At 44.3% G+C, this 144,179-nt stretch overlaps 2 protein-coding genes across 4 annotated transcripts in view; one reads left to right on the top strand and one right to left on the bottom strand.

Moving 5' to 3' along the window:
• The window catches only part of LOC128477938 (lim and transglutaminase domain protein ltd-1-like), a 15,837-nt gene extending 10,105 nt beyond the window's left edge, over positions 1–5,732 (bottom strand). For both annotated transcript variants that reach the window (XM_053458108.1, XM_053458109.1), the window contains exon 1: positions 5,661–5,732. The gene's annotated coding sequence lies outside the window, so the exon portion shown is untranslated. The remainder of the gene's footprint in view (positions 1–5,660) is intronic.
• Positions 5,733–26,902: 21,170 nt separating this feature from the next.
• SLC4A11 (solute carrier family 4 member 11) lies at positions 26,903–137,504 on the top strand. Of its 2 annotated transcripts, none has more exons than XM_053458105.1 (20): positions 26,903–27,016; positions 98,182–98,232; positions 104,322–104,480; positions 108,404–108,450; positions 109,396–109,627; positions 111,798–111,879; positions 113,128–113,251; positions 115,055–115,258; positions 117,796–117,880; positions 124,581–124,706; positions 125,836–125,949; positions 126,256–126,388; positions 126,857–126,930; positions 130,605–130,854; positions 130,984–131,090; positions 134,344–134,512; positions 134,730–134,903; positions 135,422–135,617; positions 136,610–136,779; positions 137,063–137,504. In XM_053458105.1, the coding sequence occupies exons 1-20, from the start codon at positions 26,959–26,961 to the stop codon at positions 137,124–137,126; spliced, it is 2,619 nt and encodes an 872-aa protein (XP_053314080.1). In that variant the 5' UTR covers positions 26,903–26,958; the 3' UTR covers positions 137,127–137,504. The 2 variants fall into 2 exon arrangements, with proteins under 2 accessions (XP_053314080.1, XP_053314081.1); XM_053458106.1 differs by lacking the exon at positions 26,903–27,016 and adding an exon at positions 67,981–68,081.
• The last annotated feature ends 6,675 nt before the right edge of the window (positions 137,505–144,179 follow it).

Raw genomic sequence — 144,179 nt, 5'->3', positions numbered from 1 at the left:
AATTTTACTTTTGCGGAGGTTCTTCGAGCTACAGACAAATTTTGTACTTTTACTTGGAAATGCTGCATAATAAACTGCTAGGCATACCTCCCAAGTATCCCTACTTAGAACAGCCAGTCCCTCTTTGGGAATCCAATCCGTCCTCTCTTATTATCCATGTTTTGTGGGTAAGAGTTTAAATCTATTATTAAATACGTTTAATAAATTTAGTGGAAACTTGTGTCTTTTTCTCTCCTCCTCCTTCCCTCTCCTTGGATCTCTCCCCCCCTTCTCTCTTTTTTTGGACCCCGTATATAATGTTTAGCTAACGCTTGCTCAGAAAGTTATATAATGTAAAGGGGGAAGGAATGTCCAACGCTCTCTGCCATCCGGCAGCTGGAGGAGCCGACGCGAGCCGCCCCGGGTTATAACGCGCTGCTGGAATGAATGGAAAGCATGCGGTGGGATTTACTGCCTCTAGAATGTAAGCTCCTGTGCGCCGGGGCCTCCTCACCTGTTGTTTCTGTATGTTATATACTACTTGGTATGTCCTGTTTAGCCATTGTACAGCGCTACAGAATATGATGACGCTATATAAACTATAAATAATAATAAATAATAGTAATAAATAATAATAACCATTTACAAAAGCATGTTTGAAAAAAAATTAATACGCTCATCTCTAAATTTAGCGTAAGAATTTCATAAGAATCTGTTCATCTACCCAATGATGTACCAGCAATAGCATTTCCTACAGTGCACACCTGCCAACAGTCTCGGTATAGGAGGGGCAGTCATGACTTTTGGCTGGGACTGGTTGGGGAGACCCTCTGATCTCCGCTGACCAGCCCAGGGAGCTTTAAAATAGAGATCTGTGGCCACCTCGCGATGCATTGAACCTGGCGGCTCTTCCGGTAGGGCCAGCCGGGTGGCCCCAGACCAGTCTCAACCCCCCAGCACTGGTGTCATGATTTGTACACCAGAAATGTTGCGGGGGGGGGGGATGTAGGTTGTTTTAATACATTTAATTTAATTAAAGGGAACATCCCAAATTCTGCATGCCGCTAACGAGGCTAAAAAACAAACACCGTGTTAATGAAAGAACGTCCTAAAATAAACCCGCCGCTCTCCCTGGGGTCCATAGAACGTTGGCTATTGTTATTATTAGACTCCATATTCTATATTCTTTCCAGTACGACACGGATCAACCTGTCAGCAAACCCCCCCCCCCCCGTTATTCCTCCTCTGCTGGTAAACCTTTCCGTGACATTTCCATCTGACGCAAGACTTTGGGAAGGGGGAGCGAGGGACGGGGGGGTGCAGAAATGCTGCAGCGAGTTCATGTTCTTCTTCTCGCCCACCCATTAAGATGTTTAACAGAGAGGAGACGTCTGTTTGCCCCCCCGGGTGACGTTGGCTTTTGTTTCCCCGAAGGAGCGAATGAATGAAGCGTTATCATATAACCCGTCTCACCGGCAACCTTATGCAGCGCAACACTCAGAAAAGGATATACGCTTCTCTCCATCGTACAACACCGCGGAATATGACGGCGATTTATAAATCAGTAAATAATAATAATTACTAAACTCACCAGAATATATATATATACCACTGTATACAATAATATAACCCCCAGCGCTGTATACAATAATGTAACCCCCAGCGCTGTATACAATAATATAACCCCCAGCGCTGTATACAGTAATATAACCCCCAACGCTGTATACAGTAATATAACCCCCAGCGCTGTATACATTAATATAACCCCCAGCGCTGTATACAGTAATATAACCCCCAGCGCTGTATACAGTAATAACCCCCAGCGCTGTATACAGTAATATAACCCCCAGCGCTGTATACAATAATATAACCCCCCAGCGCTGTATACAATAATATAACCCCCAGCGCTGTATACAATAATATAACCCCCAGCGCTGTATACAGTAATAAACCCCAGCGCTGTATACAGTAATAACCCCCAGCGCTGTATACAGTAATATAACCCCCCAGCGCTGTATACAGTAATAACCCCCAGCGCTGTATACAGTAATATAACCCCCAGTGCTGTATACAGTAATATAACCCCCCAGCGCTGTAGACAGTAATATAACCCCCAGCGCTGTATACAATAATGTAACCCCCAGCGCTGTATACAGTAATATAACCCCCAGTGCTGTATACAGTAATATAACCCCCCAGCACTGTATACAGTAATATAACCCCCAGCGCTGTATACAGTAATATAACCCCCCAGCGCTGTATACAGTAATATAACCCCAGCGCTGTATACAGTAATATAACCCCCGCGCTGTATACAGTAATATAACCCCCAGCGCTGTATACAGTAATATAACCCCCAGCGCTGTATACAGTAATATAACCCCCAGCGCTGTATACAGTAATATAACCCCCAGTGCTGTATACAATAATATAACCCCCAGCGCTGTATACAATAATGTAACCCCCAGCGCTGTATACAGTAATATAACCCCCCGGCTCGGACACCACACTGAGCTGATGCTTTACGGCGATGCTAATGAAGTCCGTTCCTCCATAGACTGTTATTAGTTAATGTGGCTAGGTGATTAAGACTGAGTGATTCTTTTACTTCCCATTCTGCTCCCAGGCATTTTAATAGCAGTCTGATCCATGACCAAATAACACTGGAGTTCAGACAGAGAATCAAAGAGTGAAACAAAAGAAACGAGGCGGATCGATGGACTCCGGGAATCCAGATAAAAGACAACCCCAAAAAAGTGTGAAGAAGAACAACAATATTGAGGGTTTTGTCATAAAACAATACTGGTGCATTCTATTGGTTGCTATGGTGATTACACAATTTTTCTTGTTTTGTAATGGGTTTAATACCTCGTTTGCTGTGCGCTCTTAGTCAGAGTCGCTCTATTGCAGGACTGCGCAACTCCGGTCCTCAAGGTCCGCAAACCGGTCCTTTAAGAATTCACCATATTTTTCAGGTAGGGATGCGCAGAATTCCCAGTCCGCTTGCGGCCCCCGAAGGGCTCTCATAATGTGCATCTTTTATACCTTCTGCTGTCCAAGCATGATGGGAGTTATCATTTCAAGGGCTGGAAAGCTGATTGGCTGCCTCTGATCTGCGTTGTATTCTCTTTTTGCCGCTCCTTGCGCATGCTTTGCGAGGCCGCCGAGGTCATTTGATCTTTTTGTGGTTCATTGGAAGTCCCTTTATTTTTAACTCCAGTGCATGCGCAGAGAATACCCCGCGGACAGAGAATCTCCATGAAGGGCATTCACTTCGGGAGTCGTGAACTTGGAAAGCTTGGGTTAAATTAGTATGATAGGTGTTTGGAGTTGGAGAAACACGCGCTGGATTCATAGAATTGTTAATGTATATACTGCATGCGTATCGAGTATTTCTCAGCGCGCGCTTTTTGGGTTTTAGCACAATTCCTGGCACCGTTGGCCTGGATGTTCCTGCTGCACAGATGTTCATGCATCTGCTTAATTGGTAAACATGCGCGAGAGAATGAACTGTAATATCCCAATCACAATATTCCTGCCCAGCTCATATATATATATATATATATATATATATATACGCAGCAAAGTGCGACACGACGAGCATGAACTAGTTACTCCAGGCTTTTTATTAACCCTCGGAGGGTATAAAAGAATCTCGCTTTACGTTCTAATTCCTTAACATTCTTTCGCGGTGGCGGATCGCCATATCTGGGAACTCTCCAGGTTTTGGCCGGAGACTCCGCGCGAATCGCCGCTTCTCCGGGGTCTCCGGGTGAAACAACAAGTCGCAGGAGCAGTTTGTATGCCACGCCCCCTGCTCCCCACCTACTTCCCTTCGAAAAATGATGTGTCCGTCACCGGGACCGCCCACTGATGGTGACAGGACCGCCCATCGATGTCAGCGGGACCTCCTACAAGGGGGGAACAGGGAGTTCCCGGGTATGCATATAGCAAATAGTATACAATATATACTTGCCCTGGTACTATAACAGATATTAAATCTCTACGCATATTAATCTATAGAACACAATACAATATATAGAAGTAACGCGTATACCGAGTTCTACATTGAAATGAAGTTTAAGAATCAACCCAGCAGACAACAGCATTTAAAGCGACAGGATATTAAAGGGTTAAATGCATTAAAGGGGTAAACGCGTTAATTTATATTTTTATTGCATGCGGAGGTATAGAGGGCTTCACCAGTATCGCTTCCATGCATTTGTTCTCTTTCCTCGTCCTGCATTTATTTGCCCTGCATGAGATGAATTTGAGCGAGCGTCTCCTCGTCAGCCGTGTGCCTGCGCAGGACGCTCAATTCCAGCCAATGATTGGCTGCTTCAAACAAGGAATGGGGTGTCTTATCAATGTAGTTTTTTTCTTTTGTTAGATAAAAGAATGCGTATTAAAATACTTTAACCTGCGTTCAGTGCTGACGAGACATTAAACCGTCCCTTTAATATTGCATTTCTTCATTTATTTTTAATTACTGGATAAATTAGATTGTAAGCTCACGAGAGCAGGAGCCTCTTTTCCTTCTGTCCCAGTATGTTTTAATGTGTCCTAATCTCATTGTCATTTTAAACTGTCTTTTTTAAATATTAATACTGCGCTACGGTATCTGCTGGTGCTATATAAATAATATGTAATGCAGTGAAATTCATGGATTTACCCAGAAACACGATTCCCCAGCTTTCAGGGACATTCTCTCCTAAAACGTTACATTCCGCTCTATGGTTTGGCAGCTGGAATATTTTAGTCAATCACAAAATGCCCTTTTTTCGTGTTAAATTGTATCTCTTCTGTATCAGTAAAAAAAAATCCTCTACTTTCAAAATAAATTAAAAAAAAATGTCAAAAATAATTTTCTAGCTGAATATTCAATGGAGATATTTTTTATATGAATTTGTAAATTAATTGGATTAATGTATATATATATTCTTACTGTCAACTGTATCTCCTCGGTAACACAAACCCTCCATTAAAAAAAAAAATACAGACAATTTAACAATAAATAAATAATTAATTTAATCATTTTCTAGCTAAATATTTAATGGTCATTTTTTTCCCACTAAATTTGTGAATTAATTGGGTTTAGAAATTATATATATATATATTTTTTTTTACAGTCAGACCCCCCACCCCTTAACTAAACATTTAAACAGGACAAGTAACTTGATATGAAAGCTTATGATGAGAACAGATACTCAGCACACCGTACTAACACAAACACATATACAAACATACATGTAAACTACAGGCAGAGGAACATATCGGCAGATCGGCCCCATTCGGCCCCCGTCTAGTCGCCCGTTTCTCCTGCTGTAAAGACTCAAACCTTAATCAGTCGTTGGTCTCGTCTTAGATTCAGGAGCCGTATGTCTATCCCGCGCATGTTTAATACCCTCGCTGTATTACCCTCTACCACTTCTACTGGGAGGCTGTTCCACTTATCTACCCCTTCTCCATAAAAACAACCAATGGGTGATTAAAATAATTCTAAAATATGCCCTAGTTCCGACAACACTCAGCACTCAGCTGATGAATTAACATCCATTTTATCAAAGCAAATGTAAAAGAATTAAAAAGAAAAGTAAAAGAATGTAAAAAGTACAACGCATTGTTCCGCCCCGGGTCTTAAGAATCTGCGCATTAAAGCATTCCGTGTAACGAGTACTTACGGGTTCCCATCCAGCGCAATGTGAGCTCGGAGACGCCGTCTCTTTATACCCCGGCCCTCGGCTCGGGGTCTGTTTTCCATTTAAACACCTCGCACGCTCAGAAAGGTCTAAAAATACTTCAAAGGCTGGCGATACGCTTTCCGCTGCCTGGGATGATAGTAGTTAATACCGCGCTGGGGCGTACCGACCGCTCTGACCATAAAGCGGTTTGAATATAAATACAATAACAACAGATACGGCCCAACGGCTGCCCCGACATTAAACTTCCATATTAATAGTTACGTCTCCGCACTGTCCGCGGTTACATCGGGGGAGATGATGTAAAATGAGCCGTGAGAATTGTAGAAATGCCCATGTGTTTTGTCTGCAATGAAGCGGTGAAGCAGGGGTTAATAATCCATAGGTCACCTTTAAGGTTTAACAATATATGATTGCAAGCTCTTCAGGGCAAACGACATACTTTCTGTCCCATTTTAAGCGAGGCAGCCCCAGTTTCCACGCTCTGATGTCACTGCCTAGGTGCCCCACTGTTAGAATGTTGGGTGATCAGAGGACCTCTCCCCACCGTCCACCAGCTGTAGTATGTGTAGTACGGATGACAGATGATCAGAAAACACATGGACAAAGGGCACAGCAGAAGCATAGACCTCACACACAGCCTCCTTGTGATGTATCGAAGCAGAGTGCTGTAATATGATGTCATATCCTGGCTTTCTATGTCAATACTTCTCGAGATGGCTGGACAGGTGAGGTAGGTGGATGGTCTGGCCCTGCCTCTAACCGTGTCTCCCAACAAAGATGGAGGCTTGAAATGTGCGATCATACATAAGAACTTTCCAAACAAGCTGACCCCGCGAGTATTAACCCTTTAACAGACCGTCGTGAAGATTCTATGCAGTGACTCACCAAATATGTTACCCAAATGCTTCTAATACCGGCCCTCATGGAAACCTCAACCTGTCGTTATTTAAAGATATGCTTCATGGAGTCTCCTGCGTTCAAGCAGGGATTCCAACCATAACGTACCGGTAGCAAATGCACCCAATTGGGCGTGGGGTAGAAGGGAGTCTGAGAATCTGCTGCTTCACCCTGAGACCCGGAGATCGGGGCAAAAACCCTGAGAGTTCGCGGGAATGAGAATTACACAGAATTACGCATAATTCTACGCACCCCGCCGTCTCGTGTGAAATGTAGTTCAGATATTTAGTAACAAGGGGAGTGTAATATTTATTGGGAACTCACAGGAAAATTCTCGTTCACACTCTGGGGAGGGCTGGCACCTTTTTTTACCAGGGGACAAGCAAAGCCAAGTGGCCCCATCAGCCCCTCGCCCCCCAACATATGCACTGGTATCCATATGTGCACACATTCACACACTCACACTAACACACATACTCATGCTTACACATACTTACACTAACATACACTTACCCATATTTGCTAACACACGCTCATGCTAACACACACTCCCTCGCACACCACTTACACATTCATGCTCACACATACACATCCGTGCATATACACAATCACTTACACATCTACGCTAACACGCAAACACTTCCATATACACATACATCCCAAACTTACACATATTCATGCACACAAACTTACACATTCATGTTAATACACACTTATACATACCGTATATTCCGGCGTATAAGACGACTTTTTAACCCCAAAAAATCTTCTTAAAAGTGGGGGGTCGTCTTATACGCCGGGTACTTACCAAGCCGGAGGTTCCCACGAAGCCACCAATCTCTCTAATCACTACGCGCCGGCTATTGAGGCCGAGCGCAGGGATGCCGTCATGTCCCGGCGCCCGGCATCAATTGCCGGCGCGTAGTGATGAGGGAGCAGGGAAGCCCGAGGTCTGGCACTTGAGACCTCGGGTTCCCTGCTCTCTAATCACTAGGCGCCGGCTATTGATGCCGAGCGCAGGGATGACGTCATGTCCCGGCGCCCGGCATCAATAGCCGGCGCGTAGTGATTAGAGAGCAGGGAAGCCGAGGTCTGAAGTGCCAGACATCGGGCTCCCACAACTGGATGGAAGAAAGAAGACAGAAGATAAGGTAAGAGATGGGGAGAAAGGGACAAAGGGGGGAGAAATATATACACACACACACACACACACACACACACACACACACACACACACACACACACACACACTGGTGTGTATATATATATATATATATATATATATATATACTGGTGTGTGTATATATATATATATATATATATATATATACACACACACACATACGTGTGTGTGTGTGTATATATATATATATATATATATATATATATATATATATATACATATATATATATATATATACACACATACGTGTGTGTGTGTGTGTGTGTGTGTATATATATATATATATATATATATATATACATATATATATATATATACATACATATACATATACATGTGTGTGTAAAGGCAGGGGTGTGTGGTGAGGGCAGTGTATAAATGTGTATGTATGGACAGGCATATGTGTAGATATATATATAGATATATATATTATATATGTGTGTGTGTGTAAGGGCAGTGCATGTATGTATATGTCAGCAAATCAACCAGCAAATCACCGGTAAGGTACATCGCTTGCCGTGATTGGCTGGTTGTTGTACGCTGGGTAGAGGGGTAGTCTTATACGGCGAGTATAGTCCAAACTCTATATTTGGACTGTAAAAGTTGGGGGTCGTCTTATACGCCCAGTCGTCTTATACGCCGGAATATACGGTACATGCGCATTCTAACATACATACATAGATTTATCCTCTAGATTGTAAGCTCGTTTGAGCATCACCCTCCTCACCTGTTGTCTCTGTTAGTCAGTTTGTTATGTTACATGCTACATGGTATGTCCTGTCTACCCATTGTACAGCGCTACGGAGTTTGATGGCGCTATATAAAACAATAAATGATAATAATACATACTCGCTCCCTCCCGCTCGCGCCCCCCCTTTAATTCACTGACAGCTTTCTCTCTGGCTACTCGCAGCCTTGCTTCGGCCATGGGGTCACGTAACCTCGTGTCATGTGACCCTGATGTGTGCCGACTTCTCTTGTGGTCCAAAGTTGTTCACAAAGGGTCGGCATGGATGTGTTGGAGACACGGTTGGGTATTGGTGGGAGGGGGCCTTGAATCGGCCAATAGGTTCATCACAAAGTATATTGGGGTAAATGGCTCTTCTTCGGCTGATGGATTACGTGGGAAAGTGATAAAAACGAAACAACGAGAATAAACCCTGATATATCCAGTACTGGTCACACATCGCCAGGACAACAAGAAAACATCGTCCTCGTCTTCATTCAACCCCGAAGACAGAGACAGAAACGGTAGCGTTTTTGTCCCAGATCCGTAGAATAATGTCAAGGCTCTATCTTCCATTTGGGGCGATAGCGGGCGTTGTTATTGTTATTATTATTTTAAGTCGCTCTAGACACAATAACATCCTGATTAAATCCTTCATCGCTCCTCCGGAATTACAGATACGGGAGACATTCTGATAATGAATGGAGACGGCGAGATACAGGAACCGAGTTAAGGTCTAAACTGGACGAGTTTGAAGGCTGAAATATAATAATAACTAATAAAAACTTCACTTTCTGTGTGAAACTTTTATCATTTAAAGGGGGAACCTCATGAAAAAAAAAACATTTATTCAACGGATAAACCCAATAAGTAATATAACCCCCAGCGCTGTATACAATAATACTAATAACTCCCAGCGCTGTATACAGTAATATAACCCCCAGCGCTGTATACAATAATACTAATAACCCCCAGCGCTGTATACAGTAATATAACCCCCAGCGCTGTATACAGTAATATAACCCCCAGCGCTGTATACAGTAATATAACCCCCCAGCGCTGTATACAGTAATATAACCCCCCAGCGCTGTATACAGTAATAACCCCCAGCGCTGTATACAGTAATATAACCCCCAGCACTGTATACAGTAATATAACCCCCAGCGCTGTATACAGTAATATAACCCCCAGCGCTGTATACAATAATACTAATAACTCCCAGCGCTGTATACAGTAATATAACCCCCAGCGCTGTATACAATAATACTAATAACCCCCAGCGCTGTATACAGTAATATAACCCCCAGCGCTGTATACAGTAATATAACCCCCCAGCACTGTATACAATAATACTAATAACCCCCAGCGCTGTATACAATAATACTAATAACCCCCAGCGCTGTATACAGTAATATAACCCCCAGCGCTGTATACAGTAATATAACCCCCCAGCACTGTATACAATAATACTAATAACCCCCAGCGCTGTATACAATAATACTAATAACCCCCAGCGCTGTATACAGTAATATAACCCCCAGCGCTGTATACAGTAATATAACCCCCAGTGCTGTATACAGTGATATAACCCCCAGCGCTGTATACAGTAATATAACACCCCAGCGCTGTATATAGTAATATAACCCCAGCGCTGTATACAGTAATATAACCCCCAGCACTGTATACAGTAATAACCCCCCAGCGCTGTATACAGTAATATAACCCCCCCAGCGCTGTATACAGTAATATAACCCCCAGCGCTGTATACAGTAATATAACCCCCCAGTTCTGTATACAGTAATATAACCCCCAAGCACTGTATACAGTAATATAACCCCCAGCGCTGTATACAGTAATATAACTCCCAGTGCTGTATACAGTAATATAACCCCCAGCACTGTATACAGTAATTACCCCCAGCGCTGTATACAGTAATATAACCCCCCAGCGCTGTATACAGTAATATAACCCCCCCAGCGCTGTATACAGTAATATACCTCCCAGCACTGTATACAGTAATATAACCCCCAGCGCTGTATACAGTAATATAACCCCCAGCGCTGTATACAGTAATATAACCCCCAGCGCTGTATACAGTAATATAACCCCCCAGCGCTGTATACATTAATGTCGGTCAGTGACAAAAACCTGGTTTTATCTCATTTTGCCCCAAGAAACTCCCTTTATCTGCAGAGCTGGAGCCGCCATTGCTGTCAGTCATGTGATATTTTGGGTGACTTTCCCGGCTCAAACACCACACTGAGCTGATGCTTTATGGGAATGCTAATGAAGTCCGTTCCTCCGTAGACTTTCATTAGTGAAGGTGGCTGGGTGATTAAGACTAAGTAATTCTATTATTTCCCACAGGCAGTATGATAAGGAGTCGCAGTGTTTAGTAGATCGGGGCTCAGATAATAGAGTGAGAAATCATACAAACGGCTGATATTATTTTATGGGGAAAAAACTACAACCAGGGTAAAAAAAAAAAAAAAACCCCAGCAAACAAAATATTACAGAAAATGTATTTTTTATTTCATACTAGTAATAAAAACAACTGTTTTCATGCAATCTGAAATATCTTAATGAGTTTAAATGCTATTTTACATAATATTTTGTAGAATAATATTCTGATCAGTAATAGAGGATTCTGTTTCTCTCCCGCTTACTTGAGGTGCTTTAAAAATGCAGCTGGGTTTGCAGACGGCCTCTACGGTTTGTAACGAGGTCAATATCAAAGCCGGAGTTACCACGGAAACCTCATGTTTTCACCTGCTTCCACGTTAACGTCCATCAGAGCGACGGTGAGTGTGAAAGGGGGAGAAACGGTGAAGTATTCCAGAACCTAGCCCCTCGATGTCACCCTAAAGTCAAGGCTCCCCCGACCCTGTCCCACCCCAGCCCATACTCCGTCCATGCTGGCAATGGGGCCACTAATTCACTATTCCAGGTATGGGTCCCCTGGCTCCAATCCTCAGAAAGGGGCCATGCGGTCACCAAAGCCCACAAGGGCCCAGAGATCCAACGGCGGGGCCTGTGACAGACCGGCATACCTGGGAACACTCCGGGTTCTGCCGGGAGGCTCCGGGAGAAGCTCTCCCTCTCTGGTTCTCCGGGTCGACACTCAAATACTGCGGGGTCCTGACACGCCCCATTCCCCGCCCATTTCCCCGTTAAATAGAGGTGTGTCCGGCTATGTCGGCAGGAACGCCCACTGACATCAGCGGGCAGTCCTGGCCGCATCCAGCAAAGGGGGGCTCCGGGTAGCCGCAGCCCAAACGTTCCCAGGTATGGAGATCGGGGAGGCTAGGGGTGGCCCTGCTCATTAATTATAAAGTCGGTGGCCCCTGGGTGACGGCTGTGCAGTAAGATGATTAAATGGGCTTTCCTGGAAAAGAACTTCACAAACCAGGAACCATCTGCCAGGCGATGAGCGCTACGATTCATCTCGCCGTCCCCTGGTGATACATCGATTCAATAATGTATAAATCTTCATCCTGAAGGAAGCGAAACTCTGCATTATTTGGTGAGATCGATGAGGTCATAGCGTGCCGAACCACATCATCTGGTGCATTTTATACCATTACGACTACTGCCGTTTGCGAAGTGATCTTTTCCTGGGGGACTCATTGTGACGAACCCTGTCTGATCTTCACTGTTATTATTATTATTATATTTATGTGTACCCGGTTTGAATGTGGCTGCAGCTCCAGCCTTCAAAGAGAAGATCCTATAATCTGGCTGGAGCTCTTAATCAGCCAGCACAGTCCTGTCTGCCCAGACGGCACCCGCACTACAGGGGGGATAACACAGGTGGGGGAACCCATTGTATCCCTTAATCCCCTCACCTGATACATCCCCTGTATACTGATGGGATTTGTGAGGGGATGTGGCTGATGGGATTTGTGAGGGGATGTGGCTGATAGGATTGGGGGTTGGGTTCGGTGCACAGTGAATGGAGATTGTATATAAGTTCTGTGTGTTTGTAATAAAGAGAGTTCTGTTTTTAACCTCAAAGCATGAAGTTCTGTCTCATGATTGAGGGAAGTGCTGGTCTGTGACTGCTTTCTTCGGACAGCCACAGCGTGTCCGCTGACTGGGAGAGGGAAGGAGCTGATGGGCGGATGTGTCCAGTCTGGGGCACAGGACGATCCGTCACACTCATGAAATAATAATCGTGATGAGCCTAAAATGTTTTTATTTTTTTTGTCCATTATCAATAATATAACTTCTTACCAGACGACATCAGAATCAGCCTTCCAAAAAGAACTGGAATTGTAGGAAAAGCATAACTGCCAACTGTCTCGAATGAGCCAAGTGATTTGTACATTTGGGTTTTAAAGGTGCTGTTCCACTTAAATGATCATGTCCTCTCGTATACGTGTTAAATAAAGTTATACCTTTCAGTGAGGAGGGGCTTTGGAAGGATGTCAGGGCTCTATTGCTAAGCAGCTCTAGTATGTCAATAAACCTTTTAATGCAGCTTGTATGTGACAGGGAGCGTTGGGGGGGTAAAATGGCAGATATGTTTGTTCTTTACATGATGCGGCTCTTATCTGAGGATATTTTAAGTCGGTTTAGCTTACTATAGGTATTATTAGATGTCACAATATCCAGGGAGGCAACCCTGCTGCCACGGAAATGGTTAATAAAGCCAAATAAAACTTACAATGCCGTATTTATGCCGTCGGGCATGAAGTCAATATTTTTATTTGTTATCATAAGAGCATTAAAATAACTAGCAGGTAGCTCCAAGGCGCTTATCTCCGTCGTGATACAAACACGCAGACGCTCCAAGGCTCATTTTGTTCCGAAACAAACATTTTGAAGTCCTCTGTCTTGGGAACATTCTGTTGCTGTAATAGTCCCCCGGGAAATTTCTACCTATTAGCCGCCTCATTACGCTCCCGTTAAGATGTGAGTCACTATTTTCATAGCTCAAATTTCACCCCGGGAGACAAACAAGACGGAGAGGCGGCCATGTTGTTTCGTTTTGGGTACATTGTTTTTTTGGTTTTTTTTGTAATCACTCGGTGACTCATTAGCGCTGTGCGTTTACGCATTAATTATGAGTGACCATAAACAGAGCGAGTCACAATCGTACATATGGATATTTAACACAAGTGGAGTGATGTCATACGTGTGACTGCACTAAAGCGAACCAAAAAAAGAAGAAATGCTTAAAAAAAGAGACAGTCGCATTTTAGAAAATCTCTTTTTAAGGGACACTCCAGCTGTAATATGCACTTTAATGCACGATAGCTCAGTGGTCCCTTTAAATGACGTGGGACCCCCCTTGCATTCTGCTTTTGCCCCTTTCGTTAGCCCCTGCTATTTGACAGGCAGGAGATGAGTGTGGATGATATACTCACAACGTGTCAGCTCCGGTACTGGCTCCATGAACCCTCCAGGCAGAGATTGAACGAGAACCCAGTGCGCACGCGTGGAAGGCGCTCCCACTGATTTGAACAGGAGCACTTTCCTGCCACTGCTTGATTTCCGTTCAGGCATTCGCGTTATTCCGGTATAACGTGCTCGCTCCGAGCACCATCACACCCAATCGCTCAGCAGGAAACTACCAATGCTGGCTAACAGGGAACACCCCGGGCTCTTGAATGACCCCCTGACTTCCTGTGTGCAAAAATGTATTATTACTTGTTTTCTTCCAGGAATGTCTGAGATCATGTCCTTGGTCTCATCAATATAAGGGGTATAGCCACATTTGTCAAGGCTGCCTGAACCAGCATCAGCAACTTAACAACAGAGGAGCGATCACTTAATGGGGAGGCACAGCGCCGAACTAAAGTATGCAGAACTGTACCCCCCCCGTAGTCCTACTGGGCTTGGCGACCATCCTTTCAACCGAGGCCCCTTGCGTGGTGGCATTGCCTGAGGCTCCCTGTTACGTGATAGAGAGGGGCTACGGGACCCCTAGATCTGTAGCCCTACCGGAAGATGCCCCTTGATCCATCTGAGGTTATGGCTTTATATGAATATTATTATTTATTGATTTACATAGCGCCACCATATTCCACAGCGCTGTACAAAGTCTTAAACTGGACCTGAATTAAAACATAATCTATATATATATATATATATATATATATTGGAATAGATTTTTTTTTTTAGGCATGGAATAGGAATTGAATCGATTTCTCCCCACTGCAGGTTTATGTTACAGACAGAGCAAGTTTATTGTACTTCGTTTTGTCCGAAGACCCTGCAGACGGCTCTGGAATAATGCCAGCGCCAGGGCCGGCCTTAGGGGTGTGCGACCGCACAGGGCGCCATGGCAACAGGGGCGCCTGCCCGGGACTTATATTAAAACATCGTTTTTTTGTTTTGTTTTGTTTTTTAACTTTATTTAACATCCTTCATATTAAATAAAGTTGTTTTAACTTTATTTAACATGGAGGATGTTAAATAAAGTTAAAACAAACAAAAAAAAAACAATGTTTCAATTTAAGTCCCGGGCTGGAGCGCCGAGCGGTCGCTCGTGAAGTTTTCAGCAACCGCTCGGCACCCCTCACTTTCCGTGACTCCGTCGCGGTGCCGGCATTTCATGCTGAACGACGGAAGACAGATGCCTCCCGCTCTCACCGCAGGACTCCGGCAACGAGGTAAGTAAGGATAGGGAGAAGGGGCAGAGGGAGGGGGCAGTGAGAAGGGGCAGAGGGGGGGCAGTGAGAAGGGGCAGAGGGGGTGGCAGTGAGAAGGGGCAGAGGGGGGCAGTGAGAAGGGGAAGGGGGGAGGCAGTGAGAAGGGGCAGAGGGGGTGGCAGTGAGAAGGGGCAGGGGGGGGCAGTGAGAAAGATATGGGGGGGCGCCAGAGGAGTAGTCCGCACAGGGCGCCAGAACACTTAAGGCTCTGGCCAGCGCCTTGTTTACGAATTCGCTCTTTTAATCCAGGGTTTTGTATTTTATTTTCTAAAGCTACGTCGCCCGAAGATTGCATAAAACGCACTCCGTCCCTCGGAAATCCTCCCAGAAGACAAAAGCGTGAGAATCTCCAGACGGCCTGCGCGGCTTATCGCCTGTTCTCAGATATTTGCTTTTAACCGAGAAGCCAGAAACCGCTGTTTGCTTTTGGAAACCTCTAAGTCGTGTTTGATATCTCCCTCCATACCCCAAGACCAGCCCGGGGGTAGAATTTTTCCCACAACTTTTCCGCATTGGTCAAATCGATGGTCAAGCCAAGCTTCCCATGACGAAGACTTCTAAATAAAGCAGGGGAGTCTTTTTTTTAAATCAGGGATTAAAAGCAATTTTCAAAAATATTTTTTTTAAAAAAACAGTAGGCGTGTGCATTCGGTTTTGTAAAAATTTGCCAATTTCACCAATTTATAAGAAAAACAAGGAAGTGCCCCAACGAAACAAACGAAAACAAAGCAAAGATCCGAATTTTGGGTTGAATTTTGTTGGGTTTTTTCACTCTCGCTCACTCTCACACTCTCACTCACTCTCTCAGTGTCTCCCTACCGCTTCTGTGTCCCTGACTCCTTTCTCACAGCCTCGCTTCTTCTCTTGACTCTTCTTGTCCATCTTCCATCTTTGTCCGCTTCTCCGTGAACCTGGCCTCCCGGTGTATTTCCGGGAAATGCAACAATGGCGGCCTCTGGGTGTGGAGAGAAAGGGAGTTTATTGGGGCAAAATGAGATAAAACCAGGTTTTTGTCAATACCAACCGACATTACTGTATACAGCGCTGAGGTAGGATCACGAATATCAGGGTCAGCTCATTTAGAAAGTCGCCATCTATGGATATGATCACGGCGGGGTAAAATAGGAAGGAATCAGCTGCAGACTGTGTGCCCCCTGAGAATCTGCCCCTTTTACCCTGAGAGTCCCCAGGTATGTCTACAGCGCCCTGCCATGAACATATAAACAAGACTGTCCTCCTCGCAAACCAATACTGTCACCTGTCCAGCAGGGGGCGCATGTGCACAGCGATAAATGCCGCTGTATGTCTGCTGCAATGTGATTCCTTGATATAGCAGATGTAGTCCAGAACAAAGATAAATCCTGCAGGCACCCTGGAGCAGGCATGAGACATAGCACCGGAATCATGTCGGGTGCTGCAGGCAGGGAGTATGGAAGCTAAGCAGAGTATCAACAGAAACATAGCAAGCAAGGACAGCAAGCAAGGACAGAGCAAGGAGAGACAGGGAGACCAAGCAAGGAGCATAACCAGACAAGGCATACATGATACAGGGCACAACAAAGGACAGGGAACAAGACCAGGAAAACAGGGAAGGAGCGAGGAGCCAGAATCCTCAGACGCTTCTCCTTTAAGCAAGGATAGGACATCTTAACTGGGACATGGGGAGAGGAGAGAGGAACCAAAATCCTCAGATGATTCAAGGAAGGAGGGCAAAGGTACATAAGAGACAGACAAACATGAATACAGGAACTAGCCTAGGACTACGGATAACAATTGGAGATTCCATCACATCATATGGCCATACTATGCTTAGCCCACCACTACGCCAAAGTACTCCAATGACGGTGGGTCCTAACGCTAAGCCCTGCATACGAAACTAAACATTTAATCCAAACACAGAGCCGAGAAGGACATACCTTTACACTGCAGACTGAGACAAACGGAACATACCGGTGGGGCATACATTATAAAGGAAACAGAGCTGAAGCAAAGAGCAGAACTAGAATCCAGGAATCAGAGGTACAGAACAGAGCATACGGAAATGCAGGAGTGGACCACAGCAAAACATGGGAACTGAGGCAAGGCAGGGAAAAACAGAGATATGCAGCTCCGCAGCCTGGATGGACCCTGACACTTTATTGGTTTTTTTTTTTTAATTATTATTTATTGTATTATTTTAGTGATTTTTTTTTAAAATCACTAACCATTTTTTTCTCTGTTTCAACATGATTTCTCACTCTCCTCCCTGCGATCCCCCTGCACCGATCACACTGTGATCTCTATGCGGGTCCCCACGTCAGCCTGATCTCCCGTATAGCGGCAGGGATGTGTCCCTGCCGCTGCAAGATGGGCAGGACGTACCGTAGGGGATTCTTGGGATGCTTTTTTGGACGTTCCGGTACGCCCATAGGGGACTGAAGGGGTTAATATAGCACCAGCAGATTCCGTAGCGCTGTTACAATCAGTGGAATCAATTAAAATCACACAGAAGCATCTTTTCCACCATACTTTGCAATGGTACCACCTGGAACAAAAGGAAACGCCTGGTGACCGATACGGTTGCATCCGTACCAATGCTGCTGCGGTCACTGGTTGGACATGCGCGGCCGCACGCTGCTATAGCATTTCCAGACGGTGGCCACCAGTATGACATTTGGTGGCCGCTGGCCTTAAAGTGGCATTGCCGCCTAGTTATTCCCAGTCTGGCCCTGGCAGCATTTTCTCTCCAGCCCTTAGCTTTGTTTTTCCTCGTAGACAAACAATGAGATTATAATCAAACAGCAGCAAAGTACGGAGACTTTCTGAGAAGAGTTAAGGAGCTTATTTCATTTGTTGTGAAATTCTAGATTTAAATTAAATTACAGGGTATTTGTGTTTGTTAAGCCAGCTCTGGATCTCAGCAAATCCATTCTAAATATAAGACAGAAATATGTGTTTTCCCAATTCCCTATTTTAAGTGTGGGTATTTTTAGTGTGTGTGGGGGGGGACTTAACACCCCCAATTACTCCAATCACCCCAATGATTCTATCGCTGAAATCACAAATTACTTTACTCGTCCATCGCGTGATGTATGACATCATCAAGACTATCTGACCTAATCTGTAAAAATCCACGAACAGTTGAATTCCTCAGTCTTAATCACTCACAAAAGTGCCCCTCTTTGGCCATTTGAAATGTTGTGAGGTTAAAGGAGCAATTCAGACCTATTTTCATTAACTCCATGCATTCCTTAGTTATCAGAGTTAGGAAATAAGACGTCTGCCTCATGTAACTCCTCCCCCAGCTGCCTCGACTGACAGCAGGGAGCATACTTCAGTATGCATCTCGCACATGCTCAGTGGGACGCCCATTCTAGTGAACAGCTGAGCATCCATTGGAGTCAGTGGTAGAAGCGTTAGCCAAAAACAAGTAAGCCATCTGAAAACTGATGTTTTTTTTTAGTAAATATGCGATTGGCTGCTGCTTTAGTGACTTCAACGGGAGTGCTACTGAGCATGTGCAAGAAATGTACATAATACATACAAATACTAACTAAAGCATGCATGCAGTAAAATGAAATGGAGCTATAATATATATATATATATAGACACACACTAATACTGATGTATTTTGAGCTATGATGTCATAATTATGAATAAATCAAATGTTATTCACTTGATATAGGACATGATTAGGATATTTTTAGATGTAACCTCCATATTGTAGACGTTAATCACAACAAAAAGTAAGGGTGTTTATGTGTTAACACCTTAATAAATTACAGGTTACCTAACTAAGGGACCTCCTCGTGTAGTTTACTAAAAATAAAATGCCAAACATGTTCCAACTCTTACATCATCTTACTACGGCTGGGAATTAAACATCAACGAGCAACTCGATTAACTCTACGAATTAGTAAATGGATCTCTGCCTAATGGAGTGGGGAATTACGTTTGGGTGAACCATTTACTCGGGGCCGCAGGACACGGATCCATCAAATAAACCCCCGGGGGGGTAATAATTAGAGAGAATTCTCAGGGTAGAACAGGAGAGGGGTCTGCCAGCCTCTGGGTTCAGAAAGCGGAATCATCACACGGATGGTATGATCAGGAATACCGGGCTGCGGTACGCTGTTTCTGATCCGTGTGCGATCGACCAGTAAGGAGATGAGAGGGACGAGAAGTTACAATGTAAGGAAACATGATTAAATAAAATTACAAAAAATAGCTAATAAAGTCATGACAAAAATACAAATTTTTGAGAATTTTACATTAACAATTAAAAAAAGTAAAAAAATAAATAAAAATATTGCGCCAGGTCCCACATTAGGTAGGACCGGTCACGCCTCACTATAGAGGATTAGACCGTATCCCCATAAGAGTCCACGGAAAAGAGGCTTTCTGTGCGAGGCGCTGGAACAAAATGTTCCCGCAGAGCTGTGTAAATCATCGACAAATCATTGACAACCGGCCGCAATCAGCAAAAAAAATCCCACAGCCTAAAATGCTGAATCAGCGGTCATCCTCACTATATCACGGTTCCAATTTCAGTATTTCCAATACCCGGCAAACATTCTGAACTCCTAGAAAAAGAGGGGCATCAAAGGTTTGGGTCCCATACATTGTTTTGTATGAGAGGTTTGTTTAGAGAGGCATGGAGGTACTAATCATGTGATTTGTTTAATCAAACACATATAAAAATCACCATTTTGGGTATTTATATTATTTTACAAACTTTTCCGCCATACCAGTGATGAGTACAGCGCCTTGCAATACTTCTTCTCCCCACTAGTCTGCGCTATGCTGTTTATCTAAATGTTGAAACGTTTCTAAGTGTAAAACGTGAGTATTGCGGATTGGGGTGATACACTTTTTATTGGACTAATATTTAGGTTTTTGAGGGCGAGATTTCAACCTCTTTTTATCAAGTCCGAAGCGATATTAACGAGACAAATTCAAAGTCAGACATTGCAGGCGTCAGGCTAAACAGACGGGTAAGGTAAGGTGGCCACAAATTCACTGTATGTCACCGTTCTCCAGAGAGGGACCCAGCCAACCCGTCGATGGCTATAGTACCCCCATATAGGGGATCCTTGAACGGCTCGTATAGAATTCTAGGCTGAGACACGGGTGTCTTGTATGGCCCTACTTTACGCATACCACTTTTAGCCAATGTAGTAATTACAGCAATTTACAAAGGAAAAAGAAGCACGATTATTAGTCAAATGTAATGAAAAGTAATGAAAAAAAAAGTAGTGGGCAAATCAATAGAATAAATCAATCTATAAAAAAGCCAATAAACTTTCTTTGTGTTAATCTGAAGAGGTTGGATTCTTCTTCTATTTTGCTCGTTAATAATAACTCATTTATGGATGTTAGTTCAATGATCTCCACTTAAACGCGGCAGCGGAAAGACCGGAGGATCCAATTAACCCCCGACAAACGGAAGATAACCAGCAAGAGGACTCAGTACGGGGAAGAAAAGTCTAAGAAGATTTCCTAAAACATTGAGACCAAATGTGCCTCCACCGGACGACCATTCACCCAACAGGAGAAACCGGCCTGTTACTTTTGTTTTGCCCCGAGGAAGACCCCATTAGGGTCAAAACGTCAGCATGTTATGAGTTAAATATTTTTTATTGGGGTGCACTCGGACCGTTCTTTATTTTGATTTTCCACCCAACTGGGAGAAGCAGCCCTGTCGCCAGCTATGGATTTACCGCATAGAGGGTTATTATAAAGATGTGGCGCGTGAGATGCCACCACCTCTAAATATATATATATAAACACCATAAACATTTATATATAAAACGCGTTGGGCTTTACGGCTTGATTTTGCGTTTTTTATCCTCAGACCATCACTTTCCATATCAGACGTATCAGTCTGGAGAGGTAGATGTGTTTTCGTGGTCTTATCGCAATCTCCATTGTCTGAGGAACTGGAGAAACCCTGAACTTTAGAACTTAAGCATTGACGGCCCCTGAGAATTGTAAAACAAAGGCGTTCCAATTATCATAGAACGTTAACGTTCAAATCAAAGGCCGCTTTCCGCGAATACATGGAGACATGTAATGAATTACTGGTAGCAGACAGTATTTGCCCGATATTGACTGTCTATGGTTATCTTACACCTCGTTCTCAGTGCGTCTACTGCTGCTCATCCGTTATGAAAATTTAGGGCCACATCCACTCTACATGCGCAATAGTGGACCTCTATGGTGGCTCATATGTATGCCGCCATAGCTGTAAACAGACTTTGACTGCTCATGACAGTCCTGACAGTCCTAGTTCCTAGATGTCCAGGCCATCTGGATATGTCTTGGGGCTATGGCAGCTTGGCATGCCCAACACCCTTAAGTGACAATGGAATGGGGGCATGGGGAATAAGTTCAAGTCATGGTGCTGGGCACATATGTGGGCATTTTTAACCCACACAAGCAGGTTTAGCATGTTAGATGTTCAGTTTGTTTTGGAAACACATGAATAGTATTGGATTTTTAGAATTAAGATAATGGGTTTCAGATAATGGATTAACACAGAGCCAGATCAGGACAATTCGGATATTCTGTTTTGAATTGTGATTTGATCTACGCCTCCCCCCATTACATTTAAAAAACGAAAACAATGTTTTCTTTAATCATTAAACCCAGCGCTGTATGCAGTAATACCCCCCAGTGCTGTATAAACCCCCCCAGTGCTGTATGCAGTAATACACCCCCAGTGCTGTATGCAGTAATACCCCCCAGTGCTGTATAAAAAACCCCAGTGCTGTATAAAACCCCCCAGTGCTGAATGCAGTAATACACCCCCAGTGCTGTATAAAACCCCCCAGTGCTGTATGCAGTAATATAACCCCCAGTGCTGTATAACCCCCCCCAGTGCTGTATGCAGTAATACACCCCCAGTGCTGTATAAAAACCCCCAGTGCTGTATGCAGTAATACCCCCCAGTGCTGTATAAAAACCCCCCAGTGCTGTATGCAGTAATACCCCCCCCAGTGCTGTATAAAAAAACCCCAGTGCTGAATGCAGTAATACACCCCCAGTGCTGTATAAAACCCCCCAGTGCTGTATGCAGTAATACCCCCCAGTGCTGTATAAAACCCCCCAGTGCTGTATGCAGTAATACCCCCCAGTGCTGTATAAAAACCCCATGTACTACTCATGTATTACAGGCCAACCAACCATTTGCCATTCCACGAATCACTGTGTCAACCTGAGTCAGATGTGAAAAGGGGTTAAAAGTTACAAAGTTAGGAATAACAGCTTCTCGGATTTGCTATAAAACCAGATTAATACAGGAATTTATTTCACTTGACAGATGGCACCAAGTGACATAACAGTTTGTAATCAGCTATTACCGGAGAAAGTGAGAATTACCCAAAGTGTCAAGTTCTAGACTCCATGCCAAAATTCAGCATCCCCTCTAATGAATCTTTAGATTTAATCAAGACATTAGCGGGCTTATCATTTATTCTCACATAGATTGTCAGCTCTGCGATTCAGAACTGGAGTAACTTTTTATAGAAAACCATTATGATACCTGGCAACTCTACAGAACTTTTCGCCTGGAGACTCTGGGTAAAACTCTGCTTCTCTAGGTCACCGTGGAGAATCTTTGGGTTGTGGACTCGGTGTTGAGTGGCGACCCACTCCCTGTTCTTTTTTCCTGCAACTTTCAAATTTTTCGGTGTGTGTGAGGTAGCCCAGCACGCAACTTCAGACGACTTCTCGCCGACAGCATCGGGAACACCCACCGTCATCAGCAGACCGCCCGCCGACAGCAGCGGGAACACCCACCGTCATCAGCAGACCGCCTGCCGACAGCATCGGGAACACCCACCGTCATCAGCAGACCGCCCGCCGACAGCAGCGGGAACACCCACCGTCATCAGCAGACCGCCCGCCGACAGCAGCGGGAACACCCACCATCATCACCAGACCGCCCGCCGACAGCAGCGGGAACACCCACCATCATCAGCAGACCGCCCGCCGACAGCAGCGGGAACACCCACCGTCATCAGCAGACCGCCCGCCGACAGCATCGGGAACACCCACCGTCATCAGCAGACCGCCCGCCGACAGCAGTGGGAACACCCACCGTCATCAGCAGACCGCCTGCCAACAGCATCGGGAACACCCACTGTCATCAGCAGACCGCCCGCCGACAGCAGCGGGAACACCCACCGCCATCAGCAGACCGCCCGCCGACAGCATCGGGAACACCCACCATCATCAGCAGACCGCCCGCCGACAGCAGCGGGAACACCCACCGTCATCAGCAGACCGCCCGCCGACAGCAGCGGGAACACCCACCGTCATCAGCAGACCGCCCGCCGACAGCAGCGGGAACACCCACCGTCATCAGCAGGCCGCCAGCAACGGGAACACCCACTATCATCAGCAGACCGCCTGCCGACGGCAGCGAGACCTCTGATATCAGTAAACCTGCTTACCCATACAACAAAAATGGATGGCTCCAGGTAGCTGAAGCCTAAAAGTTCCCAGCGACCGCCCAACAGAAAAATGTCTCATGATCTTCCCCTTTCTAATAACTGATATTAATATATTTTTACCCAAAGACATAATAATTCTATAATATGGCTTAAAGTGCCGGTCCCACCATATTATCCCCAGCGCCATCCCGTGTATCCATTCCAACCCCCCGCTCAAAACACCGTTACGTCTCTCCTCCGATGACCTCGGATCCACCTTCCCCGAAGATTCCTCTTCGATTCATTCGACTAATTCCCAGATTAAATAAAAAGATATCCGAAAAAAACCCCAAAGCAAAGGAACCTAACGTAGAACGTCGTGGTTTAAGCCGCATCCTTTGTTCTTTAATGTAGGGTGTAGCGGATTCATCCTAAAAAATAAACTCTCGCTTCTTTAATCTTTAAAGTCATGGGAACAAAACCGATCCCCGGATACCAGTTAATTAGTGTGATGTAGGCTGAAATTCAGTTTTTTAAAAAAATAAATAATTCACACCGCGTCTCATCTCTGATTAAATCTTGTTCTATGCTGCGGACAAACGCGAAAAAAAAAATCTTTCCAAAAAAAAAAACATTAATGTCATTTCTACCGTGAAATAAATTGCTATTTAATGTGGAAATTTGGAAATAAATATTATAAGATAATGTAATAAGTATTTCGGGATGACACGGTGAAATAAATTGTTGATTTTATCTGGCGCTCTTTGATTAAGCAGGGAAATTAATGGCTGCCAATCACATGGTGTATTCTTGTATGTATGCTTTGAAAATAGCAGATGTGACCCATCCGTGTGATTAACACGCTAACCGTGCGGGGATATGACTTGGGATACATGCATATTAAACGAATATATTTGCTTTTTTTAATATTGCGATTATGGACACAGAAACTTCTATCGCTTCTGCCGGGAGGCTCTTCCACTTATCTACCACCATCTCAGGAAAGTAGCTTCTCGGTAGCTGCTGAAGGCATTAACTATTTTTTTTCTTTTTGTCATTTTTAATTGTTTCATTCCGTTTAACTAGGTGTATTGTATTTTTATACATACTTAATCCAGAACAAACTGGGTTAAAGCCGGAATTATGGGGAATAACACAGCAGCGCCCATCTGTACACAAAAAATATTTGTGGAGGAGGAAAAAAGAAAATAAGATCACGTCAAACAAAGCTCTTTCTTTTGTTTAGAACCCAAAGCTTTATAGGTAGAAGTATTAGGGTAAAGGTGAACCTGGAACCCTTCGTGTTCTCAGGTGAACAACACAATTGGCTCCATGAGAAAACGGACTGTCGGGTTGACCTCTGGGTGTACGACGGACAAACCGCCAAACAACTCTTAGTATCAACGTTCTTTTTTGGTTCCTTATGGAATATGGGATCTCGCGATGGATCCATCCATTGGGTTTCCTCTTATTGGTTGGAAAATGTTGGCTGCTCCCTTGGACTTGGACCTGGAGAAGACCTTTTTTGCTATTCGGAAGTCAAGGTTGAGTTGATGTTGTTGGTGATCCGTAGAGGGTCACGGAACCGGGGAAGAAACGTAACCGAAGTATACTTAGCACCTTTCCAGTTTAGCGAATAACTATCCATGAACGGTCAGGTTGACGGGACTGTGCCAAATTCAGCAAAGAAAATGATCGAATGGAGACAAAGGTTCCTCCTGTAGAGACTTTACTGAATAGAAGATAACCTTGATGATAAACAAAGTAGCTAATCCCAAATGCTCTGACGGTATGGACTTTTGGTGAATGGCAGCAAAGGTCCATCGATGTGAGTCGCGCCATTGGGTATGGGGAAGTGATGGAGGCTGGAGGCCGACTCAAAAGTTCTATCGGAGCAGAAGATGGGCTACTCATTATTGGAGGGAAGGCCAGGTTTCCATGGTAGACCTGAAAAATTGTCTCAAGAGAGCAAAGGCATTATCGCATCTGATACCGACGAGCTTTGACTGTGGTTTTGAGGTCATTTAGGTGAAAAGGATGGAGCGAAGAGTCTTCTGTTTGAACTGTTCCCCACCCGACTATCAAAATGACCATCTGTGGGAAGTCGGTCAGTGATATCAGATGTGATGCGCGAGAAGACCAAGAAGTGTGAAGTGAGACTTCATCGGCAGGTCCGTGAGTTTCATCCCAAGACAGCTCATGTGAGTCATTAAGGAGTCGTGGGATGGGATGGATCTTTTTCCGTTTCTGAGGGATCCTCACGCTCGATCCGAATAAAGTCTTCTTCACCACAAGGCTCCGTATTTCAAGGCGAATCAAGATGTTGCGTCAAGGCATGTAAGCTTGTTCTAAGTAAAGGTTTCGACTCCCTACGTTCATTGTGTTTTTCTCTGAACACCTAGCATATGATTATTTTCACAAAGTGTAAGATGTCCAAACAATTATCTAAATGCCCTAAAGGGGGCGGAGCCACACCCTCTGCATGACCCCGCAGCATTGAGCTCTTGGTTATCCAGAACAGATACCGGGTAGTTTGGAGCTCATTTACAAGCGTTTAGACCGTGTGTGTCTTAGACAGGACCTGAAAACTTGACTTTCCCTGGAAATTTGGGAGTGTTGGCAGGTATGCATATTGTAGGTAAGGAAGTTGGCCACAGCTTTATTACATTCCCATACCAGCATTAAATATATAACGATAAAACAATTAACTAAAACAACCCGCCAGCTGCTCATTCTCGCCCAGCAGGATAGGCCATGACCCGCCCGCTGGACCTGCTTCCCCAAGCCCCTTCCGGGCACACTCCCCTAATCGCTAGCCAAAGGGGGGGAAACTCACCTGTGCTCAGGCAGTGATATATCGAGTACTTACTGTAGTCTCTCCCACTGGCACGATACATCTTATTGTGTAATTATACGGCATCACGATTAACGCTCCTGTGTTACTCAATGTATGGAGATCCCCCCCCCCCCTGTAACTTCAACACTTAATCTACGTTAACTTGGTAAAGTTTCCATGAGCTTTTCCTACTGAAAGTTGCATAATACCGAGAATGACAGATTTGGCCTGAGTTTTCTGTGTGTTTTGGGGGAAGGGCAAGATCATATCACCGAGGAGAAGGGCAGGTGTATAATGTTTCAGGATAACCAAGGGTTCCGCTCGGAACCTTACAAACTTGACCATGGCTTTGAGTCTTTCACTCTACGTGTGCAAAGCGTACAAGAGTTCAAATGCCCCGAGTGACCTTGATGCTTGTTTTAGCCGTTAACCCGCTGACTGTCATTCACACACCTGTCTAATTCCCTGACTACCTGAGTTTCTGGCACCCAACACCTGTTACTGGGAAGGAAACGTCGCTGAAGAAGAAGACTCCTGGTCAACTTCTCCTGGTAGACAGCAAGCATGAAGGGTGGGCAGGAAAGTTCTGACAGCGTGGGCAGCCTGGAGTCTACCGATGAAGGTAAGACAATATGGTCATATCTACAGCATCCCTTGGCCGGTGTACAGATCACGTGGCGTGTTACATGTGTGTATAACTAAGTAACGGCTACACGCAAATGTGCGATGCCAAGAGAACAGAGGTGGACCTCAAAGCTCTTATTGGCTTCTACATAAGTGACTGTGTATTATTTTATAAGTCTGGAGAAGGAACATTTCCATGGAATGCTTGGTACCTCATCGCCCCGGTGACCTCACGTTACTCTCTTAGTCTATGTTGGGTGTTTATCAGTAATGGCCACGCTAGAGCATCCTATGAACCGGAATGGTTTGCCGTCTGTCTTGTTTGCCACCGATAAAGGTTTCTGCGTCTGGAACGTCTGAACTTTGCAGATGGCTTCTATTGGTGTCTGGCATTCCGTGTCTCGCATGACATCATTTTGTTAAATGCAGGATGCAATGGCCCTATGGGGGTCGCTGATTTACTTGCACTCAGGTGTAGTAACTGCTGGTAGAGGTTTAATCAGTAATCCATAATTTGGCAAAATGTGTCTCTCCGAGTTCAACCCTGAAATACCAGCCCTTCTGTGTGTAGAGCGTATATTGTGTCTTTATTGAGAGTCCTTTAAACTGGGAACTCTGCTTCTAAACTGGGAACTCTGCTTCTAAACTGGGAAGTTTTGTCTTAAACTGGGAACTCTGCTTTTAAACTGGGAACTCTACTTTTAAACTGAGAACTCTGCTTCTAAACTGGGAACTTTTCTTTTAAACTGGGAACTCTGCTTCTAAACTGGGAACTTTTCTTTTAAACTGGGAACTCTGCTTCTAAACTGGGAACTTTTCTTTTAAACTGGGAACTCTGCTTTTAAACTGGGAACTCTGCTTTTAAACTGGGAACTCTACTTTTAAACTGGGAACTCTGCTTCTAAACTGGGAACTTTTCTTTTAAACTGGGAACTCTGCTTTTAAACTGGGAACTCTGCTTTTAAACTGGGAACTCTACTTTTAAACTGGGAACTCTGCTTCTAAACTGGGAACTTTTCTTTTAAACTGGGAACTTTGCTTTTAAACTGGCCCATACGAAGTAGAGGAACATCGGTGATGGAAAATGGGAGTAAAAAGTTAGACAAAACAAATGTGGAGGATTAACCCTTTGGCTAACAAAGCTCTGACGTTCCCTACCCTCTGCGAAATTACAAATTCCCATTAAGCTCAGTGACTCCGGGAAGCCCGGTGAGCTGGCGATTGGGTGATTCTTTACAGAAGTAAACAAATGTTCTGAAATGTCCTGGCTTATATAGTCAGCGATGTGATGCAAGCAAGTAAAGTCTGTGGTCAGCGCCGGTTTTTCCTCCGGCCAGCCAGGCAGATTGGGTGGGAAACCCTTCTTGTAGAAGTGCCTGGAGACTCCAAAGCCATGGAGGAGCTGGCCAGCTGGCCCTCGCTCCAAGCAGGAGAAGGCGAGGAGCTTTCCAAGTGATGACATCATATGGCCAGTGTCCATGTTGTTTCCTGCCTGGGGAGCCATGATTATTTCTGGCACTTATGTAGTTACAGCATTGTGAGGTTACCGCGTCGAGTGATATGTACATATGACGTGTTTGCAGACTTTGCAGGTGTGACACGTGATGTCCACCACAGCTGATGTATGAATTATGCGCTGATATAATCAGAACGGCAAGTAGCAGGTCGTTCACGGATCCAAATGTTTATTTGGCAGTTCGTAGCAATTTGTCCAAACAATATGTTTCCGAACTCACGGGCTGACGACAGCAGTTTTGAAAATCTTTGGGATCTCCGGATGCACAGGTGGCTCTTCCGTCAGCGCAGGCGGACGTCTGGCATTGATTGACCGTCCAACGTTAGAAGAAGGGAGTCTGAGCACCTATGGTGTATTTCAAATGACTTAAAAGAGTTATTTAAAAATATATATATTTTTACATGCTAACTAGCGTGTAAAGTGCTGCCCCCTGCAGTATGTGGGATGTATGACAGGGTAACGGGTTCCCTTTAGTGTCTATACATCTCACACACTGCAGGGGGCAGCACTTTACACGCTAGTCAGCAACATGCGAAATGGGCGAGCGTCCTGGAAGTAAATGGCCCATGGGGTCCCCCAGTTGGCTATGAGATATTATTATTATTGGATATGTCAGGATGCTGAGCCATCATCCAAGACAGAATGGCTTAGGACCCCCTTACCCAGCCTCCATCCTCTCCCAGCTGCCATCTACATAGAGGGGCAATAAATCTAAAGGGGGGCAGCAGTTGCCCCTCAGGAGACTCCAGATTCTTCAAGCACAGACGGCACAGCGTGGCTGCACCAGATCGGCCCCTGTGGGCAGCAGAGGGGCCAAAAAATTAAATATATGTGACCCGCACTAAGAGGCATTCAAATAAAACACTATTATTATTATTATTATTATAATTATTGTTTTATATAGCGCCATCATATGCCGCAGCGCTGTACAATGGGTGTTGTTCCCTAGAAATAATTCAAAGACATTCCGATGCCGAGCACATTTGGGACGTTTCTTTTTTTATTTCTGGTACACAATAGCGCTCTGCGCATGGAAGCGCGTCGCTCGTAGAACGAGTCTTCTGTTTACCCAGAAGCAAGCATTGTCTGGCCACCAGATATTTGCTAATTGCCCCCGGGTGGGTCTGGGCCTGTTCTCGTCAGTTCCGACTGCCGCGCTTTGCTACATTTCACATCTACGGCCAAAAAGAAAACACAAAGCAAAGAGATCAGGTAATCGCCTGCTTACTGTAACCGGCACGGCGTTTATGTCAAGCGTTTCATAACACATTTATCTTTGGCCCCGTCACATGTATTTTCTATGCTGCCTGATATTAAGCGAGGGGAACGTAATCCATTTATTACCCTAAGCCTATGAACGTGGATACAGAAAGCTAATGATTTAACCCTCAGCGGGAGACGGCTTTTTATCATATACGCTATAAATGAACCCAAAATCCTTATTCTTATACATAAATACTATATACAGTATATCCATAAAGTGTGTTTTTATTTTTACAGCATCAATATCACGTTCTTAAAAATTAAAAAAATTAATTTCTACTTGGGTGCTGTGTTGTACTTTTTTCAGTGTAGAGTGTGTGTGTTGGGGGGGCGAGTGACATCATAATGCGTGTTTTTTTCTAATGTTTAACTTTAAGTGTTAAAATAACGCCATATTTTCAGACAAAAAGAGTAGAAAGTATTCATTGATGGGATGAAAAAGAAATTTATGAATTAATAGCTAATAATTCTATGTAGAATGATATCATTTCATGTTTAGAACTCTAGTGGTGTTTTTAATTTAACCCTTTCATATGTATGCCTGCCCTGCGTTATGTCGTGTACCGTCACCTACAACCAGGGACGTACCTTGAGTGTTGGCTTAAGCCTGACCCGGGGCCCGGCACCTGCTTACCCCCCCCCACAGCCTCTGCCTACCATGCCCAGAGCCGGGGTATGACATCATATACCAACACGATGCATGTACGGTGTGGAGTAAGATCCCTATGAAGGCCGTTCACGGATTGTCTGGGTCATCACACTTCCGCTGTACAGCGCCGCTGCATATGATGGCGCTATACAAATCAATAATTGATATATCTTTTTTGACATTTCTTGTCTCAGTCGCTATTGTTCTGGTTGTTTTTTGTTCTAGGATTCATTTTTCTGCGCGGTGTCCATGATTAGTCCCGAGCCCCCCCCCAACGTTTTGGGTGTCCAGATCAGCACATGAGATGGGAAGACTTCTCTCTCACAGCGGTTATCGTTAAGAGATGCGTTTTTTGCAAATCCTTTAGCAATCTTCCAACCGGTAAAATATTTCCAAGGCATTAACCCTTTATGGTAAACACGCTACGTGTGGTTTCTTTAAAGGGTTAAACGTTGATAGCGTCTCTGGAAAGAACGCGTTTGGACCATGAACATCATTCCTCGGCGAGGCTGCCTGTGACGTTAAACTGTCCCTTTAATATTATGATGCCGTACCGTGTAGGTCGATCGGTGTACACAGACAGCCTGTGGCTACCACGGCTTAGTCCAAGGTGGGGTTAAAAGTCGGCATCTGCCCAGATACGTTGTGACAGCGTTTCAGCGGCTACACAAGGGCGCGCATGTACAGATGTACTAAACACATCAGGCAGAGAGGATCAAGGGGTTTCATAGTTCTCAAGAACAGAACAGCGGGAAACATTATTCCTGAGAAAGATACATCCAGCAGCCGAACAATGCGGCCGTCCGCGGAGCGCGCAGGAGGAGGCCTCGCGTCGTGGAAATGACTCGGTTACTGGCTATTAGAAATAAAGACATTTTATGCATAAAAAGCTACAATTACCTTTCGGGAATATAATGTTCTTTATGACATTCATTTTTGTAGGAGTAATAAAATTGTCAGCTAAGACTTCCAGGGGCGGACATTTTTTCCTCCCCAGCAGATGACACCTCGTCCAGCCAGCGGGATTTCTTATTGTATTTTTCACTCGGTGTTACCGGTATTTGTGTGAATAAGGAGTCGAAATGATATTTTACTTTATAAGAATGTTTTTCCCACAAAAGCCAACCATGAATGTCTAAATGTTCTCGAGCAGGTCCTTTAGATGGGGTGATTGACAGGTCCCCCAATGCCCCCCAATGCCCCCCAATGTATCATACAGAGGTCTCAATGGGTTACTTTCCAGTATGGAAACCTCAATATCTGGCACCCTAACAACACAATATTCTCTGTGAGTTTAAAGGATCCGGGACAACAGAGGAGAGCGGCTACCTACTGGACCAGGGGGGGCAACGTAAAGTGACCCCAACCATAACTTACTCACACACACACTAACACACACACTAACACACACTAACACACACACTAACACACATACTAACACACACACTAACACACATACTAACACACACATACTAACACACACACTAACACACACATACTAACACTATCCTAACACACATACTAACACACACACTAATACACACACTAACACACATCCTAACACACACTTGCCCAGAATGGAGTCTAAGCCTCTCATTTGTAAACATAGGTTTAATGATCATATACAGCGTATAAAATAACTCCTCTATAGAATAACCAAATTATTACTAAATTAATGGATTCAATTTACCACAACCTGGATCTTTTTGCTTGCCAATCGGCGTAATACGGTGGCAAAGCTGGCGTAACAATCAGTTCTAATCCTGACGTCCCCACTGGAAAGAATTATTCTCTGTTCATGGGAAGAATCTCTTAAACGGGATGAATAATTATGTAGATCCCGTTACAAAGAAGTAATAATAGCGGCTACCATGAGACACAGATACGGCAGGTTTCTAATACACATATATATTATTATTATCATTATTATCTTTTATTTATATAGCGCCAACAATGTACATAGAGCTTAATATATATATATATATATATATAGTTATCGTTATATACACACACACACATGTATATCACTCAGCGGCCCGGGGTGTAAATGTAGAAATTCTTCACTGAACGGTGTTTGAATGTTTGAATAAAACCCTTAAAATATGGCTTATAACACTTTCTGTCTTGTATAAACTTTACTGTCACAAAGTATATCGTATCCTTCAAACAGGGGAACAGATGCCAGGAGCTGTAAAAACGCCCAATAAACTGCTTTATAGATAAAACAAACAGCAAATTCTGAAATGGAACGCGGATCCGACGGTTTAACAGCGCGCAGGAGCGCTAAAGACGCACTTAAACGCCAGCATGGAGCGGCGGCCATATTTCTTTTAAAGTCATATATCCAGGTCATAAACTTAACTCCCTTATATATATAAACAGACATTTCCTCAACCACTAGGTCGTTTACTTATTAAGGTGGTGACGATTAAAATTCTGCTCCAGAAAGGGGTCTGTGGAGGGGGGCAATTGTGTTTTACTTGCAATGCCACATACAGCCACCAGGGTATCTAGCACAACGGCCTTTTACATTTACTTATTGACTGTATCCTTTCCGTGTTCCCTTTATGTCAATGCTGTTTCAGATCAGACTTATTATGGGGACACCCGGCTGGAATTGCCCCCCAGGCTTAATGTTGCCAAATGTAATTATGAATAAAGAGCAGTTTTGGTGTTAATTTTTGGGGATTAATTGTATCACTTTTCCCCCTTTTTTTTCCTTTTTGTGTAGTTGTTTTTTGAAGTAAATAATAAACAGACATTAACAATTAAAGTGTCATAATCCAGCAGGCTCTATTTCCACAGCCTAACTAATAACCTCTTATCGATGTTAGCATAGTCCATCGCCACAACAGAAGCTCATCATAGCCACTGTGGTACATCCAGTAATATGAGTTTGACTAGGTTTTTTTGAATGTCTGTTTACTCCTTTGTGAAGTGAACACATTTGTTTGCTTAATCAGTCGTTAGACTCGTCATTTACCTTTCCCATGTATGTTAAAATTTCCCCACCGTATTAGCCTCTGCCACATCTCCCGGGAGTTTGTTCCACTTATCTACTGTCCTCTAGAAGTTATTCCTAAGGAAGAACTAACTCATGATCCAGTGGCATATGATTGAAAGGGTTAAATTGAAGGCACAATGCTTTCTTTTTTATTCTGGAGTCCATGCTTTGGCATTGAAAGGGTTAAATTGAAGGCATAATGCTTTCTTTTTTATTCTGGAGATCATGCGTTGGCATTGAAAGGGTTACATTGAAGGCATAATGCTTTCTTTTTTATTCTGGGCTCCATGTGTTGGCATTGAAAGGGTTAAATTGAAGGCATAGGGCTTTTTTTAAATAATTCTAGGCATCATGCGTTGGCACTGAAAGGGTTACATTGACGCTGGTCGTGTTTTTGCCTCCCTGCGCATGTGCACCAGCCGGACATCCACCTGTTTTTCGCTCCCCTGAAAGAACCTTATTTTACGATTGATGAGTAATGCACACCTTACATAAAAATATAAGGACTCGGCGGTCTCTTATCTGCGGCATAAGACACGATTATCTTATCTCTTTTATTATTGTGTATCTTAATTACATTTTGTTTGGACTCCAGAAATCCATTTATTGCCCTCCATAATACACCAGTAAAGCAATCACCATAAACCAGTTTAAAAAAGCATCAGCTGGGGCTCTAATAACCAGTGATATAATTACAGCAGGTAATAAGCGAGAAGGACATGCGCAGCATTTTCACACAGGCCAACGTGCATCCCTGCACAATGTATAGATCAACATAGAAATTGTCTGCAGATCGGCCCCATCTAGTCTTAGATTCAGGAGCCGTATGCCTATCCCGTGCATGTTTAAATCCCCTCGCTGTTTTAGCTTCTACCCCTTCTGCTGGGAGACTGTTCCACTTACCTACTACCTTCCCGTCTTTTAGCAGAACTAACTTCCTTTATCAAAGATGCATATGGATGTTTTATTTCAGTAAATAAACTAAAAAAAAAAAAAAAACTAGCATTCTCTGGTCTCTCCTTCCCTTCTTATCTCTTATAAAATCCGCTAGAACTAATCAACAACTATCAGTAACCTAACAATATGGGAGAGATAAATTAACGGGGAGGAAAAAGAAGATTCCGAGAACAGGAAGCTATATATATATATACATAAAGATGGTTTTGGTTAATTAGTTTCAAAAATCCTGGACAGGCTGAGGAAAACTCATCAGGTATTTAATAATATGTAATATGTAATAATATGTAGTATTATTTTTTTTTTTATAATTTTTATTAGATTTGTTTATATTTTAGAAATCTGCTGCAATTCCTACCTAGAAAAACTTAAGAAAAAAATAATTAATGGATAAAAAGTATTTTTATTATTATTATTCTCTTGTATTTATTATCATCCCTTGTGCTTATTTTCGGATTATCCCCAAAATCACCTCGTTTCTGTAAAAAATATTTAATCTTGATTTATCTCGCACGGTTGTCTCTGCCGTTATTATTTCTCGCAGAAAAAAAAGGAAAATGCAAAATTCATGTGAAGCTGGACCGGGGACGGAGAGCGTTGGGCATTAATTGATATCCCGTCTAATGGAAGTGTCCGTTTTTTATTGCGGAACATTTTGTATTCGAAGCAAAAAGCCAAATCCTTCTAAATTAGGGCCGGGAGATGGTTACAAATTATACATTTTTTCCAGTAATAAGAATACGTAATCTCCGGGACGTCTTCCGGTCCAGATCATGATGTTCCTTGGTGTCCATATGGATCGGTGCCGTAAAACGTTTAATGTTTAGCTGTCTACGTGTTTGTGAAAGACAGGAGTCCTCCGAATAGCGTGAGGTGTGTGATCCGTATGTTATGGAGACCAACGTGATGTACAACGATCTCAGCACCTTCTAGTTGAGGAGTTTTATCACTCTGAGCGACTGTGTTGTGATGGTGTTGTGTCCGGTACTGTGTGGCATTAGCATGAGTGTGTATATATATCCACGTGTTGTGTTAGAGCGTGTGTGTGTATAGGTGTATGGAGTTGGCATATCTGTGCATGAGTGTTTGTGAGAATATGATGCTAACGTGTGTATTATGGTATGGTGTTAGACTAAGTAGGTATGTTAGTGTGTTAGTGTGTTAGTTTGTTAGTATTTGGTGTTAACGTGTGTATGTGTTGCGGTATGGTGTTAGAGTAAGTAAGTATGTTAGTGTGTTAGTGTTTTAGTTTGTTGGTATTTGGTGTTAACGTGTGTATGTGTTGTGGTATGGTGTTAGAGTAAGTAAGTATGTTAGTGTTTTAGTTTGTTAGTATTTGGTGTTAACGTGTGTGGGTGGGTGTCAGCGTATGATGTCATTGTGGGTTTGTGTGTCAGCATGTGGAGTTGGAGTGTCACGAGTGAGCATATGGTTAGTGGGGCCTGGGAAGGGGAGCGGATGAGCAGGAGAAAGGATGCGTGTGTGTATGGTTGTAGGTGTTAGAGTGAGTTTGCGTGTTAGTATGTATGCGTGTTAGTATGTATGCATGTTAGTTATGGGGGGGCTTGAACAAATACTGAACCCAGGCGTCACTGACCCTAGGCTCGCCCCAAGTTCTTATAAGGGGTGCTTGTGGGAGGATCTTAAGGCGGAAAGATGGGTGGAGCAATGGGTGGGACCATGGGATGGGCTGATTTCTGATGGCGGCCCGGAGTCAGTGGCCGGAAAGTCAAAGAAAATATCCTGTCACAGAGATGCAGAGACAGAATTTATACAGATCCTAAACGGGGAAGAATTACACTGTAACATCCGTAACAAAGTCCTGAAAATTAAAAATATAAACATGCAGTGAGCGACGGAAAATAATTGGTGCTAACGCTGTGACGGCAGCTGCTGTGGGGTGAGACGCGTCTCCAGGGTTCAGGCCTTTCTGAAAAAAAACAAGAACAAAAAAAAGCGAAATAACTCTGAATCGGCAAAAGGGACGGCAGTAATAGCAGCGACACAAAGGTTAAAAATAAGACACTTATTCAATCTCTCAACCCACAGCCAGCCCGGCCCTCTCACTTCCCCTAATATCCCCCGAAAAAAACCCCAGCGTGCATGAAGCGTTATCAGGAGGAAGCAGCTGAAGACGCCTTAAACACAAGTAATATAAACCAGCGGACAAAAGACAATATTCCCAACAGAAGCCCTCCGCTAGCAGGTTCTATTCTCCAGAGCCTTAAATCGCACACAATGCACACACAGAAATAGCACACAAATGTCCAAGTGGGGTTACTTATACAATAAGTGTGATGGCCTTTCAACTGTAGCCTGACCGTTATCTTTCCCCTTTTTGTCTTGTGTTCTTCCTCCGGCCCTAGCAACGAGGGATACACGCACTCGCCCACACTGTCACGCTTACCCGAAGCGAAACGCGCGGCGGATTACTTCCTGTCGTATCACTTCCTGTCGTATTCACCCACGTAAGCCAAGTGGTTAGCATTAGCCGCATTCACTTACTTAATATTTAAACCAATACTCCTTTTTATTTTTAGTATGAAAAAAAACATTTTAAAATAGACTTCGGGGATTTAATACCAATTTTGTTGGGGAAAAAAATGAATTTTATCGTTTGATTGATTTTACCAGAGAGATACGCTTCGAGCTGACCCTGAGGCCGTTCAGATATTGAAGCTTTTACCCCAAGATTGTAAAAGACAAAAAACAAAGAGAAAAGTCAGTGTTTCTGTGTATAAATGTCTATGCAAAAAGTAAAGAAAAAAAAGAAAAAAAATTTGATTAGTTTCTATAAAATAATGGAGCTGAGCGTTGAAGAAAAGTGGGGGGTTTTTTTATTCATTTTGATACTAATAAACCACCGGGGGGGGGGGAGTCCTGGTGACCATTTTATGGCAGATATGAGTAACCACCAGTAGCTGCATGAAGTCCTGGAGGGACCGGCCAGCCTAAAGCCCATGCTGAGCATTACGGAGCTACCAGTTTCACTAAACCCCGACGGCCGGGTCTTGGTCAGCTCCGTACGATTCCACATTCCAGAAACGCTGAGGGTGCGGAGAGCAATGACCGTCTACTACGAAGGGACCACCATTAAATCTCCTGATACCCTATCCATGAAGACCTGTTAGGGGGCATCACGCGCATGCATATCTCACATGGGGAGAAGCCCCATTGGCTCATAAGATAATTAACCCTTGAATAAGAGAAAAGTTTTGATCTATCCGTTTCCAACGTCACAATTTTTTTCAGGCTCAGGATGTCCGGCTTAAAGTTAGCGGGTAAACAAAGCTGGATCCCCGCGAGGACAGAGCTTGACTTGGCTCCCCTCTCTTTAATTTATCCATCTATTGATTTACGGGCGGGGGAGGGGCGCTCGCTCACATGTTCCCTTTTGATACGTATATTTCTCAAAAAATTTTTATTTTAGAAAATGTTATTTTATATTCAGATGTAGAACGGCTCCTCGTTTCGTGGGGTTACTGCTCTCGAATGTTAAAATGTACAAAGATTTGTAGAGCAATCGCTTCCCCGCAGGAAAATGACAAACGGGGAGGAATTACCGCTGCGCGCCCCCTCTTAACCGCGCCGCTCTGATACTCTGCATTATTGTGTTAGCACAGATTTTATGCTCTTTAGAGCCAAGAGTTGGCAGGTTTTTTTTGGAAATGTAGGACACGGAACAGCCGTGAAGACGAACCTTTAGAGTCTGAGGACCACAGGGAAGCGATTTTAGGATCTGTACCTCCGGGAAGCTCTCCGGACAACGTCCTCCATCAAATGCGAGTGGTTTATTTCTTCCAAAAAGAGGACATTGCCATAAAATATATATATATTTATTAAATGGTTTCTTATTTTAGTGGCATTACCTTCATTTCACATCAACAATGAGACATTGAGAGCGCAAATCAAAGTATCCCCCATGTTATAGAAATATTCAGCCTCTAAAAGCCTAGTGATGATTGTCACCTTTCTCCAAAATCATTGAATACCCCGACTTCATCCTCAAAATGAACGTAGAGCAAACTGACCCGAACCGGACCGACCGTGCCCAGGCGGCGCTGGCCCTTTAAGGCTGCCGACATCTGGATACTGTTATTGATTAGGAGAGATTTAGTTTAAAGGTTCTATACATTAAATAAGCTGAGATCATTGGGGGGAAATGCATCGCTGCCTGGACCAATCAACAACAATCAGCAACTTAACAATAACTTAATGGGGAGGAATAATCAAACAGATCCAGAGAACATACGTATAGAACTGTAACACGTACAATCTGGGAACAGTAACAGATACATTATATATATCTATAAATAAATATATATATTCCCAGATTCCCGTTCATTACTCGATTTACTGAATTTAATATTGTGCCTTTTCCAAATTCAATCCTTTATCGACGTTGGGAGGGTGATTACAGAAAACGTCCGTGAGCAGGCGATATTTCCGACAGGCGCGGACACTCTTATCTCCAGACGCTTAACAGGAGGTTTGCCGAGCGATACGGCGGCTCAGGAAATCACTGATTCGGCTCTTAAATGATAAAAGTGAATGCGGAAGAAATGCTGAATTTGTGATATTCTTTCGGAAAATGAATGCTTTTTATAAAGAAGGAAGTTAAAGCACCAGATATTTCCTTTAATGCGAGAAAACAAAAACATTGTTAGGACCCCTAAAAAAAAGCAGCCTAGGGGCTGCCACTGCCTGCTTGCCGTTTGTTATTGACATCATATCCAGGTGACCCATTTATGATGTCATATCCTGGTGCTCTATAGCAGGGGTCTCCATGGCTTCCTTGTGGTTTATAAGGGCCCGACTCCGATGAGCAGGAAGGACTGAGCTGGCCCTCCGACCCCATAGAAAGATAAGAACCATTCGGCCCATCTAGTCTCCCCATAAATATATATCGTTATTATGGGGAGATTTCTTCAAAGGTCCCATCTCTGATTAAAGTATACACTACCCAGGGCCACTCTAACTCTCCTTCCGGGATGGTCCCTTCATAATGTGGATTGTAGTCTATCAGACCATTATGGAGTTAAAATTCAGCTTACACTTCAGTAGGTAAACATCTTCTGAATAAAGGCACCTGTATTCAAGCAGGGCTGTTGTATTGCAGTGAGAAAAGCACCAGTCGGGAAGCTGAGATATCATTAAGTCAGAATAGACTATGAAGGAGCCTGAGAATCTCCGCATTCACCCGAAGACCAGGACTTTGGGATAAAAAACCCTGAAACTGAGAATTTAACCCTAGAAGCTCCCAGATATGTGTGTAAGTTATGGGCACTTTGTATATTTCCGAGCAGCGAGCGGCGTCACCAGGAACACGCTGTGCTCTTCAGCATTTACCACTCATTGTTCTGATAATAGAAAATTGCTTTTCTGACGGCAATCAAACAATGGCCCCCATCGAGAGCGATTTTATTATCTAAATCAGGAGCGCAAAGGAAATTGCCGGAGGGAACAGACTCTTTTAAATAAAAAATGTAACAATTGCTGATTACAAATTATAAAGACTTTCTTTCAAAAAATTTCCACTCGAGATAATAGTGTTAGAAGGGCCGGCGTTAAAGACGCACTCACACCTAAGTGCATGCTGGATCACCGATGCCCTAAAGTGACCTTATTTGTAACCCCGTAATACTGCCCCCCCCCGTAAATAAAAAAAAAAGAATATCTTTGTGGTGAACTGGGGTAAAATCCCGCTTGTAAGGGTAATGAAAATTCATGAGGGATCCGGGGAATCTGAATGTTTGTGCCGTTTATGGGGGGTTAAATTGCTCGGGAGTCTCAGTGTGTTAAGGGGTAGTGCCGTCCCGCCGATTCAGCTCCTTGGTACGCAATACAGCCATAAAAAATTAGACAGGGCTCGCTGAACTTGGGTGGACTTTGGCGTAGGTGTTTTTTTAATGGTTTTCGCAGGGTATGCGCCGAATTCTTGCTTTGTTTTGTGTATTTATTGGTCATATTTTTCTAGCAGAAACCCAGGAATCTGAATGTGTACGCCTTTCATATTTTGTACATGAGAGTGTGTCCCCCCCAGAATAAACATAATCCTGTCCCCAAAAGATAACCCAGTACCCCCGGGTCAAAGAATTGGCAGGTTTGGCACCCACAGTTCCCAGCTTATGGAGACCGGGGAGCTCCCTCTCTCCTGGGCAGGTGGCTTGGATCAGCGAAACGTGGGGGTGGGGCTAGCCACAGTTTGACCTTAAAGGGGCGGCGAGTGGGCAGAATGTAGTTGAGAACGTGCAGAGTCGGCAGGAGTGGGCTGAACCTGGGTGGGAAATGGGCGTGGCCAAATGTGGCTGCCCTAAAAGGAGATTGAAGCTACCAACCCGGAGACTCAGGAAGCTGGACTTCACCCAAAGACTCCGGGTCAAACCCAGCAAGTTCCCAGGGATGGTCATGTGATTAAATTCCTCGAGTAACTACAACTAGAACCTCCCCACTGTCCCTGTCCAGGTTCGGTCAAGCCAGTGGGGTATTTATTTTGGGGCATTGTCCTAGGCATGACCCGCCTTTTAATGCATCCTAAAGTTGCTTCCCAGCTCTTCCCAGTCCTCCATAGTGTAAATTTGGGAGATCTGGTTTGGGAGATCAGAGGTCTCCTTCGTAATCGGTCCATTGAGCACCAGGACTGCTGCCCCCCCCCAGGACTTGCCCCCTAGATATAGCCTAGGCTACAATACGTTGCGGGATCAAGCAGGCAAACCTTTGTACCTGAAAACGTAAAAAAAGAATTCTTAACCGATTGGCTTCCAGAAGTGCCAGCGAATCAAAGGGTTAAAGGAAAATCAACCTGAGTAAATAAACCGATCATCTAGAACTAACTAGAACCGCCCCTGACCTGTAAAGTGTGCCGTTTATTTCAATTAAGAGTAAAATCAGTATTCAGTTGCCCCGGGCTAAAGTCGCCGGGGTTACTCTGGTAAATAATCCACAGCCCTGCTATTGTCTGTAAGGGACTTTCTCGCCTTTCTGGGAATTTTTTTTATGTCCCCCCGGGGTGAGAAACGCATCAGGGATCCCCGACGTTCAAAACATAACAGAAATGGAACGGGTCGCAGGCAAAATGAATGATTATTATTTATTGTTATATATAGCGCTGTACAACGGGATGCCCCGACACTGCGGGGGGGGGCTGTTCAGACCCTAAAGTGCAGAAAGCCCCTCCATTAGTTTCAATACAAATGCTTCTCCGCTGCTGATTGGAACCATGGCACCATGAAGGAGGACAGCAGCTGCAGAACTGCAGCTTCTACCTCAGGGAAGTGACAGAAGGTGACATCACTATCATATCTAATCAATACCCTGTACTGATGTTAACCCCCCCTACCAGTTACAATGGGGTGGGAATCGGGGGCGACCTGGGCAGCCCACTCAACCAATGTGGATCGTAATTATGGTGTTCCAAGGAACAGGAAGTTAAGATGGCCTCTCCCATTCTACACACGGAAGGGGGGATTCCTTTACAGATATATTGCTTATATTATTCCGTAAACACCATTACATTGTTTAATGTGCGTAATTTCGTTTACAGCTGGATTTAATATTTCGGGGGACTGTCTTTAAGTGGTTAAATAGTCAACTATCACGCCGACCCCAATTTAAACTGGGATCCCTCTGAAAAAATAACAGATTTAATTGAAATTCCGATCCAATAATACCCCGACCCATTGGGTCATTCAGATTGCAAGATTTGGAATGCTGGAATTGGTATAATAATTGCGTAAATACATAAATATATCACTTTGCCAAAAAAACATAGAAGGATCAAAAAAAATGTAGATCCTGAAAACGCGTGATTTCTCTTCAACGACAGCTCGGAATTGTAACAATGTCATTCCTCCCCGAGGCTTCACTCGGGACAATACATTCTACAAAGGAAAGCGACCCAGCTGCATCGCAGAGATTGCTGACATTTTATTCAGTTGTCAAAAACAAAAAACACACACATGGCGCTAGTTAATAAAAATGATTCAACGAAAAAAATAGAACAAAAAATGCATTTCGGGTACACAGATATTCGGCATCATTTCTCTCTCTGTTCACAACATTCTTAAGAGACTACTCCTTTAACCGGAGATATATATTTATATAAAGTATATATATAGTATATAGTACTATGCAGAATGGCTCTGACATGTATTTACTTTAAGTATCCTCGATTAAAGGCGGGGGAGGGCTGGCCCGGGGGGTAAGGGGCAATTCCCCCCCCCAGGCCGGTCCAAAATTCTTCATCCTAGGTGAACACCTATAGGGAAGGGCTGGGGTGTGAGAGGCTTGGGTATGATTGATAGAAGGGGAGATGATGGAGTAAGTATGTTTTAGTGAGTGTGAGTGGAGTGTGTAAGCGTGTTACGGTGGGAGTCTGTGTATGTGTGTGTGTTTGTGTGAGTAAGTGTGTGTTTGTGTGTAAGTTGGTTACTGGAGGGTAACGGTCTGCCCCCCACAGGCCAGGAGGTGCCAGCGCTCCCCTAAAAAACACTATTCTTATTCGCTATGACTCCGCTAGAACATCTGAATCACTTTACTGAGACTTCCTATAGTTTGTGCATTTTGTTTTGTTAATAAGTTGCGTATCCCTTTGGAGAATGTCACCCCAGGAGCCAAAGATTGGGGACCCGGTGTTCCTCCGTGGCCTGACCACGGGCCACAGACACCTTCACAAATCCTCAATGACGGGGTTAAACCTCAACACCTCACAAACAACACTCACAAACTTAACAAAAGCGGAGAGATAACTTAATGGGGAGGAATAATCATCCAGATTCTGAAAACATTCTAATGGTATCTGCATAAGGTAAATATTGCTTATTTAACCCCTTAATGACAAAACCCGTATTTGTACGGGCTCAAAATGCATTGTTTTCAATGGGTTTAGGGACCGCCAATTGTCCTTAAGGGGTTAAAAAATGTTAAATGGGTTAATTTAGTGTACGGGACTTTAAAATGCTGGGAACGTGAAAAATCTGACTTAACAAATGATTGATAAACATACAAATTCCAAAGAAAGCAAGAAAGATTTTTTTTTTTTTTTTTAAACTGCTGCTTAATTATTCCTATTGTTCCTATAGAACGCGTTAGGTATTTACTGCCGCGCTCTGTAACCACAGCCCGGGGCTGACATCTGAATTATCCAAAGAATAAAAAGAGGAAGAAACTAATGAAAGCAAAAAAAAAACTAGCAAAAAGCAACGGGAACTTACAAAAAAGAAAGGGAACAAAAGACTAACGTGACTTCCATAAAAATATTCAATGTCAAATATTTCATTAGACTTTATTTGCGTATTAAAAGCGCCGTTCCGCCTATTTTTAACCCAAAACCTTCCCAGAAATTATTCTTTATTTTTTTTTATCATTTTTTGTGGGAATCCAATTATGGGGTGACACAAAAGGAGACACTGAAATACATAACAACATTCCACATCAAAGGGTGTTTGCGTGTTTGTGTGTGCGTCTGTATGTGTGCGTGTATGTGCGTCTGTACGTGTGCGTGCGTCTGTATGTGTGCGTGCGTCTGTATGTGTGCGTGTATGTGCGTCTGTATGTGTGCATGCGTGTGTGTGCGTCTGTATGTGTGCGTCTGTGCGTCTGTATGTATGTGTGCGTGCGTGTATGTGCGTCTGTATGTGTGCATGTATGCATGTATGTGCGTGTGTGTGTGGATGCGTGTGTGTGCGTCTGTATGTGTGCGTGTGTGCGTGTTTGTGTATGTGTGCGTGTGTGCGTGTGTGTATGTGCGTTTTTGTGTATGTGTGTTTATGTGTGTGCAACACACTTTCTTTCTGCTTGGTTAACCCTTACAGTGTATGGCATATATGGTTGGCCAAGAGGACCCTGTGTGCTACCATGGTAACAGTTGTTAAAAAAAAGTAAACTTGGCTGCATGCTGGCGATTGATGGATCAGTTGATCAGCATGACAGCATGCAAAAAAAACCCTGATCCTGCTAATATTACCGATCCCGCTGTACTGCGCTGCGGAATATGTTAGCGCTTGATAAATAAAGATTAGTAATAGTAATTCCCTTTGGGTTTCCAGTCCTGTTTGATGAAGGCGCGGAACGTTCTGGAATCGTTGCATTACTGGGTCGCATTTATTAAAATTTGCAGGATTGACCACTGCAGGCAAGTCATGAATAAACCGATCTTTATCTTTACAGAACAATGGCGGCCGTCACCTTTATAACATTCCGCCTGTCGGCTCCAACACCGCTCGGTATAACTCGATACGGGAGGAAAGTATTCATTAAACCATGAATAGCGAGCACTGACACAAACAAACGGTGACGCAATATCACATTTAATTATATACATCATATCTGACATTTAAATGAGTTCATTTTCACGGCTATGCACAGCAGGACTGTCCAATGAAAATCGGGACACTTGGGAGGTATATAGGAACTTAATACTTTACAGTTAAAGGAAACAATTTTTGGAACATTCTGAAGAATATCGAGTATAAATTGCTGGATTTGAGATATCAGGAGAGTTTTTTTGGTTAATGCCCCCGACTCCTCGGTTTAATTACCCCTCCCCCCCACCACTACCCCTGGTGTCACACGATTTGTCATTTTTTGGAGTTGTCATCAGATTAGAACATGTCATTTATCAAACGCAGAAAGTAAAAATTCCGGTTTTGGATTCTGTAATGAAGACGTTCCGGGCCCTGGCGTGACTCGGCTCCCGGCGACCCGCTCTCCGTGACGACGCTATCCGTTTCCACGGCGTTTTATCACAAATAGATGGAGAATGCGGCTACAAAATGATTCTCAAGCGGGAGTTTCTGAAACCAGTTTGAAAAGATACATTTCTACATTCCACGTGATGAGCAGATACGTTTTTTTTTAGCTAATTCCTCACATTTATCGCCCAAACCGGGTAAATCAGGCCCCGGCTGGATGAGATAAATGCAATCAATGCGATGTCCTTCGTGAATAGACTCGTTCCTTATTTCTGTATATGAGAGAAGAAGAATTTACCTGATTAAGGGGGATGTGGAGCCATACAAGAAAGCTAAGGAGACCCCCCTAATGCCCCAAACAGTCCCACCAATGAAAAACTCACATTAAAGTGCTTTGTAGCTGCAGCAACTAAGCTGCAGCCCTCGGCCCCCTCTGCTGTCCACGTGTGAAGCAGCCAATCATTGGCAGGAAAGTGCTCTCATTGAATTAAAGGGAACATTTTTTTTGCCCCTGCGTGGGGTTCTCATTATACCCCCCTTGGAAACCTCATGCGAAGCGTAGCTGACGGCTGGGGGGGGTGTGAGTATATCGCACATGCGCACGTATAAGAGGGCAATGTGCTTGGGCAAACGCATCTCGTGCAACCACCCGGCGGCCATGTTTGTAATTTTGATCTCAATGCCGGCTTAGAGTTAATGACGGGGTAAATCTGAGATTAAACATGACTTTTTACCCCGTACCTGCGCAAGGTAATTGTGATAACATAATGTATAGGTGAAAAGTTACCCTCCACGTTGTGACACCTGGTCATTTTTCAATGACAGCTGCATATGATGGCTGGAGCGTCCCTTTAAGGAATTAAGCCGACTCTCATCATTCTCAGCAGCCACCAGGAAAGGGAGAAATTAGAAGAGAAAGGCAGATCGTTCTGCTGACTCTAGTCCATGTCGCTTAAAAATAGGGGCTTAAGAGCCGTTGCTTTGACCCCAGGTGCATGATGGGGGTCCCGATAAAAAAAAGATTATACGAGTGGAATAAACTCATCACAATCTAACCTACAGTGACCTTTAATGTATACTAGGATGTTCCATTCCTGCATGCGCGGATAATCAAAGCCATCGCTTATGTCCATAAACGGACCCCCAAACCGCTGCCCGGTGACAATGGTTTGTGATAAAGGGTCCTTTGCGATCGTCTGATAAAAAGAGAAGAGCTTCCCAGCCTAATCAGTGTTTTTTTATCGACTCGCAAAAGCATTCAGGTTGAACTGGTTTCTGAATGATCGTGTGTAATGAGACGGGATGCGGGCAGCGTACTCACACAATGCGATAATCCACTAATATAAAAGCGCAGCCAAGACCGCGGCGCTCGTGTGACGTGTAGGGACGCGGACATGACGGAGATCGCGGCTGATAGAGATCACGCTTGGGCCAGGAATTAGAACATGTACGATCCGATCATGCCACAAAGTCCTCCGCTTAAGCTCTTCCCAACGCCCTTTCCTCCAATGCCAACAGACAATAAAGTACTTATTTAAGACGGCATTAGACTCAAACTGATCCACCAAGTGTCCTTCCTTTAGTCCCAAATCCTTTTGTTCCTCTTGTCTAGGAGGTCGGAATGTTTGCTGGGTATGAGGGGATCACAGGGTTCTACAGCCCTAAAAGCCCCGATAATGTGTATAGAAACAGCAGGGAATGGGTTTATAAATTAAAATGTACTTCATTTTGCTTCTAAATACCTTACTCAGTTACATAAATAGCTATTAAAAGGTCAGAGTCGTTTGAAAAGCGCCTCCCAACACTCCTCTAACCACAAGTCCTATAACAATAAGCCATTTCAATGGCCCCAACCCGGTGTGAATACTTTGAAACGCCAGGCAATTCTTCCTCGGCTAAGAAAAAGCAAGAAGCCCAACCTTTTTACTTTCCATAATCCCTCTAGACGTCCGCGTCTGGTTCCCCCGCGCTTTAGATAACCAGAGTATCCTCAGTATCTGGAAATGGTTCCGGAGGACTGAGAATGTATCGACTTGGAAAGATGACCTAGAGAATTTGAGTATTTTAACCTTTTCTAGTTGCTGGAACCTCGTGGGCGGTCCATGGAATTGTTTCCTCTGCCTGTTTATAATGCTGGCTGTTTTGTTCAAGGATTTTCAACCTTCAGCAACTTAGCTGTGATGAACCACAACACCCTCATTATGAGAGTCCAAAGCAGACTCCTTCAGGCTCGATGTTCCTGGAAATCTCCCGGAAGAGTCACAAAACAGAGCTTCCCACCTACGGACGGCCCTAGGTATCTCAACTCCAAGCTCTGTCGGTATACGTGTCACTCCAATAGGACCGCATACGTCCCTGCACTCGGGGCTATTAACATTCTTCCCATGACTGCTCTTATTGGAGTCCAAGATGCTTTCGGAATGGTTATTGTAATTACAGATACAATATAATAAAGACATCACATTCCATAAATGATTTATTGGATGCACACGCCCTGCCCTGGTATTAAGTCCTTGTATTTCTTAACGTTTTGTATTCCAAGAATTTCTTCTTCAAATAGAAAGTTGGAGACCACGTGCCCAGTAACATTTTTTATTTATTGCCTTTCCTTTCCTTCCTACCAATTATCTTCTTCTTTAATGCCCTTTACATGCGTATCTGGAGCTCCTCTCTCCCGTTCCTCTTATAAGGTGGGAGAGGGAGGGGCCTATTTGAGGAGGCGGGGCTAATGTTGCTACAGTGTTACTACGGAGTTCTAACAAATTGTGCTAAGCATGGAAATGGATTTTCAGATATAATAATGAGGATCTTGCTTAATCTTTCAAGTACTAATTTACATATTTGAAAGCCTGGGCGATTGCCCTCCTGCCCCCTCGTCGGTTCTCCCATGGAGGACATCCAGAACAAAAATTTATTTAATTAGGGTGTTAAATCTTTTCTACTCTGATATAAAACACAGTGGTTTATAATGTGGTTATCCTCCACCCTTGATTCGGTTCGACCCAGAGTCTTTGGGTGAAGCTCTGCTTCTCCGTGTCTCCGGGCCAGTTTTCTTCTTCTCTGGACTTTCCCCTCCTACTCCCTGCCTGCATAAACCTATTTGAGGCTAGCCCCACCCCTCTGTGCAGTAATCCTCGCCCCACAGAGATAGCCAAGCCTCCCTGTGTAGTCTACCCTGAGAAGTTGCCAGGTGTGCACAAGCCAATAGGCAATCAATTACACCCAGAACTCCGCCCAGGAGGAGCAGTAAGGTCAGTTCCTTGAGGACTCAACGAAAGCCACATACACCATCCTACTCTGCTTTCTCCCCCTCCCCCGATAGCTGTATGGAGCAATCAGTACCTACACAGCAGACATTTATCCAACTAGACCAGCGAGAAGGGGTAACGAAGCTGAATTTTGCATTCAATGAATGTATTTGAAAGTAAATTGTCTTCTTCGAATGAAAGGAAATCTGATTTTTTTTTTTTAATAACCCACTCAGCTGGGAATAATTTGAAGAAATCATATTCAGAAAGATCTGAAAAAAAATCTTCTTCCCTTTGAAAAAGTAATCAGAAAAATGTTTCTTCTCAAAATTCATTTTCGTATCAGAAGTATCAGACGTTCTATCATTTTTACTTTTAAAGTTTCAAAGCAGAGAGTAGGAATTGCTGGTCACCCTGGTCTCGTTTTGTTGGACGGGGTCAGACAGTCCATTTCTTACCAGCGGAACGAAGAGCCACTGGCAGGACAACCCTAACCGGTTAGATACCGTTGACAACTACATAAAGGGGCATGAGACGGAGGATAATAATATAACGATGATACACCGAACAGGACCGGCTGAAACAGGACTGCCAACATTCCAGCCAGGCTTATGTCCCAGCCGTTGACTGTCCCAGTAAATGTCCCATTTAGTAGACTCGCCGGTAGCTTGGCATGACCAGTGCTCCAAACATTCCGAATGCCCCATGATGTCAAGCTGGCATAACATGGGTGGAATGTGACATCACGGACTCACATGTGACATCAAACTCGATTATACTAGTGTAGAAAGCCTATACGTCAACACAAGCCAAAAATCGAGTCAAAATCATGTAAAGGAAACAAAAAGACATTTTGTTTAGAGACAAACCGTCCCCCCAGAATTAAAACTGTGATTAAGTCCTGAAAACTTGGCGGTTCCTCTTTTTTTTTTGTTTGGATTTTTGTCTGCAGCAAACCCAAAACCGACGCGTTTCATGCAAATCTCCCTTCATTTCCCATGATCCTTCAGTGATGATTGCGCTCGAATCCTACACACCTCCACTAATGAGCGTTCTTCTCATCACCATCCGGGGGATAAAAACGTGACGCGACCTCCATGTACAGAAAATAGCCCATGCTGGTGTTATGCGATTAAAACTGCAGCTCACCTAAAATGCGACAGTTTCACTATAGAATGAGGCGGTTGGGGGTCATTAAGATAAAACGGAACAAAAACAGACGCCCCTGAAAGTACGCGGCCGTGGGTTCCCTGGGTGTAGCTAGGTACCACCAGGGCTGGTCCCCGGATCACTTCCTTTCTCTAGGAGAAGGGAGGGGAGGGGCTACATTGGAGAGGTGTGGCCAGTAATCAGGGCCGGACTGGCAATCCCGAGGCGGCCATGTGGCTGATGACGTAGCTGGACGGATATATGTGTCCGCATGCTACATTTTTATGGTTGTGTAGGATACAGTCGATTGCCGGTTGGGCACCCGGTATTTGCCAAGTAAGCCAGATGGCCAGTCCAGGTCTTCCAGAGCCAGCCGCCAATAGCAGTGAAAGCGAAGAAGTGGGCAGGGTGTCAGCGGACCCAGCCCCTCCGTATCTGGCAACCAAAATCTGCCGGACCCGGAGAGTTCCCGGTTACGGCCCTGGGGCCGTTACCAATTAGCAATGTAGCAAGATTGTCGTGCCTCTTATTCCTCCGGTTAATTCATTTTTTCTTAATTGTCATATTATTATAAATTATTTTCCGGCTTGGATTTATCGGATCTTATTATTCTTTATCAAGTGAATGATTCGCTCTGTTAAAAAAATAACAAAATAATAATAATAAAATAATAATAATAATAAAATGAAAGGTCACCGGCCCAACAACCCACATGTTTTGTCTCCGCTTCCCCCCAATACATACAGGCCGATCATACATCTGTTATCTTATTATAAATAAAATCCTGTTTAACCTTTTGTGACATTTCTACATTTGTGGGAAAGGCTCCTTTGTAAAAAAAAAAAAAAAAAAACTACAAAAAAAAGCTGTTTTTTTTTCTCATTTTCTGCATTCTTTTAAGAAAATTATACTGATCGCCTTTTTTTTTTTGTTATAAAGTTTGTATTTCACACTATTATGAAAGAAGGAAAAATAAGAAGTCGCACGTAACGGACCGGAAAATGCGCTGTGCTTCATAAGCATAGCAAATGGGGAGGAATAATCATGCAAATCTTCAGGGCCAGCGAGTTACAATGGCGGCTCCTATAGCAATCTCAGAAGATGGTTTTCTCATATATATATCTGTGAACGTTGCTACATGGCTTTGTTTAACCCTTTGGGTGCCGAGTGTCAACAGTATATGTGTATGTATATTCAGGGAAGGAATAACGACTGGTAAAAGTGCTGCTGCGTCATTTATGCATTTGCCTGCATCGTACAGCAGGAACAGATTGCTTGTTATGCAAGAAAACGTGGGGGCCTTGAGGCTCCCTGCATGCGAGGGTATTATACTCCGGAAGCCAGTAGCTACAGGAGCAGAGATACCCCCAAAACTAGCAGCCAGCAGCTACAGGAGCAGAGATACCCCGAAAACTAGCAGCCAGCAGCTACAGGAGCAGACATACCCCGAAAACTAGCAGCCGGCAGCTACAGGAGCAGAGATACTCCGAAGCCAGCAGCTACAGGAGCAGAGATACTCTGTGGATATGGGAACTGTTTGCGTTTAGCCCAGAGACTCAAGTTACAGAAGCTGAAATCGGCGGCAGCCTGTGGCAGAGCCAGCCTTATTCAACCAACCCTTCTATTCTGAGGTTACTTCTCTTTTCCTGCCCCACCTTTACAAAATGGCGACTCGAACCAATCAACGACTATCAGCAACTTAACAGGCGAGAGATAACTTCCTGCTCTCGGAATGTGCGTGATTATTCTTCCTCGCGGAGTTATGATGGCTGCCCCCACGATATGCCCATAAAGTGGGGTTCTAATATTTATTCAGTGCTTATTTTAATCTTTAAACTCGGCCTTATTTGTTCTTTAGCGTTCCCACCTGTAAAACGTAGGATTTGGGGAACACAGCAGCGTTATTTGAAACGATCATTTCCACGCTTCATTAAATGTCTGATTTCGCATTAAAAGAAAGTGTAGTGGCCGCAAATAGCAGGCAAACAGGGGGGTTATTGTTATCAACAACGAAGTCATTGTGCGGAGAAATGCTCGTCTGATCCTGTACTTGGTGTCCTTATAAACTGGCAGCACATTATTCTTCAGCGTCTGAGTAGGCATTGTCTGTACAAATCCAGACCTTTGCCAGGTAGGCCACTGATTCCAAGGGGATTGCGACACTTACAGCGTGTGGCAAGACTTCTAGCGTACGAGTCGGGCTCGTTAAAAGGCAAGATCCAGCTGCCTAAAAGTGGAGTTGTAGAGAAATAAAACATTTAATCTCCCCATTTAACATTGTATTATTATTATTATTATAAATAAATTATTTAATATTAATATTATTAAAAATAATAATAAAAATAATAGAATATTAAATAATAGTAAAATAAAAACTTCTTAATTCTATTTCAGTGCCCTTCCAACAATCGTATTAAAATATCGGAAACAGTGGTGACGTACAGCCATCGCCAAGACTGGGACCTGTTAAGGGTTTGCCCTAAGTCTCAGGGTTTTTACCCCAATCTTAGGGTTTCAGGGTGAATGGGCAGAGGTAAAAAAAAAAAAAAAGGGAATATAAATGGGAAAAAAGAAAATACACTTTATAAAGAGCCCGTTCATGTCACCAACATGACATTCCTCAAAAGGCATTCAATCAATATATTTTTTTTAGTGCCCCAATATCCCTACAACTACAAGTAAAACATTAATTAAAAAAATATATAATATAGGGTAATATGTAAAGTATGGATGTGACTCTCTTAAACTTACAAATATATATATGTGGGTTATATAATAATCACGACCCATTAATTGGGTCATTGATCAGCTCCGGTACCTACTGTGGGGAAGAAGTTCTAAGCAAAGATATATATTCTTTCTATTTTAGTATATATATATTTTTTTTTTAATTTTTTTTTTAAGTATTATGATTATGATAATGATTATTATGTTTTTTGTATAGCTATGATTTTAAAAGGAGGCTCTACTTCTCCTAAACAAAATGATAAATGATTTGTGCGGGTTCATTAAATATAAAGGAGAATCACTCATATGGTAAAAATGAAAAAAAACAAAACCATCCTGGGCCTGAAAGGGTTAAAGTACTCACAGAGTACTTTACATATACTTATATACTAAATATACATATATATATATTCCTCTATAGCGGGGCGGGGGGACAGTAAACGGTTCCTTTAACGATATCTGAGCATCCTGATTGGTGCTTTTCTCACTGCTATATCACAGCTGAAATCCCTGCTTGAATACAGGTGACTCAATTCAGAATTGGAACGGACGTGCAGATTACATATTTAGTTTAGTTGTGACGTAAAAAGTATACACACCGCAAAACAGGAGTAACACAGGTGCAAGTCAGCTGTACCCAGTCTGAGAGGGTGGTGGATACGTGGAACAGCCTCTCGGCAGAAGTGGTAGAGGTTAGAGATGACATCGGGTTTCCAGTTACAACATTGGACTGGACCTCGATCGGCTCGTTGCATGTCTTGGATCCCGTAGCAGAAAAAAACATTTGATGGGAATGGAATCCTTTCATTTCTCAGATTCTTTTCCCTAATATCTGTTTTATTCCTCTATCAATAATTCATTTTTAGTCTCAGCTTCCAAGGCTGTCTCGGACCGTTTGCTCCAAGGTCAGTCTGATTGTCTCATTGGCTGTCTCTCTCTCTGTCTGGATATTTCTGTTGCTTCCGATCTCTGGTGCCAGTTTTCTTTTAGGTTTTTATTTTTATATTTCCTTGGTCTAGATTTTCTTTTTTCTCAGTTTATTGGATTTCAGTCCAGCGACAAGCTGTCCGTCGCTAGATCAGATTTATGAACCCGATGATGCCTATGATAGCCGCGTGGTCCCTTTAAATTTCCATGGCATACCTTTTTCAAATGCATTATTATTTTTATTTATAATAATTTGTATTATTTTTAATTAATATTAGTAGTAGTGTTATTATTCTTATCTTTTATTTATATAGAGCATACCATTTACACAGCTCTTCTTATAATACAAATATTTAAGGGGTCTGACAAGATGAGAATTGACAGACTAAGACAGACCGATACATTAGGTAGAGAGCGCCCGGCTCACAAGCTTACAATCTAGAGGATGGGGGGGTTCTCTCCAGGTTTCGCCCCAGAGCCTACGGGTGAAGCGTCGCTTCTCCGGGGTCTCTGGGTCACTACAGGGAATCTCTGGGGGTGGTGGGAGTGGCTTTAAGGCACGCCCCCCCACTCCCCTCCCACTTCGCCTCCAAAAATGGGCAGCTTTCCGTCAGAGGACCAATGATGTCAGCAAAGGAAAACACCGGCCTTTCACCTTCATACTTGGCAGTGTCCCCATCATGTGTCAATAAAGTTTTCTCATTTTGTAATTTTGCACATTGGGCTTCCATCCTCATTTTTTATAGAAATGGTGTTATTTATATATATATATATATATATCAGTAGAAGTTGGGAAGCTATTATTAGCTTAGAATTTCCTATTTATGTTAATAAAATGCCCCTTGGCGAGCAGAGACCCTTTCCGTGCCGCCATCTTTACTGCTGAGTGCGGTGACATGATGTCACTTCCTGGTGCTCATCATACCTGGGAACTCTCCCGATTTTTTTGCCCAGGGACTCCGGGTGAAGCCCTACTTCTCCAGGTCACTCCCCGTCCACTTCCTCATTTAAAATAGTGAGTGTCACATGATGTCGGCGGGACCGCTCACTGGCATCAACGGGACGTGATTTCCCTTTTAATGGGCCCTTTGTGCAGGGGCCTTACACCGAATAGGGGGATTGGCTCCCTGTAACTGGTTGCCCTAGGCCTGTTGATGCGATTGATGGCATGTATAGATTAGGGATCACTATACTGGAGCCATGGTTTCCATGGTAACACTGGAATGTTAACTTTTTTCCCAGTAAAAAGCATCAAAGATGATACAATGTAAGGCAATACTTGATCATTATTTTGCTGACCCGTTACCCGTGTTACTTCCCAAAAACGATGACCTCATCGATTCATTATAATGTCAATTAAATCAAATGATTGCCAAAATATGAAGTTCGGAATCCCTAAATCACCTTCACCCAATATGTTTACAGTCACGAAACAACATATGGAGCCAATTACCGGAATGGCTGAGCGTGGATCGCATATTAATCTCCAGGCGACAGATAACGATCAATAAAGCTAATTACACCAGGGCCGTGACCGGACGGGGCTCCAGCGCCTCCTTCTATATAATTCAATAGTTCATCAAGCCAAGTGGGCCACGATGACCCCCGAAACACTCTGCAAGCCCGGGGGGAGGCTTAGGGGAACTTCCAGCTTTAGTGTAAAGGAACAGAGAAGATATGAAGCTTTTTGCACTAGGGGTCCGGGGTCCATTCTTTAGCATTAGCACATTCATGCGCGGCACATAATGTGTGGTGATGAATGATCGCCTCTGGGACACATTAACTCTGAGCCGAGCCGCTTTCTAAATTGTTATTCTGGTTTAGAATTGACTTTGTGGCGCTCATTCATTAACCGGGTTATTAGGAATCAAGCACAGCGGGTTAAATATCAACGCAGAAAAATAGCCGAAAACATAAAATTCGAGAATATCACGAATAAGCATTTTGGAAAACTCCCAGTAAACGATTTATCAGGGTGTCAGATCGTGTTTTGAGGACTTTATTCCACGCGATGCCCGTTATGCGTATAGAAGCATAGAATCCGCAGGCAGATCGGCCCCATTCGGCCCCCGTCTAGTCTGCCCATTGCTCCTGCTGTAAAGACTTAATCAGTCGTTGGTCTCGTCTTAGATTCAGGAGCCGTATGTCTATCCCATGCATGTTTAATACCCCTCACTGTATTACCCTCTACCACTTCTACTGGGAGGCTGTTCCACTTATCTAACACCTTCTCAGTAAAAATTCCTTACGCTACGTCTAAATGTAAAAACCAAAAGTATTTTTAGAATAAGGCAAAAATTTTAACCCATCTCTAAATGGACAAAGGTGAACATAACGGGCAGCTTTTACCCTTAGAGTGCCATTGTTAGGGAACATTTACCCTTTCCTTTTGCTGAAGTTATATGTATATATATATATACCGATATATTACATTGATTTTTCGTCCAATTGATGAGATCAGAGGATTCACGCTACCCACTGCGGGACTTTTGGCGGAAATGTTTATACCTCCACCTCTGTGACATTAAATATCTGTAATGCCGGATACATTTACCTCAGAGAAACAACAACTGCTCGGCTTCCTAGAGGGTAATATGACGGATGATTCATTCCGCTGGGATAAATGCTTCACGTTGTGAATTTTAATGGACGCCGTTATTGATTACGGAGGGGGCGGAAGTGTTATTGGGGGGGTAGAAGCTTTATTGGGAGGGGTGGAAGCGTTATTGAGGGGGGTGGAAGCGTTATTGGGGGGTAGAAGCTTTATTGGGGGGGTGGAAGCGTTATTGAGGGGGGTGGAAGCGTTATTGGGGGGTAGAAGCTTTATTGGGGGGGTGGAAGCGTTATTGGGTGAGTGGAAGCTTTGTTGGGGGGTGGAAGGATTATTGGGGGGTGGATGCGTTATTGATTACGGAGGGTGTGGAAGCGTTATTGAGGGGGTAGAAAGCGTTATTAGGGGTGGAAGGATTATTGGGGGGTGGATGCGTTATTGATTACGGAGGGTGTGGAAGCGTTATTGAGGGGGTAGAAAGCGTTATTAGGGGTGGAAGGATTATTGGGGGGTGGAAGCGTTATTGATTACAGAGGCGGTGGAAGCGTTATTAGGGGTAGAAGCTTTATTGGGGGGGTGGAAGGATTATTGGGGGGGTGGAAGCGTTATTGATTACGGAGGGGGTGGAAGCGTTATTGGGGCTGCCCACAGACATTAAGCTGTCCTTTTTTTACTGTCTGATGAACATTCAACGATTATCATCTTGCGTAATACCAACGATACGGTGGTCGTCTCAGTCAGTTCCAGTTTTGTCAGACCCTTTGAATGTATGGAGTATAAGAAGTGCCGAGGGAATATAAAAAAAAGACAATAATAATAATAATAATAATAGCATCCTGTTCTCAGGATCAGCGTGATTATTCCTCCCCATTAAGTTATTTCCGATACACACGTCACGTATCGCTGACTAGTGCATGTCAAGTGCTGCCCCCTGCAGTCTGTGGTGGGATCAACACACAGTGACGGCGCTGAGATTGCTTGCATCGTCAAGTGAAAGAAGAAGCCTTTACCCTTTAGGGGTTAATAAAAGGGTTAATCGCCGTTTTTCGGCGTTGTTATCTTAAATTACAGCAGCGTTTTTAATAACAGGAATCCATTTTCTACAACAATATTTGGAGTTAAAAAAACATTATTTTATCACAAAGTGTGTCTGAGAACGCTGTGACCTTTGAAGTCAGGGCTTTGCCGAGATTCCGCCTTTAACGTCTTTTAATAACGGGGCTTGTTAAATCGGCCCCCGGCCTCCGGGATCCGGATTCAGAGCCGGTGACGCTTTTGTTCCTTTTCGTTAATTAATGCCGCTTTTTTTAATGTTTTTTAAACCTACTCTCCGGAATCTATCTTTTATAAACCAATCCTCGCTCGGTCTGTTTCTTCTCCAAACCCCCTTTCCAAAAATAATTATTTAATCGTGGAAAAATGTTTCCTAATTCATATTCTTCTTGTCTTGAGCAAAAAAAAAAAAAATTTAAATAATAATAAAAAAAGCTTACCTTAGGGTGAAGCTGCAGCTACGTAGTTGCAGCTTCCCTCCCCATCCATGACCGAAGAAGCAGCCAATCATCTGCAGGAAAGAGATCCCATTGAAATCAACGGAATGCGTACAGGGGGTCTTGCCTGCGGGGTATTCCAGCCTAGGCCGGTAACGCCTAGGGCAACGGGTGAAGGGGGCAACAGCCCCTCTGCTGCATAACAGGGAGGCTCTTGTCCAATCAGGCCCTTTGTAGGGCCCCTGTTTAAAAGGGCGGTCACTGATCTGCCCATCTGGCCAATATGGGGGACCATCTCTAAATTGCGGAGCGCATGGATATGATCCGTCAATGTGCGGGGGGGGGCAGCCAGGAAACATACCTCCTGCACCGAAAATAGGCAAAGGGGCAAAAGCACATGGGGGGGGGGATTCTGCAGACCCCTCCTGGGGGGCGGGGGCACCATGATGTTTTAAAGGGAGCTTCGTCACAATGTAACAATGGGAATTGTAGTCCATGGAAAGGGGTGATGAGCGGGGTGACCAACCTCTCAGCTCAAAGGGGCCACGATATATTTGCCCTCGGAATAGGCACATTTTTGATCATTCCGTGCCGTTATTCCACCCATCTCTCTTTTCTCGGCGCTGGACAGATCTCAATAATATTTTATACCATGGATATTCTTATATAACCCCCTCAACGCCGCAGGGGTAATAAATCTGCCCCCAAAATGCCAATTTTTGGTTCCTTTTTAAATGTATTTATTAAAAATCTAATCAATCTCCTGAATTTTTTTCTTCCCCCCCCCCCCCCTTTATTATGCTTGGCTGCTTCATCGTACTAAGCGTAGTTGTATTTTTATTGCGCTATTGCTGGGCTCGGTATACTTTGGCACGGTCACCGGCTAACCGGCGATGAATAGCCCACTGTGAGGTTACTAAACCACAGGCCCCCCCCTTTTTTTTGGCGTGCGGAAAATGGGTGGCTCGGAAGGGGTTAAAAAGCATATTTTTTAAAATAAATTAATAATCAGGTCGTTGTTACGCAACCAAATTAATAATGCATAGAGGGCTCCGAGCCAATGCAAAAAAAATAACAATAAAAATAAAAAAAATAATAAGAAAAATATAAAAAAAAATAGACGTGAACGTGGTTTGAAGCGAGCGCCGGTGCATTCTCCAGGAGTGAGTCACTCGTCGCTGGAGATTTAACCCCGCTGCTGCCAGCAATGTATTACGTCTGCTTTGCTTATTCCGCCCCACGGCAATTCGTTGCATGGGAATAAATGTTTTATCGCCACGATGTGTCCTGGGGTAAAAGGGCCGATATGGTCAGGCTACTGTGGTTATATTACCACCTTACCACTGGCCACCATTCCTAGTTTCACACCACTTTTGGCTGCTTGAACGCACTATTTACGTCTATGGGAGCTGTTTCTGCACATGCGCGTGGGGGCTCTGGCTAGACCCTCTGGAAGCATCTCCTGCAAACCTGGGAGGGGGCAAATATATTGGGAAACGCATATGGGGGTTTCTGCTGTATAATGTGCATATAAAGGCTGGACTGTCCCTTTAAGAGAATGCTTGATTGCCATGTGACAGAAAAGTACGCACTGATAGGTAGTTGCCATAGAATGTTTCTGATTCTTTGTGTTATTCAGCCCACAGAACGTAGGTTTATTCCATATGCCTCCAGGCTCTATTAATATTTAGTCCAAGTGGAACTGCACCTTTAATTGCCCCCAGGTCCAAGAAGTTAATACTTTAACGTTAACGACCCGGGGGGGTCGATAAAAGGCACTTGTCTGAGGTCACAGGTCTTGCCGTGTCAGTGATATTCTAATCATGTGATGCCTGAGGTCACGCGCTTGCAGCATGCTTCGGAATTTCCTCAACCCCACCGGCGCTGCGAGGGTTACCAAGAAGACACAGAAACGTCTTAAGTTAGCAGAAAAAAAAATGCACTTGGAGTTGAAATCCATTTATCACACGGGGCAAAGAAGACTCTGACACATCGCAGCTTAAAACGCCATTAAGTTATTTGCCCCCCCTGTACCGATTTACAGTTTTATAGTTTATTATGCTCGATGTGAAAGGCATAGCTCCCAACTGTCCCGGTTTTCCCGGGGCAGTGAGAATTATTTGGCTCTACTGTCCTGCTTTTGCTGGTTAGATTCTCCGGTCCTGTCTGACCGGCCCAGGAAGGTGTTAAATCGTTGGCGGTCTGTGCGGATGTACAGGGGAGCTCCCCACGCGCTCCTTTATCACTAAGATCAAACTTATTAAATATTCTGCTCTTTTCTTTTTTACCCCAGTTGTAACTTTTGACGCCATAATATATCAGCCGTTTGTATGAGTTCTCGCTCTGTTATCTGATTCTCAATTTACTAAACAAACACCCCGACTCCTTTTCATACTGCCTGTGGGGAACTATAGAATGGCTCAGTCTAAATCACCCAGCAGGACCTGACTAATGAAAGTCTATGGAGGAACGGGCTTCATTAGCATCGCCATAAAGCATCAGCTCAGAGTGGTGTTTGAGCCGGAAGTCACCCAAAATATCACATGACTGACAGCAATGGTGGTCTGCAGATTACTGTATACAGCACTGGGGGTTATATTACTGTATACAGCGCTGGGGGTTATATTACTGTATACAGCGCTGGGGGTTATATTACTGTATACAGCGCTGTGGGTTATATTACTGTATACAGCGCTGGGGGGTATATTACTGTATACAGCACTGGGGGTTATATTACTGTATACAGCGCTGGGGGTTATATTACTGTATACAGCACTGGGGGTTATATTACTGTATACAGCGCTGGGGGGTTATATTACTGTATACAGCGCTGGAGGTTATATTACTGTATACAGTGCTGGGGGGTTATATTACTGTATACAGCGCTGGGGGGTTATATTACTGTATACAGCGCTGGGGGGTTATATTACTGTATACAGCACTGGGGGTTATATTACTGTATACAGCACTGGGGGTTATATTACTGTATACAGCACTGGGGGTTATATTACTGTATACAGCGCTGGAGGTTATATTACTGTATACAGTGCTGGGGGGTTATATTACTGTATACAGCGCTGGGGGGTTATATTACTGTATACAGCGCTGGGGGGTTATATTACTGTATACAGCACTGGGGGTTATATTACTGTATACAGCACTGGGGGTTATATTACTGTATACAGCACTGGGGGTTATATTACTGTATACAGCGCTGGGGGTTATATTACTGTATACAGCGCTGGGGGTTATATTACTGTATACAGCGCTGGGGGTTATATTACTGTATACAGCACTGGGGGTTATATTACTGTATACAGCGCTGGGGGTTATATTACTGTATACAGCACTGGGGGTTATATTACTGTATACAGTGCTGGGGGGTTATATTACTGTATACAGCGCTGGGGGTTATTACTGTATACAGCCCTGGGGGGGTTATTACTGTATACAGCGCTGGGGGTTATATTACTGTATACAGCACTGGGGGTTATATTACTGTATACAGTGCTGGGGGTTATATTACTGTATACAGTGCTGGGGGTTATATTACTGTTTACAGCGCTGGGGGTTATATTACTGTATACAGCGCTGGGGGTTATATTACTGTATACAGCGCTGGGGGTTATATTACTGTATACAGCACTGGGGGTTATATTACTGTATACAGCGCTGGGGGGTTATATTACTGTACACAGCGCTGGGGGTTATATTACTGTATGCAGCGCTGGGGGTTATATTACTGTATACAGCGATGGGGGTTATATTACTGTATGCAGCGCTGGGGGTTATATTACTGTATACAGCGATGGGGGTTATATTACTGTATGCAGCGCTGGGGTTATATTACTGTATACAGCGCTGGGGGGTTATATTACTGTATACAGCGCTGGGGGGTTATATTACTGTATACAGCGCTGGGGGTTATATTACTGTATACAGCGCTGGGGGTTATATTACTGTATACAGCGCTGGGGGTTATATTACTGTATACAGTGCTGGGGGTTATATTATTGTATACAGCGCTGGGGGGTTATATTACTGTATACAGCGCTGGGGGTTATATTACTGTATACAGCGCTGGGCTGTTATATTACTGTATATAGGGGGGTTGATGTCATCAGATGGCCGTTACTCCGTGGCTGGAACACGACCCGCTGAAGCATTATCGCTCTAGAAGCTCTCATAGGACGTCTAATTCTCATTAGCTTAACTACCAAACAACAACAAAACGGCGCCAACAAGATTATAAAGCATTAAAAATGTCGCAATATCCACAAAAACAACAAAGAACATTCAGCAAATAAGACTTCTTCATGTTATTTTATCCTTCGCTACGTTTGCCCCTCCTTGTGTCCTGATGATGCTCTTGCGTCAGTGCCCATCTGGGGTCTGGGGGGGTTAGATTTAATGTAGGGAAGTTTTACTTTACTGAGAAGGTGGTAGATAAGTGGAACAGCCTCCCGGCAGAAGTGGTAGAGGGTAATACAGTGCGGGTATTAAACATGCATGGGATAGACATACGGTTCCTGAATCTAATGGGGGCCGATCTGCCAGTAGATTCTATGTTGCCCTGGGCATTACACTACCCCTTTAAAAATGTTTATCACTTTTTATGGTCTTTTAATAAGCGGAGCCGTCACGGTTCTATGGTGCGCATCTCATTTGCCATAAAAGATCTGCTGAGTCCGGCACCAGTGGTTTTTGCAGACGGTGATGTAAGTGCGGCTACTGTGACTGCTTTTCAAATATATATTTTTTTAAATTCACGAAATATAGGTTTTTATTCCTTTTATTTCCTCCTTCTTGGAGTCCAACTCCCATCACTATACCTGGGAACGTTCTAGATGAACTGACTCTGAGAATCCTGAAATATTAACCCTTTATTAGCCCTTCATGAAGATTCCATGCAGAGACTCGCCAAATGTGTTACCCAAATAGCTCTAATACCGGCCCTCCTGGAAACCTTGACTTGCCATCAGTTAATGGCACACATAAGTCAACTGAATTCAAGCAGGGGTATCAACCATAACATACTGGGGGCAAAAGCTCCAACTGGGAGTCTTATGTATGATCCCAGCGGAGGAGAATAGGAAGGAGTCGGCTTCGGACTGAGTGACCCGGAGAATCTGCTCCTTCACCTTGAAATCAGGGCAAACCCTGAGAGTTCACAGGTATGGCTGGCTATCCGGTAACAGCTGGAGGGTCATGGAAACCCACCATTGATTCAAGGTTCGCAGATTAACAGGCCCTTAACCATAATAATTCACGTGGATTTCCGGGGGGGGGGGTCTGCAGGTGACGGAATGTCCGAGGAGATCTGCGGGTGAGGTAATGTCCGAGGAGATCTGTGGGTGACATGATGTCCGAGGAGATCTGTGGGTGACGTGATGTCCAAGGAGATCTGTGGGTGATGTAATGTCCGAGGAGGATCTGCAGGTGAGGTAATGTCCGAGGAGATCTGTGGGTGACATGATGTCCGAGGAGATCTGCGGGTGAGGTAATGTCCGAGGAGATCTGTGGGTGACATGATGTCCGAGGAGATCTGTGGGTGACGTGATGTCCGAGGAGATCTGTGGGTGACATGATGTCCGAGGAGATCTGCGGGTGAGGTAATGTCCGAGGAGATCTGTGGGTGACATGATGTCCGAGGAGATCTGCGGGTGAGGTAATGTCCGAGGAGATCTGTGGGTGACGTGATGTCCGAGGAGATCTGTGGGTGACATGATGTCCGAGGAGATCTGTGGGTGACATGATGTCCGAGGAGATCTGCGGGTGACGTGATGTCCGAGGAGGATCTGCAGGTGACGGAATGTCCGAGGAGGATCTGCAGGTGACGGAATGTCCGAGGAGGATCTACTGGTGACGGAATGTCCGAGAAGGATCTGCAGGTGACGGAATGTCCGAGGAGATCTGCTGAGTTATGGAAATCGCTGAGCCAAGGAACGGTGCTTCACCCGATGAGTTAGAAGAAGAATACTTTTCACCAGGGTGGCTGAGGCTTGAAACATCCCAGAAAATTACAAGACAGACGGTTTTCTAAAAGGTTTTCAAATACGTTCTCAGAACACGGTGATGCCAGTTATGTTTATTAGGGTTGGCTACCATTACAACAGTCAACTCCCAACAGTCCTTGTTTTTGCAGGACAGTCCTGATTTTCCACTGGCATGTTGTCTTAGGTTGTGCTACCACTGAAGCAGCCTCTAAAGGATTTGAGATTTTCAGATTAGTGAGGTCAGGCTCTGATTGGATGAGACGCCGGCTCACAATCTCCGGTCCAGTTCATCCCGAAGGTGTTGGATGGTTGAGGTCAGGGCTCTGTGCAGCCGGTCAAGTTCTTCCACCCCAAACTCATCCAGCCATGTCTTTATGGACCTTGCTTTGTGCGCTGGGGCGCAGTCATGCTGGAATAGAAGAGGTTCTTTCCCAAACTGTTCCAAGTTAGAATCAGAGCATCGTCCAAAATGTCTTTATATGTTGTAGCATTAACATTACCCTTCACTGGAACTACGGGGTCCAAGCCCTGAAAAACAGCCCCAGATCATTACTCCTCCTCCACCAAACTTTACAGCAGGCACTATGTATTCCAGTAGGTATCGGTCTCCTGGCATCCGCCAAACCCAGATTCAACCATCAAACTTCCACATAGTGAAGCGTGATCCATCACTCCAGAGAACAGGTTCCTCTGCTCCAGAGTCCAGTGGAGGTGGCTTTACACTACTCCAGACGAGACTTGTCATTGTGCACAGCTGTTTGATCATGGAAACCCATTTCATGAAGCTCCTGACGCACAGAGCTTGTGCTGATGTTGCTCCCGGAAGCAGTTTGGATCTCTGTAGTGAGGGATGCTGCAGAGATTTTTACGACTATACTCTTCAGCACTCGGTGGTCCCACATCCTATGACAGCGCCATCTTTACAGTCACGGAGCTCTTCGGAACGACCCGTTCTACCACCAATGTCTGTCTATGGAGCCTACGGGCTGATTTTATACACTTAGCGATGAGTGCGACTGAAACACCTAAACTCAATCATTAGGAGGGGCGTCCATAGTGTATGTTACTAGACGTGGTTGTCCACCCTCTCCTCTACTATTTTTGAATAGCGCATTAGTAAAGCATTCCGAGTGATATGTCGGGGATACTTCCAAAGCCCATTATCTGCATTCCAAAGAGAAATAATAACGATGCCGAGCTAAGCGTCTCTAAGCCTGTGAGCGTGTTCCTTATCGGCGGATTAGTCTAATGGTAGGTTTAGCGCATCGTACAAACACAATTAATCAGATATAGAAGAATACGAGCTGCTTAATGACAGATTACTTTAAGTGGCGGCTGTAAAAAAAATGGATTATTGTTGGTGATTTTCTGTTTGTCAAAAGATGAATGAACCAGAAGGGTCATCCCGCCGTCTACCTGTCTACAAACCAATATTTCAGGTAAAAGAATCCTGGTTACCCGCAGCGTCATCCTTTTTTTTTTTGTAAATGAATATAAATAAGTAAATATTGAATCAGCACCCGGTCAGGCAACCAACTGACCATAAAAAGGAAGCGCAACATTTTACTCACTAGAGCAAAAATGGAAAATTAATACATTGCATTATTTATTAATAAAAATATGTTTTCAAAAATACTGCTTTACTTTCTTTTTTACCCCAGTTGTAGTTTCTGGCCCATAATATAAAGTTTTCAGGCAGCTGAATATCAGCCGTTTGTATGATTCTCACTCTCTTATCTGATCCCCGATCTACTAAACACCCCGACTCCTTATCATACTGCCTGTGGGGAACAATAGAATGGCTCAGCCTTAATCACCCAGCCGGACACTGACTAATGAAAGTCTATGGAGGAACGGACATCATTAGCATTGCCATAAAGCATCAGCTCAGTGTGGTGATTGAGCCAGGAAAGTCACCCAAAATATCACATGACTGACAACAATGGCGGCTCCAGATTACTGTATACAGCGTTGGGGGTTATATTACTGTATACAGCGCTGGGGGGGTTATTACTGTATACAGCGTCGGGGGTTATATTACTGTATACAGCACTGGGGGATATATTACCGTATACATAGCTCAGGGTTATTACTGTATACAGCGCGGGGGGTTATATTACTGTATACAGCACTGGGGGGGTATATTACCGTATACATAGCTCACGGTCATTACTGTATACAGCGCTGGGGATATATTACCGTATACATAGCTCAGGGTTATTACTGTATACAGCACTGGGGGGGTATATTACCGTATACATAGCTCAGGGTTATTACTGTATCATACTGTGCCCTGTTCTTTTTCCATACGGTAGAGCTGGTCAGTCCCAGAGAAACATTTATAATACAAATAAATCAATTTTATTACTTTACGGGTAAACAAATAGCTAAAAAGCCCAATTAAATCCTACATCACAGCCGTAATGTTGTAATTCCCGGGTCCCAGGAGAATGAAATCAATAACCATGCGCGACACCCACCATACATCGAGCACTATGGAAAATCAATACAAGGGACACTGCCATAAAATTACATCACTATTAGATTTATGCCCAAGAAAGCATGAAATTAGTAAGTAATATATATATATATATACATAAATATAAAAGAATATATAAAAATATTATATAAATATATAAAAATATCAGATATAAATTGCCTTTATTTTTTAAATTATTTTGATGATTTTTTTTACAAAATAAAATACTTTTATTAAAAATACACATATTTGGGTATTTAACCAAATACTTTTCTTTGGGACCGGAGCAGTGGTGGGAGGTTTCCTGGGTTTTTGAGATTCCAAATCAGGACTCTTGTGGCTTCTGCAGCTCCGAGATCCGGTTGGCATCAAACGAACGAGCAGAACCGCGTTTTCAGCTGAAGTCCGGCCACAGCTGCTTAGAACCTCTTGGCAAACAGCCGTCAATCATACATATGTTATTGCTCAAGTACGGCCGGCCGCCTCTCAACTTAGTAAGAGTAACCGTAAGGGGGGGGCTTCCGCCGTACACCCTTCTGTCATCGTTCTTTGGTTCCTAAAATAATTTTATAGGAAATATCCCCAAAATGGTAACATTCTAATGTATTTTTATTGAGTGACCCTCTGTTGTTGCCGGTTATCCCGACCTGGAAGCCCCCCGGAGTCTGGGATACAGAACCCCATATAGATTTAGATTTCAAGGGGAAAAAACAGAAAGGGGGGTCCTAGAGGTTCAGGGGGGTCCTAGAGGTTCAGTCCCTTTGGTTTTGGTCAGGGGCCACAACTTCCCCCCCTGTAGGGATTGGAGAGGATGGTGGACCCGGTACGCGCTGTGGCCCTACACGCCAGAGCACTTTGATCACGGGCTTTTATGTCGAGGCACCTCGGTGTTAATTGTATAGATCCTACCGAAGAGACCTGGCTCGTCCTGAAGGCTTGCAATCTATTATACTTTTATCAGTGCTCCCTGTTTGCGAATAGAGTGATCAGCGGGCCAGGTCTACTCAAATACCCGTCTGGCCTAGTGAGGACCCTCATCAGTGACTTTGGGGCCCTAAAAACATCCCACATCTCACAACGGGGCCACTAGCCCACCTGCACCGAAACAATGCGACGTAGAATGCCGAGATCTGTGTGGCTCGCAACTCCGGGGCCCACAGTGTGCGGACAGCCGGCCAATCATCTCTGGCCCGACGCCCGCCAAATAATCCCAGCTGGGTCCTCCGGCCCCCGCAGCTGCCCCTTCTAGCGAGGAGTATCGGGCATCCGTCTGCCCTGCTGGGAAAGCTAAGTGTTGTATGCAGTGATTCCCCTGCGCGGCGTACCCGTTACCTATCATGCCCATGAATGCATCCTCCGTGCCCCGGGAATTCACGCCCCGATGTCCCGCGGCGCAGTATCTTGCGTCACATGTCGCAGTATCTCGCTTCCTACAGCGCAGTATCTGGCGTCCCTTGTCACAGTATCTCGCGTGCCGCGTCGCAGTATCTCCCGCGTCCCGCGCCGCAGTATCTCGCGTCCTGCATCGCAGTATCTTGCGTCCCGCGTCGCAGTATCTCGCGTCGCAGTATTTTGTGTCCCGCGTCGCAGTATTTTGTCCCTCGTCGCAGTATCTCGCGTCCCGTGTCGCAGTATCTCGCGTCGCAGTATTTTGTCCCTCGTCGCAGTATCTCGCGTCCCGTGTCGCAGTATCTCGCGTCGCAGTATTTTGTGTCCCGCGTCGCAGTATCTCGCGTGCCGCCTCGCAGTAGTCACGGTATGTCGCGTGCCCATAACTGTTGGTGACCCCTCTGCCTCGGACACTGCCCGGTATAATGCCAGGGGATGCTGCTATCCATGGAGAAGCTATGAGGAGCTCTTCCTGCTGCCCCCAGTGGTGCCCTCTGCTGGAGCCGGTGCTGTACCAGCGTGCTGTGCCCTAAATCTACCCACAGAGGCGTCAGTAAAACGACAGGGCTTCTGCGCCAGTGAGACGGTCCCTGTACCGACTACTGCCGCAGCAGATGCCCTGTCCCAGGTATATTAGTCAGAGTGCTCTGCGGGCCTCCTCATGCCGAACACAGGTGCCTGCAGGGCAAAATACTCCTCGGGGGTCTGCGGAGAGGCCCCAGTCTCCTTCCCCGTCACAGAGCACCCGGTGGCGGGCAGCGAGCGAGGCTGCACAGAGACTCCCGGGCGGAGGGGGAGGGGCTGAGCAGGCTGGTGGAGGGGAGGGACGGTGGGCGGTGCCAGTGTCCCTGTCCCCGCCCCTGACAGGAGGCTGTCTGGCTTCGGCTGATCCTCCTGCTAAAAACTTAAAGTGTCAGGATGGTGCGGGCGGCCTGACGGCGGGGATACGGCGCGGACACAGTGCGGATACGGCGGGGACACGGCCCGGACATGGCAGCCAGACGCGTCTTCCACCTCCAGCCATGCGGTAAGACTCGGCACCGCTATACCGACCCGGGCCGTGCGAGCAACAGGCACAGGGGGTCAGCGTGTACCCGGCGGCCCCAGCGCTGCACTGCAAGCCCCCCTCCACCCCCACATGTCCCACCTCGCACTGCACTGCAAGTCCCACAGCACTGCAACCCCCTCCCCCGGCCGTGCTGCAAGACCCTTACTGCACTGGAGTCCCCCCTCCGGTAACTGCTACCCCCCCCCTTCTTACTTTACTGAGCCTTTTAACTGCACTGCATGTCTGCCCCCCGCCCCCTCACTGCAAGACCCTTACTGCACTGGAAGTCCCCCCTCCAGTAACTTCTAGCTCCCTTGTGCCTGTTTGGGAGGGAAAGTGTTTGTGTAGTTGCCCCCGCGCACTGTCTGGGGTATTTTCCACACACACTGCTGATGCTCCAGTTCTGTGATACCTCCTAGTTTGTAGGTCTGGGGGCAGATAGCGGGGCAGTGTGTGTTACTGGTCAGGGGGCAGATAGTGGGGCAGTGTGTGTTACTGGTCTGGGGGCAGATAGCGGGGCAGTGTGTGTTACTGGTCTGGGGGCAGATAGCGGGGCAGTGTGTGTGTTACTGGTCTGGGGGCAGATAGCGGGGCAGTGTGTGTGTGTGTGTGTGTGTGTTACTGGCGTGTGGGCAGATAGCGGGGCAGTGTGTGTGTTACTGGCGTGTGGGCAGATAGCGGGGCAGTGTGTGTGTTACTGGCGTGTGGGCAGATAGCGGGCAGTGTGTGTGTGTTACTGGTGTGGGGGCAGATAGCGGGGCAGTGTGTGTTACTGGCGTGTGGGCAGATAGCGGGGCAGTGTGTGTTACTGGTCAGGGGGCAGATAGCCGGCAGTGTGTGTGTTACTGGCGTGGGGGCAGATAGCGGGGCAGCGTGTGTGTTACTGGCGTGGGGGCAGATAGCGGGGCAGTGAGTGTTACTGGCGTGGGGGCAGATAGCGGGGCAGTGAGTGTTACTGGCGTGGGGGCAGATAGCGGGGCAGTGTGTGTACAGATGAGTTATCCCAGTGGTGTTACCGGTCCAAGTGCATGTACTGGGGTATTGCCCCTATAGAGGGGTATCATGTGTCTGTTGCTGGTCTAGTCGTCTGTATTGTTGTTACCCATATAACATCCAGTCCCTCCCAGTGTGTGTTACTGGTCTGGGGGCAGATGCCGGGGCAGTATGTGTTACTGGTCTGGGGGCAGATGCCGGGGCAGTATGTGTTACTGGTCTGGGGGCAGATGCCGGGGCAGTATGTGTTACTGGTCTGGGGCAGATGCTGGGGCAGTGTGTGTGTTACTGGTCTGGGGCAGATGCTGGGTTAAATGGGGGGGGGGGCATTATGTAAAATCCAGTCCCCTCCGCTATGTGTTGTTGGTCTCGGGGCAGATACCGGGGGCAGTTTGTATACGGAGGGCTGCTGGGCTCAGGATAATTGAGAGTTATGATGTCACACATATGATGATGATGATGTCATCGGCAGTCTTTGTGATTACGGGATGTATTTTTCTGCCGTTAATCAGAATGTAAAGGATCGGTGTATCTGCTGATTCAGCGTGTTCGGTCGGTGGTTGTTTGCCCGTGTGCAGCCGGTCAGTCCCGCCGAGGCTTTTCTGTACGCGGCCGGGTGATTAATTAATTCCCGTGAATATTAATTGCCCGGCTTCTAAAAATAAACTAGAATTTGGGGAAACAAACCTGTAATTATCCGTAACGAGCTCGGAAACGGCTTCTGCCTGGAAACAAAGCAGCTTTTCTTTTCATATTTATTGATCGATCGGATTATTAATTAATCTTAATTAAGTTACTCTTTTACCACCAAGGTGGGAAGTCGGATCTGTAATCCGTTGTGCCGGGTTTGGCAGCGTTCTGAGCTCGGTTCCGTGCGCACTTCGCTGCGCGGCTGACTCATCGCTCCGAGATTCTTCCCGAGATTCTCATTGGGAATTTGGTTAAAAAAAAAACAAAAAAACACTTTTTAAATCCCAAAATAAAGTAAAACGCCGCATATTAGTAACGCTTATCTCGGCAGTTAAAAAAAAAATCAATAAAGGCTATCGGGCTTTAAAAAGACGTTATCACGGCCGCCTTTCCAGATAATTCGGGATGTTTGGATAAGATTGCGGGTTTTTTTTCCTGATAAACTCACCACCTCGCAAAAAATTTTTTTTTTATTATTTGTTTTTAATTCTGCTCGGAATTCTTATCTTTTTTTTTATGTTTTTGTTTTTTAAATTATTTTTATATTATCAAATAAGATTCCTTCATTTATGACAGACAGGGAACGGACGCCCTGCTTCCTACCCGCCCCGGAGAAGCAGGAACTCCCGGGATGGATGGCTGAGTGCAGTGGGAGTTGTCACCCAGCTGATCATTGATTGGTTGTTGCCTATCCTCGCTTTAACGCGCGAGCCTCGCGATCGTCGGCATTCTTAGAGCGGTCAGCTGTATCCAGGCCCTAGAGTGCTGGCTGAGTGTAATGGGAGCTGATTGGGTGTATGTGCGGCAGTAATGCCCCCCCCCCGGGCTCTGTATTTAAGGTTTGCTCGGCGCCCCGCGGTGATATCCAATAATAAATCCGGTTGCCCTCTTATTATAACGCCCTCTGTGGAAACGCTTTACAGAAGCCGCGCCATAAGCCCAGACTTAGCGATCTCATACATTTTTTGTGGTGTGGAGGAAGCGGCCCGGGTCACATGATCGGCGACAGGAAACCGAAATGCAATTATTTTGTTTTTTATTTTTGCCTGTGCTCTGTGCTGTACGCGGTTTAACCCTTTCTGTGCTTCGTTGAACTCATTGCTTTTGCGCTTGGCGGCTTGCAGTGCTTTGCGGTCCCTTCGTCGGTTGCGGAGTTTGGCAGATGCTCAGAGAAGTGTCGGCTCCATTGCCCGGGGGGGGGCAGGTTTTTTTGCCCCCCCCCTGTTATATGTGACCTGCCTGGGGGGCCGTTCCGCCGTCCCGTGCGCTTGCGGACCGACGCCTGCATCTTGGAGCGCGATGCTGTCCGTCTCCTGCTGTTGGCCGCGAGGAGAGAGAGCTGCTGCATCCAGCGCTGACTCCGGGGAGGAAAAAAAAAAAAGCGAAAGCTGCGAGGAATGTAAACATGTTTGTGGGGAGAGAGGAGAGAGAGAAGCCGCCGTGCGAGGGAGGGCGACAGGGAGGTGAAAAGGTGTTCTCAGGAGGACTATTCCAGAGGCGGCGCGAGCTCCGGCGGCGTTCAGCGTGCGCGGGGTGAACATGACATGAGTAAGCGTGTGTGCCGGCCAGCGCGGTACAGCTGGACCTCTGGGGCGTAGCGTGGGTTAAAGGATTGCGGCGCTGTACGTTTCCATGGATCAGAGTCATGCGCGTCACAAACTTCCTCCAATATGCGGGGCGGCTGTAGGGGTTTTTATTTATTTGAAGGGGGGTAAGGAAAAATAATTGCCCCCGCCCCATAAACTCTACATTAAAGAGCAGCACCCGGCGGCCCCGCAGACCGAGCCGGTCTGGGTCTGTGAGGTGAAAACGGCAGCTTTCATGCAAACTCGTGTTTTAGTGAATAATCCCCTTATTGTCTAATCTGTGTGTATGGGATATTATATATTTATATATAATATTATATTTATATCATTTGTGGGTTTTCTTTGTTATTATTCGTTTTTGGTTGTTTTTCCCCGGTATATTTGGCTGTTTCTGTGTAATATATACGTGGCTGGCGATGTATAGAAGGAATAGCCGACGGCTTCTATCGGTTTCATGCTAATTTTCTCTCGATAAAACACGGGATGCGTGTACTCGGCCCCGGAACATGCGCAACACGCCGCACAGAAACAACTATTTCCTCATCCTTAAAATATACAGAATTTACATATTTTTGATGCATAACTTTTAACCACTTGTTAGAAAAAGAGGTTTTCTGGTGCATCTTGCAGCGTATATGTCATTATTTTTGCCGGTGGGGGGGTGGTTTTTGACTTTATTTTTCTTTATATATTTTTTTTAAATAAATTGATTTATTTTACGGCTAGCATTGGCTAAATTGCCGCCAATTTCAGGCCACGTTTTATAAGAGACCCCGTTTGCTGCCGCGGTCTGTGTGGAAATAAGTGATTTGTTATAAATACTAGTCAAAAGGTTGCTATAGCGACCTCTTCTTCACCTGGCCGTCCGCACGATGTAACGTAGGCCCATCATACTCCTAAACTGTGCATTTTAATGGTATATTTAGATAAATGAATTTAGGTTAAAATGATCGTTATTTGTGTTAATCAAAGTATAGGAGGAGAAGCCGGTCCTTGGTCCCGGGAGCTTACAATCTATTAGGACACAGAAGGCGAGGGGCTTCTTGGGCGAGGATATTTTGGATTGTAGCGAGGGGGGTCAGGTCGGGAAGGGGGATAGATTGTAAGCTTCTGTGAACAGGTGGAGTTTTTAGGGAGCTTGTAGTAAGTGGGGGAGAGTCTGGGGTAGGAGATTCCAGGGGATGGGAACGGCGTGGGTAGAGGGCCGGGTGTGGCGGCCATCTTGGGCTGTTGGCCCGGTTGTGGAGTTGGTGGCCGGGATGGCGAGGTCGGTAACCGGCTCCTGTCGGCTGGCGAAGGACATGGAACACTTGCCAATGATTACTTTTGCTTGAGGGGCTTTTATGGAACGACTTTCTTGCATCGCCAGCGTTCACATCTGTCCGGCCCCCGCCGGCCCCTACTTTATCTGTTACAGAGATTGGGGCTCTACTCGCTTGGTCTTGGCAGTTTTCCCGCACGTAGAGATCTTATTTTTCTTTTCCTTAAAATATCAGCGAACCGTTTATTATCTTTTCTTTCTCTTTTTTTGTCTGCCGCGCTGCCCGCCGGGCGGGGGGGGGGTCATTTTTCTCTTGTTTATCCTGTTTTCTGTTATATTTTTTTTCACGGCTGTATACTCCTCGGAGGAGATGATCCAACGTATCTGTCTCGTGTGGTTGACCGAGGGATTCCGGATCGTTACTCGTTCTGGTGCTCTCGTAATCCGTTGTGCCGATCTCCTTAAACTTCCCGCAGCGTCCAATGAAAGACCCCGTATGGATTTGTGATACCTTCGTGTTTTGTGTACTTTGTACCTTTTTTTGTTAAAATCTTTCTCGTTCGATACTCCAAGATCACGATATATATTGTTATGAATAAAGGTGAATTGAACGGCTTTCAGACCTCTGGATTTACGATACGGGGGCTCCCGCTATGATGTCATTCACTTCTCAAAATCGGATTCTTCTACAACGGCAAAATCCTAACATTCTGAAAGAATTTTGAGAAAACCTGATGTGATCTCCGCTACCCCCCCATATAACGCCGCCAATGAAGAAGGCTTACTAGAGTATTTACCTTCGGAAGAAGCTGCAGCTCCAGGGTTACAGGAGAATTGTACCCCCCGCTCTCCACTGGTTTTGGTTGCTTGAAGTAGTCGATCGCCGGCAGGAAAGTGCCCCCCATGGAATCAGTGGAAGTCCTCTCTGCGCAGGCATGTCTGTAAGGGTCTCTTTAGTCCCCTCTGGGATTCTCACCCAGGCCACCTCTGGCATTGGCCGACGGGGAGTATGTCGTTCATGCGCGCTCGTACCGAACGGCAGACAAACTGCAAATAAATGATCGTAAAGTACATACGATGGGCCGATGAACGCCAGGTCCTCGCAGAAAGCAGCTTCTAAAGTACAGGCCGCTTTCTGGGTGGAATTTTATCCTGAAAGATTAAAAAATGTTTTTTAAAAAAATTAGCCACTAATTAAGTATCCCAAACATGCGCGCTTCGCACGGTCTGCTTCAGCTTCTTCATTTGCTGCAGGGCAGGTGATAACCGATTGCGCTGACAGGCATTCCTAGAACACGCAAACCGACCCGGTCTAACCTGTTACACGCTACACGGTAACGCATTTCATCACGGGCTCTGATGTTATCAGCGGCTGAGCCATAATCTCCCCTCTGTCCCCAATAATTATGTTTCTATAAGAGTTTTAATATCACTGACGGCATCCGATCTATGAATGTCATAAAATTAATTGGAGGGGGGGTTATTGGGGTTTTTTTTTTTTTTTTTTTACACTTTTTTTCCCCCCTTAAAATACAGAAAAGAAGAGAGGCGGTCGGAGAGAGACCTTTAAATACTTAAAGGGATTTAACAGAGTACTGGAGGGAAGTTTATTTCAAAGGAGGGGAAACGGATCAGGGGCTTAGATAGAATGTAACCAAGCTTTACTGAGAGAGTGGTAGATAAATGGAACAGCCTCCCAGCAGAAGTGGCAGAGGCTCATATAGTGGAGGGATTAAACATGTATGCGATAGACATACGGCTCTTGAATCTAAGACGAGACAGATGACTGATTAAGCGCTGAGTCATTACAGCAAGAAAAACAGGCAGACCAGACGGGCCGGATGGGGCCGATCAGACAGCCATTTTTGTTTCAAGTCTTTACTGCCCAGATCTAGTTAAGTGGCTTCAAATCAGGTTCAAATGGATTCAATAGTCAAACCAGACCAATCAGCCCCGTCGGTCGCGCTGAGAACGAAGCCTAGAGCGGATCCGCTCCCTATTTAAAGAGGGAACCGGCTCAATCCAAAACTCTGCTGCGGCTTTGGCTCCTCCATGCATTCTCTCGTAAGCAGAGGAGACCGCGTTGAAATCGGTATGTCTTCGTATATCTATTAACGTTTGCGTTAAATTTTCCATCAGAATAACTGATGAAAAAATGCGTTTGATGCGGATATTTTTTGTCAATGCGTTTTATATAGCGCCATCATATTCCGCAGCGCAGCATTCTAGTTGTCTCGCGGAATTTGTATAACAGAAGAGCGTTTTACTAAGTTCATAAGATGGGAGAATATCCAAGTAATGATTTTTTTTTATGCTAATTTAATTACACATTTATTTAAATAGCGAGTAGAAGGATTTGATGATTTTCTGTTTTATCGTTTGAATTTTTTCGCAGAATTTGCTGTGACTGGTCTGGGATAAAAGCGTTTTGTACGGTGTGTGAATATCATTTTCAGGACTCCTTTTGTTTTTTTTTGTTTTTGTTTTTTTACGGTGAAGATAGTTCTTAATGGCTTTGGCTGTATGTTTGGGGGTCGTTGTCGTGCTGCAGAATAAATCTGGGGCCAGTCCGATGCCTCCCTGATGGTGTTGCATGGTGGATAAGCATCGGCCTGTACTTCTCAGCTTTGAAGAGGCCATAAATTCTGACCAACTCAACCTGCAGAAATGCAGACCCAAACTTAGGGAAACCTCCGCCATGCTTCACTGTTACCTGCAAACACTCGTTCTTGTACCGCACTCCAGCCCTTCGGCGAACAAACGGCCAAAGATTCCGATTTTCGCTGCCGTTTTTCTGTTCTCCGGTTTCTGTGTTCTTGAGAATAGTTGAGTCGCTCGGTCTTGTTTCCGTGTCGGAGATGCGGCTTTTTGGCAGCAAGTCTTCCACGAAGACCGCTTCTGACTAGACTTTTCTGGACAGTAGATGGGTGTACCAGGGTCCCGCCGTTTTCTGCCAATGCTGAGCTGATGGGACTGCTGGACATCTTCTAATTGTGAAGGGAGGCAAGTATGATGCGCTTCGTCTGTTGCATTAAGAGTCCTTGGCGACCGCTGCATCCTTAACGTTGCTCTTTTTTGTGCTTCTTTAAAAGAGCTTGGACAAAACCCCTGAAAACCCCTGTCTACCAGGAGAGACCTGGCCGATGAGGTGTAGCTACCTTGTGGGTTGTTGCTGTGCGCGGTGTTTCCGTGGTCTATGATATTAAGCCTCACCTTGTCAGTGAGCTTAGCTGTTTCACACTCGGTTTTATTCCTCCTTCACAGCTGTTTCTGTTAATGATTGTGTTTCATCCTACGTATAAAGTTGAAGACCATTAGCACCTGTTTAGTATAATTGTCTCATCGCCTAACTAAATGCCTACAAAATCCCTGGCTTTGTGCCTAGAAGAATTCATGTTCTTTTTACGTTTTTCTTCTGTTCACTCATTTTGCATTTTGCTAAATTATAAAAATAAATGTTTTCTTTTTTATGCATTATTTCTTTACAGCATTTATTTCACACCTGCCTAAAACTTTTGCTCAGTATGTATATGTGTATGTATATATATATATGTATATGTATATGTGTGTATATATATATATATATATATATATATATATATATATATATATATATATGTGTGTGTGTATATATATATATATATATGTATATATATATGTGTGTATATATATATATATATATATATATATATATGTGTGTGTGTGTGTGTGTGCGCAACCAATGGGATGCTGTTGCTCCATTGCATTGGGTGGTATGTAAGGCTCCCACCCTTTAAATATTAACCCTATAATATCCCTTAACAGAAAGTTGGCCACTAATGATGGCAATGATAGTTAATGATGAAAACCATGTCAAGAGATCAACGAATACACCTGTATTCAAGCAGGGATTCCAGCTGTGGTAGAGCAGGGGGAAAAGCACAGATTAGGATTCTTGGATATCATGCGTATGAAAGTGGCAGCTCCAGCCCGTGACCCCCTGAGAATCTGTCCGTTTTACCCCGAGGCTGGGGTAAAAACCCTGAGAGCTCCCAAATACACAGATTTACACTAATTTAACATTTATAGCGTTCTGTGTAAAGTTTCTCCGTTCTTCCGTGACCAGCCCGTGATCTCCTCAGAACATCCTAATCCATAATAATTCTTTAAACTGAAACATATTAAAGTTTTAACGAAACGCAAGCAATAAAAGTGTCTCGGAATTTCTATACAATGAAGAAAATTTTTGTTTGCTTTTTTTTTGTGTGCTTTCTTAAGCTCAGAATGTTAAATATAAAGCCGTGCAGGTGTTAAAGACCCCCCCCCCCAAAAAAAAACAAGCAACATTATTATTTGTACAAGCAAATTATTTCATTTCACTTTATGAACCTGATCGGTGAGTTTGCAGAGTTTTTTTATACCTACTTGACCAAATACGCGGATTAAAAAATTGTCTGGTCATGCAGGGATCATGTATTGTTTTTACGTGTTGTGGGCGGACGTGTTATAACACAAACCCTTAATTTTTTTTTTTTTTAATATAAAGTAAAAAAAACAAAAAAATTCCTATCCGCCTCGGCTCTGTGAGTGATGGGGGTTGCAGTTTATAGGGTGATGTTCCTCTGGAAAAGCATTTTTTTTTTTTTTCACTATAGTGTTTTTCTGAAATTTTTTGTGCCATATGTCATGTACAGTCATCCACGTGGGCTGCGTGGCACACACATGTATAACTTCCGACATACGATACGTTTACTGAAGGAGGAGGTTCATAAACATTTGAAGTATAAAAAAAAATCCTATTTGCTTTGGCAAGTATTGGGAAATAATGGGGGGAAATCCTTTAAATAAAATAAAAATAAAATAAAGGTCTTAAATGTACAGGTATTTGGGGTAAAACTATAATATTTGTGATAAAGGGGAATCGTGGTTCACCGTGCAATATGGTAAAAAGCATATGGCTTTAGGGAATGCTATACCCGTGGTAAAGAAGAGGTTAAATAAAATGAATAAAATGGATATTTTGCGTTCCATATAGATTGTTGTTAAAACTAGAGCCTCAGCAGTCTGGTTTCTGCGTGTATTTTGAGACCCTGCTTTGGGACTCCCTCCTGGCTTCTAAATGCCGTTTAATCCCCCGGCGACCGTCTGTTCTATCTGCCGACGGCTCGTAACATTAACCCGTGATTGTCTCCGGTCGTGCACCTGTCTGGATTCGGCTAGGGACCGTCTCCATGGCAACCAGGTGAAACAAACACTTCTCCTCCCTGTATAAAGGAATGGGGACACCTACCTGCCCGAGCTCGGGGCGCGGCGGGCTTTGTTCTCGTCTAGGTGTTGGCGGAACGTCTCTTATTCTTTGTCGATGTGATGCCGGCCGTAAGCTTTCTGTAGGCTTTCTAGGTAAATGGATTTCTCTTCCTCAACGCAAAGCGCATCTTATTTACATTTACTCAGATTTTTATATAAACGCGTCTTTCTTTACCAGCTGAAACCCAACACTGAGCTGATGCTTTATGGCAATGCTAATGAAGTCCGTTCCCCCATAGACTTTCATTAGTCACAGAGTCCATATGGGTGATTTAGGCTGAGACATTCTCTTTCCCACAGGAAGTCGGGGGGGTTTAGTAGATTGGGGCTCAGATAACAGAGCGAGAATCATACAAATGGCATAGATTTGGAAACAGCTCCTAGCGGGAATAAAAGTCGGATTCCTTTATCCGCCGGGCCCTTCGCTTATTCTGCGAGGATATCCTTAACCGTGGCGGTCTGGCGTGGCTGGTGTTGCGCGTGGATATTTTGTGTGAAATCTTTCTTTTTTGCTGCAGTATTACCGTATTTGCTCGATTATAAGACGAGGTTTTTTCCAGAGCAAATGCTCTGAAAAATACCCCTCGTCTTATAATCGGGGTCGTCTTCTAATCAGACCCCAAAAAAATGCTGGCGCCATGCTGCTTACCGGTCGCGAGCAGCGTCTCTTCTGTTAGAAGCAGGGCAGGAAGCTTGCAGCGTCCTCACAGAACTCTATCTCCCCCCTCCCTCCTCTGAGGGCGGGGCCAGAGAAGTTGCTACAGCCGGTCCCCTGCAGAAGTCTGCGAGTGGGAGATCTGCAGTTCAGGTGAGGGGGTGGGGGAGGGTTTTTGAGTATGTGTGAAGTGTGTGTGATTAAGGGAATGAATGAGTATTTAAATGTTTGTGAATGAGTGTGAGTGTGTGTGTGATAGCATGGATGTGTAAGGGGGGTGGGGGTTGTAGCATGGCATATGGAGGCTGTAATCCCACTGCTATCATCCCCAGGTTCCAGCATGTACTGGCTGCCTTGGCTTGATAGGAGTGTGATTGCTGTTAGCAGTTTGATATATATATATATATCAAACTGCTAACAGCAATCACACTCCTATCAAGCCAAGGCAGCCAGTACATGCTGGGTTAAAAGGCATATCATGGGGCTGAGTGGCATATAGGGGGTTAAAATGCATTTCTGGACCTCCAGAAATGCATTTTAACCCCCTATATGCCACTCAGCCCCATGATATGCCTATATACCTCCAGAAATGCTTTATACCCCCCTATATGCCACTCAGCCCCATGATATGCCTTTTAACCCCCTATATGCCAGAGTGGCATACAGGGGTATAAGGCATATCATGGGGCAGAGTGGCAAATAGGGGGGTATAAAGCATTTCTGGGGGCAGAGTGGCATAACTGGGGGGGGCAGGTTGGCAAATAAAAGGAAATTTAAAAAATATATTTTTCTCAATCATAGCTTTTATTAAACATGAAAATAATTTACATTAATTAATATTTACTGGTAAAACTTTTTCCCTATAGGGTAGTCTTATATTCAGGCTTTTTGTTTTTTTCCTAAATTAATATTTTGATTTTGGGGGGTCGTCTTATAATCGGGGTCGTCTTATAAATGCAAAATATTTATCGGGCTGCATATGATTACGTGATTAAGTAAGCGTGACCGTGGGCCGTGTCCTCGGCTGCTCCCCATATATGTAACTCGTGTTCCTCGCTCTCCCTCCGTGTCGTAAATTATCCGGCAACCCATCTGGAGCCGTCCGTTTCTGCTGACCCCTGTCCTTGGAGGTTTGAGAACGAAGCACCCCCCCCCGCTTCGGGTAGACAGACGCGTTTACTGCGGACCGGAGCCCCTTCTTCTTCTTCTCCTTGTCTGCATCGAGATGACTTTTACCTGAAAATAAACTCTGATTCTGCCTCGCTTATAAAACATTGAATTTCCCTCCACGCTTCCAGCGCCAGATGTTTCAGAAGCCCCTAAAACACCGTCTTGATGGGCTCCTCCGCTAGCGGCCGAGGGTCTCTCCGGCATCCGGAACATAACTTCTAAACCGCGTTCATTTTATTTATTTTTATTATATTCCTTTTTTGATGGTCGCCTAAAAGATTCCAAGCTTTGTTTTATAGGCAGCGTCCTCTTTCTTGATACATTGTACTAAAAACAAAGTGACAAGACCGTTCCGTTGGTTGCTATGGAGATTACCCACTCCCCCCCCTCAAGAAACCAGACGCTCTCTTTATAAAAGTAGCATTTTCTGATACTGAGGTTATCAAAGGTCAGAGGGGGAATTTACAGGACTGTAGAGAACGTCTCACTGATCCCTGCGAGAGGGGTCCTTAACCCCCCAAAAAAACTCCATTCAAAAAGCTGATAAAGTAAAACCATGAAAGGGTTAACAGATGAGGTGACGCTGTTGTACCTGTGGACCCCCCGCTTATTATATTCACCCGAGTAGGACGACCTCGGTGAGAAGCCTATTACTGGATCTTTAACAACTAGTTGACGTGTTTTAACTCATTTTTGAACGTTTTCTGGCGTTGGACCTGCTTGGTAAGCGGGCACATCAGACTCATTCAGCCCGCTTTGGTCTCGTCTTAGATTCAGGAGCCATATGCCTATCCCATGCGTGTTTAAATCCCCTCGGTGTATTAGCCACTTCTGCTGGGAGGCTGTTCCCCTTATCCACCTCCCTCTTAGTAAAAATCCCATTCATGTTTACATTTCTGCGACATTACCTAAACACGCCTTTTATTTTTTTTTTATTTGCCGTGTTTACCCGGCTCGTGGGATTTCTCCGGTCGGGTCTATGTTTACGTGCAGAGACTTTGCTTCGCGGGCCTCTCCCTCGCTGAGATTACCGCATCTGGGCGCCACCTCCGATGTTCATCAGCCAGAGATTAGTGAAATAAGGGCTGTCAGAGCCACGTGGAGATGTTTGTTCCAAGAATACATTTCGTAAACAGTCGTAAGAAAATCGGTATTGCGCAACGCCAGCCAGCGTTATACCGTATTTATAAAGGGAAAAAAAAGTATTAAAAAAATCGGTGTGATATATATATATATTTCACAATATTAATATTAAATTTAAAAAATATATTTTTATTAAAAAAATCCATATATATATATATATATAAATAACATGTTTAGCTTTTTTTAAATATTTTTTTTCAAGAGTTCGGGGACCCTGGGGCTGAAAGGGTTACTTCTAAGTTCTCCTTAGAAGCCATAGTGGAACATGCTGGATTGAAACTCCAATGACGCTCAGCCAGCCTCGGATTGGAGTGGCAGACATACCCGTTGACGTGGGAAAGCCTGTCCGTTGGACTCGTGTAGCACGTGAGGCCGTCACGCCTTTGTCATCGGCGAACGCAGCTGTTTGTATCGCGTCTATACCCCGTTCAGTACGTGGTTTGTCTCGACCTGTCAGTGCGTGTGTTTGTGTCACGTGATGATTAAATATTCCCGGCAGAATTATGAATGAGGCAAAAGTTTACATAATGAAAGTGTTGTTTTGGGGCATTTTAACCTTTTTTTTTTTTTTTTCTGCTGGTGCTTTTAGTTACAGGAGTGTTTAAATGATGACCCTTTGCGACCTCGAAACCATATGCATTCCTCCTGCCTAAATATGAATGGCTCTCCGGTAGGGGCGATAAACTCTGACGTCTAGAACTCGGCTTAATGGGCGTTCATTAAATTCTTTGCTCTAAACGTGTCGGGAGCCTCGCCTGCGCATGAAGTAGTCAAGCGTTGAAAGAGCCGTTCGCCCGACGCATCCCTTTAAATTCCCTTTATTGTTCTAAATACATTATTCCTATTACATTAATTGGGTCTGATAAGTCAGTCAGAAGTGTCTGTTTCCGCCCCGTTGCCATGTGCGGATTTGACTTTTTTAATAATAATTACCCCCCCCCTGGCCGCTCCCCCTATCGCAGCATTTCTGGCTATAGACAGAAGACCATCCCAGGCTCCGTTTTACTTAAAATCCATTTGCCCGGAAACGCCTCGTGGGGTAATCCAGAAATCAATCGCTGGAGACGATCGTTACAGGATCATTTATTATTTATCGTTGCGGAGAGTGAGCCCTTCCTGCTGGAATGATGGGCTTGGGACGCTCGTTAATGCTTATTTATTTGTAATACTCGTTTCCATTTACAGAAGTGTTTGAGCGGCCGTTAAGTTGCCAAGTTGTATATCTGTAGATAAGTATATAATATATACAATATACAATGTCACAGGCTTATGAGACCTGCTGCCACTATGTATAGGGGAAATGTAGTGTCCGGTACAGGGGCTGCTTGTAATCTCTGTAGTGCTCTCTGTCAAAGTTTGTCACAGTGTTTTTTTTTTTGTTTTTTTTTTGTGTAATTCAATTACTACCACAGATTTTGGCAAAAACTGGGGGTGGAATTAGTGCATGGAAGGAGTAAAAAATACCACCATTTAAGTACTCTGGGGTGTCTAGCTTTTAAAAAATATATGGATCGATGGGGTAAAGAGAATTGGCCGGCGTTAAAGATGTCCCAAATAGGACGTGGGCGCAGGATGTAAAAATTCCAAATGGACAAATGCGTGGCTCCCAAACGTTGCCTTTTAATCCCCAAACAACCTGACAAAAGTATGCATGGGTGGTATCACTGTATTCAGGGGATGTTGCTGAACACATGTTGGAATGTTTCTTAGTAACTCTTTAATTACTCGTAAATGTTTTATCTAAATTGCCATATGTGTTGAAAAAAACAAATCACAAATCGGCGATAAAATGACTGCATGAAAAGTGTCAAAATACCCCACGTCGAATACCCCGGGTTGTCTACTTTTGAACAATATGTACACGTGGGGGTCAGGGAATCATAAAAGATATTTAATTATAATTCTAGCAGGATGCGTCTGGCACTTATTGCCATATAACTTGCTAAAAACTGTCTATTTAGCAGGTTTTTCAATAAGCTTTTTTTTTTTTTATATAATACGGTATATGATGCGATCGAAGTAATGGCGTCTAAAGAAAAAAAATATAATATATAGAAAAATAATGTAGGATTTGTGTGGGTACAGTAAACGTGAAAATAAAAAAAATTACAGCCAAACACAACAGAAATGTTAAAAAGAAGAAAAAAAAAAAAAGCCTTTGTCGGGAATGAACCAAAAAAAACAGCCCGTTCTTTTAAGGGGTTAATGAGCTCCATTATACTGCTTCTCATATGCTCTGCGGCTGTACATGCCGTCTGTCTGCTGCGTATCACTGGCTGCTTCTGTAACGAGCGAAGCATTTACAAAACAAATAACGTGCGACATTTACATGATTTACTTCATTAACCCATTCCCTGCCGTTTCTATACACATTATCGGGGCTTTTAGGGCCGTAGAACCCTGCGATCCCCTCATACCCAGCAAACATTCCGAGCTCCTGGAAAAGAGAGGCAGCAGGGGAGGAAAGAGGGGTTTGGGACACCAAGGGGGGGGCATTTAGGAGGTATGCTTATGGGAGAAGGCATTTCTTGAGCGGTTGGGAAGCCCGATCCTCTAATCCATGGCGGTGAATGAGCCGTTGGATACGGTGCCTTGAAGTCATTTTCCCAAACGCTTGATTTTTATTACATGTGATCGGTCATTATTGTTAAATCCAGCCTCCTCCTCTATATTTTAAACGCTATTTATCCCCAAAGATAGTAATTATTGCTTTTAAGAGCTGGGTAATTCTCCTTTACTGCCGTAACGGGCCAGGAAATTATATTAATTCTATTATCTGGAAGATCCCCCCCCCCCCCCCCGTGACTTTAGGGAATTCTTACTTTTTTTGATGAAACAATATATATTCGATCATTTGAAATTCTCTTTTGAAGTTGGATCCTTTCATGGTTTCCGATCCCTGCCTATATTTTTAGTGCTAATTGTTTTTTGGGGTTTTTTTTTGCTGAGTTCCTGAATTTTCTTATGATGTCCAGCTGAGAAGTTAAAGGTCGCGGCGCATGCATTCCTCAGCGCTAAAAAAACTGAACATCAGCAAAACAAACGGGTTTCCAAAAAAAAAGTATTTTACATTTAATAGCAATTTTAGCCGAAAGGTCACGAACCGCTCTAAAGAATACCGGACATAAAATATAAAAAAATAGGGCAACACACAAACTAAAAAGGATAAAACGCATATCCAATCAGATATTAATGTATATATTATATTAAAGCGTTAATACTTAATAATGAAAACATTGGGATGCGTCCATTAACCCCTTAATGACAAAGCCTGTACAGGTACAGGCTCAAAATGCATTGTTTTCAATGGGTTTAGGAACCACCCATTGTCCTTAAGGGGTTAAAAACATAAAGGGGCAATCTAATATCCCTGACCCCCCCCCTACTATAGATGGTCGCTCTCTCAATTCTTTAATATGCATGAAAGAAAATAAATAAATAAATAAAAAAAAAACTCTTACCAGACACAGAAGATGCAGCCCTGCTGTCGCAGCTTCCTCCGCGGTCTGGCTACTTGAAGCCTGTGGTCAGCGGCAGGAAAGCGCTCCCATGGGGATTTGTAGGAACATTTTCTGCGCGGACAGATTCGGCTTTCTCAAAATCAACCCAAAAGCCAACCGACCAATCAGAAAGCGAGAAAACTGCTTCTGATGTATTAGAACCCGCTCAGGGGTGAGGGGCGGGGCTCTGTTGCTAAGCGATAAGATTATCTTAATAAACCTTTTCACGCACTTTTTTATTTGACAGTGGCTGTCGGTTTTCTATTAACCCCTTGTTGTGTGAATGCGTGTGCCGCCACGTGTATCGGGGTCTAGATAGAAGCGCACGTCGCAGGCTGTGCGATATCAAAATCTATCGGGATCCGAGCCCCTCTATTCCCTTTTTCCTCCCCTGCTGCCCCTCTTTTCCAGCAGGTCAGAATGTTTGCTGGGTATGAGGGTATCGCAGGGTTCTGCAGCCCTAAAAGCCCCGATGATGTGTATAGAAATGGGGTTATAAATAAAACTGTGTAAATAAGTGATAATAATTAATAATAAAAAAATTAAATATAAAATTAAAATTAATAATAAAAATGAAAAATAAAAATAATGAGAAAATACATTCTATACAGTTATAAATATAAAATCCGGTGATAATTGCGGGTTTGTGGTTTTTTTGTGTGTTTTGCGGGTATTTGTCATTGAGGAGTAAATGAAATCTCGGGGGGGGGGGGTTGTTTATCGGAAGCGTATGTCACTGGCAGCGGCCAGCGCACTGATTTCATTAGAGGGAGACATCTGTGCGACGTCTACATGCGACTTCCGTGTTCTGCCGTCACCGCCGCTGTCTGCCCCGATACAGGGTGATTCCCCCCCCCATGGGCTCCGTGTAGGTGGTTGAGGCGCTCGGCCCTGTGAACCGATCGCATGTAACAAGCGCCACGGGTTCCAGATAAACAACGATTTGCTTGATTTTTCTGTCTTTTGCTGTTGATGCCGTTTTTATTGTAAGGACAATTACAGATGAACAATATCTTTGTAATAAGTGGAACAGCCTCCCAGCAGAGGTGGTAGAGGGTAATACAGTGAGGGGATTAAACATGCGCGGGATAGGCATACGGCTCCTGAATCTAAGACGAGACCGGCGACTGATTAAGGTTTCAGTCGTTACAGCAGGGGAAACGGGCGGATTAGATCTGCCGGCGCGTTCTGTAATTCTGTGTATTAAAATCCCGTTAACCCTGTGATCCCGGGCCCTGCATGATTATTCCTCCCCGTTAAATTATCTCTCTCCTATTAAGTTCCTGATTGTTGTTGGTTGGTTCGTAAATCAATGTTTTATCTGCCCTGATTGACACAAAACATACAAGCTGTCGTGCATTATGAATGACGTGCGAGATGAGAAACGATGCGGCAGCCGCCGCTGTAAAGAGGTCAGATTTAAACAAATCAAAAATTCATTTTCAGTGAAAAAAACAAAGTTACGATTTGCTGTCTCAATTTTTTTTTTTTTAATCTAATCCCAAATGATACTTTTCAACCGTATCTTTAGTGTTTCTAACGAGTATTTGTGATTCTGTGTGTTTTTAAGGTTTATCGGTAAATTCCCTTTGTTTTAACCCCTTAAGGACAATGGACGGTCCCTAAACCCATTGAAAACGATGCATTTTGAGGGGTTAAACGGTTAGAGGTTAGAAATTCTTTTTTTTGGGGGGGGCATTGTTCGCTGCCCCCTCCCGGCTCCATTAAAACATTACTGGGCAGCTGAGCTGAATTCAAGAATGTTTGCTAGTAACATAGAACCTGCCGGCAGATCGGCCCGATCCGGCCCCCGTCTAGTCTGCCGTTTCTCCTGCTGTAACGATTCAAACCTTAATCAGTCGCTGGTTGTCTTAGATTCAGGAGCCGTATGTCTACCCCATGCATGTTTAATACCCGCACTGTATTACCCTCTACCACTTCTGCTGGGAGGCTGTTCCACTTATCTATCACCCTCTCGGTAAAATTCCTACTGGCTGATTATATAATATATATATTTAGTATTTACTATAACCATGACTTGTCTGGAGGTAAAGATATTTATTATGAATGAAGTCACCTGTATTCAGGCAGCGGTTTCACCTGTATTCAGGCAGGGGTTTCAGCTTGTATTGTTACGGACGCCGGACCCCCTCATTTTATTAAAATTATTGGGACTGCAGCTTTACATTAGTTAAATAAGAGTCCCTGAGAATCTACCCCTTCACCCAGAGACTCTCAGGCCGTTTCCCCGGCATTAACCCTTAATATGGTCACTGCCCCTGTATCGTGGTAACACCGGGAGGCTGGAAAATATTGTTTCCGTGAGGAAATGCCCCTATGCCCTATTTATTACCCCCCCACCCCCATCCTGCTTTTATCCATGTCACAGTCAAAAATAGGAAATGTGACATTTAACCCCTTCCCTGCCAGTGGGGGAAGCAGGGTGTCGCAGTGATTGTCGCATTTAAAGTAAAGCGAATAAATCTAGTAATGGAGCGCAGCGATTTCCGCTAAATCTCCCAAATAACTTGCCGATGAACGTTCCGCAGACCTGTATAAAATATAATCGGTTCCGATATAAGCGTGTGTTCCGGGGCCGTGTGGCGCGGGAAGATGCCGTTCTTTAAATCGTTTGTTATTGGAAGCCACGGCGGTCATCATTTCGGGAGTCGCGCTTCTTAACCCTGTGCTAGCTGTAGAACACCAAAGGGTTAACCTGGTGTCCCCGTGGGGTAGTACACGCCTGGCTGCGTTACACCGAAAAGGAGCCCTGCTAATTGCATCATTCCGAGCGCGCGGCTTTAACCCCTCGCGTGAATACATGGCTCAGCTCCTCACACTTCACTATTGACGGGTTCGATAAAAAAGCTAGAACTGCAGACGAAACCCTAAGGTGTCTCCCCCAACCCCCCCCCCCGAGCCGTGCTGCGTCGGGTACCTGTTTAGAACGCAGGTGCCGGCTCGGTGTATGATCCTTGCAGGGAATATCTGCGGGCATCGCGATTTTTCATTACTCAGCATTTTTATTGAAGTCGGGGACAGCAATTCCACCATTCCTCGAATTCCTGGCATCTCCGCAGCTCCATCTCAGTCTCCTCTCCTCTTCTCCCCTCTCCTCTCCTCTTTATCCCTCTTCTCTTCTCCCCTCTACTCCCCTCTTCTTTCTCCTTCTCCTCTTTATCCCTCTTCTCTTTATCCCTCTCCTCTTCTCTCCTCTCCTCTTCTCTCCTCTTCTCTTCTCCCCTCTTCTCTTCTCCCCTCTCTTCTTTCTCCTTCTCCTCTTTATCCTTCTCCTCTCCTCTCCTCTCTCCTCCTCTTTCTCCTCTCCTCTCCTCTCCTCTCATTCTCCTCTTTCTCCCATTGGTCCGGCGGCTGGGATTAGAGTGTTAGCTCGCTGCCGGCTGACAGCCCGTTCTCCTGTTGTGACTCCGCCTCGTTTCGTGTTTTTTTTTTTTTTTGCCGCACGCCAATAGAGTGCAGCGAGGAGAGGAAGCGGCCGTCACTGTCCCTGCTCGCTCCTCACGCTGCAGATCCTCGCTCCCACCAACTTTATTCGCATTCTACAGAAATTCCCTCGTTTTCCCTCTCTATTTTCTTTAGAATCTCGTTGCCGTTTTTTACCCCCTAACAGGTGAGTTAATTTTTTTTTTTTTTTGGCCCTTTTCCCTTTTTTTCCCTTTTTTTCTTTTTTTTTTTTTTTTTGTTTTAAATTTATATATTTTGTTTCCAACTTCTTGTAAAAATGTAAATCTTAACCCTTTGCGTTTTTCCTCCGGGAGCTGCATATTCCGAAAGAGTTACGATTTACCTGTTGCCGCGGTTATACCGGGGATTTGTATAGAATTGGGCTTAGGGATGGGGAGGAATAACGGGCATCCTGGTGTTTTAATCAAACGGTAATTCATTGTAACGTGAAATTTTCAAGGGCGGTTAAGGTGGAAGGGGCAGCGGTACGTTGCAAGCGGCGAATGTAAGTAACCCTTTCCTGTCCAGGGTGAAAATGGCGTTGGGGGCGATCCTTTTTATTTGCATGTATTTTAATATTCCGAATGCAAATAGGGGAGGAATCGGCCGGGAAGCGGATCGGGCTCCGAGCGAGTCCTGGGCATGCAATATTCATGTCTGCTTTATTCCTCGTTATATTGTCTTCACGCGGCTTTGTAGTCCGGAATAAATAGAGTTGCTTATTATTAACACAGAATCTACCGGCAGATCGGCCCCATCCGGCCCCCGTCTAGTCGCCCGTTTCTCCTGTTGTAAAGAATCAAACCTTAATCAGTCGTTGGTCTCGTCTTAGATTCAGGAGCCGTATGCCTATCTCATGCATGTTTAATCCCCTCACTGTATTACCCTCTACCACTTCTGCTGGGAGGCTGTTCTACTTATCTACCACCCTCTTAAAGAAAATGCTGTTTCATTTATACATCATTCACTGAGGTCCGTTAGAGAATATCGCTGTGAGTTACTATGAATTATTGCTGGCTGTTATCGCAGTTGGGATGCTTGAAAGGTTTCATGTCTTTAATTGTTTTAAATGATTGATTTATTATTGAAACTGGCTATGCCAAACAGAGAAATAAGTGGAGCAGCCTCCCAGCAGAGGTGGTAGAGGGTAATACAGTGAGGGTATTAAACATGCATGGGATAGGCATACGGCTCCCGAATCTAAGACGAGACCAACGACTGATTAAGGTTTGAGTCTTCACGGCTCTCATCGGCTAGACGGACAGACTGGGTCTCACCCGCCGGCAGATTGTGCTCCTCGGCCGATTGTGCGGGGCTTCTTAATGCAAGACGGGCTTCATGACCGGCTTTATTTAGTAAGGCATTGTACAGGGCTCTGGAGTATGTTGGCGCTATATGAAACAAGGAATAATAGCAGTTAAGTCTGTATCATGCGCATGCTATAGGGGAAGCAGCGCTCTGTATCGTGCGTCTGGCGCGTGCTATAGGGGAAGCAGCGCTCTGTATCGTGCGTCCGGCGCGTGCTATAGGGGAAGCCGCGCTCTGTATCGTGAGTCCGGTGCATGCTATAGGGGAAGCCGCGCTCTGTATAGTGCGTCTGGCGCGTGCTATAGGGGAAGCCGCGCTCTGTATCGTGCGTCTGGCGCGTGCTATAGGGGAAGCAGCGCTCTGTATCGTGCGTCCGGCGCGTGCTATAGGGGAAGCCGCGCTCTGTATCGTGAGTCCGGTGCATGCTATAGGGGAAGCCGCGCTCTGTATAGTGCGTCCGGCGCGTGCTATAGGGGAAGCACCGCTCTGTATAGTGCGTCCGGCGCATGTTATAGGGGAAGCAGCGCTCTGTATCGTGCGTCCGGCGCGTGCTATAGGGGAAGCAGCGCTCTGTATCGTGCATCCGGCGCATGCTATAGGGGAAGCAGCGCTCTGTATCGTGCGCCCGGCGCGTGCTATAGGGGAAGCAGCGCTCTGTATCGTGCGCTCAGCGCATGCTATAGGGGAAGCCGCGCTCTGTATCGTGCGTCCGGCGCGTGCTATAGGGGAAGCACCGCTCTGTATAGTGCGTCCGGCGCATGTTATAGGGGAAGCAGCGCTCTGTATCGTGCGTCCGGCGCGTGCTATAGGGGAAGCAGCGCTCTGTATCGTGCATCCGGCGCATGCTATAGGGGAAGCAGCGCTCTGTATCGTGCGCCCGGCGCGTGCTATAGGGGAAGCAGCGCTCTGTATCGTGCGCTCAGCGCATGCTATAGGGGAAGCCGCGCTCTGTATCGTGAGTCCGGTGCGTGCTATAGGGGAAGCAGCACTCTGTATCGTGCGTCCGGCGCGTGCTATAGGGGAAGCCGCGCTCTGTATCGTGAGTCCGGTGCGTGCTATAGGGGAAGCAGCGCTCTGTATAGTGCGTCTGGCGCGTGCTATAGGGGAAGCCGCGCTCTGTATCGTGCGTCCGGCGCGTGCTATAGGGGAAGCCGCGCTCTGTATCGTGCGTCCGGCACGTGCTATAGGGGAAGCCGCGCTCTGTATCGTGTGTCCGGCGCATGCTATAAGGAAAGCCGCGCTCTGTATCGTGCGTCCGGCGCGTGCTATAGGGGAAGCCGCGCTCTGTATAGTGCATCCGGCGCGTGCTATAGGGGAAGCTGCGCTCTGTATAGTGCGTCCGGCGCGTGCTATAGGGGAAGCCGCGCTCTGTATAGTGAGTCCGGCGCGTGCTATAGGGGAAGCTGCGCTCTGTATAGTGCGTCCCGCGCGTGCTATAGGGGAAGCCGCGCTCTGTATAGTGCGTCCGGCGCGTGCTATAAGGAAAGCCGCGCTCTGTATCGTGCGCCCGGCGCGTGCTATAGGGGAAGCCGCGCTCTGTATCGTGCGTCCGGCGCGTGCTATAGGGGAAGCCGCGCTCTGTATCGTGCGTCCGGCGCGTGCTATAGGGGAAGCCGCGCTCTGTATCGTGCATCCGGCGCATGCTATAGGGGAAGCAGCGCTCTGTATAGTGCGTCTGGCGCGTGCTATAGGGGAAGCCGCGCTCTGTATCGTGTGTCCGGCGCATGCTATAAGGAAAGCCGCGCTCTGTATCGTGCGTCCGGCGCGTGCTATAGGGGAAGCCGCGCTCTGTATCGTGCGTCCGGCGCGTGCTATAGGGGAAGCTGCGCTCTGTATAGTGCGTCCCGCGCGTGCTATAGGGGAAGCCGCGCTCTGTATAGTGCGTCCCGCGCGTGCTATAGGGGAAGCCGCGCTCTGTATAGTGCGTCCCGCGCGTGCTATAGGGGAAGCCGCGCTCTGTATAGTGCGTCCCGCGCGTGCTATAGGGGAAGCCGCGCTCTGTATAGTGCGTCCGGCGCGTGCTATAGGGGAAGCCGCGCTCTGTATAGTGCGTCCGGCGCGTGCTATAGGGGAAGCCGCGCTCTGTATAGTGCGTCCCGCGCGTGCTATAGGGGAAGCCGCGCTCTGTATAGTGCGTCCGGCGCATGCTATAGGGGAAGCCGCGCTCTGTATCGTGCGTCCGGCGCGTGCTATAGGGGAAGCCGCGCTCTGTATAGTGCGTCCGGCGCATGCTATAGGGGAAGCCGCGCTCTGTATCGTGCGTCCGGCGCGTGCTATAGGGGAAGCCGCGCTCTGTATAGTGCGTCCGGCGCATGCTATAGGGGAAGCCGCGCTCTGTATCGTGCTATAGGGGAAGCCGCGCTCTGTATCGTGCGCCCGGCAGTGATGTCTCCGCTGTATTTTAGCGTGCGGGGAGATGTTGTGTTTGGGGACCGGGTTCTGTCACGGGATAAGGGGGGTGCCGCCCGGCACGCAGTAACCTCTCGCTGTGACGTATAGCGTTAGCGTGTTGGAGGGTTAGCGTGTTGGAGGGTTAGCGTGTTAGCGTGCAGACGCTCTCCTGGCCGCCGGCTGCCCTCCCCCCGGACGAGCCGTTCTTTATGTGAAATTACATTAAGCGCGCGGATCTGCTTTGTCTCGAGGCGTAATAACGAGAAGTATTCCATTAGAGAGAAGGGCAGGTACGCCGTTTCCGGATGTCTGTCCCATGCATGTTTACATTCCCTCACTGTATTACCCTCTACCGCCTCTGCTGGCAGCCTGTTCCACTCTTCTACTACCCTCTCAGTAAAGTATCCTTACATTACACACAAACCTCTGACCCTTTTGAGACTTTCCCCGAATTCACCAAGGCCGGCCGTTGCAAGTTTATTTGGCATGAAGGGCAGCAGTAGGGGCCGGGGTGCATTGTGGGTAGTTACACGGATCGGTTTCTGTGTGTGGTTATCACACCCTGGCCTTATAAAGGGGGCTCTGTCGCCTCGAACTACATTCTAACTCCCCGTGCACATGCGCGATCACCACGATCCGTACCAACTTTTAAGAAGCCTTTCAGTTTCTATGGCAACAAGCCTGCCTTTGTGTCTCTTGTGACAATTTTTTTTATTCTTGGAGAGATTTACTTTCAAAAGAAAAACCAGCAGGTAAAGGGTGCGCCGGTGACCGTAGGGGCTGATTCTCGCCCCCCCCCTGCCGCGCAGGGAAGTGACCACGGAGTGAAGGTCTGAGGGGCTCCTCAGTCACCAACACCCCCCCCCCCCAAAGAAATAAAAAGGGAGTCTCCGCAAAAATTCTGAAAGAGAGCAAGTTTTACGTTATTGGTGAATTATCAATGCGCAGGTGCAATAGAAAACAATCATCGCCATAGCAACAAATAACGTTTTCCAGCTGATTAGACTAAAGCATTGGTTGCTATGGTGATAAGGCCAGATTTTGTAGCTTTGCACATTTATATGAAGCCTCCGTTATATATCCAGCCTTTAAATAGTCCGTTCCATGTGCAGTCAGTCCGTCCGTCTGTCTGTCTGTCTGTCTGTCCGTCCAGCCATGAATCCTGTATCCAAAAGGCTTGGGGGGGGGGCGAAATCACAATTTGATTTACATTTTTAGAAGGAACTGATATCTGTGTATCATTGTAGATCAGATCTTTGGTTTTTTTCGTTTGTTTTTTCATAAGAGATGCTGTTTTTGGACCTTTTAGAGCTTCAGAGGCTTAGGTGGAATGTAAGGAAGTCCTACTTTGTTAGAGGGTGGTAGATAAGTGGAGCAGCCTTCCAGCAGAAGTGGTAGAGGGTAATACAGTGAGGGTATTAAACATGGGATAGACATACGGCTCCTGAATCTAAGACGAGACCAACGGCTGATTAAGGCTTGAGTAAAAAGAGCTTTTATATATTTTTTTATATATATATATAATTTTATTTTAGGTTCTTTGAGTTTAAAAAGGAAAGAATCGCTTGTTGATTCCTCTTTTTGGTAAATTGGATATTTTGTTCTGGACGTTCTGGGTGATGTTTGTCGGTTTAATAGACTGTAACCGCGAGTAAATTAGGGCCGTACGAGAGACAATTTGTCATTGAAAGCGCTTTCATGGTGCAGCCGTTGTTGTTTTTATTTTATTTTTAATTTATTTTGCATTAAATGTATTCGGGGTCCTGAAGCGCGGTAGGCAGAATCTGCCCAGATGCTACTAACATTGTGGTTCAGTTATTTAATTTTACATATAGATGGATTTTTTACTTTTATTTATTTATTTATTTTAAAGCTGTTATCGTGTCATCCGTAACACAAAAAGACTATTATGGCATCAGCTTGTCTTGGATAATTTTTTGTTTATTGGGTAAAATTTTTTACCATGAGATGAAAGGAAAGCGCGGAAGAGACAAATGCGGGTCCTGCTCCTATCCTGCCCTGAAGAGACCCAGTGATTAAGGGGCTGGGCTATGCAAATGAGAGAGTCTTTGTAGTTATGGGTAGGGAATCAATATAACGCGGCCCGTGTCCTTATGTTCCCTGAGCCGGAGTGTTTTAAGGTCCGCCTGTATTAAAGGGGTTTGTGATTTTGGTGGCTGTGCCTTGGATGCTTTTTTTTTTTTTTTTTTTCTTGCTCACCTTTACCAAGATAAATATACGTTCCGATTAAATTGAAAAAAAAAGCGTTTTTCAACTGCAAGAGGCTATTCTCCAAATCCTTCCGAGGCACCGCACATAAAGCCGATCCTCACTCAATCCTCGCAGATCCCTCAGCCGGTGATACTTTACATTTTTTTTTCCGTGTTTCATGTAAATGCTGTCATCCTCCAGATAAGCCAGGTGTAAAAGCGCCGGACCTGGAGGCTTTTCATGGCTTATCCCCAAACCCAACAGGATAAGTAAACAAAGAATCTACCTGCATATCGGCCCCATCCGGCCCCCGTCTAGTCGCCCGTTTCTCTTGCTGTAAAGAATCAAACCTTAATCAGCCATTGGTCTCGTCTTAGATTCAGGAGCCTTATGTCTACCCAATACATGTCTAATACACTCACTCTATTACCCTCTACCACTTCTGCTGGGAGGCTGCTCCCCTTCTCTACCACCCTTCAGTCTGTGATTCAAGAAATTCTTATTTGCTTCTAGCTCTGTAATAGATTTTTTAACCCCGTCTAAGCCTCTAATCCCAGCTGCGGGGAGGATGGCGGAATATAGCGAGTGTCGCGGTGCTAAATGAATAACGAGAAGCGCGTGAGTTTATCAGCTGTTATTACAAAGAACGAGACGCTCTCCGTACGCAGCACATCGCACCGATCGCTCGCGCTCAGCGGGTAACTTTGTATCCTGCGCCGGCGTTCTACCTGGAAGCCTTTCATTCTTCGCTTGGCAATTAATGAATGAACATGCGATTAACCTGCGGGACTCTGAATGAAAAAATCACCCCTCAGACACTGACATGTTATTCATATGACCCCCCCTCCTCCCCTTACAAACAATGCATGAACCAATCTACAAAGGTTAGCAGCTTAATGGGGAGGGATAATCATGCAGATCTCCATAACAGGAAGCCGAGGAAACTTTGCTCATAAAGTTGCCTTCTAATATATTGCATTATTTACAAACAGGACATGTATAGAAGTGTAAAGGAGCCTTTAAAGTGGATGCAGCACATTTTCCAAATACTACGTACTATTTTTATAAATTAAGCTTGCGTGTGCGTGTATATATGTGTTTGCCTGTGTATATGAATGGATGCTGCTATTTTTTTCAGTCTATTTTGGGTGGCTCAAACGCCACACTGAGCTGATGCTTTATGGCGATGCTAACGAAGTCCGTTCCTCCATAGACTTTCATTAGCCAGAGAGTCCAGCTGGTTGATTAAGACTGAGCCATTCTTCTGTTTCCCACAGGCAGTATGATAAGGAGTCGGGTGTTTGTCTAGTAGATCAGGGATCAGATAACCGAGCGACAAAACATATTATGGCAGAGTGACTCCCCTAGTGTGTTTTTTTTTTTGTTTTTTTTTGTTTTTTTTTTTACCTTCTCCAGGACTCTCTGACCGTCCGTGCTGAAGGTTATCGGGTAAAGTGTGGGGTTTTTTCCATGAAGGGAAGTTCCACGCACACAGAGTTTGTAGATTAGTCTCGTCTTACTGCGTCTGTCCTACCAGCAGTTTTTATATCCTCTCGGGACGATTCAAACCTTTGGATCTCTCCAAATAGAATGTTTGTAATAGAATGTTCAAAGTCAGTAACAGAAGTCTCTCTTATATTTAGCGGGGGGGGGGGCTCCCCAATCCCGTCCCAAACAAACACAAGTTTCACTTTTTTCTTTTGTTTGTTTTTAATTATTTTTTTGGCAAATATAGTATAAATGAATGAGCAAAACCTCCCAAGTGTCCCTGTTTTTCTTTTGCCAGTCCTTCTTTGGGAAAGCAAATGCGAGCCCCTTGATGTCCATGTCCTAAATAACGAAATTGAGTGGAAAGGGTATTCTTAATAAATGTGTCTTACAGGAAAAGCTCCCCCTTTAATTATTTAACCCCTTAATGACAAAGCCCGTTCATGTACGCGCTCAAAATGCATTGTTTTCAATGGGTTTTGGGACCGCCCATTATCCTTAAGGGGTTAATAGCACTTTTATTTATGTTTTTCTGGTCTGCGCTGCGACTCGAAGCATTCTGCATATTTGAAGTCTTGCATTAGGAGGTTTACGATAACCCGCTGTATAAATTGGGGAACGCTGAGCTCGTTTTTGTGCCGGGGGGGGGGCGAAGGTATAATTGCGAATTTCTGCGAGAGCCGGGGCTTGTTGGCCGTCTGCGCGGCGGCGAAACGAATCCGCTTTGATTGTGTCCTCCTAATTAAACGCCCGCGGCGCTTCATCTGCTTCCAGCTCCAAAGCATCCGGGGAATGCGAATTGTTTTGGCTCTTTTTTGGGGGCCCCGGTCTCTGAACAGTAATCCTGGAATAACTGTCGGCCGGTGCCTTTTATTACAAACCTCCAAGCACATGCATTTCATTCGGTTATCGGAGCTGGAATGCAGCAAATTCATGTCGGAGATTTGCTCTTGTTATGTATGGATTAAGGGCTTTGTTCACCTGAATGCAAGTAACGGAAAACGGGAGCTCTGTGTCGGCCATCGCTAGGTTGTCTTCTGAGCCACGGCTAGTTTGGCCCTTATATCTTCTCACCCCACAGCTCTCTGTCCCCTCTCTCCTCCCCTGATGCCCCTCTTTTCTAGGAGCTCGGAATGTTTGCTGGGTATGAGGGTATCGCAGGGTTCTACAGCCCTAAAAGCCCCCCAAAATGTGTATAGAAACAGCAGGAAATCACATGTACGTTAACAAAAAAATCAGTGTTCAAATATGATACGTGTGATTGACGGCTTCTACTGAGCATGTGCAAGGAGCATACCGCAGTACACTTCCTGCTTTCAGTCGAGGTGTCTGGGGGCGGAGTTAAATAAAAACAGACTATCTCCAATAACTACAGAACGGCTGCGCCGATTGGCATGCAGTAAAATCCGCCGCTGTGCGTGCGAAATCAGCTCCAATACGCATTTAACACAGAAATTACACGTATATGGTGTTGATCAGTGCTCTCTGGAAAGGATCCAGTCAAGGACCTGCTACTGTCAATCATAAATGCTTCTAAGAACAAAATGAAGCCAAAAACCTATCAATACAGGATCTTTTGTTATAAATACATGTTTGTGGAATATATCTTTTTATGCGTCTTGCTATCTGTACATGCGCCGCCTATAAAAGCGTTACGGTTCTGAATGTCTGTCTGTTTTTAATATTTTCTTTGTTTTTTATTATTATTTAACGAGTTTGAGCGTGTTTGTAGTTAATGACCTGCCGGGTATTGAATGTCGGTGGCAGGTACCGGGAGGGGTAACACAATTGTCGGGGACCTGGCGGAAACTCAAAAGGGCCGTTGGTTTTAAAGGTGCTCCTGTCCTTCCGTTCTCCGGTCGGGTTTTGATGCTGTGCGGCAGGTCGCTGATCCAAGTCTCATTTTCCACGGTCTTTCTTTCTTTTTTGTGTGCGAACAATGATTGTATAACGTGATACTTTTAATTGTTGCCAATAGCGTTTCGTGTTACTTTCTCACATGGGTTTTATTTATAATGACCGTCCAGGTTGGAAGCTTGTATGTAATATAAGGAAGCTTTACTTTACGGAGAGGGTGGTGGATTAGTGGAACAGACTCTCAGCAGAAGTGGTAGAGGGTAATACAGTGAGGGTATTAAACATGCATGGGATAGACATACGGCTCCTGAATCTAAGACCAGACCAGTGGATGCTTTTGGGTTTTTTTTAGGAGTCAGAACGTTTGCCTCCAGTGCGAGGAGACGGCATACTGGGGCAGTCCAGAATCCCTCCGATGTTGGGACTGATGGGACTAAAACAATAGGCAGTTGTTGTTCTTAAATTATAGAGCTTGACCGAGAAGGTCAAAAAAATAGTAAAAAAAAAGCATCGCTTGCCAAAGTTTGTCGTTTAGTTTGCAATGAATTATGAGCAGAGAAAGAAAAAAAATATCGGTGGATTCCTGTTTTTTTTTTTTTTTTTTTTTTTTTTTTTTTTTGGGCCAAAACCATAATTATTGGTTCTCGCTAGAGCTTGAAATGTGCTCGGTGCTGCGGTGGGGCTTGTAATTTATAATTACATGGAAGGGGAGGGGCCCCGGGACTGCCGCGGTCCTGCGCTGGTTTTGTTTTTTTAAATAAAGTTTTTAAGACTTCTCAAACACTACATTTTTTTTGATATACTATTTGCAGATTTTTTAAAAAAAATTTATTTTTATTCTTTTTTTTTTTTTTTTTTTTTTTATACACAAATTCCATTTTTTTCCCCCAATAATATTCCTAATGTAACAGGCTTGCTGTATAATGGTTATAAGTACAGGCGGGAACTTGGAAAAAATATTGGAATGATATATTTAGCTGTAAAATTTCTATAAATTTTTTGTCTAGTGTAAAAAGAATCAAAGCCTTAAACGCGAGATCCTTTTTTTAATTTATTTATTTATTTTTTATTCCAGAGAGCCCTCCGGCAGCGATGTCCAGAAATGGATACTTCTTTGAAGAGACTGGTGAGTTTAATATGTTTGTTATACCCTGGGCACCGATGTATTCTGTCGAATGGATACATTCAATCAGACACGAGGCTTTCTTGAACCGCATTACCCCCCCCCAAAATGTATAAAATTATTAAAATGCGCTAGAAATATTTATCTGAATTCCGGCTGCGACGGCCATCTTAACCAAAATAACCCGCTGTAACTTTTGATGCCTTACCTGCAACGGCCGCCCCGGGGGGGGGGGGGGTATGGGAAGTAGCCGGCCCCTGTGCCATAAACTCGGGCAGGTTACCGGAGAGATCTTTGATTTCCACTATGGAGGAATGTGCTGAGCCTGCGCGGCCTCCACAGCCTCCGATATCCCTGGCCTCGACAAAGACCCGGCCCTGGGTTTTGCGGCACAAGGCGGTAAACACTGGCCAGGGCTGCCGTTGTGAATCCGGCACCATATGCTGCTTTGGGGGGCTGCGGTGAAGTGGGTGCCGTGTGGTGCCCGGGGGGCATGTAATGCACTTTAAGTGACCCCGCTGGGTGCTTCGCTGCACCCCCACAGGTAAGCATAGGGTGTTGGATTCACAATGGCGGAAGATAGGCGTGTGGATAGCGTTAGTGTGTGATATATAAATAGTGTGTGTGTGTGTGTGTGTAAAGAGTAAAATATGCCATGAGGGGTTAATTGCGGTACAAAGTAGTGCAGAACCGAAGCAAAGTGTGCTTTATATTGTATTGCCCCAATAAACATCCTTTAACTGCAGACCAGGGGGTAATAAATGGAAATAAAAACACGATTGGGGCGAAATCCAAACCAAATTTGTCGATCCCTGCTGTATGCGGAGCCGCGCACAGTTAAGCGGATGAGTGCCGGGATATTGTGTAACGCTGAGGGGAAAGGCATGGAAGATAAACGGACCTCGCCGTGTGCTTCTGAATGACGTAAAGCCCCTGCTTTTATTTGAAACACCCACCAGTCTATTCTGTTGCCCTTTGGGTGGGCTTCTCCGAATGAAAGGGTCCCGTTCGGGCTCGGATGCGTGTCGCTCCTCGCTGTGACTTTAAGCCGACAAACCCGCCGGCTCTGTAAAGATCAAAGCTGGAAACAACGTATCCAAGAACGGAGACTCGATGGAAACGCCAGCTTTGATGTTCTACATGTTGGGTTTTATTTCATTTTAGCGGGACGTGAGCATCGAATATTCAGCGGGGGATAAATACGTGCGCGGCTTTACCAGCGCTGGATTTATATGGGGGGTCGCGCTGTGATCTCTTCCTACGAGGAATGAATTATGTTCTATTAGAATGTAGGAAAGCCGCACGCTCAGCCTGGGAGATTATTTCACATTATATAATTATATGTAATATTTCACATTATATAATTATATGTAATATTTCACATTATATTATTATATATAATATATATCACATTATATTATTATATATAATATATATCACATTATATTATATATAATATATATCACATTATATTATTATATATAATATATATCACATTATATTATTATATATAATATATATCACATTATATTATTATATATAATATATATCACATTATATTATTATATATAATATATATCACATTATATTATTATATGTAATATATATCACATTATATTATTATATGTAATATATATCACATTATATTATTATATGTAATATATATCACATTATATTATTATATGTAATATATATCACATTATATTATTGTAATATATATCACATTATATTATATGTAATATATATCACATTATATTATTATATGTAATATATATCACATTATATTATTATACGTAATATTTCACATACGTCTCCGGGTAACGATGGGCGTCACAGTAAACATCCCGCTAATACCCCTATACACCGTGTATACTGATAAAGCCCTAAAGACATATGTGGGGAGAACAGTATATTACAGTACAGTATATTTAACTCGTATATAATTTTTTTAATCATTTGTAGTCGAGCTTTCTCAGACTCTTAAGTTCATTATGAGATAGTTTGGTCCTTTTTAAAGTAACTTCATTTTTTTTTATTTCTCTATTTTTTTTATTTGATTTATGATCTCTTTTTATGTCTTTTTTTATTATTATTATTTTTATTAGAGGGAATCTCTTGTATTGCTGCTTAAAATCCATTTTAAATATATTTAAAAATATGTGGCGGCCCTCATCGTGGCTCCAGCGTTGGTGATCTTACCCCCACCCGATCAGGGTGCGGGTCTTCCTCTTTTTGTTGTGTAAAGTGTCCGCATTGTGTCCCAGAAACAATGCCCAGGCGTTTTACAGCAACGGTACGAACTTAGAACATGACGCTGGTCACCCAGACAATGGGGCTGCCGCTGCTTTTCATCTTTTAGTTATCGTCGGGGAAAAATTTCATGCAAAAAGCCACTGGCGTTGTGGAACAGCGAACGTAGGGTTAAATGCGGACGTGCGCACCCCTGTGTGCTTTATTATAGGCAAAAGCCATATCTAAAGCTATATCTAATGGGAAAACGAAAGGTGTCCACGTACACACACGTACACGTACTCTGACATACGTACACACATGCACATATGCACACTATATGGTAGTATATATTATGTACGTTGTTAAAATGACACACCATAGGATCAGACTTACCTCTTTTGTATACGAAGAGCCGTGTCTCGGACGTCTCCTTTGAAAATAGTTTTAATGCCGCTGGTCGGTGAAATTAAGGGTTTCCCATTAACGTGCAGGGGGTCCCCCCTATTCATTGCAAAGGGGTACCCGGTACATTTAAAGGGACCACACAGCTATCGTGTGCATGAAAGCGCATATGATGGCGGGATAGCCCCTTTAAACCTCTCCATCCGTTCTTTCAGAATGAGAAACAGGAGTAAAGATGGCAGAATAGGACACTGCGAGCCCTTGGGAGCTTCGTTGGTGTTACGGATGTTGGGACTTTCCTAACAAACTTGGGGCTTGTTCTCCATGTGCTTCCCAAGAAGGTGGTGCCGCCGCGTGGCTTGGGGGTCTAATCTTACTTCACGCAAATCCGTCCCCGACCGGCTTTTATTAGAACACGGTTTTGTTTGGCTTCTTGTTTGGCTAAAACCTCCCGCGGTGCCTTCTCCGGCTTCACGTGTTTCATGCGTGTTTCATGCGTGTTTCATGCGTCATTTCCTGGTGCTCATCACAGTTAGGTCACCACAGATGTGTGCTCTCCATGGGGCAAATACGACAGCACAGACCCCCATGTACTTTTCACCTCCCTTGGTCTGTCGGACGATCTCCTTGGTCCCCACTGCCTGCGAAAGCAGATTAATGGGGTAGCTATAAAGGACGACGGGACTGTGCCTGGAAATCGGGACTGTTGGAAAGTATGAATACACCCTTCAGATGGGAGAACGTTGGGCAATTTTGCAGAGAAGGATGGGGTGTCTGGCTTCATTCTAAGGGGAAAATCCAGATGAAGAGGGGCAAAGTCGTGCCTAAAATGATATGTGAGGGTGTGATGAGGGGTAGGTGTGATGGTGATGCGCAGGGGAAATACTGAAGCCCAGGGCGGATGAGTTTGAGCTTGCGTGTGACCGGCCATCTTGGTGGAATTAGCGAGTGTAAGTCCGCGAGCGACTCTTTAAGGAATTAAGCTGCGCTGAGTTCATCTTGACGGCCGGCGGGCTCCGCGTTCATTTTGGGGAACGCTGAACTTTTTTGCTCGAGGCTGCGTTACGGAATAAACCGGAAAACCAGTTTTACCCGATCGTTACATAAACCGTTCTGTAATTGCTTCAATCATCAAACGTGCGCGCGTCGCGGCTTTCCCGGGGGCAGAAAGCGACTGGTTTTGTGGATGATTTTTCACTAAACGTCCCCGGAGGCGTCGGACTTTCCATGGACGTTACTGGGCTGTAATGTTATGAGGTAGCGGTGCAGCTCTCCAGTCAGTTAGCGTGGGGTTTACCGGTTGGGTGATGCGCGAGACGTTCCTCGGGCAGAACGCTGCATGCTGGTTCTTTGGAGAATTCTTATTGCCGATGGCCTGAGTCGCCCTTCACTTACTGGAACAAAATCCTTTACACTGTAAGATAAATACAACCCCGGTGCTGTGAACAGCAATACCCCTGCCCCCTGTGCGCTGTAAAAAAAAAACAAAAAAAAAACCTTTATCGCATTTTTCTCCCAATAAACCCCCTTTATCTGCAGACCTGGAGCCGCCGTTGCTGTCAGTCATGTGATGTTTTGGGTGACTTTCCCGGCTCAAACACCACACTGAGCTGACGCTTTATGGCGATGCTAATGAAGTCCGTTCCTCCATAGACTGTCATTAGTGAGAGAGTCTGGCTAGATTATTAAGACCGAGCCATTCTGTTGTTCCCCACAGGCAGTATGATAAGGAGTCGCGGTGTTCAGTAGATCAGGCGTCGGATAACAGAGCGAGAACCTCATACAAATCACTGAAAACATATTACGGGGTAAAAACTACACTTCTTCTCCGCCCCCCTGTCAGTTCTTTTTAAACCTTAAATAACACGATTTCACCCGTATTTAATTAATGAATCTTGTGCTGTGACCTAAATACAAATATTCATCGTGGGAGCTCCTGGCTCAGTCTGAAACATCCTGATATGAATTATAATCCGATAGAATCGGCTTCTGGGAGTTCCTCGCACGCCGGGATCTTCAAAGCCTGCTTGAAATGAGTTGTGCCGGGTTATTGACGTTGGTATCAGTCGCTTTGATCGCCCCGCTGTCTGCCTCGTTAGAGAAATCATTTGGTAGCGTGGTTTGGAGTATCCGGGTATTAATTAATTATTAATTATTATTATTAATGACTGCGGTACTCGTCGTTAGTAATGTTGTCGGAGTCGATGACTCGATCTTAATGCAGAGCAGCGCTGAGCGAGTCTGAAAAACTGACGGTATTTTTCTCTCCTGTCTGTATTTTGATAGCTACCAACTGTCTTGAGATTTTATCTTATAAGGCTTGGTGTTGCTCCCACAAGGTTTAATATTAATCGGTCCGTGCTGTCTATGATATAAGTCTGCCTGGGAGCTGTCGGGGTTTCTACCCCGGTCTCGGGGTCAATGGGCAGATTCTCTGACTTAATTCTTTGAGAGCATGCCGATGGGTGCTTTTCTCGCTGCTATACTGCATAAATCCCTGCTTGACTACAGGTGACTTCAGAATATATCTACTTCCTTGACAAGTCATGGTGTACCTATGTGCTATAACTACTGCAGTAGAATCGTGATCTATATTTTTGAGCCGGCTCATTTAGAAACCTTCCAAGGTGTGGAGGGATAAGCCTGGTTGTCAGGACTGTGCTGGCATATGTGAGGCTGTTGACATCTATACCCTAGCTGGGGGGGAGAGGGGGCAGCTGGAGTCCATATGGCAGACTCCATAGGTTGAGTTGGCTTGGCAGCTTGGTTGGGGCAGAAGCCTTAAATAACGGCCCTTACCGAGCATTATTACACCAAACCTCTGGTAATGGCCAACCATAGCAGCTCCATTCGGCTTGCTGGGGATTATGGGAAATGTAGTCCGCTGCATCTCGAGTGCCCGAAGTACCCCAGCACGTCGTAGCTGTGTGTAGAGGGTTACTCCAGCGTCTGGCCCGTTGGCGTCATCTTACTGCAGTTGTATGAACCCTGAACACACTCGTTACGGTGGTGGCGGCGGCGGCGGCTCCCGCGGGTGTTTTCTGAGTAGGGAGAGCTGTTTGTCTTCGGCTGATGTGTGTGTTTGGGCGCTTGGAGTGGACGCGCGTCGGCTTATTAGCCGTTCAATTAAATCCCGTTTCCGGATCTGGATCTTCTGTCCTATTCTCATCGCAAGAGAAGACATCAGACGTGTTAGAAGTCATTTTTATTATTTTTCTGGCTTTCGGGTATTTGGAAGCCGTTTCGGGGAGGGGTATTTGAAATCTACATACCAGGTGTGTGTGGGTATGTAGGTGTGTGTGTGTTGGGGGTATGTAGGGGTGTGTGTGGGGGGGTATATGTAGGTGTGTGTTGGGGGTATGTAGGCAGGTGTGTGCGCGCGCAGCGCCTTTAAATGCAATCAAAAGGGTAACGTATCTAAGTACTATTGACTTTAAGGCATGTTTGTATCGTTCCAGGTTACCTTAAGTGTGACACCGATGACGGCTGTGACCCCAAAGAGGAGGAAGGGGGAGGAGGAGAGGAGCTTTTTGACACCGTGCACTCATCCATCGTTTCTGGGGAGAGCATACGGTTTTTTGTGAATGTCAATTTGGAAGTCCCGCAAAGTGCTGCAGGTAAGTCCCGGAGAGGAATCATAGGGGGGAGGGGATCGTATCTGCTGAGTCACGGTGACACAAATGCAGCGGTTAGTTAGCGCCAATTAGCGCGTTAGTGGGGTATATGACGGCTTGGCAGATGGGATCCTTAACTAGGAGTCAGTCGACCAGAGTAAGGATTCTAATTCCTGCAAAGGATCCGACTTCCAGCCGCCGGTTCTCTGAAGGAATCTCAGAGTGTAACAATGGCAAAAAAAAGGTCACGCATTTGTAGACCCATCACATAGTCCCGTTAGATCAGCATCATACTAAGTTAAGAATGTCGGTGTTGAGGTACAGGACTTGGCGGACCCCTGAGAACGGAGGGCCGCCGTTGGCTGAGCAAATGTGGTGGACTTGGTGGATAACACAGGAACCATAAATAACCTTTACTTCCGATCCCGGGACCAGCGTGATTAATCTCTGCCGCCTTTTACCCGTAATGTCATCGCGATAACGAGGTTCTTGATAATTCCGAATTCCCTTTAAAAGGAACTAAAATATTCACAAAAAACGCGTCCGGATCGACCCAGTCGGACTAAATCCCGCAAGAGACGAAATGCTTAGAATTTCTCTTTTAATCCAGCAATTCTGATAAGAATGTAAATATTCATAGAACCTGCGCTGCTGTCGCCTGCGGATGGGAAGAGAGCTGGAAGAGAGCGTTTTGTAAACGCTTAATTTCTGTATATAAAACCCAATATTTTAGCCCATTATTGAACCTTCTACCAGGAACACCGAAGACCATGGCTAGCTTACCGCATCGTCTTACCATAGGTGCCTATCCCATGCATGTTTAATCCCCTCGCTGTATTACCCACTACCACTTCTGCTGTGAGGCTGTTCCACTTATCTACCACCCTCCTAATGGAGTAAGATAACCTCAGCTTAGATGAGTTTTTAATATTTGTACCCCGTCTGTAATATTATCAGGCCTAATGCTTGCCGTCGCCAGCTGGCACCTTTCTGGGCATAAATAATGCAGTGATTTCTGTGCTTTTATCCCGGCGCGCAGACAGATGGGGGGCACCTTCTCCCCGTGCTCGGTGCAGCGTGTCGTGTCTGTCCTAACCCAGTCATTGCCCGACGCCATCAGCCAGGGGTATTTATGCTTATCTGACGCCCCTCTGCCCGTGATATTCCTTTCGTCCTGGGAGCTGCTGGCGGTGTAATAACTGCTCGCATTCACCCCTAGCGGTAATGGTCTGGGTTAAGCCTGCGGGGGCCATTCCTGGATTGCACCCTAGCCCCTTACAGCCCCTACAGCGCAGAGCACCGGATCCCGAGCCCACGGACGATATTAAAAGTATCGCGGTCTGCCCGTCGAGGAGAATAATCCTTCGCAGATCCCGGATCGGAGTAAAGGCACCCCGCGGGGGAACGCTTTAAATCCCAGAGAGGCGGCGGGAGGTCTGGGTCTGTTGGAAGCTCGTTCCGTACACAGTAGAGACCCGCTTCCTCGCATGACCGCCGGCTCCGTGTTTAGAACGCAATGCCGACGGGGGCCTCGCCTCCCCTAACTCTTGATTTGGGGCTTTGAAGTGCGTGTCGGGTGCTGGCGTCTGTGTTTGGAGGGGAAGCGCCGATGAGCCGTTTCTCGGAGACGTCGGGAGACCTCGGTGAGAGACGGGCTTCCTATTCCACGTCGTCTAAATAACGTCCGCTCTGTACCTGCCTCTATCTCTCGCACGGTTACCGGGTCGGGCCTCCAAACCGTAACGCCTCCCTATGATCTGGCAAGAAATTATAACCCGCTAGGGTTATTATTACTATTGTTTTATATAGCGCCACCATATTCTATAGCGCTGTACAGAAAATACCCTCCGGAGCGGAGCTTTGGGGTAACTATGAAAAGTGGCAACTTCTACCCCATGAAACCCATGGAGGGTTTTTTTGGGGGTTTTTTTTTCAGGTAATTGGTGATTAATATTTTATCTGCCCCTCCAGCAGCCGACTGATAAATCATTTATAATCCCCAAATTTCAGGATGGATTTTATAAAAAAAAAACAAAAAAAAAAACGTGATTCCTCCGCTTTGCCTTTTGACATTGATAAGTTCATTTTTTTCAGGATCTGGTGATATTTTATTATGTGTTTTGAGGCTCACGTGTAGTGAAAGGACGTGTCACCGAGAGGGTGGTGGATAAGTGGAACAGCCGCCCAGCAGAAGTGGTAGAGGGTAATACAGCGAGAGGGGGTTTAAACATGCGTGGGATTGGCGTGTGGCTCCTGAATCTAAGACGAGGCCGGCGGCCGGTTAGCGCAGACTAGACGGGCCTTCTTTTAAAATAGTTCTGTGAGGCTTTTAGTGCATAGAGGTCGTTCTCATTAAGGAACATTAGCCAAATTCTCTGCTTTCCTCTTTGAAAGCGGCCGTTTACTGCTTCAGATTTTCAACGTAGATAACTAATGGAGCAGGTGATGAATGAGCTGTAAATGCTGGCATTCATACCTCCCAGCTGTCCTGATTTAAGCAGGACAGTCCTGATTTTTGGAACGGCCCCTGTCTGCGCAACGCGGCTATGACATCGATAGTAGCAAAATAAATAAATGCAATTTTTTTTATTTGTACAACTGCAATATTAAAAATGTACTTTTAAATAAAAATAATTTTTTTTTTTTTTTTTTTTTTTTTTTTTTTTAGCATTTCTCATTTACTTTGTGCACCGATGCCAGAGCCGCAGCGGAGGGGCAGATCTACTAAGAGGACAATCTGCCCCCCCCCAATTATAATGTGTAAACGGGCACCTCTCCTGCGCTGATCTGTATCTTTAGAAACCAGATCGTTTGCAGGAACGGTAAAAATGTTTAGGTTCTCTATCTTTTTTTGATGATCAGCAGAATTTGCTGTAATGCGGTGTTTCGGCATTTCGGGTGACATTCCTCTCCTAAAACCTGTAAGGCATCGCACGGAGTGCAGAGATCCCCTGAAGCTGCCGCTCAACTCTTCACTCTTTAATTAATTACTCTGTGCAATTATCTGTGCTAAACGTTAGGAATTGTCTCAAAAAAGACTTTACCGAAAGCCCCATCTTTTACCCGAATTTTGCTTAAATATATACAATCCCTCTTGTGAGCCTATGAGGCTGTTGTAGTTGTAGGCTTGTGTTTTTTTTTTGTTTTTTTTTAATATATATAATTTAATATCCCGTGTATAAATCTTGTTTTGGTACTAAATGGATTTAAATAATAATAATAATTTCAAAGTGCCCACTTCCGCACCAAGAAGCCTTGGGCCCTTGAAAGCCAGGGACCCCCTAGCAGCACAGAGGCCGCCCCATGTCCCTCCATACTGGCGTTATAACGCCGCCTGTGGGCGGCTATACTGTGATAATAAAGCTTAATAAAGCAGGGTTACTATAGGAATGACTTCCAAGGTCCTGTTTATAAAGTCCATTCCAACGACACTGGTGGGCAAAAACATTTATATATATTTAAAATAAAATATATCTTTTTTTATCATTTTGTTGCATGGAGGGAATATATATATATATATATATATATATATATATATATATATATAATATTTTTTTGTTTAAAAAAAAAAAAAAAATATCCTACTCAGACACCTCCCCACAGTCCTGATTTTCAGGCACTGTCAGGTAGCTGCCCCGCCGTCACACTTTTGCAGGCAGTTGGCGAGATTGCCTGATCTCCGCTGGCCACCCCCCCGGGGTGCTGTAAATAAGAATGCTTTTCACCTCGCCGTCCTCCGTTGTGGCTCCCGCTCGGACTCCTCACCACGCTCTGAAGCTCGCTTCGTTTGGTTCGTCTACGGTTTACCTAAAGCTCGAGCCTTGTGCGATATTCTGTATATCACATTATATTCTATCTATCTATATATACTATATATATATATTATAATTGCATCTATTTAACATCGAGCTTTTACTGAATTTCAGCAGAAAACGAGAGTTCCGGCTGTGTATTGCTGCATACGTCACGAAAGGTAAGATTGGCTGATGCTTTTTATTCTGCTTCTCCTGATTAAGATGAATTGCTAATTTAAATAAACCTCATCAGATGATTTATAGAAAAAAAAAAAAAAAAATATATATATATATATATATATATATATATGTGTGTGTGTATATATATATATATATTAAATAAAAAAATAATAATTAAAATTTTAAAAAAAATCTTTCCCCCCTCTTCCTGGGGTTTTAAATACTGCTAAAAAGGACAAAAAAAGCAGAGATTAAAATTCAGTAAAATTGTAGAAAGTGGTAACGGAAATGTAAATATTTAGTGACAATGAGGCACTTTTTAATTTTTTTAAATAAATATGCTGTGAGATGTTTTTTCTCATCGGCTTCCAGTGTAATTTAAATCGTCGGGTTTGATCAAGTAATTTCCATCAATCAGATTATGAACGGTTTGGTTGACACAGCTGAATTATATTATGTTATATATTATATGATGTTTATATATTATATGCGGTTATATTGTTATATATTATATGCTGTTATATTGTTATATATTATATGCTATTATATTTATATACTATTATGTTATATATTATATACTATTATGTTATATTTTTATATATATATAATATTATATGCTATTATGTTATATATTATATGATTATATGCTATTGTCATATATTATATACTATTATATTATGTTATATATTATATACTATTGTATTATATTATGTTATATATTATATACTATTGTATTATATTATGTTATATATTATATACTATTATTATTTGTTGTTTTTATGTTTGTTATAGCATATTGTGATTTTTCTCCTTGGCTTACTGGGTCTGGTCTGACGGCAGATTCTGACCCGAAGAACAGCTTCCCGCTAGTACTATTGAATTGTCTTCTTTTGGGGGTCTTTTAACTAATGCCTGTTTTTTTGTTTGGGTTTTTTTTTGCGCAGTATCTAAAATTAAAGAACTTCGAGGAGGAGGTGCGGGCGCACCGGGACCTTGATGGCTTCCTTGCCAAAGCCAGCATTATCCTGGACGAGACGGCAACCTCTCTGGACGACATCCTTCGGGAAATGCTAAAGCACTTTGTGGAAGACCCCGAAAATGCGGAGCCCACCTGCAACTTCGAGAAAATCATGAGCACTTTATTCACGGACTCCGGAGCTCCGAGGGAGGGCAACGGTGAGCGTCCCCAGAACGTGTAACCCTACCGTGTCACTTGGGTCCGGCCTCCGAATAGAATATTTAGTACGGTGTTGATATTTATCAGCCCCTGTTGTGGGCCATGATATAAAACCAAAAAAGTTTATTTATTTTTTAAATATTTTGTAACCTGGGCGGGTTAGCAGGTCCAGAATTATTTCGGGATTGCTTTATTCTTCGGGAATGGCTGCTGTATCCCTGCCTGTCTCCAGATTACCTGAGATGCGGTCTAGATTTCGGCAGGTGTAGAGCTCATCTGATAAATAGACCACATTTTCTGCAAGGAGGAGCATTTTAAGGAGCAAAATGCGTCGGGTACGCTTTAGTCCTGTGAGTTCTTCCCAGTACCTTCGACATTAAGCACTACAAGCGTCTCTGTTTATTTTTGCCAAGTCCCTCTTTGGGCTTCCAGCCGCTCCTCTGATACCCCCAAATATGAAGATCAGGGGATTCAACTTCCATGGTGGCGTTACAAGGACACCTGGGTACTGTGTTTCACTCTTTTTGTCATTTTCACGGATTCCAAAATTTTTTGTTTGTTTTAAAGCCCCCTTAATGACTTATGCCCCCTAAAACAAAACAGTCCCTCCAGCCATTTGGAGTGATTGTAGCTACAGTCTCATCTCGCTGACTTTCTTTTGTAGATTTCCTCCGCGTCGTTTTCCTTTTCCTTATTTTCTTTTTCGTTTATCACGTATTGAGAGAAATAAACGGGGGCCGGACGCGGACGCTGTTGGTGCAATAATAATAATAATAATAATAATAATGCAGAATTTTACTCCGGTTTCTGGCACCGAGAGAGCTGCTCGGGTCGCTGATTGAATGAAGTCGTAGACGGAGGGGGATGCCAATTAGCGTCTCTGTCTTCTCTCTCCGTGAATATTTCGGAGATGACTCGTTACCGTTCATCACCAAGACCGTGTAATGCCTTCCAGCGCGCAGGGGCGCGCCGGGGGGGGTGTGTGCGAAGCGGCTGCCAGACGCCGATCAGATCGCCAGCCGTCAGACCCGCTCCGCTTCACATCGCTTTGTGGACCTTCTCTGTTTACAGGACGGGGGAGGGGAAGATGTGTAGAAGCGCACGGAAACAGAACTAATTTACATCACAAAAAACGGGGAAGTAATGATGCAGACGTTTTATCGAATGTCTCAACGTTCTCTTGTATATTCTAAAATTCTTTATTGGTGCTCTGGGGAAAAAATTGCAGAATAAGGGATTTTTTTTTTTTATTTAATTATACTTTTCTCATGGATTGCCTTTAATGATAACGGGGGAACTTGGGAAGGGTTTTGCACACGTGCCGGGAGAGAACAGGAAGTTGCACCCAACTTCCTGCTTGGGACTCTACAAAACAGTGTCCCTTAAAAAAAAAAAAAAAAACTTTTGGAGGTCGCGTTAGATCAGTGAACTTGTAGCGGGATTTAGGTGATAAAGACCCGCCGCCGCTTTAAATTTATTAAAGTTTTGGCATTAATAATATTTTTATAGAGAGCTGTTCTGACCCAGGCTTGCTGACTGCTCTGATGGCTCTTTATAATTACCCTGTATGCCAGGAAAGGAGAGGGGAACAGAGCAATTTGGGTCTCAATGAAGGGACTGACTATACTAAATCGGGGCACTTGGGAGGTAATAGACACAAACAGATATACAGAGAGAACGCCGGCATAAAGCTTCGGCACGTGCCATAAACTTTCACCTCCTCGGCAGCCGGATGCTGCCTTTTATCTGGCAGCCGCTGAAATCCACTTTTTGAATTTATTTTTCTTTTGAATGTTCTCTGCTGGAAATGAGAGCGCATCGGCAGTCCGGCTGTGAAAATAAATAAAAAAAATTAATAAAAAATAAACAAAATAAAAATACATAAAAAGTAAATGTTTTTCTTGAATATACAAAATTTCTTTATTAATAAAAATGTATTATATGTGATCATTTGCTTTCCACACGGTAGTCTTTAGGGTATCGTTTGGCGAAGCGCTAGAGACGCTTTTAGATGCATGTTGTGTCGAAATAGATTTGCCCCGAGCATGTGCCGCGCAGGGTACCCGCGTGTAGAGCGCTCCGCGTCCGCCTTTGGCCCGCAGGTCACCATAAGATCAGAATACTCTGGGATTTGTCTTAAATTTTTTTTTTTTTTTCTTCTCTTTGCAGTTCACCTTCTCTCCGATACGATTCAGGGGGTCACAGCGACGGCCACCGGCGTCCAGTACCAGCAGTCTTGGCTCTGCATTATGTGAGTATTACGTGGGCTACACGGTGGGCTCTTACCAGTTATGGTTATTCCTCCCCATTAATCTTTCTATCTCTCGTTAATTCGGTGATTGGTTCAGGCAGCCTTTGCGGGGGGGCGGGGGGGGGACTTCAGGACAGGAAATTGATCAGATAATGCTGGCCGATATCTTTCAGTATAAAACGGCCAATACTCTGAGTAAAAGGAGTGTTCGGGGTTAATCCGATTCATATCCATGGGCACCTCGAGGGCAGATTGTTCGGTCGCAGCTTTAAAGAAGATAAAACGCTTAAAAGGGACGTTTTAATCATAAAGTGAAAAGAGAATTAGACGTTCCTTCCGTGATTCCGGAGAGATTTCGGATAATAGGGAAGGAATCTTGCTGCGTTTAGTGGAACCGACACGGAGCGCTTCGTTTGGCTGCCAAGTTTTTCTCTATTGCATAAAACTGGCAATTTAACCATCAAAGTGTCGGTGGAATACCCGCTCGCTGGTGAAACCCTCCATGTGGATATGCTTAAGAGCTCATTGTTTGGATCTGCGAGGAACAATGAGCCCATTCAGAGCGGTTCTTGTTCTTAAGTCCAGCCCGTTTTTTTTTTTTTTTTTTATTTATTTTACACCATACACATTATATCACATTCTGTTTGAATTATTGAAGCGGGGTAATCCTTAAAAAAAAAAAAAAAAAAAAAAAATTCTTTTTTTTTCTTCATTTTCTTTTTTTCTTTCATTTTTTTTCTTAATTTTTTCATTTTTTTTTTCATTTTGGAGGGGGGGTTGTCTCATATGAAAACATGAAAATCTATATTTTTAATATATGTATTTTCCAGCTCTGGCATGCAGCGTAGGTGATTCTGTGTTACAGGGCGCTTTGTCTCTGTTATAGAGCCTGGATCTCTTATGCCGTGGGATAAAGCTTCATACCGCTCTGTACTCTACATAGACGGCGGGTAGAAAGTGTTTATGGGGACCGGTGGGAGGCGGTAGATCCAGACACTACTACTTCTGCTGCCTTGTGTGGTGATGCTAGGTCATGGGATGATGATGTCATATCCTCTGTCTTTTGATCTCATTATTGTTGCTGTATGGAGGATACGCATGTTGAGTTAATTGTGACTTGAAATGAATTCTTCGTGTAGTTAGCAACGTTATCAGAAACATGCGCTGAAACCGCTCCCTGGAAATCTGGGGAAAGATGAGGGGGCTCAGTCTTCACGCGTAACCCCCTTTTTGTTTTTGCCCGTATAGTTGCACTATAAAATCCCTTCAGAGGCGACACGTTTGCATCAGCCGACTGGAGAGGCCGCAGAACTGGGGCGAGAACTCCTGCGAAGTGAGGTTCGTCATTCTGGTTCTGGCTCCTCCTAAAATGGTAAGTTCGGGTTTCAAGCCGCTGTTGATGGCAGAAATAACATTATTAAAACTACCCCCAGCACTGGGTACAGGACCCCCCCTCCCCAGGGCTGGGTACAGCGATATAACTTCCCTGCACAGACACCACACTGAGCTGCTGCTTTATGGCAATGCTAATGAAGTCCGTCCCTCCATAGACTTTCATTAGTCAGTGTCCTGCTGTGTGATTAAAACTGAGCCATTCTTTTGGGTGTTTGTCTAGTAGATTGGGCTCAGATAATAGAGCGAGAACCTTGTTGCAATTATGCAGCCGCTTGAAAACGTTATATTATGCAAGAGCCAGATCTGTATATATATATATATATTATATATTATATCCCATTAAGCTGCGTTAATGGCACTTCGCGATAGCCGGGCGCTGCTGAGTTCTACTCCCGCCTTCGCAGCTCAATTCATTTTTCATTCTGGCTTCCAATCCTTTAATTAAATGCACATTTTTGCTTCCAGAAACTTTTAGTAAGAAAAAAAAAAAAAAAAAAAAAGGCAGTCAATTGAGTTAATTTGCGAGTTCTTCCTCTAAAGGCCATTCAGTCATTTGGAAGAGGAAATGCATTCATTTGTTTCAATCGGTTATATGAGTAAATAACGGCAAACGCAGAAAAAGAATGGTGGGCTCCCCGGCCTCGCTAGGGCTCAGAATACCCAGATATGAGGATTCAAATAATACGGAGTGAGTGGTCAGAAAGCCTGACAACGATTCACAGCAGGGCTGCGCATGCTTAGAATAACAAAGAAAAAATTAATAATAAAAATATTAATTATAAAATAATAAAACAAAATATCAATAATAAAATACAAATTATATATGACTCGTAATGTTCTTCTCTGTATGTGCTGTGTAATTATGGAACGTTTTAAGCATTTAATTTGGGAATGTTAGAATATTTTTTTTCTTTTGCATTTAGTTTTTACCCCTTTTCATCTTTTTTTCTATCTATTTTTGCCCCTGGGCTCCAAATGCTGCCCCCCTACTGCACATTTTTGAGCCATCTTGGGTTGGAGGTTGAATGAGCCACTTACCTGGGTTTGTGCTTTTTTTTTTTTTTTTTTTTTTTTAGTTGGCAATGTAAAATGTGTGTGTGTGTGTGGGGGGGGGTTATAAAAAAACAAAACAAAAAAAAAACAAAACATATTTATATGTTAAAATAAAAGAATCAATGGCTTGAGTGTTTCTGGGAAGTGTGAAATGCGAGTGTTCTTTTAATCTTTGCCAAGACGTTTTACAAAGTGTCTGAACCGCTTCAGGCAAAACATGAATCGAAATAAATGGCCGGGGTGGTTTCGGCCGGTTTGGGGATTTTTTTTTTAAGTTTGTAAATAAAGTGAGATCAGAGAGATGCCTCATCGTGCCGCCTTTAAATTGAGTATTTTGCACGCTTACTCTCCACCTCCCCACTCATTTTTAAAGGCATTAGACTGGCCCTTTAAGAACAACTTGATCAGGGGTGGTCAGAGGGCCAAGGGGCTCCTATTAATACGGTCAATGCTACAAATAAATTCCGTGGTCCTGGAGTGTGTGCGCGAATGGGCATCTCGGTTTTATCGATTGGGTATGGTAATTGCGCATGCGCAGGGGGCAGGCTGAGATGTGTTCTGCGGGGCAGCCATTGTAGATCCTCACGGGACACAAACTCGATAAAGAAACCCCCTTTAGATACAATTTGTATCTTCTAAGGTTTGGGATACCTCGTTTCCTCCATTATTTTTTTCTCCCCCTTTCGTTTTGCTTATAACTTTTGTTTTTTCGTCCCGTGTATTACAGAAAAGCACCAAGACCGCCACGGAGGTCGGGAGAACGTTTGCAACCATGTTTTCCGATATCACTTTTCGGCAGAAGCTTTTAGAAACCAAAACGGAAGAGGAGTTTAAGGAAGCCTTGGTGCATCAGAGACACCTCTTGACGGTCGTAAACCGGCACACGTCTGTCAACGACAGCCACAAGATGCACAGCCACAAACCTTTAAAGGTAGGTCTACCGAGCGTTCGTATCCGCTCACCGGCCATTTACTTACCCTGAAGGGTTAAGTCAGGCAGCCAATGGGCCGTCCACCCAATCTAATACGTTTACATCTTGACGGATGACTGTCCCTTTAATGTGTGTCGGTGTTCCAAGGTGGAACGTTAATGTAGGTCCATGTTCCCAGTTGGAAGCCCCCCCGCGTGTCCGTGTTCCCAGTTGGAAGGGACCCCCCCAGTGTCCGTGTTCCCAGTTGGAAACCCCCCCCCCTGTGTGTCAGTGTTCCCAGTTGGAACCCCCCCAAGTATCCGTGTTCCCAGTTGGAAGCCCCCCACCACATGTCCGTGTTCCCAGTTGGAAGGGAACCCCCCCGTTGTATGTGTTCCCAGTTGGAAGGGTAACCGACCCCCCCCCAGTGTCCGTGTTCCCAGTTGGAAGGGTAACCCCCCCTGTGTCAGTGTTCCCAGTTGGAACCCCCACAAGTATCCGTGTTCCCAGTTGGAAGCCCCCCCGCGTGTCCCTGTTCCCAGTTGGAAGGGATCCCCCACCCCCCGTGTTTCTGTGTTCCCAGTTGGAACCTTACTTGTGGCCAATGAAGGAGAAGCAGGAGGACCCCATGTGGTCACATACAGCTAGTCGGGGTTATTGGAGACCCTGCGCTCCGTCTTGCATCTTTTGCTGCCGATGTCATACTATGAGCTGTATTTTATGTGTTTTTATGCATATGTTTTATTTTCTGTTCTTGCTTTTTTTCTCTCCCCCCTCCCCCCCTGGAGGATCTGCTTCTTGTTCCAACCACTGGGCACCCCAGACAGGTCTGCCACCAACCCTTCTTCTGCCTGCTGGTCTGTGTCTGATGCCTGTGGACAGCCTTCTTACTGTAGTATGACCCAGGGGCTGGCTGGCAGCTTTCACTACATACGCTTAACGCTATGGCTAGACGGCCGGGACTGTACTAACCACATGGGTCTATCTATAGGTAACAGGGCCAGCAGCTCGGCTCTTCTGAAGGTTCTGCAGTAGGGCTGTTGAGTCCCTAGGGCTTCAGGTGGAAAAAGTTGCCACTTAGTAGGTGAAATTATTGTCATGTACCCACCGCGGGTACGTTGTCCCTCCCTCGCAGGCCAGCCAGCCCGTGGTCCTGCCGTTCAATGCTCCATGACTGTTATAGGGCATTATTTATGTGGGCTTTCTGGCACACGAGAGCCATAGCACTTACCTGCTGCGATACAGAGCCCCAAAGCGATGTATTAACCGCTGAAATAAACAACTTAGAAGTTCACACACTCAAATATCTGGAGATGATGCTTTATGGCAATGCTAATGAAGTCCTGATTATGCTGATGAAGTCTTTCATTAGTCACTTGACCCGATTAGGACAGGTACACTGCAAGGTGAAATAACTGACACTTAATACATTAGGACTTTTATGTCGCTGGGTTTCACGGGTCTTAAAGGGGATTTTAGGATATATATTTTTCCTTTTATATAAATATATATATATTATTGCCCTTGGTAATCACTCTGTATTATCAGTGCTTGCCATACGCTTCCCGTCCACCATTACTACATGGTAAATGTAATAGATTACCGGCACCCATCCTCTTTCCTCTGCTTTTCCATGTGCCGCCTCTGTCCCTCCTTGCCGTGTCTCCACCGTCGTTACCATTAAAATGGGTCGTTACCATTGTCCTGTCGTTGTGCGATACCTTATCTGGTTCAGCATTTGGCACGTTCCTGCCGTAATTATCGAGTCCACTCGCCGGTGTCGGGGCTCGTCGCCTTCGGAACGCTGGATGCCACTAGTGCACCCTTTCTCCATTGTGCACCTTGTCATTTCACAAGCGTTCACAAGCGTCGAATGTCTTGGATCACTAGGAACTCTGGAATTACCATAGATTGTAAGCTTTTGAGGCAAACTAGGGCTCTTCTTTCAGCAGCATTGCATGGTTCTTCAACCACAGAACTCTGCACTTTATACAGTTCTCTTTCCTATAACTTGTCCAGAATGTTTCAGTATTATACAAGAAAGAAATGTATCCGCGACACTAGAACTTGTCTGAGATAGAGATATATATATGTATACACATACATACAGAGCGCTAATCGTTTTATCGCAGATGCTATGTTTAAGGCTCGCACTCAAAGCCGTCCGGTGGGGATTTTTCATAAAGCCGCTGCCGAAAATAATCACATTTAATGAGCAAAACAACCTTTTCAGATATCATTTAAACTTAAGGGGTACGGGTGCTTAAGGAACAATTCTGGGCACAAATACAAATTGGGGGTCCACGATCCGCGGCGTCTCTGTCTGTGTTTCCGTTCCGCGTTGCCCCATTCAGCGGTGTTGAGTTGTCCACGCAGTCTCCTTCCTTTTTTCGCCATCATCCTCCATCATACATGAACCATCTGGGTGTCCGGTGTCCATTCGTTTGCGTCTTCACGTTGTAAGATGTCACAATTTGTCACCGTCGTCGCTGTCACCGCGTCCCCTGTCTGCCGCTGTCACCGACGTCTTCCTCTGACACCTTCCTTCCTCTCTCCAGATGCATGAGTTTTTCAATGTGGGAAAGGGAATTTTCGATGACATTGCACGCAGGCTGCCCGTATACCCTCTGGATTTTACAGACGGTAAGTGTTTTTTTTTTTTTTGTTTTTTTTTTTATTTTGTTTTTTTGTTTACGCATTTTTTTTACACTTAGTTTTTTTACCTTTGTGAATGCTCAGTAACTTTGAGACACAGATTCTTCCCAAAAGAGTTGAATAAGCAGATTTTATTGCTCGTGCACACGAGGGAGTGTCATCAGCCAGACTACTCTCTCTCAATGAAAACAACACATGTCTTATATACCTTTACAAACAAGACAGCTACGTGCTAAGATCTGTCTACGTAGCAAGTGTCCTGAAATATACATACAGAAAGATACAGAAAACCATTCATCCTATTATGGTCAGTTTATGTCAAAGACCATGTTTGCAGCTGAGATGATCAATCACTTCTGACCCCCCTCATTGTGGTCCTTGAATAGACTTGGTCAGTTTCTTTTAACTTACTTGGAGCAAGAAATAGCCAACCACCTGTCCACTCTTAACCTTTCATTGCACATAGAGTTCACACAGAAAAGGACACTCAGGGTTAACATAAAAATATCTGCTGAGAAACTGAAGGCACATATTCAATATTCACAGTCCTCCCTTTTTATTCTTAACAGATCCTGTTAAGTAATCAATAATTTGTTTTTGGACGAGATGGAGCTTGTTGCATAGCGAACCATGCGTCCATTTATTCCTATTCATGTGGATTATCATACAATGTGTCATCCAGAGTTTCCAGGTCTTTAAAATCGGGGGAATTCTTCACCTTCCAACAAAGGCATTACGTGGCTAGTGCCAGTACACTTTACACTCAGCGACTTAATTAGTAGAAAGAAAACATACACACACATACAATAACAAACAAAGCCACAATCATACCAGTCACCAGCTTTGCTCCAAGTGAACCGAACCATCTTTCAAGGCCAAATGGATCCCATTCCTCATCACTTTATAAAACTAAACCCATTACCTAGTTCCCGTGAAACCCACGACCCGGCACAAGGACACCCAACACAGGGAGCGTCCGCAGCATGTGGAACAAACCCACACACCCAACATGACTGATCACACCCGAAGCTCCACAAAACATTCTGCCTATGTCAAAATACAAACCATCCCTCTCCCATGGTACTCTAACATCCACCCTTTGGTATCTGACAATAGAGTTGACCACTTCTTATTAGACTGATAAAAGGAATTCTACCAACATGCACAATCCCATAAACAATCTAACAAGACATGCAAAAAAAACATTTAGATCTTTCTTTCAGCTTTTCCAATATTTTGCTGCATGGTTTCACGAGTGGCCTCTTGGCCTTTCTCGGCTTTCCCACGTAGGTTAGTCAGCTAGGATTATTGTGCCTGTTGGAGGACTAACTTGTTGATTTCCTTGGAATTGGGAAAAGCTTTATATGGCTGCAATGAATACAAGAAGCAGCTCTGTTAGTTACAAGCAGACATGATATGGGCATTTCCAGCAAAGTTGAAGAACTTTCTTTCTTTTAAAAACTCTTGACCAATACGTATTCTCCTGGTTGGATTTGGTGAATTGGTTTGTCGTCCTGTGTCCGTGCGCACTGCTTGCACCTGTGATTTGAGAGACTTAAAGGACTTCATTAGAGTCTTACAATACACGCTAATTGTGCCATCTATCATTTTAGAGAATTAGCAGCTAGCATAGGACGTCCCATTATGAGCTTGTGAGGTGTAACCTTTATGGCTGCATGAACTGAGTTTCACATCGACATTAATGCTAAGGGTAAAGCTTCTGGCCAGAGCATATGGGTTTCTGCGCATATTTTGTTAATCTTATTTTTTAAGACTCCATTAGCTCTTTCTACTTTTAAGTTGGCATGGGTAGGCTTCTATCCAGCGGGAATATGTACACACTATAACAAGGGCATATTTGTAATGCAAAGATCTTGGCATTTCAATAGTCAATTTGCAAACTTCTAAAGGGTCCCATAGGACACGGAGTCTTCCCATGCCCTTATATTTGTACTCATTTACCCAAATAACTTGTTGACAAATAACACATTGTTCACAATATTCTTTAACAAGAGGCCGTACACCTGTGGCCCACCAATCAGCTAGTATAGCTTTAATCATTGCTTCACTAGACACATGACTCAGGCCATGCGCTAGTCTGATAATGTAGGGAGCCAAATCAGGAGGTAAAACTGGTAAAAGTTAAAAAAATTTGAAGGCCATGCCAAAAACCAAAAAAACTTTTTCTTCCACTCCTCCCTTTTGTTCCCAATATTGCTGAGTTTTCTCATCAATTTGGGAATAAAATTTCTTTAAAGCAATGGGAATTGTTGTGAGGTGGGGTCTGCATTAGCAGCTCCTTGAAAAAGTTCTGTGAAGGGCAAGCCTGCCGTTTCTTTAGCTGATTTATCAGCTAACTCATTGCCTTTCGATTCTGCATGAGTGCCTTTGGTATGAGCTGCAATTTTAATTACATCTATTGCACTAAGCATCATGAGAGCATCTAACAATGCTTTTACATGTGTATGGTTAAGAATAGGGGAACCTGTTGAAGTAAGGTAACCTCGCAATCGCCAGATGGCACCAAAATCATGCACAACTCCAAAGGCATATCTAGAATCGGTATATATGTTCACTTTCTTTCCTGTAGCTAATATACATGCTCTAGTGAGTGCCACCAACTCGGCCACCTGTGCTGAAAAATTAGCAAGTAAAGATCCTAACTCAATCACCTGAAAACAGTCAACAACAGCGTAGCCAGTCCTTCTTTTGTCCTTTTGGGTCAATGAAGGATGAGCCATCTACAAACAAAATTTATATCAGCATCTGTAAAAGATATCCACTGTCTACAGTATCCTGCCATTCCCAGAAAAGCACGTAACTGTTTCTTTGTACGGGGCACTGGACAATTGATAATAGGGGTCAATCTATCAGGATATATAGACCTATAACCATGGGAAATAAGCTGTCCTAAGTATTTAACTTCAGGGAGACACCACTGCAATTTCAGTTTGTTCACTTTAAGTCCTTTCCTAGCCAGCTCCTGCAACAGATGAAAGGAATCTGCAACACACACTTCTTCAGTAGGGGATGTGACAAGTAAATCATCCACATTATAAATGCAAATAGTTACTGACTGTCTTTATGCAAAGGTATGCTAAAGAAAGCAGAACTTAGATCAATTACAGTGAAATATTTGGCCTCTGAAGGTATAGAGGACAGGATAGCAGTAGGGTTAGGAACAACAGGAAAAATGGGCTGAACAACTGCATTTCTTAAATCATAGGGGTGTTTAACATCAATAGAAGGAGGAGGGGAAATTGGGTGCAGAGGAGGAGGGGAAGCAGTAGATTGGGATAAGGGTGATAGAGATGAAAAGGGTCTTGGGACAGAATGGGGAGGGGTGAGAACAGGTTCAGGAATGAGAACAGGAGCATCAGCTCCAGGGGCAACATGATTATAAGGGGGAGGATTAAATATCAAATCATCAATAGTCATATCATTGTTAGTAAGCAATGGAGGATATAACTTATCAACAAGTACAACATTCTGAGATTCTTTCTGCAGTTTTTTTTTTTTATCAGTTTCCTCCTTCCTAACAGGATAAAGGGAACTGGCGGCCGCCTGAGGGTGTTGGGAGTTTTCAAATGGAGCAGACTCATTATGCTTTCTCCAGATTTTGAAACCTTCCCTAAACCACATACAAAACACTCTCCATTCATTTTTGGAGACATGTGACATGTCTTTCTTTAAATTCATACAGAGTCCTTTTAAGGATTCCATATTTAAAGATCCCTGTGAGGACCAACAATAAAAATTATCCTCATCCGATTCTGAGGCCAATTTCCATTTATGCATATATTTCCCCATCTCTTTGCCATGCTTCTTAATCATGGTTTCTAGAGGGGACCCCGGGGTAACTCTGGAGAAAGGATTTCCCATCTTATTCTCCTCTACACAAAACACAAATCTACAATAGCGGGTTAGGCTATGTACTCTACAATAGCGGGTTAGGCTATGTACTCTACAATAGCGGGTTAGGCTATGTACTCTACAACAGCGGGTTAGGCTATGCACTTCTACAACAGCGGGTTAGGCTATGTACTTCTACAACAGCGGGTTAGGCTATGCACTTCTACAACAGCGGGTTAGGCTATGCACTTCTACAATAGCGGGTTAGGCTATGCACTTCTACAATAGCGGGTTAGGCTATGTACTCTACAATAGCGGGTTAGGCTATGTACTCTACAATAGCGGGTTAGGCTATGTACTCTACAATAGCGGGTTAGGCTATGTACTCAACTTAGTTGCAACTTCTGACAATACCATACAATACAATAACTTACTTCTTATAAACATACAAAATAGAATAACATGCATGCATCTTACTTACTCAACTCTTATGGATCCCGTCATTCAGATAGGTACCCAGTGGCCGACCCCCGTATCCTCTACCCAATACTTTACACTAAAGGCTTTCTTTTAAAAGAGGTGCCTCTTACCTTTTTTTAGATGAGCTCAATGTTGGGTAAAGGATCGTGAGTCTGCACCGTCTGGATCCTGAGTCCGAAATGTGGGATCCCGGACGAGCCCCCAACTGTGAATGCTCAGTAACTTTGAGACACAGATTCTTCCCAAAAGAGTTGAATAAGCAGATTTTATTGCTCGTGCACACGAGGGAGTGTCATCAGCCAGACTACTCTCCCTCAATGAAAACAACACATGTCTTATATACCTTTTACAAACAAGAGAGCTACGTGCTAAGATCTGTCTACGTAGCAAGTGTCCTGAAATATACATACAGAAAGATACAGAAAACCATTCATCCTATTATGGTCAGTTTATGTCAAAGACCATGTTTGCAGCTGAGATGATCAATCACTTCTGACCCCCCTCATTGTGGTCCTTGAATAGACTTGGTCAGTTTCTTTTAACTTACTTGGAGCAAGAAATAGCCAACCACCTGTCCACTCTTAACCTTTCATTGCACATAGAGTCACACAGAAAAGGACACTCAGGGTTAACATAAAAATATCTGCTGAGAAACTGAAGGCACATATTCAATATTCACACCTTTTTTAATTGTTTTTAAATGTTGTGTTAGATCACACGTCACTACTTGGGGTAGAGGACACACGAGGTAGGGATTTAGCCCCACCGGTGCTTAAAGGACCAGGACGTAGTATTACGTCCCACGGCTCCAACTGTCAGGATTTTGTGATGTAGTAATTAAGGCCCTTGGCCCTGCCCCAGGTTTACACATTGCTCGAATTGGCTAGTATGCCGGCAAATATGACTTTTTCATTGATCTAATTAAAAAAAAAATCATTGCCCGTAGCCATTAACGAAACGTAGGGGAGTATATTTTTAATGAAGCAGTTGAGGGTTAGAAGATATTCTCTCGTGCGTCATGAGGGGCCATAAGTTGGTCTCATATAATGCATTTATATATATTTCAATGTAAAGCTAATTTAAAGAATTTTCGGAAATCCTAAGACTTTGTTTCCATAATTAAGATTAAAAGCTTTTGGAGGAGAGGAGCGCCGTCCATGCCTTGTAACGAGTTAGAGGATTATTCTTTAAAGAAGCCCTTTATAACACCGCGCAGGAGACGCCGAGAGAGCGGGTACTTTAGTGCGGGTTTCTTAACGCTAATGGTGTGTGACCCATTTCTACACCATCTTCCAAGCAGCTCTCGAGTCTTAGAGAAAGTGTTATTTTCTATGATGATAAATGCAAAAAAAAAAAAAAAAAAAAAATAATAATAATAATTCATCCAGAGGCAGAGAAAAGCTGAGAATGCAGCTAATAGAACACTTAGAGAACACGGCACATAGTGAATTCATGGCTAAGGGTGTCACGTAACCCCCGGTCTCTGATAACCCTGCCAGATACATTCAAACTTTTTTAATTTTATTTTTATTTAATTTTTTTTGCAGACTTATTTAATTTAAAATTTCAGAAAAGTCTAATTTAACTAATAAAACAATTTTAGTATTACTTATTGAATTTATAGAGAGCCCCCGTATTAACGTTTTGGTTGAATTTATAGTGTCCATATTAATATTATTTATTGAATTTATAGTGCCCATCATAATAATATTAATAATAATGTTTAGCGATTTAAGAAAGTGGCGTCCTATTAATATTACTGACTTTAGACTGATTTTATCGAGCGCCGTCCTATTAATATTACTGATTTTATCGAGCGCCGTCCTATTAATATTACTGATTTTATCGAGTGCCGTCCTATTAATATTACTGATTTTATTGAGTGCCGTCCTAATATTACTGATTTTATCGAGTGCCGTCCTATTAATATTACTGATTTTATCGAGTGCCGTCCTATTAATATTATTGATTTTATCGAGTGACGTCCTATTAATATTACTGATTTTATCGAGTGCCGTCCTATTAATATTATTGATTTTATTGAGTGCCGTCCTATTAATATTATTGATTTTATCGAGTACCGTCCTATTAATATTATTGATTTTATTGAGTGCCGTCCTATTAATATTAGTGATTTTATTGAGTGCCGTCCTATTAATATAACTGATTTTATCGAGTGCCGTCCTATTAAAATTATTGATTTTATTGAGTGCCGTCCTATTAATATTACTGATTTTATCGAGTGCCGTCCTAGTCCTCATGTCTTGTCACAGCTGGTGGAGGTCGGTTATATGCGTATTTTTGTCTCGTTACAGTGGTCAGGGTTACTAAAACACTCTGTTCCCCACCCCCGCAGGTATAATCGGGAATAACAAGGCCATAGGAAAGTACATAACTACTATGATTTTCTTGTACTTTGCGTGCCTCCTGCCCTCCATAGCCTTTGGCTCTTTGAACGATGAAAGCACTGGAGGGGTGATTGGTAAGATTTTCTTTGAAGATCATTTGTTTTGCAACTATCAACTTGGAACAGAGTAAACAGGTGGGTAGCAGTGGCGGTTTTGAGCAGCAACGCTATTTATTTACCCTCTGGCGGGATACGTGGCCAAGAGGAAAAAAAAAATAATAATTAAGCATTGATAGAGCCATAGAGATAAATCCTGTGGGTGCTGATGGGACAGGAACCCCTCACTTGGCAGTTCCTGCACATCCTATGCAGCCTTCTAAAGGGTTAAAACTGTTTTTTTTGTTTTGTTTTTTACCTAAACTATAGGATTCTCCTTCGTGAAAGATCGTTTTTTGTTGTTATAGTCACACGCAGCTTCCCTACGGATCCATAGATTTTATCCGTAGATAAAATGATCTTCTGGGGGAATGAGTTTTCTGTTGCGCACACTTTCTTGAGCACTGTCTGAGCAGGAAGTTCCTGTAAAATGTATACAAATCTGTCTTATACCTTAAAAAAAAACCTCTTTCATGTAGGAGAAACCTGTATTTAAGTTGATGGGGGGTTTGGATAGGAAGTTTGCCCTCATGTTGGATATCCAAACGTAATTTTTTTTTCTTGGCCTCGTATCTCTGAGTTCTCGAGTAAGTGTCGCTGCTGCTTCATCCCCCAAAAACCAGCCCCTCCAGCTCTTAGGGAATCTCTCCCGGTAGCTGAAGGGGTTCACTTGCTGAGAGTTATTTGGGGAGAGGGTATTGTTTGCAGCACGAGGGCCGTAGATGGTCTTCCCAAGAGGAACGTCTGCTTCCTGACCCCTACCCGATACATTTGCACCCCATGTCTTGAAGGAACCCGGTTCCTCCATTAATAGGATACTGAATAGTTATTGATCAAGCTTTGTCTGTTACTTTATTTTCTATTCGGGAGGAGGTTTTCCCCGTGTTGTTGACCTGCCCCTGTAAAGTGCTGTCCCCTGCAGTATGCCTGATGTAAAGCAGGGAGGGCTTCCCTTCTGTAATAACTGCGTTACTGTACGTTTAATATATGATATGTGTGTATAGGCATCACTGGAGACCTGGCGTGGTGTATGACTGTAAACATGTACATGCGCACACCGCGTCCCGGAAGCGCCGACGCTAAATGCCCTTTTCTGCTCTCGTTCCAGACGTGCAGAAGACGATTGTCGGTCAGTGTATCGGTGGAGTCATCTACGCTCTGTTTTCTGGGCAGCCTTTGGTTGTTCTGTTAACTACTGCGCCGCTGGCTTTATATATAAATGGTGAGTTCAACCCTGGCTTTTTTTTCTTATATATACGTTTTTGTGTTGTGTATTTTTTTTTTTTTTTTTTTTTTATTTTTACTTTTACTGAGGGGATTGTGGAACAGAACAGCCAACCAGCAGAAGTGGCAGAGGGTAATACAGTGAGGGTATTAAACATGCATGGGATAGGCTTATGGCTCCTGAAGCGCTGAGCGTCTGCCTTCATAGAGATCTAATCCGCTCGCTCGTCGGGTAATTGCGCTCTGATGTCGCTGCCGGTACGCAGCCCGATGTCTGACCCCCCCGGTGTTTTTCTGCCCTCAGTGATCCGAGGAATCTGCGATGACTACAATCTGGATTTTAAGGCGTTTTACGCCTGGACCGGCCTCTGGAATAGCTGCTTCCTCTTCCTCTATTCTCTGTTTAATTGCAGCCTGCTGATGAAGCTTTTCAAGAGGTATTTCCACCCCGTTTTTATATTGATTGGGTACAGGTGGGAAGATTATGTCAAACGAGGGGAAATGTTAGGAGAGGCCAGAATCTAGAGAGTCAAAGTCTTAGGATGTAAGGAAGTGTTACTTTACTGAGAAAGCAGTAGATAAGTGGAACAGCCTCCCAGCAGAAGTGGTAGAGGGTAATACAGCGAGGGTATTAAACATGCATGGGATAGACATACGGCTCCTGAATCTAAGACGAGACCAACGACTGATTAAGGTCTTTACAGAGTAGGCAGACTAGGCGAGGGCTGAATGGGGCCGATCTGCTGGCAGAGTCTGTCAAGAGCTGAAGCATCTTATGGTTTTATCTCAGCGAATCTTGGGGTTAATAACAAGATCCTGATCTAGAACGTGGAACCCAAACATCCAGAACAGCGGAGAACAGCATTTCCTCGGGCTGTTTCACTCTGTGTCGTGTTTCTTCGCAGGTCCACGGAGGAGATTATTGCGCTTTTCATTTCCATAACGTTCGTGCTGGACGCACTCAAAGGGATTATTAAAAGTAAGTAATGGACCGGCGGCTTGTGAAGCGCCGTCGGCTGGCGGGCGCGGATAATCTCCTCTATAGTGATCGGAAAGGAGGATAAATATCCAAAGCGCGGCTTTATTTCCGAGACGTTTCCCCGGAGGTCACCCCGCGTTTATAGAATCGAAAAAAGCACTCAGAAAATCATTAGTGAGATTTGTTTAAATGCAGGCAGTAAATATACGGGGTTTGCCTGGGGGGGGGTCCTTATTAATACACCCAGCTATTTAAAGGAGAAATCCCCTGGGAACCCCCCCCGCGCATTGTATACGGTATTATCCCCCCCCCGCGCATTGTATACGGTATTATCCTCCCCCGCGCATTGTATACAGTATTACCCCCCCGCGCATTGTATACGGTATTATCCCCCCCCGCGCATTATATACGGTATTATCCCCCCGCGCATTTTATACGGTATTACCCCCCCCGCGCATTTTATACGGTATTATCCCCCCCCTGCGCATTATATACGGTATTATCCCCCCTTGTGCATTATATACGGTATTATCCCCCCCGCGCATTATATACGGTATTATCCCCCCCGCGCATTGTATACGGTATTATCCCCCCGCCACGCATTGTATACGGTATTATCCCCCCCGCGCATTGTATACGGTATTATCCTCCCCTGCGCATTGTATACGGTATTATTCCCCCCCCCCGCGCATTGTATACGGTATTATCCCCCCCCGCATTGTATACGGTATTATCCCCCCCCATGCATTGTATACAGTATTATCCCCACCCTGCGCATTGTATACGGTATTATCCCCCCCCGCACATTGTATACGGTATTATTCCCCCCCCCACGCATTGTATACAGTATTATCCCCCCCCGCGCATTGTATACGGTATTAACCCCTGCGCATTGTATACGGTATTACCCCCCCATGAATTGTATACGGTATTATCCCCCCCCACCCATTGTATACGGTATTAACCCCCCCCCACCCATTGTATACGGTATTAACCCCCCGCGCATTGTATGCGGTAATGTAGGTCGATGTGAAAATAAAAAATAAAAAAACCCAACCAAAAAAACGCCGTTGCTGTCAGTCATGTGATATTTTGGGTGACTTTCTGTGCTACAACACGACACTGAGCTGACGCTTTATGGTGATGCTAATGAAGTCCGTTCATCAGAGAGTCCATCTGGGTGATTTAGACTGAGCCATTCTATTGTTCCCCACAGGCAGTATGATAAGGATTCGGGGGGTTTAGTAGATCGGGGATCAGATAACAGAGCGAGGATCATACAAACGGCTGATATGCAGCTGCCTGAAAACTTTATATTATGGGGCAAAAACTAGAACTCCAAAAAATAAAATGGTATCATCGTATCTTTAATCTGACACCGGCGGGACTTCCAACCAGCGGCCGTTGCATCGATTCTGATCTCGTTCCAAAAACATTGGATGAAAAACCGATGAAATGCTCTGAATCTCTGCTTGGCGCATGTTATTTAAAGTGTCCGGTTTATCGGGAACCCCGGAGGCTGTCATTCAACCAGAGGAACTGAATATACGAATTTTTTTCTTTCCATGACTCGTTTCCCTGCTTCTTACGGACTTCTTTCCCAAACTTTAAATTGCCCGTCCAAAAAAACATTCAATGGAACTGATGTTTTTTTTTTCTAATCTAAGGTCAGATATCTGTGTTCTGCCATTGCTTCCACTCAGTTTTATTAATAAATGTGTGAGTGAGGCTTCCGCGAGTGCCTGGATGGCCGTGACGGATGTTGTAGCGCAGGAAGCGGTGTTGAAGCGGCTGGAGTCCCTGGGCACACGAGGTCGGTCGCTTTACAGAAAGCCACCTGGTCAAACCAACCGGCCTCTTCTGCCTCTGCTTCCTCATCCATCAGTGCGGCTCCACCGACCCCCCCCGATCCCAAGAAGATCCAGCGGTGTTTGCTGACCAACAAATCCGCAAAATATTAAAGGAAACAATATTTTTATATATTTTTTATTTTTATATGTATATATTATTTTTGTTTATTTTTATTTTTTTACTATTTTTTTCCCCCCCGTAAGAAAATAGCATGTCTATCTGACGTTGCAGGCTAATTTCTATTGTTGCATTTAATGACTCAGCAGGCCTTCTTAAGGAACCTTAAGGCCTCTGGATAGCCTAAAACTCAATTTAATTTTTTTTTTTTTTTTTATTAAAAAAAAAAAGCTTTTTTTCTCCTTTAAATTCTTTAGAAAGAGGTTTTTTTTTTTTTTTTTGTTTTTTTTTGTTTTTTTGTTTTTTTTTTTAAGGCGGTAGGTTTTGAATATTTTAGTAGAAGACCGAGAGTGGGGATGAAGACCTTAAATGATTGCATAATAATGTGCCAATAATGCGATATGAGTTTGAAAATCAGTGGACAGGTTGCGTCTCCATGGAAACCATTTTCCGTATCGTTCTTAAATAATTGGGGGAAAAAGTGATGGAGGGTAATACTGCCGGCAGGTTCTAGGTTCTCTCCCAAATACCTATTAAAAAAATAAAATAAATTGTAAACCATTTTTTTCTCCAATTGCTCTCCTGTTTTGGGGTAAATAGTAGTGATATTGCACCTGGAATATGCGTCATTTATGATAAGTTTGACATTAAATACATGAATTCAACATTTTTATTCCTGCGACCTTGGCCGGGTCACCAGCACATCATCTGTTTGCAAAACCTGGAAATTCGCAAATAAAAGCGATAAAAAAAAAAAAGTGAACTTCTATAGAAACGTAAGCCGGCGCAGCCTGATCGCGGTTAAAATCCTTGAAGTCAAACAATGCCGCGTTCCAACCAATCCAGTGATTTATCTAAACGCGTCTTTATGCCGGGCGTCCTTGGAAAATACATCTTTTATACGGGGAAAAAAAATATGGATAGTTTATAATGCGGATCTAGTATGACTAAGTTAAAATATATATATATTGAAGAATAAATTCTGCATTTAGATTTATGGCCATTGTTCTTTAAGCAAATCCTATCAATTGTTAATTGCAATTTTTTTTTTTTTTTTTTGAGCAGCATCACGTTGATGCAACTTTTTTTAAAAAAATTTTGATTGCAGCCAAAACCCCCCAAAAATAAATAAATTGCAGGTGAACTTTTTTTTATTTGAAAGCGTATTCAGTGCCTGTTCCTACATAATACAGATCTGTACACTAAATACACCTCTGTAATATGCATTATCTGCCTAAAAACAAACAAAAAACCACATTATGTATACCATAGCAAAGGTAAATTTCTGTTCTCAGGATCTACTTAGTTATTCCTCCCCATTGGAATGCTAGATGCTGAGGGGTCACCATCACGGAGATTAATGGGATATTTTGGTAACGTTCCCATAGCGATCATATACCGTGTAGTGAAGCTGATGTAAAGTCCGGTCCTCCATAGAGTGAAAGAGTCCCTTTGGTTATCAAGACCAAGCCATTCAATTGTTTACTGCAAGGCAGCGTGATAAGGACTTGGTGTAATGTGTCTATGTATGTATATCTTTAAGTATAGAACTGGGATGGTTTTAACCCAGAAACATAACACTTTTTAATTAATTTCTGAAATCCGTGACCGTGAAGGGTCCCCTTTTCGGGTCCGGATTCCTCTCCAGCGTTCCCTTCGCCGATTCCTCCTAGTTAACCTAGTGTTCTGTCTTTGCTCTGTCACAGTTTTTAAGAAGTATTATCTGGAGGTCCCAAACCCCCACGCCTATTATGAGAAGGGATCGTCGGAAACCTTGCCGAGCCTGAACATCACCCCCGACGTGTTTTTCGGGTCGGCCCTCAACGGCTCGCTCCTGCAGAACGACAGCGCGGATCACGAGCACACGCAGCACGGGAGAGAGTCCGCCGTCCTCAGCCTCATGCTCATGTTCGGGACGCTCTGGTTGGGTCACACGCTGTACCAGTTCAAAAAAAGGTGAGCGAGGGCCAACGTAATGACCGACGGGGAGAGGGGGGGATGCACGGCCTCCCCTCCCCCACCCAGTCCATTCATTAATAATGTTATTTTGTGGCCTCTAACGTCCCTGTTTTCTCGACCGTTCAGCCCGTACCTGCATTCGAGGGTGCGTGAGATGCTGTCGGACTGCGCGTTGCCCATATCCGTGCTGACCTTCTCCGTGGTGGGATCGTACTTCTTTAAGGAGATACACAGTAAGTGGCGCATTCTAACCGTTTTTTTCCCCCGTGTTGACATAACATGAGCTGGCGCTGGCCGGGATCGCGTGGGGATATTGTATTAATCTCACAATTAAAGGGGATTAGCGCTCCTTCACTCGCAAACGAGCCCCCCGGCGTTGGTTAATTTGTTCGGAATGGAGGAAATGTTTCGCTTCGGGGGGGTTCCTTGCGGGCTCCGCTGTAACACGGATTAGTCTAATGATGGAAGCGTTCACACGGACGTACTCGCTTTATTCACCGGCGGAATCTCTCGTTTGCGGGATTCTAGAAGTTTTTTGTTGAGCAGCCCAGCTTTGGTCCCCTGTTTGTTAAATAGGGGGGTGGAATTGGGTTACCGAGCCACTTGGGCCACCCAACACCAAGGGGTTAAAAGGGGTTAGAACTGAGTAGCAAATTCCATGTTTCAGGTTTACAGCACGGATCCTACGCAAAATAACCTTCCTCCCGGGTGTGCGCAAAGGGTTAATTTTAGCAGGTGACTCTTTATCTCCAACTGAAATCGCAGCGCCTGCAAACTGTATGAGTTATACGACATGCGCTATGCCGCTTATGATCATTCGGTTCAATTGCCCTGAAAGAATTCCAGATAATGTAACCTAAATGCTACTGTATTCTGGGGCTAATTACCCGCGAATGCTCTGGAAGAATCCCCCTCGTCTTATATTCGAGGTCGTCTTATAATCAGACGTCAAATAGAGATCTGACTGCGAGACGAAGATCCAGAAAATAGGAAAGGAAGTAAAAGCAAAAATGCATTTTTCTTAATCGTGTTTTTATTAAATATGAAGAATAATTTACATGAATTAATATTTACCGGTAAAACTTTTTTCTTATGGGGTCGCTCTTATATTCAGGCTTTTTTTTTTTTTTCTAAATTAATATTCACATTTTGGGGGGGGGGTCATCTTATAATTGAGCAAATACAGGTATATTGCCCCATCGCACTGTCCATCATAAAATATCACGTTTTGAAGCAAGAAGCCCATGCTTATATAGCAAATAAGTAGCCTTTTATTTATTTTTTTTTATGTTTTTTTTTTTTACTTTTTTTTGTGGGTGTGGGGCGGTGATAATAATATAATACCAACCACAAAGAATTAACGTTATCCACTAATAATCCACCACATAAAATGCCCTTTTCTTATATATATTTACCTTCACCTATACAAAAAAAATCTGATCTAAGAAGAAAAACGCATTATCAACAAGATTAAATAGCTTCAAATCTACCGTAATTATATATATATATAATTTAGTATTTATGTATATAATTATGACATGCACAATGTCAAATTTGTTTTCATTTAATTAGTTTTAACACTTCCTTGATTTCCTTGTTTTTATGCAAAATGTCAGTCACTTTCCGAACTTCCTGCGACCTTTTTAACCCTGTCAATTTAGAATGTGTTAGAACCTCCTTGATCTCGCTTAACGGCGTAGTAAAAAGGCTATAATATTAGGGCTTTAGGACTTGTGCTAATTAAAAAAAAAAAAAAAAAATTCCCCTGGTCTGGCCGACTTAAAACTAACTAATTAGGTATGATTCAGGCTCGGCTGGTTTGTGGATTCCGACTACAAAGACTCAATGGAATACATCATTTTGGGAAGTGTTCTAATTTTATCAGTGTATTTTTTATTTTTTATATTATATTTACTAATTTTATATATATATATATATATATATATATATATATATATATATATATATATATATATATATATATATATATGAAATACGCCACAAAAAAAAAATTAAAAAGAAGCCGCGCGTTGGGGGGGGGGAAATGCAATTGATCCCAAACCGTCAAATTTGCATAGTGTTTTTTTTTTTTTGTACTGTAGAGCGCAATTAATGCCAATGATCCGTTGGAGAATTTCTCATGCCCCCGCTTCTTAATAGAGTTCACGCGGAAACAGATTGTTCGTTTTAATGCGTGCGTAAAAAACCCATAAAATTGTGACATTTTTTAATGGGAACAACAAAGACAAACTGGTAAAAAAAAAAAAAAAAAAAATCTTGAAAATGCCCCCCTTTAATTGTTCTCATCAACAAAACAGGATGATGGTTTGTAGCCATCGATGCAGATGTTTGGACGTTAACCCGAGAGGCCGAGGCTTTTTTGGCCGTGGGGGGTTTATTTTCCACATTTGCGTGTGTCATTGTCGAGCGTGGGTGATATCTGGACACACGATGGGAAGTAGCAACTCAATAGGATCTTTTGGCAAAACAAAAACAAAAAAACCACGGAGTAACGTTTCCACCCCAGGAAAAGGCACTTAGGACGGCCAGGAATTGACGCTGTCCTGCGGGGACGCTGGTGTTGTTCCATGATATGCATGTTTGGCAAATACGAGTGTAATTATTTTTATAAGTGTGAAGATAGACGAGGGAACACCTTTGTTCCACAAATTATTCGTTTGTATCCTTTTTGGGCAAAACATATCTCCTATAGCCGGTTTTGTATATTTTAGCAAGTCGATATTTGTTAAAAACCCCGGGATTACTATGCAAAGAACTCTACAAGAGCGAGAGAGGCTTGAGTAGAAGGCTGAAGATAATGGAATGTAGGGTTGACGAGGGAAGCGTGGTAGATACATCATGGAGTAGATGGGAGCTTGGCTGATGGGTAGTAAAGACCCTTCCTGTAAAACGAGAGGTATTTAGGTGCTTTTAGAAATTAAATTTAAACGAATGAGCCGGTGGCTTGCAAATGCAGACCATGAGCTCTCGATTTTCAGCCAGAAGCCTTTGCCTACTGGATCCATAGCATGGTATGGTACGGGGGGGGTGCACGCTCTACTATCTGAATTGTTTTTATTTATTGTATAACAAACCATGTAGTACTTTAAAATGTTGAGCCCGCTAAACCATCTCTGTGGTCCCTCGTAGAGAACAGTTGACCTGGTCTCCACCATGACCTGGTCTCCACCATGACCTGGTCTCCACCATGACCTGATCTCCACCATGACCTGATCTCCACCATGACCTGATCTCCACCATGACCTGATCTCCACCATGACCTGATCTCCACCATGACCTGATCTCCACCATGACCTGATCTCCACCATGACCTGATCTCCACCATGACCTGATCTCCACCGCCATGTTTGCTCACCACCATGACCTGATCTCCACCATGACCTGATCTCCACCATGACCTGATCTCCACCATGACCTGATCTCCACCGCCATGTTTGCTCACCGTGACCTGTCTGTGTCTTGCAGTTGCCAAGTTTAACTACATTGAGACGGAGAGCCTGTTCGTATTGGCCCCCATTGGATCTCTTTCTATGGGCTCCATAACCAGTGCCATGGGGCTGGGATTCCTCTTGTCGATGCTGTTCTTCATAGAGCAGAATATTGTGGCTTCTCTCACCAACGCGCCGGAGAACAGGTAATTTTGCTGCCCGTCCTCATCTCGCCTCCTCTCACCTTTCAGGGGTCCATCGGCTCTCCCCGGGAGATGTGTAAAGGGGTCATTGTGCAAATATTCAATAAAATATTAAGTTCAGAGCCTCTGTTGGGAGAACCTTTCTTCGTTGCGTGATTGATTATGCCGTTAGCCCGCGTTCTAGTTATTAGACGTGTTCTGCCTCTGTTCTTATCATCAGATTGGTTAAAGGTACAGCGTACCACTGGGACCTCCTGCTGGTGGCCCTCATTAACACCGGACTGTCATTGTTTGGGATGCCGTGGATACACGCCGCCTATCCTCACTCGCCCATGCATGTCCGAGCCCTGGCCAACGTGGAGGAGAGAGTGGAACACGGGCATATTTATGAAACGTAAGTACGGACGGAGACTCCGCTTTCACCCGTCTTCAATCTCGGTCTCCGTTCATGGCTTTGCTTTTGTGGGGCTCTCCCATGGAGCCAATGCTTAGGAAGCCTATGGCCAAGCTGTTGTAGCTCTGTCTGAAGGCGGTGGTGTGGTCATCATGCGTACTCTTTTATACAAAATTATTAAATCACGCAATTACCTGCCATTGGCTGCTTCTGTGTCACGTGACAATTTACGTATTCCCTAAGGGGGGGGGAATAAGAATTTTACATGTTTCAAGACGTTTTCCAGCACATGTTTGGCCAACATGGTGGTCTTGACATCTAAATAAAATAAGAATGCTATTATTAAATAATATTATTTAAAAAACCCATAATTTGCATAGATTTGAATCCGTGTTGCCCAAGGCTTGTAAATCTTTGGGATATATGTGACATTTTCCCCAAAAAGTAAAAATAATGGTATATCAAGTCTCTCTGCTTTCCGTTGCCTGTCCGTTGATGTTCCCTGTTCTCCTCCCCAGGATCGTGAGCGTGAAGGAGACGCGGCTGACGTCTCTCGTCGCCAACATCCTCGTCGGCCTCTCGCTCTTCCTCCTGCCGTATCCCCTGCAGTGGATTCCCAAACCGGTGCTGTACGGCCTGTTCCTGTACATCGCCCTGACCTCCATTGACGGCAGCCAGCTGTTTGAGCGGGTGGCCCTCCTGTTGAAGGAGCAGGTACGTCCAGGCTTATTCGTTACGTATGTCTTCCGCAGGAAACGGACTTATTGTGTATGGCTGCCTCTAAACAGAACCGAAAAGGGGGCAGATCAAAGGCGCCATTGTGTAAAGGTGGAGGTTAATAGCACTTTGGGGATTTAGAATGTTTTCTATACGTCGCAGGGTTTTTTCATGGTCTGGGTTAACAGATCAAACGTAATTTAATGTTTAAAGAAAAAAAAAAAAACAATGAATCAAAGAAATAGGCGAGAAAGTTCATGTTTTATTGCTTTGTGTTTCCGGGTGGAGTTAGAGCGTTTTTTGAATGCGTACGGATCGGGTAGAATGTGCGTTAATGAGAGAGTGCGCGTGTTGAAAGATTCCTGGTGTATTAGCTGGAAATGCTTTAAGTCGATGATAACTAACTTAGAAAGTCATAAATTCTGCGTCATCGCTGTAATTATTTGCTTTGCCCCCACCACCTGTCCATTAAGCACATTTTGTTCTGGTTTTCAAGGCCCAATAAATTGCATTTTAGCAAAAAAAAAAAAAAAAAATGCGATGTGTGGGGTTTTTAGTTTTTTGCCCCGTATAGAGCCCTGCGATGCATGCAGACCACCTCCGCTTCTGCTTGGCACTCCTGCCGGGGCTTCTAAGACTGAGCACCGGAAGGTCATGTGATGCCGGCGCTCAGTCATAGAATCCCCGGCAGAGGTGCCGGCAGCAGCGGAGGTTGTCTGTGTGCATCGCTCAGACGTCCACCGGCTGCCAGAGAGGAGGATCCGGGTCCCCTGCAGCGCTGCGGAGGATCTGGATCTTAGTCTTATAGTCAGACCTGTATTTGAGGTCCGATTATAAGACGAGGGGTATTTTCAGAGCATTTGCTCTGGGAAAAAAACCTCATCTTATATTCAAGTAAATACGGTATATACAGCTCACGCTTATATTTTATTCTAACGTTTTTTTGGTTGGTTTTTATTAACTTCTCCCCCCTCTTTCTCTCTATGCAGACGGCGTACCCGCCAACTCATTACATCAGAAGAGTCCCTCAAAGAAAGATTCACTACTTCACAGGGCTGCAGGTCCTCCAGCTGGTGATTCTCTGTGGGTTTGGGATGTCTCCTCTCCCGTACATGAAGATGATCTTTCCTCTCATTATGATCGGGATGATACCCATCAGGTACGGTAATCGCTCACATCGGTTCCCTGGTCATTTTATTGCGGTTTCACTTCAATTCTATGCAAAAAAATTGGACACCTTTGTTGGTAGAGAGGTGGGGGCAGGGCCATGGGCTGACCATGACATATTAAAGCTGGGATATGATGTCATAAAACAGGAGAACGGGGACACTTGCCGAAAGTTGGGAGAGTTGAGAGGTATACTTTTAATGAAGAAGACATGTGATGGCTTTCTTTTAACGCCATTATTATTTTGTATAACGTGCTGATCTTGCGTTTTTTAGATACAACCTACTACCGAAGATCATCGAATCGAAATACCTGGATGCGATGGACGCCGAGCACTAGAACGGACAAACCACCCTGGGAATCCGGCGGAGGAGTTTTTTCTTCCCCGGCTAAAAAGAACTGTCGTAGTGTCTTACGGAATCCGGCGACTCTGGATCTGTACGTAGAATGTATGACCAAAGCCGAAATCAGGTGACTTTCTTAAAGAAAACTATCCAAAGGCTGACGAGTTTACACGACGCGGCTACGGGAAGCCACCCAAAGATCCTGCGCGATGCTTCATCTCATGCTGTCTCTTGCCCTCGGATATGAAAAGAGAGAGAATTTTTTTCTTGTTAATTTTTTTTTAAGACTTTATATCCTGAATGAACCAAATCGTCGACTTTTCTTGGACTGAGAATATTGTTTGAAGGATTTAAAATGGCCAGGGGGCCAAAAGGGAAGAAAATATATATATATTTTTCTTTCTCCGACGAGCCTGGCAAAATATTTTTTTTAAATGACTTATAAAGTGATGTCGCTCAACAAAAGGGGGGACTGCAAACCGTGGATTCCGGGGGGGGGAGGGGCGGAATTCCTTTTCGTTAAAGGCAGAAGAACTGGAGCCCCCCCTGCCTTTCAGTCTCTACCAATCAACCAAAAGTGTTCTCTATATATATATATTGTTTAGTTGCTACGAAATATTGTCATAGAGTTTAAGCTATTCGAAAATTTAATTTTGCTGATTTTTTTTTGTTTTTGTTTTTTTTTGTTTTTTTTTCCGTCTGAAGTAGAGAAGAAGAAAAAAAAAAGTTGTGAATTTGCACAGCGGCAAACGTGGCATTATGCAGAAATTCACTCGGATACCAGCACTTTTCAACTCCTAAAGCTTTTTTGTGTGTTTTTGTGTGTATGTATGCGTGTGTGTGTGTGTGTGTGTGCTATTCGTACGTGTGTACGTACACACATCAGCACACGCACGTCTGACCGTGCATTTAAAATGCAGATTTATGTATAATGTTTATACAGCACTAGTGAAACGTAACACGCTAGCGTTTTTATAAATGACCTCCTTCTGGAAGGCCAGGCGGCTGCGAAGCTTAAAAGACGTCGAAGGAATATTCACTTGTTTCCCGGGATCTGGACGGTTGCCGGGAAAGGTCTGACTATAGTTTACACAAATGCTCGGGACCCCTAGTTGGAGTTGATGACCGCTAGGCGAATGTTAAATTGGCTTCCCTGCGTTTTCGCCTCTACGCTCACAATGCACCGTTATCCTTAAAAACTGCTTTTTTCCCATTATTTGTATAAATATATATATATTTTTTTTTTTTTTTTTTTTTAAAGAATGATTTGCATCTCAAACCATTTTTTTTGCAGGACTATCTTAAGGGTGTCTTTATGCCGCGTCTCACTAGATCACCAAAATAATCAGTGTCCTCCTAACTAGACCTCGGTCAACGATGAGCGCGGGATAACCGTCTGGTCTAAAGCAGCTTTTTTTTTTTTTTTTATTTTTTTTTTTTAATAAAACCTAGAGGTCGAGGGGGTCCGGTCCATTCCATCTCACCAAAGACGTTTTCATTGTCTATTCCGTAGCGGCGTTGGTTCAGCCGGGGGCGTCCGAACGCGGCGTCTCGCCACAAAGTGCAGACGCGGCGTCCTCTCGTAAAATAAATAAATAATAATAAAATAAATGAGCATTTTTCTATCCGAACGTAACGCACAACTGGCTCTACTACGATATAAGTCTACATTCTGTAGTATCTGACGTGAATTTTGCATGATGGTGTCAACGTACGGCTGAAAGTTAAATTTTTAAGAGAAAAGGCTATTTTTGTGTGAATATGTAATACGTCGGTTCGAGGTCAAAACTCGATTCTGACGCTCGGGGGCAAAAACTCTCTCTCTCGCTGTTCTTGTTCTGTATTTTTTTGCTGTGATGTTTGTTTGTTTCTTGCTTTGTAAAAGTTATATGAAACCTAGTTTCTTAAGACAGCATTTTATGATATGTGTTGGGGGAGGGGAGTTGGGGACCCCCAACGATCTCTTCTTGAGCCTTGAGCATGCTGCCGTCTATATGGATACTAAGTATCACTCTGCGCGCCCGGCTCTTGCAAATCTTGCACATTCAGACACCGCGGGAAACTCAAAAAAAAAAACATTCCGCGGTGTGTTGTGCATTTAAACCGTAAGGTCAGTAAACTAGCTTTTCAAGGCTTATGAGAAATGCTTGCTCCAGGGCCGCCTTGCAGGATGCATCTTTCATAAAACAAACCCCTTAAGGTGTCACCCGGCTTGTATGGGGCTAGAGAAAGTGGAAGTGTTGGGAAGGAGACGAGCAAAAAAACAAATGATCCTGTCTCTTCTCTTCCGTGGCTTCCGGATAGAGAGAATGGGAGCGAGCGGGAACGGGGCGTAGTGAGCCGCGCGCTCTTTCTCCGAGGGGTTTTTAATCCTACGTGCTGCTTAGGGGGTATATGCTATGAGCGGGTCTATTCTGTATATATTTAAGATGTTTGGAAATCAAAGAACAGAGCACCGAAGAAAATTATATTAATAAACAATGGTTTAAAACAATAAGAATCTGGAGTCTTGTGTTGAATTAAATGGATGAATTATTCATTTGGGGGGGCAGGAGGTGTCCGGGGGTCATCTGATGTTCTAATGGGGTCCTTGGGCAGGACTCTGTTGTTGGGTCCCTTTCATATGTTTAACATACACATGAGATCGCACAAAACCCTGTGTTATATGGTGACTCCCATTAACGCATCGTAACGAGGCATTGTGACCAACTTTTATTAAAATGATACATTTTATATACAAATATGCATCTGTTTGTCTATATGGAGATTAAATTAAAGGCGCACATCTTGCGCCTCCTCTTAAGCTATAGTTTTAATTGTGTTTTAAATCTTTTAGTTACTGACGCATTCTAATTTTTGCTGTTTCTATCTGCTGTTGGGATTCCAAGCTGGTTACGTATTATCACCGATATACCAACTCGGGAACGTACTGAGAACGTTAGTAATCAGCCAAGTGAACCGCATCTGTTCTCACAAACTGGGTATCCCTCACAGCAGGAAGCACTCCCTGCTCACACTGCAGACAGGAAGTGTCCACGGGAGAAACCACTTGAGGCGGGGGAGGATAGAATCTATTCTCTATTTCTATTCTAACTTTCCCTATTTTCTCTGCCTCTCATGACCTCCTTTGACACACAGGGGTCAACCAGAACATTTAAACATGATCAGTAGAAAAAAAGGTTGCTGTGGTCCGGTCTCTTTATGGTATAATGGCAGACGTCACCAAGAGTATTTTGTAGAGTAATGGAGCCCGATTCAATGACCTGTCAAAAAGTTAAAATGAAAATGTAGGCAACATGTGGAAATCATACTGCTTTGTAATCCGCTCCCGGGGCATAAATCCACAAGACGATGGTGAATCGCTCTGATGCATGGGCACTATGTGGCCGGAAGTATGATCACCACTCCTAATTTTTGAGGTTCAGCCGCACTCGTTCCTAACAGGTGTATAAAAAATAGGCGGCCGTCTCCGTAGACAGACATTGGCGGTAGAACGGTTTGTACTGGAGAGCTCAGTGACTTTAAACATGGCGCTGTGCTGTTATTGTGAAGTTAAGCGTCTAGGAGTAACCGGTCATCCACGAAGCGGTAGATCGCGCACACTCACAGAGTGGAGCCGCTTAGTGCTGAACGGATTGGCGATGGAAGTTCCCATCTCTTACTGCGGGGTCCCAAGCTGCCCCTGGAAGCAACGTCACAGGCGCTGTGTGCCGGGAGCTTCGTGATCAGTGTGCACAGTGCCAGGCGTCTGCTGGATTGGTGGAAAGCGCATCAACGCGGCGGTGGAAACTTGTGGAAAGAACCAGAGCCTGTGATCTTATAGGGACGGTAAAGCTTTTTGAGGAGTATAAGGAGGGCTTGTGTAGGTTATGTTCTCCAAACAGCGTTGGGGGGGGGGGGTAAGTGTATCAGGGTGAGGTCCAAGCTATTTAGTTCCAGTTTGCCGGTTGTCATTGTGATGGTAACTAAACCGGCGCTTTTAAAATACAAAAGAGGCAAAGTGAACCGGAATACATTGATTGTACTACACCCAGAGCCTGATGTGTAGCTCACGGTCCATTCGGATGTGCGTATGATCCAGCAGCTGCCTGTCTTACTCGGCACCGGCGGGACCTGCCAGGGACCGGTGCGTGCCTCTTCCTCGCCAAAACCTGTGAAGAGCATTTTGACATCTTATCCCAATGCTTCCTTCCTGAGGTCATCACTCCAGAGGTTTCGGGGTTCCTTACAGCCGGGGTTTTCTGCCGGGTTTGCCATTTTTATTATTAGTCGCACCATAATCATAAAGTATATGTTTTTTTGTTTATATCCGCCTTTGCTTTATCATGTAACCGGGTGACACAAGCAGAGAGGTTGACGATAGGTGGAGAATAAATCATTGCCATAGCAACAAAAAATAAATATTTCCACCAAAGAGAGAAAATATGACTGTCAGAAAAAGATTTTTTAAAAAAAGTTAATTTGAGTATCCTAAATCTGTCACGTTTCCGTTTTTTAAATGAACCAATGGTGATTGAGATGTTTTAACACCAAACGTCTTGGTCTAGGACTAGGTTGTAGGCGTCTTGGCGCTTAGAACATTCTTCATTCATTCTTTTACTGGTTGTTACTGGTGTGTAGAGGACTCAAAGCACTGGAGCTCTATCCAGGAGAAGGGTTCTGTTCTGCCATTTTTTTCATGCGTGGGCCCTGACGATAACCGAGTTGTGGGTCAGAATGTTGGTTAAAATTTTTAGATTTTATATATTAAATACACCGATCAGCCAATAACATTATGACCTCCTGCCTAATATCGTGTCGGTCCTCCTTTTGACCGGTCGAGACTCGGACTCCGCTAGACCTCTAAAGCTGCGCTGTGGTACCCGGCTCTCCAGGTAAGCGACGCAGCCGTCCCTCCCCGTGATGTAAAAGAAAACGGGATTCATCAGACCGGCCGCCTTCTTCCATCTTGTAATTCAAGAAATTCATTTTATCTTTTCCGACCCGGCCTTTGAGTTTCTGCTGCATCCATTAGCGTTCGCGGTGGATTAGAGTGCTAGCTGCAAAAGTGTCATAGATGTTAAGTAGGGAAATGTATCGTTTCTCTTATCCCACCGGAGATATCACTCAATCACACGAGCTCACGTAGGACCTCGGAAGGGTGGCGGAGATCTGGGAGTAAATTAATGGAGACCTTAATTTCCAGAGGATGGGAGAAAAAGATGGAAATCTCCACGGGGGGGACAATGTTCTACATCAGACATTACTCTTCTGCGTGTCTTGACATTCTGGTCATGTGACTGCCTATGACATCACTAATTCAGGGAACATTGCACACTTCGTGACCTCAGCAGGTGGAAAGTGGCATGTACCGCCGGCAGGGGCTGTGAGTATTGAGAGTAGGAGTTGCGCACAAATGACTCTCTGTGCTCTCCCAGCCACGAAGCTACGGATCTCTGTATCCTTCAAGAGATCTATCAGTTGTTTGCCATTCCCTCTATAGACTACTACGGAAGAGCCGGCACAATGGACAGACAGAGACGAGCTTTTATTTGTTAGATTGGGCCGATCAATGCTCTCGGTGAGGCCGAACTCTATTGATTCATCACAAAATGGAGCAGGAGTATTTAATTAGCTTAATGCTTTTAGACTTTTTACAAAATGTTTAGTTTTGGCGCTTCGTTCGGGGGCCGGTGAGTCGCACGCGGCTGGGGTGGCGTGAATTTATCTGGGAATATTGATCCTGCTGAGATCAGCACGGAAAATAACACGCTGAACAAGAGCGGAATGGAATTATGTTTCTCAGTCAATCAATAAAGCCGTTCAAGTGGAAATTATGGCCATTTCACAAGGCTCTGTGTTTCTCAAAGAGGGGTGTAATAAGTGTTTATATCCATCGATGGGGTGACAGTGCCCTCGTGTGGCTGTTGGTGGAATTACGAACAGGGCGCAGGTGGGTTTGTTTTTTTTTTGGAGAAGGTGTAGAGGCAACTGGGGAGGACTTAAACGAGTCAGAATTCTGATTTTCTATATTCCAATAACTAAAGAAAGCCTTTGAAGAAAACATTGGAGTCCAAAAACTTTCAGGTCTAGAATTTGCCCCTCACCCACCAAATAGAGTGTAAGCTCACAAGAGCCGGGCTCTCTTCTCCTTCTGTACCAGTATATTTAGCGTCTGTTAATGATACTTCCATTCGTATTCACTTTCGCTGCAACCTATTGAAACAGCGCTACGGAGTCTGCTGGTGCTATATATATAAATATAATGTAAGGTCTATTGCTAAATAATCCGATATAATGCGGGGCGAGTATGGAGCGATGCCAGGCAGTCAGGCCGTTGTGGGACTGTGCAACCATGGAGTCCGTTTTGGATACCTGGGGACTCTCCGCTTGTTCTCCGGGTCGCGGAGTGGAATGGTATGATGAGATTCCATCATAAGTAGTTATTTGCCCAACTCGGGGGAGGTAGCCAAGCGGAACATCAGACTGATAGGAGGCAGGTGAGGTAAGTTGTCCAGCCATCACAATGTGGCCCTTGTCAAAGTCGCTCAGATCCTTACGCTGACCATTTTTCCTGCTTCTAACTTTGATGACGAAATGTTTACTCGCTGCTCATGTATTCCCCCACTGGCGCCATGATAACAAGATTATCCGTGTTATTCACTTCACCTGTTAGCGCTCATAGGGAACATATACAGATTATTATGTTAAATTATATTATACCAGACAGGGATCATATAAAGATTATTATGTTACAGTATATTACTGTAATATAATAATCTGTATATGTTCCGTGCCTGATATAACATAATATACTGTATCAGGCAGGGACACATATTCAGATTATTATATTACAGTATATTATGTTATATCACGTAGGGGACATATACCGATTATTATGTTACAGCATATTATGTTATATCACACAGGGAACATATACAGATTATATTATGTTATATCACGGTGGAAACATATATATATAGATTATTATATTACAGTATATTATGTTATATCACGCAGGTGACATATACCGATTATTATGTCATATAACACAGGGAATATATACAGA

This window comes from Spea bombifrons, chromosome 1 (assembly GCF_027358695.1).
Source record: "Spea bombifrons isolate aSpeBom1 chromosome 1, aSpeBom1.2.pri, whole genome shotgun sequence".
Lineage (NCBI taxonomy): Eukaryota > Metazoa > Chordata > Amphibia > Anura > Pelobatidae > Spea > Spea bombifrons.
The sequence above is the reverse complement of the archived record's forward strand: the minus strand, read 5'-3'. Positions and strand labels throughout refer to the sequence as shown.

Coding starts and splice junctions, on each gene's coding strand:
- SLC4A11 (XM_053458105.1), top strand. CDS start 26,959: ATGAAGGGTGGGCAGGAAAGTTCTGACAGCGTGGGCAGCCTGGAGTCT. Junction 98,233..104,321: donor ATACTTCTTTGAAGAGACTG/GTGAGTTTAATA, acceptor GTATCGTTCCAG/GTTACCTTAAGTGTGACACC. Junction 115,259..117,795: donor ACAGCCACAAACCTTTAAAG/GTAGGTCTACCG, acceptor TCCTCTCTCCAG/ATGCATGAGTTTTTCAATGT.